This window comes from Hemitrygon akajei, chromosome 7 (assembly GCF_048418815.1).
Source record: "Hemitrygon akajei chromosome 7, sHemAka1.3, whole genome shotgun sequence".
NCBI lineage: Eukaryota > Metazoa > Chordata > Chondrichthyes > Myliobatiformes > Dasyatidae > Hemitrygon > Hemitrygon akajei.
The window spans coordinates 139,996,206-140,117,053 of NC_133130.1; the positions used below are offsets into that span (position 1 = coordinate 139,996,206).

Consider the following 120,848-nt stretch of genomic DNA (forward strand, 5'->3'; position numbering starts at 1 on the left):
AAAGATGAAATGCAATTCTGCTAGATATCCCAAAGACTTTGTCTTTCTTAATTTTATTGAAGATAATTGAACATCGGTGGGTGATTTGTCTGGCTGTCCTGTGAGAATTACTGATAGGTATACTTTGAATACGAGCAGACCATCCGACACGCGCTTCATACCCAGATTCTACACTTAATTGTGAAGTATATCTCAGCGCATAACTATCAACAGAACCTGGTTCGAGGGAAATACTACACACGCACACACACACACACACACACACACACACACACACACACACACACACACACACACGCACACACACGCGCGCACACACACACACACACACACACACACACACACACACACACACACACACACACATATAGACAGAATATAATGTGCATGTATAAAAGTAAACAAATATCTAGTGTAAAGGAGGTACAGAAAACCGAAAGTACACTCTAGGACCCATGAACAACTTCTTCCCCTCACGCATGCGATTACTGAACAGATATCGAACCCAAGAACACCAGCTGACTGCATTTTTATGTCGGATTTTATTTTTGCACTACTTATTGGATTTAATTGTTTATCTTCTGCATCTAAAATATGAATAAATGATTTTAAAACCTCTACTGTCCTGCGTAAAATTAAACCGACTTAATAAACATCCAAATTATTTCTCTTATCACGATCCAGAGAACACATTTTCATAACACACTAGTTACCCAGCTTACAAATTGCAAATTAGTGAACACGTTGTCCTGCTCCACGAGAAAAATAAGTCATAAATGCCTTACAAACTTCCCAGCACAAGCCTAACCTACCCTAAACACACAGCGTCTCAAGGTCGAGTTCATTGTCCTATCACAAGCACATTATCTGCAGAGGTGCAAGAATAAAATGACGAGTGAACTTTTTCCCTGTCACTAAAGGTCTGAATGCTCCACAATTGTTTTTGCAACTGGCCTTTGAAATATATGCAAAGTTGGAGGATCTTTTGGACCCAGGCGTTAGTCAGTATTACATACCTCCAGTTGCACCAGATGCAAATACTGGTGCAGTACTCCTGGGGATAGGCTGGCTCACCACTGATACATTAAGGAATTTAAACCAGATGAAGCAAATGTCTTGAAAGTGTAACAAGCTGGGAAACATTACTTTGAAAAGAGTTTGGTTGGACAAGGAGTAAGGTCTACGTGTGGGAGACACCGCTGCTGCGGCTAGTTGAAGTGTTGTGGAAGATGGTAGTTAAGGAAGAGAGGGTACCCGTCAGCTTCAGCTTACCTCGGAGTAGTTGAAGGCCAAGGGGACGATGCCGGCCATGCAACAGTCGACATACATTGCCTGGCAACAGGGCATTGGTACTGAGGATGCCCATCCTATGAAACTGACACCTGGGAGCGGGATGGAGAGACCTCGGGAGCCGATCACACTAACCCGCCTCCACCCTTCCCTACCATCACCTGCAGGCAACTAGCACCAATTAACCTCTCATGTTCTTTATTATGGTCAAAGTTTAGAGTACATTTATTATCACAGCAGGGACAGAGGTTTTAAGACAAGCACATGGTCAAACTGATCTTTATAGGCAGTGAATCTGCAGAAAGATTATTAAGGGATTGGACACGCTCGAGGCAGGAAACATGTTCCCGATGTTGGGGGAGTCCAGAACCAGAGGCCACAGTTTAAGAATAAGGGGTAGGCCATTTAGAACAGAGTTCAGGAAAAACTTTTTCACCCAGAGAGTTGTGGATCTATGGAATGCTGTGCCTCAGAAGGCAGTGGAGGCCAATTCTCTGGATGCTTTCAAGAAAGAGTTAGATAGAGCTCAAAGATAGCGAGGTCAAAGGACATGGGGAGAAGGCAGGAACGGGGTACTGATTGTGGATGATCAGCCATGATCACAGTGAATAGTGGTGCTGGCTCGAATAGCCTACTGCTGCACCTATTGTCTATTGAATGGAACGAATGATGACACTATTTGCTACATGTAGCGTTGAAAAAAAGAATTGATTCCAGACCTCTTGCAGGGAGGTGTCCTCATGGATCCACCTGCAGTGACAGGAATATGGGAAATAATGCACCACCTTGAGAGTACTAGAATGTCCTTTATCACATGAAAAATTTAATCCAGTGTCCAACTCTGGTATAAATCTGAAGAAGATGTATTTGCCCGGCTGAAAGCATTTCAAAGATGAAATGCAATTCTGCTAGATATCCCAAAGACTTTGTCTTTCTTAATTTTATTGAAGATAATTGAACATCGGTGGGTGATTTGTCTGGCTGTCCTGTGAGAATTACTGATAGGTATACTTTGAATACGAGCAGACCATCCGACACGCGCTTCATACCCAGATTCTACACTTAATTGTGAAGTATATCTCAGCGCATAACTATCAATAGAACCTGGTTCGAGGGAAATACTACACACACACACACACACACACACACACACACACACACACGCACGCACGCACGCGCACGTACACACGCTCGCACGCACGCGCGCGCGCACACACACACACACACACACACACACACACACACATATAGACAGAATATAATGTGCATGTATAAAAGTAAACAAATATCTAGTGTAAAGGAGGTACAGAAAACCGAAAGTATACTCTAGGACCCATGAACAACTTCTTCCCCTCACGCATGCGATTACTGAACAGATATCGAACCCAAGAACACCAGCTGACTGCATTTTTATGTCGGATTTTATTTTTGCACTACTTATTGGATTTAATTGTTTATCTTCTGCATCTAAAATATGAATAAATGATTTTAAAACCTCTACTGTCCTGCGTAAAATTAAACCGACTTAATAAACATCCAAATTATTTCTCTTATCACGATCCAGAGAACACATTTTTATAACACACTAGTTACCCAGCTTACAAATTGCAAATTAGTGAACACGTTGTCCTGCTCCACGAGAAAAACAACTCTATAACTCCTTGCAAACTTCCTAACACAACCTTCACCCCTCGTAAACAGACTGCGATTCAATGTCGAGTCTATTGTCCTACTACAAGCACATATTTTGTATGGGTACAATGAAAAAGAAAGCAGTAAATTATGCCGTCACTAAAGATTTGTAGAATGCGTAATCTTTGTAGCATCAGGTCTTTGAAATGTATGCGAGTTTGTGAAGGTCGTTCGGAACAGGGGTTAATCAGCATTACGTGTCCTAGTCGCAAACGCTGGCACAGCACTCCGAGAGCTGACCTAGCTTACTGATGAAAACGTTAAAGAATTAAAACCAGATCGAGCAAATGTCTTTTAAGTGTAACCAGCTGGGCAGCATTCCAGTGGGGTATGAGTGGGGTAAGGAAGGAAGTATGGTTGTCATCCCCTGCCTGCCTCGGAAAAAGGAACAAATGATGACACCAGTTGCTACGTGTAGCACTGAGAAAAGAAATAATTCCAGGCTACCTGCAGGTTCGAGTCCTCATCATCCACCAGCAATGAGAGGAAATTGGGAAATATTGCACCACTTTTAAAGTACGAGAATGTGTTTCATCACATGTAAAGTTTAATTCAGAGTCCTACTCTGGTGTCAGTCTGAAGAACTTGTATTTGCCAGGCTAAACGCATCTAAAAGATTAATAAAACTTAATTCTGAAGAATTTCCATCTGGCGAATAATCAATTGAGCATGGTCCTGGAGAAATAAAATCTTTATGTATATATTAATAGGTTATCATGTGCATTTAAACAACATAAAACAAGAACTTGTGTAAAATATGAATAAATAATTTTCAGCGGCTACTTTTCTACATAAAGTTAAATTGACTTTATTAATTTCCATATTATTTCTCACATCACAATTGCCCGAGCCCACTTCCTAACCCACTGGTCACACAACAGATAACTTGCAACTTACTGCTCACATTGACCTGCTCAACGACGAAAGGAAATCTCTAAATCATTAAAATCTTCCTAAAACAAGCCTTCTCCACCGTAAACAGACAGCGATTCAACGTCCAATTTATATTATATCACAAGCTCATTTTTGAAGAGATGGAATGAAAAAGCCAGTAAATTATGTCCTGTAAATTAAAGCTTAAAGAATATGATGGCAGAATATAGCGTTAACGTTAAGACTTTTGGCAGTGTGGAAGATCAGAGGGATCTTGGGGTTTGAGTCCATAGGACACTCAATGCTGCTACCCAGCTTGACTCTGGAGTTAAGAAGGCATACGGTGCATTGGCCTTCATCAATCATGAGATTGAGTCTAAGAGCCGAGAGGTAATGTTACAGCTAAATACCCCACTTGGAGTACTGTGCTCAATTCAGTTCGGCTTACTACAGGAAGGACGTGGAGACCATTGAAAGGGTGCAGAGGAGATTTACAAGGATGTTGCCTGGACTGGGGAGCATGCCTTATGAAAATACATTGAGTGAAGTCGGCCTTTTCTCCTTGGAGCGACGGAGGTGAGAGTTGATCTGATACAGATCTACAAGATAACGAGAAGCATTGATCGTGTGGATAGTTAGAGGGTGTTACCCAGGACGGAAATGGTTAGCACGAGAGGGCATAGTTTTGAGGTGTTTGGAAGTAGGTACAGAGGAAATGTCAGGGTAAGTATTTTGCGCAGAGAGTGGTGCGTGCGCGGAATGGGCTGTCGGTGGCGGTGGTGGAGACGGAAACGATAGGGTCTTTTAAGACACTCCTGGATTGATACATGGAGCTTAGAGAATAGAATGTCATGGGTAAGCCTGGGTAGTTCTAATGTCCGGACATGTTCGGCGCAACTTTGTGAGCTGAAGGGCCTGATTTGTGCTGTAGGTTACCTATGTTTCTAATCCAGACTCCTTCTGAAACAGGGATTTGAAATCTATGAGAACTTGCAACGTTCCTTCGGACACGGGGGCGAGTCAGGATTCCGTGCCTCATTTCTACCTGATGCTAACTCTGGCATATTACACCGAGGGATAGGCTGGCTTACTGCTGACTGCGTTGCAGAATTGATACCAAATGTCTTTAAACGGGAACGAGGTGCGCCACATGCTTTTGGAAAGAAATAGCTCGGAGAAGGGGTAAGATCTGTGTGTGGGAGATGCCGCAGGTTGAGGATGTAGGTGCGGGTGGGGGAGGTGGTTGGGGGTAAGAACGATAGGATGCCAATTAGTTCCAGCTTACCTCGCGAAACCTGGGGTCCAAGGGGACGGTGCCTGCCACCGACCAGCCGACCAGCATGAACAGGGAGAGCAGAACGATAGTGCTGAGGTTGTCCATGCTACCAAGCCGACGCCGGGGATCGGAATGAAGCGACCTTGGGAGCCGATCACAAAAAATCCCAACTCCATCCTTCCCCCTCCGTCACCTTCCAGTTAACCCGTCATTGCTTTATTGTGTTCAAAGTTTAAAATAAATTCGTTATCAAAGTACATATATATCATTTTCTTGCGCACAATCCCAGTAAATACAACAAAGGCAAGAGCATCATTGAAAGACTGCCTTCACCAGGACGGACAACAATCAAGATGCGAAAATAAAACAGCAAACTGTGCAAATAGAAAAAGAAAAAAGTAAACAAATGATAATCAAATATTAAAAATTGTGATGACGAGATCTTGACAGTGAATCCATAGTTTGTGCAGACTGTTCTGAATGGGGTGAGTGAAGTTGGGTTAGGTTATCGGCTCTGGTTCAAGAGCCTGATGGTTGAGGGGTGATAACTGTTCCTGAACCTGGTGGTGTGGGTCCTAAGGCTCCTGCACCTTCTTCCCATGGTAGCAACGAGACATGAGCAGGACCTGTATGATGGATGCTGTTTTCATGCGACATCGTTCTGTGCTCAACGGTGGGAGTGCTTTGACTGTGATGGACTGGGTTCAATCTGGCATTTCTTATTGGCTTTTTCGTACAAGGGCATCGTTGTTCTCATACCTGGCAGCCATGAAACCAATCAATATACTCTCTATTGCACATCGATAGAATCACTAAAAGTTTGAGATGACATGCCAAATCCTCACAAATGTCTGAGAAAGTAGAGGCGCTGCATTGCTTTATTTGTAGTCGTACCTGTGCGCTGGACCCAGGGCAGATCCTCTAAAATGATAACACTAAGGTTATCCTGTTTGTGGTTGTTTTCAGAGGATTCCTCTTCTGATTCAGTATCAGTTCTGAGAATAGATCTTTGGCATTCTCTCTCCACAGAGGCTGCCTGACCTGATGAGTTACATCACATCCTTGCTTTTATATTCCAGTCCTCTCGAAATGAATGCTAACATCGCATTTGCCTTCCTCTTCACATACACTCAACCTGCAAATTCAATTTTAAGAAATCCTGAAAAAGAACTCCCAAGTCCCTTTGCACCTCAGATTCTTCAATTTTCTTTCCACTTTGACAACAGTTTATGCTGCATTTCATCAGACACTTTTTCCCCATTCTTCTAATTTGTCTAGGTCCTTCTATAGCCTCTCTGTCTCATCAGCATGACCTACCCCTCCACCTATCTTTGTATCATCTGCAAACCTGGCCACAAAGCCATCAAATCTATCGTCAAAATCATGATGAACGATTAAAAAGAAGCGGGCCCAACATAGACCACTGCAGAACACCAGAGGCCACATGCAGCCAATCAGAAAAGGCTCCTTTCATTCCCACCTTTGCCTTCTGCCAATTAGCGATTGATCTATCCATTCTGGGATCTTTCCTGTAATAACATGGCTCTTATGTTTGAGCAGCCTCATGTGTGGACCATGTCAAAGGCTTTCAGAAAATCCAAGTAATCAACATTCACGGATTTTCCTTTGTCTATCCTGCTTACTTTTTCTTTTCAGAACTTCAATAGATTTGCCATGCATGATTTTCCCTCAGGGAACCCAGGCTGACTACAGCTTATTTTTTGATATGCTTTCAAATACCACAAAACCAGATCCTTTACAATTGACCAATATCTTCCAACAACCGAGGTCAGGCTAACTGGCCCATAATTTCCCTTCTGCTGCCTATCACCCTCCTTGAAGAGTGGAGGGTAATTTGCAATATTCCTGTCCTCCAGAACCATGCCAGCATCCGCTGATTCTTCAAAGATCCTTAGTCTTCCACGATATACTCGATGATATCTTCAGCTACCTATTTCAGAACCCACGTGGTCCAAGTGACTTACCTAACTTCAGATCTTACAGTTTCCCAAGCACCTTTGCCCTAGTGATGGCAACTTCATGTGTTTCTGTCACCTCAAACTCTCGAACATTGGTCATACTGCTAGTATCTTCCAGAGTGAAGACTGATGCAAACTGCATTTAAGTTAATACATTAAATGCAAATGGAAGCCTAAATATAAGGAGGAGAGAGAGAGAGCAAGACTGATTATGGTTTGGATATTCAAAGCAAAAAAAAACAAGGATCATTACAGGGAGGTGGAAGAAATAATGAAAAGAATATGATGGGGTAATTGTTTGAAAAGTCAAGGTTATGGAAACAGAAGGAAAACAGCTGGATACAAAGTGGACAGCATCCTTAAATTGATCCTATTTCTTCTTTAGTCAGTGATAGTAAACTTCACAGGGTGGGATTTTGTGGACTAGAAGAAGAGGGAAGAATGGGTTTGGAAGATTAAAGATAATAGGGAGGAAATGGTGGAAGAGGCTAGTACTAGAGTTGAAAAAGACAGCGTGACAGTAAAGGGATGGAATTTTGTTCCAACATCACACTTGACTGGTATATCATTTGCACAGCATGTACAGTGGTTTAAGCACAAGCCTGTAGTTAAACAGATATTGATATGCAGTAAATATAACAAGTTATGGCATTATTTGCAATATGTAGCCTTCAGAAATGAAATTATTCCAGTCAACGTGCAGGTAGGTGTCCTCAATGATCCACCTGCAGTTACAGGAAAAAGGGAAATATCGCCTTCACCACATGTAAAATTTAACCTAATTTTCTACTCTGGTATAAACCTGAAGAACTTGTATTTGCCTTTATTTAAAAGAGAAATTGCAATTCTGCTATCAAACTCAAAGATTTTGCCTTTGTTAATTTTATTGAAGATAGTTCTCTGGGTTTCCTGTGAGAATTACTGATAATGTGATCATTGATCAGTTAATTGCAATACATTGAATATGAGTAGACTACCTGACACAGGCATCATACCCAGGTAATAAAACTTAATTCTGAAGCATATCTCAATGGATAACTATCAATAGAACTTGGTCCAGGAGAAATACTAACAGTATGTACATGTTAATAGGTTATCATGTGTACACATTAAATCAGATCCAGTATAAAGGAGGTACAGAACCCTGAAGGCACACGCTCACCGATTCATGAACAGCTTCTTACCCTCTGCCATCCGATTAGGAATGGACATTGAAGCCATGGACACACCTGTCACAACCACGGATTCAGACGCACAGCAGATTCGGCAATTGTGCTCCTGAATATGCATGCGTCAGCTAATTATTATTTCATTGCGATGGTATTTAACTCCATTCATTCCATTGTAGTATTTGTCGAGACTTGGACACTAACGTATCGCTGCCTGCATTCCGCCTTGCCTGAGAAATTGGACTGTCGAATCTACTGACTCTGAAGACTAGCAGTATTCGTTTAATATTTAGTTGCTCTTTTCATATCCTCCTTAATTTTTTATATAAAGGCTGATAATTACATTCTGATAATTTTGCCAAATGTTTTGGCATAATGATGCCCAAATATTTGAAAGACTCTGTTTACCATGCCCAGGGATATCGACTTTCAATTTCTCTTGGTGGGCTATAGTTATATGAAAGTAATTGGGTTTTATCTATGTTGATCTTGTATCCTGATAATTGACCATATTGTTCAAAGGATTGCATCAATTTAGGTAAAGAGTATGTTGGTTGCCCTAGCTAGATCAAAATGTCATCTGCGTAACAATCCAATTTATGCTCTGTACCTCTTAATAGTAATTCCCCTGATATCTTCATTTTGTCTGATGCATTGAGTTAATGGTTCCAGATATAATGCGAAGAGTAGCGGTGCACAACCCTGTCTTGTGCCCCTTTCTAGGGCAAGACTATTTGATAAATATCCATTGAATTTAATCCTAGCAGTAGGGTTTTCATATAGTGTCTGTATCGTTTTAATAATTGTCTTGGAAACCAAATCTATGTAAAACTGTAAAGAAAATTCCAATTAATCAAATCAAATGCCTTTTCAACATTCACGCTTATCACTATTGTTTCGATTTTTTTTTATATATGATCCATAACATGAAGTGTCCTTTGTATATTGTCTTGTGTTTGGCATTGTCATATAAAACCTGTCTGATCGTTATGTATCTGTATGGGTAGAAACTCCTCTAATCATTTGGCCATGATGAAGGTAAATAACCTATAATCTACATTAAGAACAGATATTGGTCTAAATGACCCGCATTCCATTTTATCCTTTCCTTCTTTTGGTATAGCTGAGATTATCGCTTCCTTCCAAGTGGATGGCATTTGTGTCTTTCTTAGAGCCCAGTTCAGTGTGGGGAGTAAAACAGGAATTAACTAATTTTTTAATTCTTTGTACCACACTGCCGATATACCCATCTAATCCTGGTGCCTTGCTTAATTTAAGCCTACTAATTGCAGCTTTTAATTCAACTTCAGTTATGTCAGCAGTCTTCATTCTATTTTGTTCTTCGCTTAAAGTGGATAACTCTAGAGAATTCAGGAAGGTGTCAATTTGGGTTATGCTTCCCCCTGGGACTTTGGAATATAGAGTTTTGTAGAACACTTCAAAAGCTTCTTGAATTTCACTTAGCTTATCTTTTTTTTTATCATTTTTGTTCTTGGATCCCTAATTCCATGAATTGTATTTTCTGCTATCTTTTTGTTCAGTTTCCATGCCAGTAGTTTCATAGACTTAGATCCATTTTCATAATGTCTCTGTTTCAGAAAGATTAAAATTTTCTTAATTTCTTGCATAGCCAAACTATTAACTTCATTCCTAATTTTAAAAATTTCCTCTAATGTATCCTGTGCCAAATTCAATTTGTGTTTTTTCTCTATTTCCTTCAGCCTATTTTGTAATTCCTCTAATGTTTTATTCCTTATTTTTTCTAATATGAATATATTGCTATAATTTTCCCTCTTAAGACAGCCTTCAGAGTATCCCATAAAATGGGAGGTGAAACCTCTCCATTATCATTGAATTCTAAGTAGAGATAAAATTATTTTTTAATTTGTTCCTTAAAGTACGGATCATTGAATTTAGTTTCCAAATAGTATTCTTTGGTTGTAGGTCAAAATCAACAGATAAATATATATATATGCATGGTCACTTACATCTATTGTCCCAATTCCACAGGTGTATATTTTGTCTTTTCCAAATGTTATGAAATAGTCTATTCTTGTTTATATAGAATGTGGAGCAGAATAATGAGTGTAATCCCTTCTGTCGGGGAAAAGGTCCCTCCATATATCAATTAAACCAACATCATCAAAAAGTGTATTAACTTTTTCATGTATGGATTTTGTTTCATAGGTTTTTCTATTGGAAGGTTCTAACTTTGGTTGTAATTGTAAATTTAAGTCTCCCCCACATATCAGGAGACCTTCTGTTTCCGCTACCATAATATCAGAAATTTTCTGAAAGAAACCAATATCACTTCCCGGGGGTGCGTATATATTCAATAGAGTAACTGAATTTCCGTCTATATTCTCCCTTACCAGAATATATCTGCCCTCTTTATCTCCCATTTCGAATACGTTTTCAAAATTTAGCTTACTTGAGATAAGAATAGCAACTCCTCTCCTATGTCCTGATTTATATGAGAAAAACAAATTAGTGAAACCCATTCTCTTTAGTTTTCTGTGCTCATTATCACTTAAGTGAGTTTCCTGTAAATATACTACATGGGCTTGTTTTTTTTTTCATTTTGGATAAAATGCTATTACGTTTGATTGGATTTAATAGCCCATTGACATTAAAAGAAATGAATTTTACTTTGTCCTCAGCCATCTGTATTTATCTGTCAATGTATCATTGAAATTAACAGATTAAAACTTAATCGATCTACTCCCTGAACAAATAAGAACCAAGAAATGCAAATAATAACATAAATGGCAATGAAGGTGTGATTACAAGGCCGAGGTCTCTAGTAGATGACCCTGGGTTGAGCTCATATATATATATATTCTCATTTTGGTGGGGGAAAAGGAGTAAGTGAGCGAATAAAGAATAACAACTAAGTACTATAAAATCCACATTATAATAAGTATTTCTTGAGATAGGTATATCACCATCTACATTTGTTTCCATTTAGCTTCTCAACATTTTTAAAGTTAGCTAAACCTTATGGCTCTTCTGGAGGAGGTGAGGACCGTCTTTGGAAAACTCCCAGTCTCTTTCTGATATACTTCTCTGGGCCTCCTCCCGTCTCCTGCTTTCTCGATTCTCGCACTATCTCCCAAGCAGAGTGGGATAAATCCTCTGCCAGGTTTTCCCTCGGTTTGATCACGCTGACGGGCAACCCTCTGGCCTTCTTGTCTGTAGTCGCCTCTTCCACTGTCCGTTACAGTTGGATCCCATCTTGATAAAACACTCGAAGTTTAGCAGGGTACGGAGTTTGAAATCTAATCCTTTCTTGCTTTAGTATTCACTTTAATTCAGAGTTTTCTTTACGTTTCTGCAGGACCGCGGGGGTGGTGGGGGGGGGATGTTAGTCTTGATTGAAATATATTAATTTATCGTCTAAAAAGACCCTCTTCTTACCCCAGGCCCTTCGTAGAATCTCCGCCTTGGTACTGTATCGAAGGAATTTAATTGTTATTAAGCGTGGCTTATCTTCTCTGCCGCGGGACTATCGCGCGATGCGCCCTCTCAGTTTCCACCTCCATAATCGACGGAAGCTCCAGCACGTCCCGCAGCAACTTTCCTACAAACTCCGTCAAAGACAACCCCTCCGTTCCTTCGGGAACGTTGTACATTCTGATATTTTTCCGCCGTGATCTTCCCTCCAGGTCAAGCAGTTTACTTCCTTGTTGATTTAATATTTTTATCGTCTTAGCATCTGTTCCACGCTTTGAACGCGATCTTCCACCTTCTCAATTCGAGTCTCTGCCACCGCTATTTTTTGATTGACCTTGGCGAGCTCTGACTTAATATCATGTAGCTGCTGTTTTATATCCGTTTGGAACTCCCGTATCTCTTTCAGAATTTTGATCATATTTGCCGCTTCGCCTGGACAAGGCCTAGCGTCAGCCTCGCTAGAACGCGGTCGGGTAGGAGAGCCTCTCGCTGCACCACTCTCGTCCTCAGGCTCTGCAGTGTCGCTTTTTTAATTTCCATTCCTTTTCCCCATTCTTGCCCCTCTTATCAGTTCAAATACTTTCGAAAAACCCTATATTTGATGGGCTAACGGGGCAAAATATGCGTTTTCCCGGAGGAGCTATTGACTCAAGCTGACATTCTCGACGATGACGTCGCCAGAATCCCCGTCATGCCGTTCGTTTCAAAATAAAAATGTAAAATTATAGGATTGAGATTATAAATTGGAGACAGGTAAATTTTCATGGCAGCATAAAGGATCTGCAAAGTGTGGATTGGGATGGGCTGTTTTCTGGCAAAGGTGCACCTGGAAATTGAGAGGCCTTCTAAACTGAAACAAGGGTAAAGTTAACAGGTGTAGGGAGCCTTGCTTTTCCAGAGATATTGAAGCCCTGGTGAAGAAAAAAAAAGGTGCGTAGCAGGTAGGAACAAGTGAGGTACTTATGGAGTACGAGAAATGCAGGACAACATTTAAGAAAGAGATCAGGAGGGCTAAAAGACATGCGGTAGCCTTCGCTGATAAGATGAAGGAGAATCTAAAGGAACTCTACAGATAGGTGAAGAGCGAAAGTATTGCAAGGTACAAAACTGATCCTCTTTAAGATCAGAGTGGCAATCTGCACGTGGAGTCAAAAGAAATAGTGGCGAGTTTAAATGATTATTGTTTGTTTTATATTTAGTCAGCAGTAGGACATTGATTCAACGGAAGTGATGTCACAAGTAGCGGATATGGCCAAAGTGCGGAGTGAGAGACAGATAGTTCAGATTTTTAAAGCGAACAATGTTAAAGGGAAAAAGAAAACAATAAACGCCAGGCCAAAAGGAGCCGCTGACTAAAACAGTCAAATGGAAAATGAAGCCTACACTGCGGCTGAAAAGAGTAACTAAGAATAAAACGAATACCGCTGGCCCTCGGTCGGTGGACTCGACAGTCCAATTTCTCAGGCAAGGCGGAATGCAGATGTCCACAGCGTAGCTATGCCCAAGTCTCGACAAATGCTACGAATAAATGAATGGAATTACATACGATCACAATGAAATGATAATTAGCTGACACGTGCGTATTCACGAGCGCAGTTGCCGAATCTGATACGCTGCCGAATCCGTGGTTGTGACGAAGCGGCATTAAGTCACGCACCCTATGGAGATTACAGAGGAGGCTGCTGGTCGGCTGATTGGGTGGTGCATGTGTGAATGTGGTTTGGAACTTGTTGAGGGAAAGAGAGTGGGGAAGGAGCGGGATAGGGATTTGGGATCAGAGTTAGGCAGCTGGGGAGAAATGGATTATTGTGAAGGGAGAAATAAAGGGAATAAGGAGATAGTGAGGGGATGGATGGATGAATGAAAACCAAGACAAAGTGAATAAAAGAATAAGAAATGACAGTGGAGAGAGTTCTGAAAGTGAAGAAGATGAACAAGTTCAGAGAGGAGGTGTTGTCATAATTAGGTTTAATGAGAAGGTGCAAGGACACATGAAGAAAATTAACCCGTTTGTGCTAACAACAACTTTGGCAAATAAGATAGGGGAAATAGTATTTGCAAAAGTCCTATTGGTAAGATGTGCGAATGAGGAACAACTTGAGAAAGCACTCAAGCTAAAAGAGATAGGAAAATGCAAAGTGGAATATACAGGGAGGGTGAGAACATGAAATGGTGGTTGTAAAGGAGTGATCACGGGTGTACCAATGAGTATAAACATGGAGGAGTTGAAGAGGAATGTAAAAGGGGGGAAAGTAATTAATGTTCTAAGACTGAAAACAACAAAGGAGGGAATGAAAAAGGAAAGTGAAACAGTATTGATTGAATTTGAAGAAAGAGTGCCAAGGGAAGTGTTCCTGGGTTTCATGAGTTACCCAGTAAGGGTATATGAGCCAAAGCCATTGAGGTGCTATAATTGTCAAAGGTTTGGACACATAGCTAAAAACTGTAAAAGGCAAAGGAGATGTGCTAGATGTGGGGATGATCATGAATATGGAAAGTGCGGAACAGGAGTGCAACCAAAATGCTGTAATTGTGGAGGAGCTCATAATGTGGCGTATGGTGGGTGTGAGGTTATGAGACGGGAGAATAAAATTCAAGAAATAAGAGTGAAAAGAAAGATTACTTATGCAGAAGCTGTAAGAATGTCAAGAGAACAGAATAATGCTCCTAATGACCAGAGAGCAATAGGGATGCGAGATGCAGTGAAGAGTAAATGTCAGGATTTATGTGGGGAAAAAAGCTCTAGTAACATTCATTGCAGGAGTCATTAATAGTATGGCAGAGGTAAAGTCAAAAAGTGACAAAATTCAGCTGGTGGTCAAAGCAGCAGTAAACCATTTAGGGTTAGTAGGACTGACATGGGAAGGAGTGAGGGAGAACCTCACTAATCAGTCAAGCCAGGAAGTGTCATAGGTTGGTTAGTACTCATTATGGTGATTCTTTTGCAATGGAATGCAAGGAGTTTACTAGCCAATGGCCAGGAATTTAAGGACTTTAAGGAAATGGTTGTAAAACCGGATGTAGTGTGTATTCAGGAAACTTGGTTGAAACTAGCTTTAGACTTTGTGGTACGTGGGTATACAATGATAAGGAAAGATAGAAATCTAGGGGGAGGAGGAGGTTGTGCTATGTTAATCAAGCAAGGTATACTGTCTAGAGTACTGGAAAAAGGAGACGATCAGGAATACAAAGTGGTGGAAATATGGGAGAGAGGGGAGGGAGTGGTTATAATTAACTACTACAATCCATGTAAAAGGTTGGATTTGGACAGCCTACTAAGGATACAAGGACAAAATAGACATAAAGTAGTGTGGTGTGCAGATTTCAATGCTCACAGCACAATATGGGGGGGGGGGGAATCCAATTACAGATTCAAAAGGAATAGTAATTGAAGATTTGATGAAAGAAAGGGATTTGGTATGTATGAATGATGGTAGAGGAACAAGGATAAACATAACAACAGGAACTGAGTCGGTATTAGATATTACGTTAGTGCCTAATGTCTTGGCTGGCATCAGTAACTGGGGAGTTTGGACTGCTTCAACAGTAGGCTGTGATCACTACCCAGTTTTATGTTCAGTGGGTGAAAGAGTTGAAATAAGACCAGGTGGGGGAGTCCCAAAGTGGGTGTTTGGAAAAGCAGATTGGGGTAAGTTCCAGAAGTTAAGTGAAGAAGCATTGACAAGACTGACATTTCTGGAGATATAGATGAATTAAACAGTCAGGTGACTTCAGCAATTATTATGGCAGCAGAAGGATCTATACCCAGGAGTAAAAATAGGATGAATAGAAAAATAGTGCCATGGTGGACAGAGAAATGTTGTCAGGCTGTAAAAAAAAAAACAGAAATAGAGCATTCACGCTAGTTAAAAGAACCCATAATTTGCAGCATTTGATTCAATATAAGAAGGCACAGGCAGTGGTGAGAAGAACTGTACGTCAAGCTAAAAGGGCAAGTTGGAGAAGTTTTTGCAACAAAATAGGAAGAACAACGCCTGTGGGAGAGGTATGGGGAATGCTTAAGAGGATGGGGGGAGATAGAAGGGATTTGGAGTATCCAGTAATGATATCTGAGGAGGAAACAGCAGTCTCCAGCAGGGATAAGGCTGAGATCATGGCCAAGTCATTTGTAAAGATACATAGTTCAGAAAATTTGTCTGAAGAAGGGAGAAGGAGAAGGGAAAGAACAATGAGTCAATACCCAGGTGTGTTAAGCAGGAGGAAAGAAACAGATGATATAATTGATGATCCATTTACTTTGGCAGAAATGGTGAGAGCAATAAAGAGATCGAGACCAACCTCCCCAGGGGAAGATCTTATATGCTATGTTATGCTAAAAAATCTAGGAGAAGGAGCGCTCTTGAAATTACTGCAATTTTATAACAGAGTGTGGGAAGAGGGAAGATTACCAAGTGCATGGAAAGAAGCTGTAGTAATTCCAATAAGGAAACCTGGCAAGGATCCGTCAAAACCCACTAGCTACAGGCCAATAGCACTAACATCAAATATATGTAAGGTAATGGAAAGGATGATAACAGAAAGATTATCGTATAATCTTGAGAAGAGAGGAATGCTGGCAATTTATCAGAGTGGTTTTAGGAAGGGAAGGAATTCCATGGACTCAGTGGTAAGGTTAGAGACTGAAATAAGGAAGGCCCAAGGCAAATAAAGAATCAGTAGTTGCAGTGTTTTTTGACATTGAAAAAGCCTATGATATGATGTGGAAGGAAGGATTATTAATTAAACTGCACAAGATGGGGGTTGGGGGAGCGTTTTTAATTGGATTAAAGATTTTCTGTTTGGTAGAAAAATTCAAGTTAGTATTGGATCAGAATTATCAAAACAGTACATAGTGGGAAATGGCACACATCAGGGTAGTGTGATTAGCCCGTTACTTTTCATCATTATGATCAATGATGTCTTCACAAAGGTACCAGTGAATATAGGTAGGTCATTGTTTGCGGATGATGGGGACTTGTGGAAAAGAGGCAGGAACACGGAGCAGATAATCAGGAAACTACAAGGAGCAATTGATGAAGTGGTAGAGTGGGGTTGTGATTGGGGATGTAGATTTTCAGTGGAAAAAACTCAAACTGTATTTTTCACTAGGAAAAGAATTGAAGTAGGGAAGAAGTTAAGGATGTATGGGATGGAATTAGAAAGGGTTGGATGATTTAAATTTCAGGGAGTTATATTTGATTCACGATTAACATGGGCAGACCATATCAGGAAAGTTGAGGAGAAATGTGAAAAAGTAATAAACGTGATGAGATGTTTGACTGGTAGGGAATGGGGAGAAAGTTGTTCAGCATTAAAGCGAATGTATATGGCTTTAGTGAGACCTGTGTTGGATTATGGAAGTGTAGCATATGGTTCAGCAGCTAGGTCTCTTATAAGGAAACTGGATGTGATTCAGGCTCAGGTTTTGAGAGTGTGCAGTGGGGCTTTTAAAACATCACCAGTATCCGCCCTGCAGGTAGAAATGGGAATAATGCCTTTGGAATTAAGAAGGATGCAATTGATGGCAAACTACTGGGTTAATTAGCAGGGACACAATGATTCTCACCCTGCTAAAGGAGTGTTGCAGGAGTCCTGGGAAAATGGGAGGTTTCAGAGGGAAAACTTTAGTCGGGTAGGGAATGATATTGCTAGATCATGTGGAGTGTTTGATCTAAGGATAAGTCCTTCAGTAGTTTATCCAGTTGTAGTTCCATGGAGGCTGGTATGGCCTGACGTAGACTGGCATTTGTGAGAGGTAAAAAGGAAAGGAAAGTATAAAACTGATTTGGTAAGTGCATTTAACTGTTATGTGATGGGAAAGTATAGTGATTATACTCAGGTCTATACAGATGGTGCTAAGGAACCTGAGACAGGAGTGACAGGGTTTGGGGTGGCTATACCAGAAAAAGCAATTGCAATCAGCAGAAGAACATCTGATAAGTTAGTGGTGTATACAGTGGAGATGATGGCAGTGTTGGTTGTGTTGCGTTGGGTGGAGAAAACTAAACCAGTCAAAGCGTTGATATGCTCAGCTTCATCTTCAGTACTAGCAAGTTTAAGGTCTTCTCACTCAAACAGTTGGCAAGATGTACTTCATGAAGTCCTTCAGTCAGTCACAAGAGTTGCAAATCAGGGAGGTCAGGTTAAATTTCTATGGGTTTCAGCTCATGTAGGGGTGAAAGGCAATGAAAGGGTGGATGAGTTGGCAAAGAGGGCAATAAAGAAAGAAAATATAGAAATGCACATTAGTATCAGTAAAGCAGAGGTTAAGTGTGTAATCTGGGAAAAAATTAACCAAATGTGGCAAGAAAGATGGGACAGGGAGGGGAAAAGGAGGCATTTATATCAAATACAAAAAAGTGTTGCAGGTACTAGGGTAGGAAGTAGATACAAAAGAGAGGAAATTGTGTGGACTAGGTTAAGGCTGGGGCACTCACTGTGCACTAAACCAAACATTGAAATTGATAGGGAAACACCAGACTGGACTGTGTGAGGAATGTCAGGAAGAGGAGTCAGTAGAGCATGTAGCTCTGAGTTGCAGGAAGTATGGGATACAGAGAGAGATGATGAGAATTAATCTAAGGGAATTGGGGGTGCAAGAATTCACATTAAAAGGGTTGCTGGTCATGGGTGAGAGAACACAGGTCAGGGTATTTTTAGCTTAAGGGGTGCAGGGTTTTTTTTATAGGATATGATGGATAAACAGAAATAGGGTACTAGGATGGGGAGGATAAAGTGTAGGTTAGGGTATGTGTATGTGTGCGATTGGGTGAAGGTATTTAGAATGTGAGTGCGTCATATACTCCGGAGCAGAAGGTGGCGGTAATGCACCATTAAGCTGGGTGCCAACCGCCGTGAAACGAGACGGAGAGGGGCGAGGGGAGAGGGGAGAGGGAGAGGGAGAGGGAGAGGGAGAGGGAGAGGGAGGGGGAGGGGGAGGGGGAGAGGGAGAGATTACAGAGGAGGATGTGTTTGTTGTCTTGAGGCTAATCAGCCTGAGTGAATCCCCAGGGGCTGACAAGTTGTTCCTCCAGGACCCAGTAGAAGGCAAGTGCAGAATATTCCAGGGGCCCCAGCAGAGATATTTAAATCATCCTCAGCGACAAGTGAGGTACCGGAGGATTGGAAGATAGCCAATGCTTCCCGCTGTTTAACAAAGGCTCTGAAGTAAACCAGGAAATTATAGGCCGGTGAGCTTGAGTAGTGGGAAGGTTATTATAACGTATTCTAACGAAAAAGTTATATGAGTACGTATTTAGAGAGACATGCACTGTAAGAGATAATCAGCATCGCTTCGTGCGTGGTTGGACATGTCTAACCAAATCTCTAGAGTTTTTCGATGAAGGCAAGGCATTGGATGTTGTGGGCATGAACTTTAGCAAGGCATTTGCCAAGGTCCCACGTGGGAGGTTGGTCGCGAAGGACGAGTCACTTGGCATTCAAGATTATGTAGTAAATTGGATTAGACATTGGCTTTGCGGGAGAAGCCAGAGATTGGTAGTGAATGGTTGCCTCTCTGACTGGAAGCCTGTGACTGGTGAAGAGCCGCGGGAATCGTTGATGTTTGTCATCTATATTAACGATCCGGATGATAATGTGTTTAACTGGACCAGCACGTTAGCAGATGACACCAAGACTGGGGATGTAGTGGACAGCAGGGAAGACTATCAGTGCTTGCAGCAGGATTTGGACCATCCAGAAAAAAGTGCTTTAGAATGGCGGGGAAAGATAATGCAGACAAGTGCGAGGTGTTGAACTTCAGCTGGACCAACCAGGATGGGTCTTACACAGTGACCAGTAGGGCACTGAGGACTGCGGTAGAACAAAGGGATCTGGGAATACAGGTCCATAATTAATCGAAAGTGGTGACAGGGTCGTTATGAAAGCTTTTGGCACACTGGTGTGCATAATTCAAAGTATTGAGTGCAAGAGATGGGATGTTGTTGTTGAAGATGTATGAAACATTGATGAGGCCTGATTTGGTGTATTATGTACAGATTTGGTCACCTACCAACAGGAAAGATGTAAGTACGGTTGAAGGAGTACAGAAAAACTGTACAAAGATGCTGCCCGGTCTGGAGGACCTGAGTTATAAGGAATGATTGAATAGATTAGGACTTTGTTCCTTGGAACGTAGAAGACTGGGGGGAGATTTAATTGAGGAATACATAATGATGAGACGTATAGATCGGGTAAATGCAAGCAGCTTAATTTATATGGAAATGAGACACTGTTGCTTCGAACCAGGGTTTAAAGCACAGTAATTCACAAAACACACATAACAGACAGTAACTTATGAAGGTAAAGATAAAATCTACACATAAATCACACTTTAATACCAAACTAAAGTGCATTAATAACGAATATTTCAAGGTACGGAACAGATTAACCAGTGACTCTTGGAATACAATGCTGACGGGAGTTCAAAAGCCCAATGGCCTGGGAGAAGAAATTGTTTCTCATTCGAGCCGTTCTTGTTTTTATACATCGTAGTCTCCTGCCTGATGGCAGGAAGTCAAAGAGGATGCTGGATGGATGGGGGGGGGGGGGGGGTGGGATCGCTAATAACACTAAAGGCCCGTGTATGCAGCGCTCCTGATAAATGTTGCGATAGATGGAATGATTCCCCTACCGTGTGAGTAGGCAGTTCAAATGGTTCAGCACAGACTAGATGGGCCAAAAGGCCTTTTCCTGTGCTGTGCTTTTCTATGATTGTGTGCAGCAGCAGCAACACTCAAGAAGCTCGACACCATCAGGACGAAGCAGTCCCATTCACCGTCCGCAACATTCATCCCGTCTACAACCCGTGCACAGCGGCTGCAGTGTGTATCAGCTACAAGTGCATTGCAATTGCTCGCCCAGTCTACTCTGAGAGTCCCTCCCAACCCTGTCCCTACATCCCCGAAGCGAGATAAGGGCAACAGGACACCACCGCTTTATCACCACTGAGTGTAGATTCCGGAACCCCTCCCCAACAACACTGAGAGATCACTGTCACCAGAAGGACACCAGCGGCTCAAGGGAGGTGAGGGGTCGGGGAATGGTTTCAACAGCCCGGAAATGTATGGACAAATTTGCAAGAGAGGTGTCTGGAGTATGCAGAATAAAGCATAAAAAGCATAGAAAGCATAAAAAAGGATTTTTAAAAATCAGGCAAAATGTAAAAAATTTCAGAAGCAGGGTGGTGTTAGATTCGAATGCCACACTGTACAAAATACGGTAGATGAACGTTTAGTGCAGTTAGAAATTGGCAAGAAGGACTTTGTAAGCATCACAGAGTCATGGCGGAAGGAAGGTCACAACTGGGAACCAAACATCCCTCTGCTAAAGACAGACAGGTGAATTATGGAAGTACAGTGTATCTGTAATCCTGAAAACTTAATGAATTAGTAACTTGTGACAAAGTTAAGACTGAGATCCCAAGGTGCTTTGTTGGTTTGCATGGGAAAACTTACAAGTTTGTGTTTTATGGGAGGAAGCCGTTTTGTTATGACAGGCGATTTGTTCTATGGCCGGAGGGGGGTGGGGGGTATTTTGACACCAGAGCTGGACGTGATAGAGATTCTTAAAAGAGTGAAAACGAGCTAAGGATAACGAAAACGGAGAATCGTAATGTTTTGAAATGAAGCAAAGTCATTACTGTTCTCTTGTAAAAAAGTATAGAAGTGTTTTTGGTTGAAACATAAAATCGAAGTTATTTTTTTCCAGACGATAGTTGCCTGGAAATATACCTTCCCTTGCAAGTAAAATAACAAATCTGTTAATAATGTGATCTACTCTAAATTTGTTGTAGTTTGTTCCTTTAAATTGGAAGACAGTACTCAATAAAATTTGAAGGTTCCGCCGAAGTTCACTTGTGCAGGTGCGAGAGCGACACGGAAAATTCCGAGGACTGAACTGCCTACGGGGAAACTCCTCGGCTGTAGAGGACACTGAAGGAAACATACGTTTGTTTTTTTACCCTTGGTATGCCACTTCGGTTGTTGTCTCGCTTTCGCTCTGCACTCTGCAATCAATTCGGTGTAGATCAGATTCTCACGTCATGATTCCGACGCATTCGGCATGACGACAGAAACTTTGAGTAAGAAAAGAGGTGAACACTTTAGGTTGGCCTAGCGTCTGAGACGCGTGGAAGTGATGTGCTCAAATGGTTTTAGTGCTGGGGACACTTGGACAGGTCGATCTAGAGTCGGGGATGTATGAACATTTTCTGACGTAATATGAGAAAGGAAATTAATAAACCATCCAATAACAGGGCTGTCAGGGACAGCGGACGCTGGAAATGAATACGGAAATTTATTTAACCCTGCAGGACGCCGGAGTGAAAACTGGGAAGTTGATAGTATACTGGCAAACACAAACGGAACAAAATAATGATAAAGTACAAGAGTGCGTCTTTCCCTGGTCCAAAAAGAGAAATCAGCTTATGATAAAGAAAAAGTAACACTGGAAATCGCACAAGATTTTTAAAGCAGATGCGGGAGCTGCAGAGAGAACTTGCTGCACAAAGAGGTGTAATAATGTGTTTGTAACATACACTGCCCGGTCCGGGGTACAACAGCAGAGGGATGTTGTTAAGGGTATCGGGACATATATGCCCGGGAATGATTCTAGAGAGTTGTTCCAAGTAATTAATTACCAGAGAGGAATATACAGTCTAGGTGATAAACGAGGATATGGGATTGGATATAATGCGGTTACATCGGAGCATATCCTCCGCTTTGTCGGAAGCGCAGCGACATGCTAGGGGAACAATTAAAGAATGTTATCGGTGGCCCTGACTGTTATGGGTGATAACAACGGGGACCCAATAGATGAGTTACACAAATGTTACCGGAGGAAAGGAGACTACTCCGCGGCATTTGCCTCCCGTTTGTGGAAGAGATGCCGAGGATGCACGGATCAAAGTTCGGTCGCGATCATTTAGAGGCGTAGCTCACAAATAGATGAATAACAATACTAGTGTCCCACAGTAGCGACGGATCGAGACAGGTGTTGGAACTGCTTGATCCCAATGGATCTGCACGATCCCAATGGATCTGCACATACTGAAGCATAGGTACTTAGGAAGATGATTAGAGAATGGTAGAAGGACCTGCAGGTACGAGATTATATATTCTTGAATACTCTGGAGGCAGTACTTCCTTTCGAGAAAATACACGGGTGTTGCAGGTCAGGGAGAAACCAGCAGAGAAATTGTCGAAGGGAAGTAACGCAGCCCTGGAGTGCGCCATCACCGAATCAGAGAAGCTGTTGTCGGGGGCAGTACAGCGCTCAAATCTGGTGTTTCAGCCGTGGTAATGTGTGTCATTATGCTCGGAACTGAACAACAAACAGTTCATATAATTTAAATCCTGCCAAAAATCACAGTTTATTTACTGAATGCTTAGAATCTTTTGGAATGTTGGTTAATGTGGGTACTTCATGCTTTAGACTTCTTGAATGTTGTTTATTTGTGCATGAAGTATAACTTCCAATATTTCCTTCCATCTCAGACACTGAAGCTTGTAACTCTTCCAGAGTTGTCAAAGGTCTCTTGGTGGCCTCCCTCTCTAGTCCCCTTCTTGCACAGTCACGCTGTGTTTAAGCAGATTTACAGCTGTGCCATATTCTTTCCATTTCTTAATGATTGATGATGATACTCTGAGCAATATCAATGACTTGGAAATTTTCTTGTATTCATCTCCTGACTTGTGCTTTTCAATAACCTTTTTGTGGAGTTGCTTGAAGTGACTTTTGTTTTCCAGGTGTAGTTTTGCCGGGATACTGTATCACAGGCTGTAGGACCTTCCAGATACAGGTGTATTTTTACTAAATCTATTGAAGCACCTTGACTGCACATTTCAATTCCATTTAACTAATTTTTTGACTACTAAAACCAATTGTCTGCACCTGTGATTATTTAGCGTGTTATATTAAAGGGGGTGAATACTTATGCAATCGATTATTTTGTGTTTTATATTTGTCATTTCACTTTGTAGAGATCTGTTTTCACTTTGACATGAAAGAGTTTTTTTCTGTTGTTCAGTGTCAAAAAAGCCAAATGAAATCTTCTGTGATTCAATGCTGTAAAATAATAAAACGTGAAAACTTCCAAGGGGGATGAATGCTTTCTATAGATGCTGTAATTAAAAAATTATGCAAAGTCTTACAGCTGAAGAAACATATCCATTCTCAGTCAGCAGGCCCAGTGGAGAGGATGTGTAACACGCTGTGAGGTTCTGTGAGGTTTCATTATGCTTGTTGATTGGAAAAGTCAGGTTCTGAGTTCTGGATTCTGAGTGAAGAGATTTGTAGAATGCCTACAAGTTAGCATTTTAGAACGGTTTATGGTCAAGTCCACTAGAGAAAGACAATTCTAGATTTGGTGTTGTGCAATGAACTAGATTTGATTAGGGAGCTTGTAGTAAAGGAATGCTCAGGTGGCAGTGATCATAATACAATAGAATTTATCCTGCTGTTTGAGAAGGAGAAGCCAAAATTCAGTGTACTGCATTGGTATCATAGTTCAGTAAAGATTGTTACATATTCATGACACGTGACAGTGGTATCCTTGTCCCGTGACTGGGGTTGAAGTTATACTGGACTTGAGGTAATGGTCTTGTGATGGTGGAGTGATGTCATTTTTCCGCCAGTAGAGATCATGTGACAGGTTTTTTTTACAGGGTATAAAAGGAGGACCCCTCCCTGTGAGGAGGGGCAGTTCGTGGCTGGATTTGCCATGTTGACTTCATGCCACTGCATGATTTAATGTGATGACGCAGTTTAGTTGAAAAATGAAGTTTTATCTAATGCCTAAAGTTTAAAAGGTCATTGCCAGCAGTTTCTTTACAATACTGCTAGTTGAGAGCCAGTGGAGAGTGAAGATCGGAGTTCGGGAGTTAAAGATCGAGGAGAATCGATTTTGACGGTGAAACGGGTTGGAACTTGTTTGATCTTTATTCGGAAGGATTTCGTTGACTGTTCTCGTGTTAATCTCTGCGGGATAGCAGAAAAGATTGAGGACAGTGCGGTAAAGGAAAGGTCAGTCCTTAAAGCCGTTTCGTTTCGTAAAATTCTTCGTGGGAAAAATTCGACTTTGGAAACTGAAACAAAACGACGTGAAAGAGAATTTAAATCATCTTAAAAAGTCTCTCCCTTAAATGGACTGTGAGCATTTTGAACTTTTGGCAATACTACTTTAAAGAACTGTTCTTGAAACATCGCTTTAAGGACTGTTCGCATCATTGCTTTAAGAACTGTTTAAGCTGCCGCACAGCAGCTGATTTCCGGTTACGTTAGTGATTTGTTTACTTTTGGGGGGTTTGTTTTCAGTGTTTAATAAACGTGTTATTTGTTATAAAACCCCTGCCTAACTCATATATTTATTGTTGCCTGAATACGTAACATAAATATGGGGGCTGCGTCCGGATTGGATGATTTGAGTTTAAATCCTTGTTAACTTTTGAGTCGGTGTTTTGGAAACGGGGGGATACGCGATTTTTTTGTTTGATTGGCTTGTGTGTGGTATTCGGCAATAATGAATATTGATGAGTTTCTGGCTTCGCCAGGCGTGGAGTTATTAGTGAATGCGAAAAAAACTGAGGTATCTGAGATAGCTAGTAAATTGCAACTTAATGGTATTTTGCAGACTACATCTAAAGCAGTAATACAGAGAAAAATCGCGTCTCACTATGTGGATTCGGGTGTTTTTGATTAATCGATTTTAGAGTCGTTTCCAATAAGTAATCTGGAGATGCAGTTGCAAATCGAACAAATGAAGTTGGAGCGTTGTAAATTAGAAGCTGATCAAAAGAAAAGGGAATTTGATTATGCAATGGAGGAATTAAGGTCTGGGAATCAGTCTTCTGGTTCTAAAAAGCCGTTTGTTGCTAGTCAAGAAATTAAATTGGTCCCTCCATTTAGTGAAACAGAAGTGGAAAGATATTTCCAACATTTTGAAACTATTGCTCGGATGTCAGAGTGGCCGAGAGATAAATGGTCAGTGTTGTTACAGAGTGTAATTAAAGTCAAAGCACAGCAGGTTTACACAGCTTTAACTGCTGCGCAAGCACTTGATTATGATATTGTGAAAATGCATGTTTTAAAAGCATACGAATTAGTCCCAGAAGCGTATAGAGAAAGATTCAGAAGTTTGAAGAAGTCTGTGGAAAAGACTTATGTGGAATTTGCCTATGATAAAGCTGTGTATTTTGAGAGATGGGTTTCTTCTAAAAACGTAAATGGGGACTATGATACATTGAGAGAGCTGATTTTAATGGAGGAATTTAAAAGAAGCATTCCTGTTGAAGTAAGGACCTACTTAAATGACAGGGATACTGATAAATTGCAGGACTGTGCTAGATTAGCTGATGAGTATGTTTTAATCCATAAGAATAAATTTCTTCAGGGCGGAATTTTTAAGAGGAAAATTAACATGGAGACTCAAGGTAAATCAGAAATTAAATCAGATGTTAATGAGAAAGGTAAGGAGGAAGGGAAGCCTGTGAAGGAAAGACAGTTTGGTCTTATTTGTAACTATTGTAAGAAGCCTGGCCATGTAATAGCTAACTGTTTCAGATTGAAAAAGAAAGAGAAGGAAGCAGTTCCAGATGCTTGTGTGCAACATACTGAAGCACCTGTAAAGTTACAGGGTTTGATAAACACAAATGAGTCTGACCAAGTTAAAAAGGGATATGATCATTTTATAACTGTAGGGTTTGTATCCTTGAAAGAAGGATCTACTCTGGTGCCAATAAAAATCCTTGGGGATACTGGAGCTTCTCAATCACTGATGTTAGACAGTGTATTGAAGTTTAATGAGGAGTCTGATACTGGTGAGGTAAATTACATAAGAGGTGTTGGGAGTGATTTTATGCCTGTACATTTACATAAAGTAAATTTAAAGTCAGGGTTAGTTACAGGATTTGTTAAAGTAGGATTACAGCATAGCTTACCTGTGAAGGGTATTTCTTTATTGTTAGGTAATGACTTGGCAGGTGGACAAGTTTTTCCTGAAGTGCATTTGACAATGGAGTCAGAGGAACCAGAGATGAATTCTAACACAGATTCTTCCTGTGTTGTGACTAGAGCTATGGCTATAAAGATTGATGCGCAGAATGAGGTTGTTACTCAGGACTATTCAACTCAGAATTCGAGTTTTCAGGATGTGTCAGAGACTTTCTTACCTTCGTTGTTTGAACAAGATTCTTGGAGTAAGTCTGACTATGAAGATTTATCTCTGTCTCGGAAGGAGATGATAGCAGAGCAGAATAGAGACCCTGAGATTATAAAATTAAGGGAACAAGCTTTACTAGGTAGTGAAATTGAGAAGGTGCCAGTAGGATATTACTTGGAAAAAGGAGTGTTGATGAGGAAGTGGAGGTCGCCTACAATTCCTGCAAGTGAGGAATGGAATGTTGTTTACCCGGTAGTTGTCCCTAAAGTTTATCGAAATGAGATTTTGACTTTAGCTCATAGTGTGCCTTTAGGTGGACATCAAGTGGTAAGGAAAACTGTGGACAAGATTTTAAAACATTTTTACTGGCCTGGTCTAAGAAAAGACGTGGCGATGTTTTGTAAAACATGCCATACTTGTCCAATTGTGGGTAAACCAAATCAAGTTACAACAGTAGCTCCATTACAACCTATTCCAGCATTTGGTGAACCGTTTTATAAAGTTATTGTAGATTGTGTTGGTCCATTACTAAAGACAAAAACTGGTTATCAGTATATGTTGACTATCATGTGTACTTCGTCTAGGTTTCCAGAGGCAGTACCACTTAGGAATATAAAAGCTAAAACTGTGACAAAGGCTCTTATAAAATTCTTTACTTATTTTGGATTGCCTAAGGAAATTCAAACTGATCAAGGCAGTAATTTTATGTCTGGATTGTTTCAACAGATAGTTTATAAATTGGGAGCTAAGCAAATCACTTCGTCTGCATACCATCCAGAGTCACAAGGTGCCTTGGAGAGGTTTCATTCTACCCTCAAGAATATGATTAGGACATACTGTGTGGAAAATGAAAGTGACTGGGATGAGGGTATAAACTTACTTTTATTTGCAGTAAGGGAATCGGTACAGGAATCTTTAGGTTTCAGTCCATTTGGACTTGTGTTTGGGCATAGAGTTAGAGGACCTTTAGCTTTATTAAAAGAACAGTGGATTAGAAAGGAAGTACACACTAATTTGTTGGACTATGTTTTGAAATTTAAGGACAGGTTACATCAAGCTTGTAGCTTAGCCAAGGAAAATTTAAAGTTGGCTCAGGAGAAAATGAAAACTTGGTATAATAAAGAAGCTAGGATGAGGATGTTTAAGCCTGGAGATAAGGTGTTGGTTCTTTTCCCAGTGCAGATAAATCCTTTACAAGCTAGATTTCATGGTCCTTATGAAATTGTGTCTAAAATCAATGATGTGGATTACGTAATAAAAACTCCAGATCGTAGAAGGTCAACACAACTTTGCCATATAAATATGATTAAACCATATTTTGGAAAACAATCTGATACTGTGACTGTTGTGGTTAGTGAGAATGAGTTTGATTTAACTAGGAACATGATAGATGATTCATCTGAATTTCATTCTAAATTCAACATTGTTTCTGTTAGGTTACCAAATTCAACCATTCTGGAAAATATGGATGAGAAATTAGCACATTTACAGCTAGAGCAGAAACAGCAGATGAAGGAATTAATTTTTAAATATAAGGATTTGTTACCAGATGTTCCGAGAAGGACTACTATAGCTTCACATGATGTAGATGTTGGAGATGCCAAACCTATCGAACAACATCCATATAGGATGAACATAGAAAAATGTGAACTTGCTGAGAAAGAAATTGAATACATGTTAGAGAATGATATTATTAGACATTCTAACTCAAATTGGAGTTCACCATGTGTTATGGTGCCAAACCCAGATGGTAGTATTAGGTTTTGTACGGACTATAGGAAGGTGAATGCTGTAACAAAATCAGATGCATATCCAATTCCTAGAGTAGACGATTGTGTAGATAAAGTTGGAAAAGCAAAGTTCCTTACAAAGATTGATTTATTGAAAGGGTATTGGTGTGTTCCATTAACGGACAGAGGTAGAGAGATTTCTGCATTTGTAACTCCATCTGGGCTATAGGAATATAATGTTCTTCCATTTGGGATGAAGAATGCCCCAGGTACTTTCCAGAGGATGATTAACTCTGTGATTCAGGGATTGAAAGATACTGATGCTTATATTGATGATTTAGTGACAGGAAATGATACTTGGGAAGCACACATTATTGCGGTGGAGAAATTGTTTGAAAGGCTTTCAAAAGCTAACTTAACTATTAATTTAGCTAAGAGTGAATTTGGACATGCCACTGTGACTTACCTTGGTTATGTTGTGGGTCAAGCTAAGGTAGCTCCTGTTCAGGCAAACGTTCGGGCAATTTTAGAGATTCCCACTCCAGTGGGGAAAAAAACTCTCAGCAGATTCTTGGGAATTGTAGGATATTATCGAAAATTTTGTAAGAATTTTGCTAATGTTGCCCTTCCATTAACTAACCTTTTGCAGAAGAATGTGAAGTTTGTGTGGGCAGTGCCTTGTCAAGAAGCATTTGAAAAATTGAAAACAATGATATGTCAACAACCTGTGCTTAAGGCACCTGACTTTGAAAAACCTTTTTCATTAGCTGTAGATGCTAGTGATGAGGCTGCAGGAGCAGTATTAATGCAAAGGAATGAGGGTGATGAGGTTGATCATCCAGTAGCTTACTTTTCTAAGAAATTTAATAAGCATCAAAGAAACTATTCGACAATAGAGAAAGAATTGTTATCTCTTCTTTTAGCATTAGAATATTTTGAGTTGTATGTTGGTAAAACTCAAAAACCACTTATTGTTTACACTGATCATAATCCGTTAGTTTTTCTGAGTAAGATGAAAAACAAAAACAGAAGATTATTAAATTGGAGTTTGATGTTACAAGAGTACAATATTGTGATAACTCATATTAAAGGTAAAGATAATGTGGTTGCTGATTGTCTATCTCGATGTTGAATGTACAATGTAATTTGTTTTTATGGAGTGATTTTATTAAAAAATTGCAACACTCCTACTGTATTGTGAGTTGTAAGATGTTATATGATGGTATTGCATATTGTGTATGTTATATAATTTATACATTTGTTTTTCTTGTAAATAATTGTTAAAATTTTTGTTCTTGTCAGACCAAAAATGTTTTTTTGGAGGGAGGTGTTACGTACTCGTGACACGTGACAGTGGTACCCTTGTCCTGTGACTGGGGTTGAAGCTATACTGGACTTGAGGCAATGGTCTTGTGATGGTGGAGTGATGGCATTTTCCCGCCAGTAGAGATCATGTGACAGGTTTTTTTTTACAGGGTATAAAAGGAGGAGCCCTCCCTGTGAGGAGGGGCAGTTCGTGGCTGGATTTGCCATGTTGACCATGCCACTGCATGATTTAATGTGATGACGCAGTTTAGTTGAAAAATGAAGTTTTATCTGATGCCTAAAGTTTAAAAGGTCATTGCCAGCGGTTTCTTTACAATACTGCTAGTTGAGAGTCAGTGGAGAGTGAAGATCGGAGTTCGGGTGTTAAAGATCGAGGAGAATCGATTTTGACGGTGAAACGGGTTCGAACTTGTTTGATCCTTATTCGGAAGGATTTCGTTGACTGTTCTCGTGTTAATCTCTGCGGGTTAGCAGAAAAGATTGAGGACAGTGCGGTAAAGGAAAGGTCAGTGCCTTAAAGCCGTTTCGTTTCGTAAAATTCTTCGTGGGAAAAATTCGACTTTGGAAACTGAAACAAAACGACGTGAAAGAGAATTTAAATCGTCTTAAAAAGTCTCTCCCTTAAATGGACTGTGAGCATTTTGAACTTTTGGCGATACTACTTTAAAGAACTGTTCTTGCAACATCGCTTTAAGGACTGTTCGCATCATTGCTTTAAGAACTGTTTAAGCTGCCGCACAGAAGCTGATTTCCGGTTACGTTAGTGATTTGTTTACTTTTGGGGGGTTTGTTTTCAGTGTTTAATAAACGTGTTATTTGTTATAAAACCCCTGCCTAACTCATATATTTATTGTTGCCTGAATACGTAACAAGATAACTACAGAGGCATGAGATAAGAGCAGGACAAAGTTGATTGGAAGGGGACACCAGCAAGAATGACAGCAGAGAAGCAATGGCTGGAGTTTCTGGGAATAACTCGGAAGGTGCATGATTTATTCATCTCAAAGAAGAAAAATATTCCAAAGGGAGCATGAGGCAACAGTAGCTCTCAAGGGATTTGAAAGCCATCATAAAAGCCAGAGAAAGAGAACAGCTTATAACAAAAATTACTCAAAAGCTGGAGGATTGAGATGCTTTTAAAATCCAAAAGAAGGCAACCAAAAAGCAGGAAGGAGAGAAAAGATGAAATATGAAGGTAAGCTAGCCAACAATATCAAAGAAGATACCAAAAGTTTAGTCAGGTATATAACGGGTAAAACAAAGACAAGAATGGATATCGGACCACTGGGCAACAAACAAATTTTGGATGAACTGAATAAGTATTTTGAGTCTTCACTATGGAAGACACAGCAATATAACAGAAAATCAAGAGAGTCAGGGGGCAGAAGGTGCTTGGGAAAGGTCTGAAGGTAGATAAGTCACCTGGACCAGATGGACTACATTAGAGGGTTCTGAAAGAGGTAGTTGAAGAGATTATGGAAACATTAGTAGTGAGCTTTCAAGAAGCACTAGATTCTGGAATGGTTTCAGGGCATTGGAAAATCGCAAATATCACCCCACACTTTCAGAAGGGAAGATGAGGTTACGGGTTACGGAGGCACATGTTGAAAGAAGCTGAAGTCAGCATGGTTTCCTTAAGGAGAAATCTGGCTGACAAAACTGTTGGAATTCTTTGAGGAAATAACAGGTAGCTTAGACTAAGGAGAGTCAGTGGATGTTGTTTTCTTGGATTTTCAGGTCTTTGACAAGGCGCCACATACGAGGCTGCTAAACAAGATATTGCAGCAACAATTCTAAGATGGATAGAAGATTAGCTGAGGCATCAGAAGGCAAAGAGTGGTGATAAAGGGGGCCTTTCCTGGTTGGCTGCTGCTGATTAGCAGTGCTCACTGGGGGTCAGTGGAACCACTTCTTTTCACATTATATAGTCATGATCTGGATAAAGGAATTAATAATTTTAGGCCAAAATTGAGAATGGTACAAATTTAGGTGGGGGTAGATAGTCTTGAGGAAGCAGGGTGTCTGCAGAAGGACGTGGACATTTTACGTGAACGGTCAAAGAAGTGGCAGACAGAATACAGCACAGGGAAGTGTTTCATCATATACTTTGGTAGAAGGAAAAAAAAGACATAGTCTGTTTTCGAAACAGGAAGCAAATTCAAAAATTGGAGATGCAAAGGGCCATAGGAGCCCTCGTGCAGTATTCTATGTATTTACTAGGATGTTACCTGGGTTTCAGCACTTAAGGTACAGATAAAGGTTGAACAAGTTAGGTCTCTATTCATTGGAGCATAGAAGGTTGAGGGGGGATTTGATCGAGGTATTTAAAATTTTGAGAGGGATAGATAGAGTTGACATGAATAGGCTGTTTCCATTGAGAGTAGGGGACATTCAAACGAGAGGACATGATTTGAGAGTTAGGGGGCAAAAGTTTAAGGGAAACACGAGGGGGTATTTCTTTACTCAGAGAATGATAGCTGTGTGGAGTGAGCTTCCTGTAGAAGTAGCAGAGGCCAGTTCAGTTGTGTCATTTAAGGTAAAATTGGATAGGTATATGGACAGGAAAGGAGTGGAGGGTTATGGGCTGAGTGCAGGTAGTTGGGACTAGGTAAGATTAAGAGTTCGGCACGGACTAGGAGGGCCGGAATGGCCTGTTTCCGTGCTGTGGTTGTTATATGGTTATATGGTTATTCCCCGAAGGTTAACCTGTACGCTGAGCCCGTAGGAAAGAAATCAAATGCAATATTAGCATTCATTTTGAAATGATCAGATGAAAGGATGTAATGTGAGGATGTAATGATAAGGCTTTATGAGGTATTGGTCATACTTCATTTGGTGTCTTGGGCACTTTATCTAGTGAAGCAGAGGGCCCAGAGACGGTTTAAAGAATGAATGGGTTAATATATGACATATGATTGATGGCTCTGGAGTTTATAGAATTGGGGGGGAGTATCATTGAACTCTACAAAATATTGAAAAACATTGATAGAGTGGACATGGAGAGGATGTTTCCAATACAGGTTACCACCTCCCCCCCCCCCCCCCGCCCTTTTACAAAGGTAGAGCGTTTCTATGAAATCTTTCTTAAGATGAAATAGTGTAAAGCGAAGAACTATTAATTTATATGGGAAAATATTTCTTAAAAGCGAAAATCCTCTTTATAATGCAAAGACAGGTTACTAATGTAGGTCCTTCATAAAAGCGAAGTGGCGTAAAGCAGGCAACACCTGTAGTGGGTGAGTCCAGCACCAGAGGGCACTGCATCAGAACAGAAGGGTGACCCTTTACAATTCAATTTGTGGTTTCAATTCAAAATGTTCCCTTGTCTCAAAATGGTGGAGATATTTCTGTTCACTTCAATTATGTTGCGAAATAGGCACAGTGTTTGAAATGACAATCTGACAAGAATTCTTCACTTCTGCCAATAGACTGTTGTAAAATTTCCTGTTGCATCAAAAAAATCTATTTTCATTTATCAGTTCTTTTCTGATGTGCTACCTTGTGAAGTCTTTCACAACAGTTTTAATCAGAAGAAAGTCTGTACCTGCTCATAGGATATACAGTGCCTTGAAAAAACATTCAGTCCCCAACCCCTCGTTCACATAAATGAGCACTACTTTTGATCAATTTAACCGAGAATTTTTATTTGTGAAGCAGATGCTCATCTTTTTTCCACAGTGGAGCCCCCAAAACAGGGAAAATTATAAAGCATGAGAAACTAAACTTTGAAAAACTGAAATGTCAGCAGATCAGAAGTATTTTTGCTCAGTACTATCTCTTGAATCTATTACAGTCTTTTTGGATAAGTTTCTAGTAACTTTGCAGAATGGAATGGAGCAAGATTTTCCCAAACCTCCTTACAAAATTGCTCAAACTGTGCCAGGTTAGTTAGGGAGTGGTGATGGACTTCCCAGAGATGGTCGATTGGGTGAAGGTCAGGGCTCTGACCGGGTCACTCAAGGATATCAGTTCTCTTCATGTGAAGCCACTCCATAGTTTCTCTGACAGTGTGCTGAAAGACTGAGTTCCTCCACAGTTTAAGCTCTCTGACAGATACTAGCAGGTCTCTCTTTATTTAGCAGCATTACTCTTCCCATCGATCCTGAGCAGATTTCCAGTCTCTTCTGCTGAAAAGCATTCTCATAACATGGTGCTACGTCAACCATACAGTAGGAATGTTGTTACCAGGCTGATGAGTGATATTAAGTTTATGCTACCCGTACCGCATGGTGTCGAGGTCAAAAAGTTCCACTTTAATCTCATCCGACCACTACACCTTCATCTACATTTTTTACCGTAGCTTTTGTGACAAAAAGCAGTTTGAGTGGAAACCTCAAAGTGGATAATTCAGCCCATAAAAGTGAGAGACATTATGCATTATGTCATCCTCCTTTAAGTTATTGGCAATATGTTGGGCTAAGGTTGTGAGTCTCCAGTTATCCTACTCCCCTCTCCCCTTCTTACTTACTCTGACTTCTCAACTCTTTATTCTACTCCTGATGAAGGTTCTCCGTCCGAAAGGTTAACTGTTTACTCTTTTCCATCGATGCCTGATTTCGTAGTTTGGCCACACAGCTCAGGCTCCGCCCGTCAGGAGGTTCCGATCCCGGAGGATGCTGTGACACTCTCCACAGCACACTTCAGATGCCACCTCATTAGTTAGGATGCTTCTGACCACAGGTCACCCGGTCTCCTCTCCCACTTCGCTTCCTGACAGCAAAACAAGCTTAATTCCTCTCATCTAACTGCCATCAACGCTGTTTCGCTCAGGTTATCAAATGTTACACCACTTCCGGGAAGGATGGACTGCAGACTTCATATCCGTCTCAGACCCTCCTACCACCAGGTAGCACCCCGCGGTGTCCCACCATGCGATTGAGGAAACTTGCCCTGGAGACGTTGGAGAGTGGGATAGGGGTTTCTACCACTCACCCCTATTCAAGTTCACAAAGTTTCAACTGTTTTGCTTTTCTACGTCCAGAAGCTATTTGAAAGGAAAACACAGGACTTGGGATATATGTCCGTTTCTTTTTAAATGAGGTGCTTACATATGATGTTGTAGCATGAAGATGTCTGCCATTCACTTCTTAAATGTAATCCATAATGAATTATGCAAAAAAAGAATGTATAATCAAACGATATATTTATAATATTACACAAATATTACAGATATATTGGATGCATACCCAACAGCTCACTAATCCCTCCCCCACACATCTAACAATGCACAAAACCAGCTCAGCGCCAACAGCAACATCCACCATTCATCCACCCTTTTGCACCCATCCCCTTCTCTAACCCCCTACTAACCCCATCAACGTGGACTTCCTAATTTACCAGTACCTAATGAACTCACTGCCCTGCAAATTCACCATCTGCGTAACACAGAAACCACTATCCAATCTAAATACCCCTCCCCAAAACTCCTCACACCTAAGGACACCATCTCCCAAAGCCTTGTTCCAATCTGTTATACACTGAGAATCCACAGCCCCTCCCCCAATGAAACACTCCCCATTTATGTTTCCACCCCCTGAATGTTCCACCCCTCACTCAGAATGTGTTCTGTGCCCGAACATGTTGAAAAATATTTCTCTCCGTCTCTCTCCCTCACTCTCACACACAGACACAGACACACCCAATGACACAAAACCTAAACTACAGATTTCACACATTCCAGACTACAAGTTACAGTGGCCAGCCCTACAGGCAAAATAAACCCTATCTCACCGACAATATATGCCCAACGAACCTTCTGAACATTCCCACCCACAAACTGCGCAAGCAACCTCTATAAGCTACACAGAGCTCACACAACAACATTGGCAAACTGCAAAACCTCCCCTAGAAACGACACACACACACGACAAAGGACGCCAGCACCAGCGACAATCTAAACAACTTCCGTCTCCTCCCTACAAATTGCACAGTCTCCCTACACACTACAAACACGCTATAAACTGCACGTATACACCCAACAAATCACACTTGCCCACCATACAACCACACACACAAAGCTATGGGTTATTCAGAGACAACACTACAACATACACATACTCCACCCCACAATCTCACCATAACTGGCCCTTCAAACTGCATACACACAACACCGCAACCTACACACAATATGACCTACAATGATTCACATTGCAGCCTGCAATCTACATGTGCCGATGCTGGGCTCTGACCTGAAACACTGACCACCTCTTCGTCTACACAAATGATGCTTGACCTCCTGAGTTCTTCCAGTAATCTGTTTTTGCTAAAATCTACATGTGCTATTTAACAAACTATGTACTACATTCACCCCTCTTCACACACCCTTCTCCACACAGAATGCAAAATTTATCCCTTAATAAGTACACACACTGAGCACAATAAACCATCCATAGCACCCCATAAATGAAACACACAGACCCCGAAACTTACATCCATCCACCCTACACACAATACACATCCGCACAACAAATTGTACACATACGATAAAAGCCCAGTACCCACCTTTTATTAAGTATACAACATTTTGCTTTTTGGAGACAGGCAACAGATTTCTTTGATTATTTAAGTTTATTGAATCAATTGGTTAAAGAACATTGTCATTCTATTGAATATGATTTCATGAAATCTCCGTGTTTCTGCCACTTGTTTTTAGGATCAGACTCGCGGTCGCATTGTGAATGGTTGCTTTAAATCATTCTTTCTAATAATTACTTCTTGTGTTGCCCTTAAACTTTTATTTCCATCTACGCCTGCGCTGTAACAGCCAGAGGTTCTTCATCATCCCCTGGAAAAAGAGAAAGGAGTTATTTACCTTTGTGGTCATCACAGGCTGGACACAACAGTGTGACACCTTGAACGGTCCCCTGTCGTGTTGTGAATATCTCTTGGCTCTCTGTGGAGCTCATTCCATCCAATGATACTGAGTGACCTCTGTCTCAAATTACGTTTATTCATTTCAAAATTCACCTTCATTCATAATAGATATACCAAGAACTAAACAGTGCAAAATATATTTCATTCAAGGTCATTGCATTCAATAGTGTTAATTGATATTTTTAAGCAACATCACCATTGTCACTCGTGAGATCCCCTGCGGGTGATAATACATTAGTTCAATGTTTGAGACTCTGCCCCAGCCGATTCAGCCCTTCTGTGTACAGTAGCAGAAGAATCTTGTTCAGTAGGTGTTCACGATATGCATTAATGATCTGAAAGAGGGGACCTTGTGTTGTGTATCTAAGTTTGCTGATGATACTAAATTGAGTGGAAAAGCAAATTGTACAGAAGATGCGGAGAGTCTGTAGAGAGATATAGACTGGTTAAGTGAGTGGGCAAGGGTCTGCCAGATGGACTACAAAGTTGGTAAATGCGAGGGCATCCACTCTGGAAGGAAACATGGAAGATCTGATTATTATTTAAATGATAAAAGATTGCAGCATGCTGCTGTGCAGAGGGATTTGGGAGTGCTTGTGCATGAACCACAAAAGGTTGGTTTGCAGGTGCATCAGGCTATCAAGAAGTCAAATGGAATGTTGGCCTTCATTGTTAAAGGAATCGGATTTAAGAGCAGGGAGGTTATGCTGCAACTCTACAGGGTACGGGTGAGGCCGCGTCTGGAGTACTGTCTACAGTTCTGGTCTCCTTACGTGAGGAAGGATATACTTGCTTTGGAGATGGTGCAGAGGAGGTTCACCAGATTGATTCCAGAGATGAGGTGGTTAGACTATGAGGAGAGATTGAGTCGCCTGGGACTGTACTCACTGGAATTCAGAAGGATGAGAGGATATCTTATAGAAAATATATAAGAGATATATATGTATATTTAAAGGATAAATAAGATAGAGGCAGGGAAGTTGTTTGCACAAGTAGGTGAGACTAGAACTAGAGGACGTGGCCTCAAGATTTGGAGAGTATACTTGGGAAGGAGATGTGGAGGAACAAAAGAGTGGTGAATCTGTGGAATTCTCCGCCCAGTGAAGCAGTGGAGGCTACCTCAGTAAATATTATTATGAAAAGGCTGTTAGATTTCTGCATAGTAGGGGAATTAAGAATTATGGGGGAAAATGCAGGTAGGTGGAGATGAGTCCATGGCCAGATCAGACATGATCTTATAGAATAGCAGAGCAGGCTTGACAGGCCAGATGGCCTACTCCTGCTCCTATTTCTTATGTTATTATGTTCGTATGATCTCAACTGTTGTCCTTCCCAAAAAAGCCTTTGCTTTGGCCTCACCTTCAGTGCATCTCTCAGCATGTACCACTGTGAGCTGGAACGTGCCGTTCGGCAGCACTCCTTAACAGTCACCTTGCTGTGCCGGAAGATCAACAAGTGACCGATGGCACAGGTACATAGTTTGCTAGAAATGGTGATGCAGGTAAACAGGATGGTGAAGAAGGCATGTGACACACATGCTCTCATTGGCTGAGTCATGTTAGAGTTACACAAAGCATTGGTTCAACCACACCAGGGATATTGTGTGCATCTTTAGCTATTAGACTATAATAAGGATGTCAGTAAGCTGGAAATAGTACGGGAAAGATTCACCAGGATGTTTTCCTGGATTGGAGGGCTGGAGTTCTAGGGAAAGACTGATTAGCTTGGGACTGTGAAAGCCTGGAGGCTGAAGAGTGACATTGCAGAGGTTTATAAAAATATTGAGGAGCACAGAGAGGTTAGATATTCACAGCATTTTTTAAACCCCTGGGTGGGGGAGTCTAAAACTAGAGAGCATAGATTTAAGGAGAAAGGGGAAAGATTTAAAGGATTTGAGGGCAGATTTCTCACACAGAAGGTTGTGGATCTGTAGATAAGCTGCCAGGGGAGGTGGTAGAGATGGGTAACTACAATGCTTAAAATACATTTGCAGAGTACATGGACAGGAAAAGTTAGAGGGTAATGGGCCAAATGCAGACACATTGGAAGAGCTCAGATGGGCATCCTGAATGACAAGGACAAGATGGGTCTAGGGCTGGGTTCCATGCTGAGAGCTCTATCAATATATGAAAATACACCAAGGTGGGTCAGTGGCTAGAGATCTCGGGTTTGACCACATCCAACCCCATGGAGCTGAAATAACCAGGTAAATGAGCTCAAAGCCACCATCAGCTGGAGCTCATGGGAACTGGACACCACAAGGAACATTCATCACCTTCTGGGATGGGGTCGCAGTATTCCACACACTCCTTCTCCGTGTAGAACTTGTTCCCGTTTCCTTCTCACCCACTGTACGTGAAACGGATACACCTGCCAATGTTGGTGTCAAACGCCCAGAGATCAGAGCTCTTTCTGCAAGAGCCAGTTTCTATGGGCAACCTGCAAGCAGCTGTGATGGAGGAAGAGAAGAGGAATGAGAGGCAGGATTGACGGCAGTGGTGATATACTCATTAAAACACGCAATAGAAGTCACTGAACCACCAGTGTGATCCCCACAGATTGTTACACAGAGAGCATTTGGCCACAAATATGGCCAGTTATTCACAATGAAACCCTAGCAACATACATTTACCGCTACTGAGAAAGTGGCAACTTGACCAGGGGATGGAGAAATTGACACTTTTACACACTTAATATTTTCTTGTTCTTACTGTACATCAAAGTCTAGTAGTCACGATGATGATGGCAACATTGGCTTTGTTAACGAAGTGTGTGGCTACTCACCCTTACTCATCAGACATTGACTTGCCGTACCCGTAGGGGTCAGAGACAGGGAACAATTATTCTTTCAGATGCTGATGCAGAATGTCTGCATGGACACAGCAATAAGCACAGTCTTCACAGAATGGCAATGTAAAGTTACTGGTTGGTCACCATCACTAGGGAACTACTGGCACAAGATCTGGTAAGGAAGCTGGCTGGAGATCCACGCTCACTGCTTATGGATCTGCATTTCCAGGTCTCTGTTCTACTGCACACCTCAGAACTTTACCATACAATTTGTAATACAGGCTGGACACTTGCTGTTACAGAAAGATGGTGATTGGCTGTTACTGTGACTATATGGGAAAGGACTCCGTCTGAGAGTTGATTATTATCTTTCTCCACTTTTATAGATCCAGGACTGTGCAGTCACAATTCCCCTGAAATGCTCACTAAGGGTCAGCTCGAGCTCGGTCACATACCTTCAGTTCGGCAGGTCTGTAAACAGTCCCGTTCCATTTTAAAGTTATTCTTGTTTCCAAGACAACCACCATAATCAAATTGTTCACAGGCCATCGAGGTTTGGTTATAGAAGAAACGACGAAAAACCCCGAAGCACGGACCAGTTTCGGGCTCAAGTTGGCAAGACTCTTGATACAAAAGGAAATGGAAATTGTTAATGTTAACAACTATACAAAATATACAAACCAAACGTCACAGTGCTACAAAATTAGTCACCCAATGCCAAGATACTGACTTGTAGGAACAACTACCTCCCACCATCCCCCCAACCTCGGTTTGCTCCCAGGGATTGGGTTGAAGATTAGGAGCTCCAGTTACAGTCTTAGAAGCAGAAGCTGTGGTTGCTCTGCCTGGAGTTGAGTAGGTCAAGAGAAAGTTTGATCGAGGCCCTTTACAGTCTGAAATGGGAGAATTTGTAATTGAAAATAAACCAATGGGCCAACAATTATAATCGCTTTGGTTCTCTCTTCATCAAGGGAGCAATTTCTCAGAAACAGAAATCATCAGACCAAAAGTTTAATGAAAGAGGGGTCAGTAGCCAGGTTGAAACTCTCTACCTCGGCACACTTGTGACCTGATTGATGCTGGACCATATTAGTCTTCCTCTGAGCAGACCGCTTGTTCTAAATATGCACTTTCCCCAGACCAGGTAATTGGCCCAGAGAACTGCTTGTAAACCAAAGTTAAATCTCCTCATTCACCACTGTCCAGGGACCCAAACAGTCATTCCAGTTCAAACAACTTCCTCCAGCCTTGTCTACTGTAGCCAGTACTCCAAATGTGGCCTCCACTACGTCAGAGAGACCAAATGTAGACTAGGCATCGATTTTGTGAAACACCCGTGCACTGTCTGCAGCAGCCATCTCGAGCTTCTGGTTGTATGTCCCTGCAAATGTCCTTCCCATTCCCACACAAACCTGCCTCTCCACAGTCCCCCTCAGGCTCTTTTGTCTTCTTCCTGAGTAATGAGAAGTGGGCATGCACTGGAGGCTCCACAGTTTGAAGATGTCTTTGATGGTAGTCTGGCTGGAATCTGGATCCCACTAGCTGAGAGGGTACCTCTAACAACTCTCCAACACGTTCCTCCACTCATCATAAATACATGTCCTCTGATATTGCCCATTGCTGCCTTGGGAAGAAGGTTCTGGCTGCCCATTCTAGTTACATCTCTCATAATCTTATACACTTTCATAAAGTTGCTTCTCAAGTCGTTCCAAAGAGAAGAGCCCCAGGTCACTCAATCTTTCCTCCTGAGGCATTCTTTCTAATCCAGACAGCATCGTGATAAGTCTCCTCTGCAACCTTTCTAACGCTCCCAAGTCCTTCTTGTAATAAGGTTCAGGAAGACAGCTCACCACTTTCTCAAGGGCAACTGGGCACTGGAAATTCTAAGCTAACTCAACATCCCTAGACTGATTAGAACAAAATTACAAGGGAGAAAGCAGAATATGGGAGTAACCATTAGAGAATACACAGTTCAAAGGTGAAATGTTGTTTGAAACAAATATAGAACTAATGTTCCCTCTAATATGTAGTGATCAGTGCATGCAAAAATCTTGTGCTGTGCAATTTTTTGCCAAGTGACAACAATATGTGTGCACTGAATTTTTGAGTCAACCTGAAGCTATTTTAAGGATGATAAACAACGAAGTCCACTTTGTTGTTTATTGTTTAAAAGAAATAAAATAATGCACATCAATTATTCATTGCTGCTGTCACACAAACATGCAAATAGTTCACTATTTGTTGCACAAGTTCCAACGGTGCGACCAACAAACTGAATGAACTCAAAAATTGTGGATAAATATACACGCCGCTGTTTGCAATCAGTTTTATTTCTAACAACATTCTGCCTTCTTGACTTCCATATAGTGGAAGGGGGGAGGGGGAAAGGGGGTATTATTTTGATAAATATTCATCAGAAGTACAGTATACTTAATATGCCAGCGAGGTAGAGGGTGACAACCTTTTGTCCGCACTTTAAATTCTTTTGTGCATTGGTAGCAAAAGGTGTATGCACACGCACACCTTAGAGGGAACGTCAGTGGTGGAGACAAGTACTCTCACAGTGTTTAAGAAGTGTCTACAGTAGACAAGCACTTGGATCAATCCAGTTGCAAAGGCTGTGGACCAAGTGCTGGGAAATGGATCGATGCACTCAAGGTCCCAGGGCTGGGTTAAGTGACCCAATGGCTCCACATTATGCTGCGGCCGGTCACCTGCCTGAAGCAGCACCAGGTAATCACACCAGTGTTGTGCCAAAGCAGTATTTAATCCTCTGCCTAGAGCTGTGCCCAGTGTGGAGGTGCAAAACACCTCGTAATGATACTGCATTATGATACTGGTTAATGCGTACTCTGCATAATGACACTGGCTCTGTTCCATTTCTGCAGCCAGTGCCGTGCCTGATGTGGCACCCAGCTCACTGTTGGCCAGTTCACAGCACCGTCATCAAAGTGGCCCAGTGATCTCACTTTCCTTGCATCCACTGTCCAAGGTGCTGATTTACTCCTTGACCCCCGCCCGCCACCCCCTCCCCCACGCTCCCTGATGGCGAGAGCAATGAGAGCAGTGGTTCACCCTTTGCTGTACCCAGTGCTGTACCCACCTTCGTTTTCCTCAATGTCTCCAATAGCAGACCCTTCCAGGTCTCTCAACGCTCTCTTCATACGAGCCTTTCATGAAAGAGGAATGAAAATGCCTTCAGATTTGATTAGACTTCGGCTTGGAAAATGTAAAAATATTGTTGTGTATTTAATATTTCAGTAGTATTTGAATAATGTTGTAAATATATTGCTTGATTAAGCAATTTTATTTTTCACATAATTCATTACAGGTTATATGCAAACGTACATGGATGGCATATGTCATTAGCCTACCACATCATAAGGGCGCTCCTCTGTAAAGAAGTGGAAAGTAAAAAGAAAGAAGGCATGTTTACCCCAGCTCCTGGTTGCTTCTTTCAATTCATTTCTGAAGTTGCAAAACATAACAGTAGCAATGAGGAAATTTTAAACCTAACCTGAGACACCTACCTACATGTTGAAGCACAGCACGGTATTTCCTCAGAAGGGGAGACAGAGAGATATTCAAGTTTTGAAAAAAGCCCGCCTTGTTTATTTCTTCAGAAAGGGGTGAAAGACGGTTGAGTTTTAAAAAAGGCAGAAAACAGACAGAGTTTACGGGTTCATAATCAGAGAGTATCGGGTCATAATAATAAATTTAAGAAAAGCAGAAATGGCTCATTACATCATAAAGATAGAAGTGTTTGAATGCACAACAGATAACTTGGTGATGTATACTGAATGAATTGAGCAGTATTTTGAAGCAAATTAAATTAGTTTTGATTAGTTTCTGGAGTGAGAAAACATAACAAATATGAAGCATTAATTTGTTTCTTTTAAGTTGCTTGGTTCCCAAGAGCTGTAAAATACACAGTCTTCATTTACAAACTATATATTTTATAATAACTAAATTTGCATCGTCTTCAAACTGCGGGATTGTGCTTCATCGCACGTATAGTTTAATCGAATGAACTTGTATGGGCCTGGCTGAAAGCATTTAAAAGATAAATTGCAACTCTGCTGGAAGTCCCAAAGATTTTGTCTTTGTTGATTGTATTGAGGATAGTTCAATAGCTCTGGGAAATTGCTCCAGGATTCCTATAAGAATCACTTGCAATGGGTAACCAGATTATTAGATTAACTGCTGTATATTGAATACAAATAGGCTTATTCACACAGGCATCATACCCAGGTTATAAAACGTTATTCTGAAGCACATCTCAATAGATAACTATTAGTAGAACCTGTTCCAAGGGGAAATACCAACACTATGTATTATTATAAGGTTATGATAAGTGCCTAAACAACAGGAAACAAGAATTAGTGTAAAGGAGGTACAGAAACCTGAAGGCACATGCTCAACGATCCAGGAACAGCTTCTTCCCGTCTGCCATCTGATCTCTGAATGGACATTCAACACATGAACAGTACCTCACTACATTACTCTTTTTTCACTATTTATTTAATTTAACTATTTAATGTATATTTTCATACGGTAATTAATACTTACTTTTCTCTATTATTATGTACTGTATTGTACTGCTGCCGCAAAATTAACACAATTCATGACATATGCCGCTGATATTAATCCTGATTCTGATTCTGAAATATCAATAAATAATTTTAAAAGGAGCACTTTCCTGTCTAAAATTAAGCCCACTTGATTAACTGCCAAATTCTTTCTCTCATCACCATTCCGAGAACACATTTTCATAACCCACAACATGCAAAATGCAAATTAGTGAACACGTTGATCTGCTCCACAAGAGAAAAACGTATCGTTAACTCCTTACAAACTTCCCAACACGACTAACCCACCATAAACAGACAGCGTCTGGATGTCGAGTTTATTGTCATATCACAAGCACATACTGTATCTGCAGAGGAACAATGAAAAAAAACTAGTATCTTTTCCCCTGTTACTAAAGGTTTGAATATTCCAGAATCCTTGTTGCAACCGGTCTTTGAAATGTCTGCGAACTTGGAGGATCTTTCAGACGCAGGCGTTAGTCAGTATTACGTGCCTCCAGTTGCACCAGATGCGAATGGTGTTGCAGTACTCCTAGGGATGGGCTGGCTCACCGCTGATACACTAAGGAATTTAAACCAGATGAAGCAAATGTCTTGAAAGTGTAACGAGCTGGGAAGCATTACTTTGGAAAGAGTTCGGTTGGACGAGGAGTAAGGTCTACGTGTGGCAGACACCGCTGCTGTGGCTGGGTGAAGGGTTGTGGAGGAGGGTGGTGAAGGAAGAGGGGGTACGCGTCAGCCCCAGCTTACCTTGGAGTTGAAGGTCAAGGGGACGATGCCTGCCATGCAACAGCCGACATACATTGCCATGGCAACAGGCCGCTGGTACTGAAGATGTCCATCCTACGAAACTGATATCCGGGAGCCGGATGGAGAGACCTCGGAAGCCGATCACACCAATCCGCCTCCACCCTTCCCTACCCTTTCCTGCAGGCCACCAGCTTCCAGTTAACCTGTCATGTTCTTCATTATTTTCAAAATTAAGAGCCCATTTATTATCACAGCAGGGACAGAGATTTTAGGAAAAACCCGATATCAAACTAATTTTCTTCTGCAGTGAATGGAACGAATGATGACACTATTTGCTACATGTAGCCTTGAGAAAAGAACTGATTCCAGACCTCTTGCAGGGAGGTGTCCTCATGGATCCACCTGCAGTGACAGGAATATGGGAAATAATGCACCACCTTGAGAGTACTAGAATGTGCTTTATCACATGAAAAATTTAATCCTGTGTCCAACTCTGATATAAATCTGAAGAAGATGTATTTGCCCGGCTGAAAGCATTTCAAAGATGAAATGCAACTCTGCTGGAAATCCCAAAGATTTGTCTTTCTTTATTTTATTGAAGATAATTGAACATCGGTGGGTGATTTGTCTGGCTGTCCTGTGAGAATTACCGATAGGTATACATTGAATACGTGCAGACCATCCGACACGCGCTTCATACCCAGATTCTACACTTAATTGTGAAGTATATCTCAGCGCATAACTATCAATAGAACCTGGTTCGAGGGAAATACTATCACTATATTTTGACAGAATACCATTTACATATATAAAAGTAAACAAATATCTAGTGTAAAGGAGGTACAGAAAACAGAATGTACACTCTACACACTTCTTCCCCTCCCCCATCCGATTATTGAACAGATATTACACCCAAGACCATCAGCTGACTGCGCTTTCATGTCGGATTTTATTTTTGCACTACTTATTGTATTTAATCATTTATATTCTGCATCTAAAATATGAATAAATGAATTTAAAACCTCTACTTTCCTGCGTAAAATTAAACCGACTTAATAAACATCCAAATTATTTCTCTTATCACGATCCAGAGAACACATTTTCATAACCCATTAGTTACCCAGCATGCAAATTGCAAATTTGCATCGGGAGCTGATCACAACAAACCCGGCCGCGATCCGACCAATCAATATACTCTCTACCACGCATCTATAGAAGTTTGTCAAAGTTTTAGATGACGTGCCAATCCAAGCAAATTTCTAAGAAAGTCGAGGCTATGCCTTGCTTTCTTTGTAATGCCCCTCCGAGCTGGGCCCGCGGCAGATCCTCTGAAGTGATAACGCAGAGGTTATGAACGTTGTTGTTGCTTTACGTAGGGAGGGTTTGGTGATTTCTATGGCCGTGGAAAGCGAAGCAAGAATATCCGGATACAACGTCCGCAACATCTTTAAGATCCACCCTATATGTTTTTGAGTCTGAGATTATAAACTGCACGGGTTGGGTACGGTGGAGAGGAAGAGTGGGACTGTGGGGAGGAGGAGAAGAGGGAGGAGTGATGGGCTGCAGGATGAAAAATAAAAGGGAGGCAATGGTGGAAGGAGGTTAGCACCAGAGCTGAGAAAGACGGCCAGGCAGCAAGGGCTGGGATTTGGTTCCAAACATCACGCTTGACTAGTACATCTTTCCGCTTAAGCACAGCGAGTACACTGGTTTGAGCAGCACCCGAGGTCAAACAGATATTGATTATCAGAAAAAGGAACAAATGATGACACCAGTTGCTACATGTAGCAGTGAGAAAAGAAATAATTCCAGGCTACCTGCAGGTTCGAATCCTCATCATCCACCTGCAATGGGAGGAAATTGGGAAATATTGCACCACTTTTAATGTACGTGAATATGTTTCATCACATGTAAAGATTAATTCAGAGTCCTACTCTGGTATCAGTCTGAGGAACTAGTATTTGCCAGGCTAAACGCATCTAAAAGATTAATAAAACTTAATTCTGCAGAATTTCCGTCTGGCGAATAATCAATAGAGAATGGTCCTGGAGAAATTAAAACTTTATGTACATATTAATAGGTTATCTTGCGTATTTAAACAACATAAAAGAAGAATCGGTGTAAAATATGAATAAATAATTTTAAACGGTCACTTTTCTACATAAAGTTAAATCGACTTTATTAATTTCCATATTATTTCTCGCATCACAATTGCCCGAGCCCACTTCCTAACCCACGGTCACACAACAGATAACTTGCAACTTCGTACTCACGTTGACCTGCTCAACGACGAAAGGAAATCTATAAACCATTAAAATCTTCCTAAAACAAGCCTTACCCACCGTAAACAGGCAGCGATTCAACGTCCAATTTATATTATATCACAAGCTCATTTTTGAAGAGATGCAATGAAAAAGCCAGTAAATTATGTCTTGTAAATTAAAGCTTAAAGAATATGATGGCAGAATATAGCGTTAATGGTAAGACTCTTGGCAGTGTGGAGGATCAGAGGGATCTTGGGGTTCGAGTCTATAGGACACTCAAAGCTGCTACCCAGCTTGACTCTGGAGTTAAGAAGGCATACGGTGCATTGGCCGTCATCAATCATGAGATTGAGTCTAAGAGCCGAGAGGTAATTTTGCAGCTATATACCCCACTTGGAGTACTGTGCTCAATTCTGATCGGCTCACTACAGGAAGGACGTGCAAACCATAGAAAGGGTGCAGAGGAGATTTACAAGGATGTTGCCTGGATTGGGGAGAATGCCTTATTAGAATAGATTGAGTGAATTCGGCCTTTTCTCCTTGGAGCGACGGAGGATGAGAGGTGACCTGATAGAGGTGTACAAGATAACGAGAAGCATTGATCGTGTGGATAATTAGAGGGTTTTACCCAGGTCTGAAATGGTTAGCACGAGAGGGCATAGTTTTAAGGTGTTTGGAAGTAGGTACAGAGGAGATGTCAGGGTAAGTATTTTGCGCAGAGAGTGGTGCGTGCGCGGAATGGGCTGTCGGTGGCGGTGGTGGAGACGGAAACGATAGGGTCTTTTAAGACACTCCTGGATTGATACATGGAGCTTAGAAATATAGAATGTCATGGGTAAGCCTGGGTAGTTCTAATGTCCGGACATGTTCGGCGCAGCGTTGTGGGCCGAAGGGCCTGATTTGTGCTGTAGGTTACCTATGTTTCTAATCCAGACTCCTTCTGAAACAGGGGTTTGAAATCTATGAGAACTTGCAAGGGGGTGAGTCAGGATTACGTGCCTCATTTCTACCTGATGCTAACTCTGGCACATTACACCGAGGGATAGGTTGGCTTAGCGCTGACTGCTTTGCAGAATTGACACCAAGTGTCTTTAAACGGTAGTGTGGTGGGCCACATGCTTTTGGAAAGAAATAGCTTGGAGAAGGGGTAAGATCTGCGCCTGGGAGATGCCGCAGGTTGAGGATGTAGGTGCGGGTGGGGGAGGTGGTTGGGGGTAAGAACGATAGGATGCCAATTAGTTCCAGCTTACCTCGGGAAACCTGAAAGCCAAGGGGACGGTGCCTACCACCGACCAGCCGACCAGCATGATCAGAGAGAGCAGAACGATAGTGCTGAGGTTGTCCATGCTACCAAGCCGACGCCGGGGATCGGAATGAAGCGACCTTGGGAGCCGATCACAAAAACACCCAACTCCACCCTTCCCCTCCGTCACCTTCCGGTTAACCCGTCATGTGCTTTATTACGTTCAAAGTTTAAAGTAAATTCATTATCAAAGTACATATATATCATTTTCTTGCGCACAATCCCAGTAAATACAACAAAGGCAAGAGCATCATTGAAAGACTGCCTTCACCAGGACAGACAACAATCAAGATGCGAAAATAAAACAGCAAACTGTGCAAATAGAAAAAGAAAAAAGTAAACAAATGATAATCACATATTAAAAATTGTGATGACGAGACCTTGACAGTGAATCCATAGGTTGTGCAGACTGTTCTGAATCGGGAGAGTGAAGTTGGGTTAGGTTATCGGCTCTGGTTCAAGAGCCTGATGGTTGAGGGGTGATAACTGTTCCTGAACCTGGTGGTGTGGGTCCTAAGGCTCCTGCACCTTCTTCCCATGGTAGCAACGAGACATGAGCAGGACCTGTGTGATGGATGCTGTTTTCATGCGACATCGTTCTGTGCTCAACGGTGGGAGGGCTTTGACTGTGATGGACTGGGTTCAATCTGGCATTTCTTATTGGCTTTTTCGTACAAGGGCATTTGTGTTCTCGTACCTGGCAGCCATGAAGCCAATCAATATACTCTCTATTGCACATCGATAGAATCACTAAAAGTTTGAGATGACATGCCAAATCTTCGCAAATTTCTGAGAAAGTAGAGGCGCTGCCTTGCTTTATTTCTGGTCGTACCTGTGCGCTGGACCCAGGGCAGATCCTCTAAAATGGTAACACTAAGGTTATCCTGGTTGTGGTTGTTTTCAGAGGATCCCTCTTCTGATTCAGTATCAGTTCTGAGAATAGATCTTTGGCATTCTCTCTCCACAGAGGCTGCCTGACCTGATGAGTTACATCACATCCTTGCTTTTATATTCCAATCCTCTCGAAATGAATGCTAACATCGCATTTGTCTTCCTCTTCACATACACGCAACCTGCAAATTCAATTTTAAGAAATCCTGAAAAAGAACTCCCAAGCCCCTTTGTACCTCAGATTCTTCAATTTTCTTTCCACTTTGACAATAGTTTATGCTGCATTTCATCAGACACTTCTTTCCCTTCTGGCAGACCGCAATGAGCGTCTGGAGCTGCGATTGGATTCATACTGGAGCATCCGCGATGGTGAGAAAGCCGTGAATAGCACGTTCAGTGAGTTGGCCACACCGCAGGTAAAGGCTACACAGGCAGAAAGGGAAGGGGTGGCCACTAGACAGCGTAGCAGTAGGCAGGTAGTGCAGGATTCCCCTGGGGTCATCTCCCTCCTAAACAGATATACTGTTTTGGATACTGTTGGGGGAGATGTCTCATCAGGGGAAGGCAGCAGCAGCCGAGTCCATTGCACAACGGGTGGCTCTACGGCACAGGAGGGAAGGAAAAGGAGTGGGAGAGCTATAGTGATAGGGGATTCGTTTGTAAGGGGAATAGATAGGCGTTTCTGCGGCCGCAAACGAGACTCCAGGATGGTATGTTGCCTCCCTGGTGCAAGGGTCAAGGATGTCTCTGAGCGGATGCAGGACATTCTGGAATGGGAGGGTGAACAGCCAGTGGTCGTGGTGCACATAGGTACCAACGATATAGGTAAAAATTGGGATGAGGTCCTACAAGGTGAATTTAGGGAGTTAGGAGATAAACTAAAAAGTAGGACCACAAAGGTAATAATCTCTGGATTACTACCAGTGCCACGTGCTCGTCAGATTAGAAATAAGAAGATATTTCAGATGAATACGTGGCTTGAAAAATGGTGCAAGGGAGAGGGATTCAAATTTCTGGGGCATTGGAACCAGTTCTGGGGGAGGTGAGACCGGTATAAACAGGACGGTCTGCACCTGGGCTGGACTGGAACCAATGTCCTAGGGTGAGCGCTTGCTACTGCTGTTCAGGAGGCTTTAAACTAATGTGGCAGGGGGTTGGGAACAAGTGCAGAGAGACAGAGGAGTGTAAAATGAGGGTAGCAGCAAAAAGTAGTAAGGTGAAAAGTAAAAGTGGCAGGCAGGCAAATCCAGGGCAAAAAGCAAAAAGTGCCACTTTTCAACATAATTGTATAAGGGCTAAGAGTGTTGTAAAAACAAGCCTGAAGGCTTTGTGTATCAATGCGAGGAGCATTCGTAACAAGGTGAATGAATTGAATGTGCTGATAGTTATTAATGAATATGATATAGTTGGGATCACAGAGACATGGCTCCAGGGTGACCAAGGATGGGAGATCAACATCCAGGGATATTCAATATTCAGGAGGGATAGACAGGAAAGAAAAGGAGGTGGGGTAGCATTGCTGGTTAGAGAGGGGATTAACGCAATAGAAAGGAAGGACATTAGCCTGGAGGATGTGGAATCGATATGGGTAGAGCTGCATAACACTAAGGGGTAGAAAACGCTGGTGGGAGTTGTGTACAGGCCACCTAACAGTAGTAATGAGGTTGGGGATGACATTAAACAGGAAATTAGAAATGCGTGCAATAAAGGAACAGTAGTTATAATGGGTGACTTCAATCTACATATAGATTGGGTGAACCAAATTGGTAAGGGTGCTGAGGAAGAGGATTTCTTGGAATGTATGTGGGATGGTTTTCTGAACCAACATGTCGAGGAACCAACTAGAGAACAGGCCATTCTAGATTGGGTATTGAGCAATCAGGAAGGGTTAGTTAGCAATCTTGTCTTGCGAGCCCCCTTGGGTAAGAGTGACCATAATATGGTGGAATTTTTCATTAAGATGGAGAGTGACATAGTTAATTCAGAAACAAAGGTTCTGAACTTAAAGAAGGGTACCTTTGAATGTATGAGACGTGAATTAGCTGAGATAGACTGGCAAATGATACTTAAAGGGTTGACGGTGGATATGCAATGGCAAGCATTTAAAGATCGCATGGATGAACTACAACAATTGTTCATCCCAGTTTGGCAAAAGAATAAACCAGGGATGGTATTGCACCCATGGCTGACAAGGGAAATTAGGGATAGTATCAAGTCCAAAGAAGAAACATATAAATTAGCAAAAAAAAAAGCGGCACACCTGAGGACTGGGAGAAATTCAGAGAGCAGCAGAGGAGGACAAAGGGCTTAATTAGGAAAGGGAAAAAAGATTATGAGAGAAATCTGGCAGGGAACATAAAAACTGACTGTAAAAGATTTTATAGATACGTGAAAAGAAAAAGATTGGTCAAGACAAATGCAGGTCCTTTACAGTCAGAAACAGGTGAACTGATCATAGGGAACAAAGACATGGCAGACCAATTGAATAACTACTTTGGTTCTGTCTTCACTAAGGAGGACATAAATAATCTTCCAGAAATAGCAAGGGACCGAGGGTCTAGTGAGATGGAGGAACTGAGGGAAATACATATTAGTAGGGAAGCGGTGTTAGGTAAATTGAAGGGATTAAAGGCAGATAAATCCCCAGGGTCAGATGGTCTGCATCCTAGAGTGCTTAAGGATGTAGCCCAAGAAATAGTGGGTGCATTAGTGATAATTTTTCAAAACTCCTTAGATTCTGGATTAGTTCCTGAGGATTGGAGGGAGAGAGAAACCGGGGAATTATAGACTGGATAGTCTGACATCGGTGGTGGGGAAAATGCTAGAGTCGGTTATCAAAGATATGATAACAGCACATTTGGAAAGAGGTGAAATCATCGGAGAAAGACAGCATGGATTTGTGAAAGGAAAATCATGTCTGACGAATCTTACAGAATTTTTTGAAGATGTAACTAGTAGGATGGATAGGGGAGAGCCAGTGGATGTGGTATATTTAGATTTTCAAACGACTTTTGACAAGGTCCCACTCAGGAGATTAGTGTGCAAACTTAAAGCACACGGTATTGGGGGTATGGCATTGATGTGGGTAGAGAATTGGTTGGCCGACAGGAAGCAAAGAGTGGGAGTAAATGGGACCTTTTCAGAATGGCAGGCAGTGACTAGTGGGGTACCGCAAGGCTCAGTGCTGGGACCCCAGTTGCTTACAATATATATTAATGATTTAGACGAGGGAATTAAATGCAGCATCTCCAAGTTTGCGGATGACACGAAGCTGGGCGGCGGTGTTAGCTGTGAGGAGGATGCTGAGTGGATACCGAGTGACTTGGATAGGTTAGGTGAGTGGGCAAATTCATGGCAGATGCAATTTAATGTGGATAAATGTGAGGTTATCCACTTTGGTTGCAAGAACTGGAAAACAGATTATTATCTGAACGGTGGCCGATTAGGAAAAGGGGAGATGCAACGAGCCCTGGGTGTCATTGTACACCAGTCATTGAAGGTGGACATGCAGGTACAGCAGGTGGTGAAAAAGGCAAATGGTATGTTGGCATTCATAGCAAAAGGATTTGAGTATAGGAACATGGAGGTTCTACTGCAGTTGTACAAGGCCTTGGTGAGACCGCACCTAGAATATTGTGTGCAGTTTTGGTCCCCTAATCTGAGGAAAGACATTCTTGCCACAGAGGGAGTACAGAGAAGGTTCACCAGATTGATTCCTGGGATGGCTGAACTTTCATATGAAGAAACACTGGATCGACTAGGCTTATACTCACTGAAATTTGGAAGATTGAGGGGGTGATCTTATTGAAACGTATAAAATTCTAAAGGGATTGGACAGGCTAGATGCAGAAAGATTGTTTCCGATGTTGTGGAAGTCCAGAACGAGGGGTCACAGTTTAAGGATAAAGGGGAAGCCTTTTAGGACCGAGATGAGGAAAAACTTCTTCACACAGAGAGTGGTGAATCTGTGGAATTCTCTGCCACAGGAAACAGTTGAGGCCGGTTCATTGGCTATATTTAAGAGGAAGTTAGATATGGCCCTTGTGGCTAAAGGGATCAGTGGGTATGGAGAGAAGGCAGGTACAGGGTTCTGAGTTGGATGATCAGCCATGATCATACTGAATGGCGGTGCAGGCTCAAAGGGCCGAATGGCCTATTCTTACACCTATTTTCTATGTTTCTATGTTGGCAAATGTGAGGTCATCCACTTTAGAAGGAAAAAATGGAAGATCAGATTAGTATTTCAATACTGCTGTACAGAAGGTCTTGGGGGTGCTTGTGCATGAATCACAAAAGGTTGGTTTGCAGGTGCCACAGACTATCAAGAAAGCAAATGGCATTCATTGCTGGAGGGATTCAATTTAAGAGCAGGGAGGTTATGCTGCAACTGTATAGAGTACTAGGGAGGCCGCACCTGGAGTTCTGGTCTCCTTACTTGAGGAAGGATGTACTGTCTTTGGAGGTGGTTCAGAGGAGGTTCACCAGGTTGATTCCAGAGATGAGGGGTTTCGACGATGAGAAGAGATTGAGTCACCTTGGACTGTAGTCGCTGGAATTCAGAAGGATGAGAGGAGATCTTATAGAAGCATATAGAATTATGAAAGGGGTAGATAAGATAAAGGCAGGGAAGTTGTTTTCACTAAGGGACATAGCCTCAAGATTTGGGGGAGTAAATGTAGGACGGAGATGAGGAGGAACTGCTTTTCCCAAAGAGTGGCGAATCTGTGCCCAATGAAGCAGCAGTACTGATTCCTTGGTAAATATATTTAAGATGAGGCTGAATAGATTTTTACATTGTAGGGGAATTAAGGGTTGTGGGGAAAAGGCCGGTAGGTGGAGATGAGTCCATGACCACATCAGCCAAGATCTTACTGAATGGCGGAGCAGGTTCTTTGGGCCAGATGGCCTACTCCTGCTCCTATTTCTTATGTTCTTATGGAAACCAAGTTTAACTCTGTATCACCGATGAATTAGAAAATGGAAAATTAATGTTGAGACCAAGAGAAGTGGCCCTGGATGGAAAATAGTGGGTTGTTAAATGATGATGGAGTATGGAGATATGGCACTAGTCATATACTAGTGGCCCCAACTGAACTGGTTCCTTATCCAGCTCAGCAAATACACTTTCTAGGACACATTGGAGTGCAAAACATGATAGACAGAGTCTTCCCATGGTCGTGAAGTCTGAAGTTAAGGATTCACAAAGAGCTGAGAGATGTATGACATGCCAGAAAACAAACCCAGAATCAATGAGAAAAACTACCTCAACTAACTCTTGCCCCACTTGGTTCATCTTCACATCTACAAGTGAACTAATTTATTTTGTTCCAAAGTGCCAAGAAAATTCAGATGTCCTAGTAATAATGGACAAATTTTTAAGATATGTGGAAGCTATCACAGCAAGAAAAGCAATGGCCTGACACACAGCCAAAACTCTCATTATGGACTGTAGTTCTAGATGGGGACTACCATGCCACATTGACTCTGACCAAGGAACACGTGTCACTGGAAATGTTTGCCAAGAATTATGTCGACTAATAAACATTAAATATACTTTTCATTGCCCATATCATACAGAGTCATCAGGACATGTTGAAAGAATGAATGGGATAATTAAACAACAGCTGACTAAGTATCACAAGGAAGGAGTACCATGGTGTACAGCTCTTCCTTTGGTTTTATGCAGCCTAAAAGCAACCCCAAATAAGAAAATAAAACTGACTATTTTGTTGGCCAGAAACAATTACAGTCTACAAATCAGTGAATTTGAATGAATCAAGGTCAGTGGAATTAGAAAAGTGAATTATCTTTGCTCTTGCCATGTGCGTCAAGGAATGGAGGCTGCCATTTTGTGAAGCTGCTCTGTAACCTCCACCTTGTGAATTACTTGAGAACTGATTCTTGCTCGGAGATCATCTAATCAGTGCAGTTGAACGTGGGCACAAGGACTTACCGCTATTAACCTGTTAAATGTGAGATTACCCCCAGATAAGATATGTATTTTGTACAACGACAGGTTTGCAGAATTAATCTCATTATCTTAGCCCAGTGTCCAATGACCTGGTTCGACTGGAATGAACCAGAGTCGATGAGAACAAAAGAAGTCACCTAAGGCATGAAGTTGTGCAGCCTTTGGACTACATTTGGAGTAGGAAGGCTCAGAATTGGAGCGAGAGTTCGGCGGGAGCCATTTTGATTTTTTCTTCTTCTCATCGGAATTAAGAGAGGCGGGACTGAACAGACGTGTAACATCGGGCAGTGAAATGCAGAAGATTTAAAAGGAACACAGCCTTATACAGCGGGCAGTGGAGTGAGCTGGGAGTAAAGTAAAGTCTTAAGGGCTTTGGCTCAACGAGCTTAGGCGGAAACGGGTGAGGCAAGGTAGGTTTAGGTTTCAGGTTTTTCTGTTATTTGAGGAAAGGGGGAAGTATGAGTGTGAGGGCAGCTTGTTGTTCTCGGTGTTGGATGTGGGAGGTCCTGGAGTCTCCTAGCCTCCCGGATGTCCATATCTGCACCAGGTGCGCCGAGCTACGGCTCCTAAAGGACCGTGTCAGGGAACTGGAGCTGCAGCTCGATGACCTTCGTCTGGTCAGGGAGAGTGAGGAGTTGATAGAGAGGAGTTACAGGCAGCTGGTCACACCGGGAACACGGGAGGCAGACAAGTGGGTCATGGTTAGGAGAGGGAAGGGCAAGAGTCAGGTACTAGAGAGTACCCCAGTGGCTGTACCCCTTGACAATAAGTACTCCTGTTTGAGTACTGTTGGAGGAGTGGGGGGGGGGGCGGACAGCCTACCTGGGGGAAGCAACGGTGGCCGTGCCTCCAGCACAGAGTCCGGCCCTGTGGCTCAGAAGGGTAGGGAAAGGAAGAGGAAGGCAGTAGTAATAGGGGACTCGATAGTCAGGGGGTCAGACAGGTGATTCTGTGGACGCAGTCAGGAGACACGGATGGTGGTTTGCCTCCCTGGTGCTAGGGTCTGGGATGTTTCTGATCACGTCCAAGATATCCTGAAGTGGGAGGGAGAACAGCCAGTGGTCGTGGTACATATAGGTACCAATGACATAAGTAGGAAAAGGAAAGAGGTCCTGAAAGGAGAATATGGGGAGTTAGGGAGGGAGTTGAGAAGGACCACAAAGGTAGTAATCTCGGGATTACTGCCTGTGGCACGCGACAGTGAGAATAGGAATGGAATGAGATGGAGGATGAGGGATTGGAGCAGCGGGCAGGGATTCAAGTTTCTGGATCATTGGGACCTCTTTTGGGGCAGGTGTGACCTGTACAAAAAGGACAGGTTGCACTTGAATCATAGGGGGACCAATATCCTGGCGGGGAGATTTGCTAAGGCTACTGGGGACACTTTAAACTAGAATGGTTGGGGGGTGGGAATCAAATTGAAGAGACTAGGAGAGAGGTGGTTAGTTCACAAATAGAGAAAGCTAGTAGATAGTGTGCGAGGGAGGATAGACAGGTGGTAGAGAAGGGGAGCACTCAGACCGAAGATCTAGGGGAGAAGGAAGAAAAAGATAATAAAGTTGTTTGCACTGTTAGGGATAAACAGAGAGTAAGATGTGGAGAGTTTCTTAAATGCATCTATTTTAATGCTAGGAGCATTGTAAGAAAGGTGGATGAGCTTAGAGCATGGCTTGATACCTGGAAGTATGATGTTGTAGCTATTAGCGAAACATGGTTGCAGGAGGGGTGTGATTGGCAACTAAATATTTCTGGATTTCATTGCTTCAGGTGTGATAGAATCGGAGGGGCAAGAGGGGGAGTTGTTGCATTGCTTGTCAGAGAAAACATTACAGCGGTGCTCTGGCAGAGTAAATTAGAGGGCTCGTCTAGGGAGGTCACTTGGGTGGAACTGAGGAATGGGATAGGTGCAGTAATACTTATAGGGGTGTATTATAGACTACCTAATGAGGAGCGAGAATTGGGGACCAAATTTGTAGGGAGATAGCAGATATCTGTAGTAAGCAAAAGGTTGTGATTGTGAGAGATTTTAATTTTCCACACATAGGCTGTGAAGCCCATTCTGTAAAAGGGCTGGATGGTTTGGAGTTTGTAAAATGTGTACAGGATAGTGTTTTGCAGCAATACATAGAGGTACCAACTAGAGAAGGGGCAGTGTTGGATCTCCTGTTGTGGAATGAGATAGGTCAGGTGATTGAGGTATGTGTTGGGAGCACTTCGGGTCCAGTGATCACAATGACATTAGTTTCAATATAATTATGGAGAAGGATAGGACTGGACCCAGGGCTGAGATTCACAGGTTGAGACTGGACCAGACTCATGTCTGGCACCTTCTGAAAATACAAGTATACAACATCCACTTATTTTCCTTTGCCTATCCTGCTTGCTAATTCTTCAAAGACTTTAACATACTTTCTGCCAGGCAAGATTTTCCCTTCAGAAACCCATACTGACTGTGGCATATTTTATCATCTGTGTCCAAATACCCTGAAACCACATCCTTAACAATCGACTCCAACGACTTCCAAATGGCTGAGGTCAGATTAACTTGGCTATAATTTCCCTACTCTGCCTCACTACCTCTTTGAAGAGTGGAGTGAAATTTGTTCCCTACATCACACTTGACTGGTTTATCATATAGTCCAAGCACAGCAGGGAGAGTCTTTTAAGCACAAAACCAAGTTCAAACATATTGATCTGCAGGAATGAAAAAAAATGATGAACTAGTTGTTACATGTTTCATTGAGAAATCAAATGATTCCAGACAACTTTCAGGGAGGAGTCCTCATCGATCCACCTGCAGTTACAGAGAAATAGGAAATTTTGCATCACCTTCATACTATTGAATTGTGCTTCATCACAGGTAAAGTTTAATCCAGTTAACTTGTATTTGGCTGAAAGCATTTACAAAATTAATTGCACCTCTGCTAAAAGTCCCAAAGATTTCATTATATAGTTGACCTCCGCCCCGCAGTCCAGCGCTGATGCCATTACGCTACCAGCTGGGTCATGTATTATAAAGTTGATTTCATTGAGGATAGTTCAACAGCTCTGGGAAATTACTCCGGGTTTGCTGTGAGAATTCCTTGCAATGGGTAACCATATTATTAGGTTATCTGCTGTATATTGAATACAAGTAGGCTTTCTGACACAGGCATCATACCCAGGTTATAAAACGTAATTCTGAAGCACCTCTCAAAAGATAAAAGATATCTATGAATAGAACCTGTTCCAAGTGGAAATACTAACATCATGTATTATTATGTAAAAAGGAAAGGTTCGTCACATCCAGAATATTTCGTGTTAGCCAACAACTTCCTCTGTGACATAGTGGGAAATCACGTACGAAGTAAGTTACAGCAGTGGTCTGCAATTGCCTTCTGCCAGGTGAGTTTTTCAAAGAGTTAACCAGCTCTTAACCCAGTACGGATGAAAAGCGTGCAGGGGAGCCGGCTGGATTCGAACTCGGGACCTCCGCCCCGCAATCCAGAGCTGATGCCACTACGCTACCGGCCGGGTCATGTATTATAAAAGATTATGATAAGAGTGTAAGCAACAGGAAAAAAGAACGAGTGTAAAGGAGGTACAAAAACCTGAAGGCACACGCTCAACGATCCAGGAACAGCTTCTTTCCATCTGCCGTACGATCTCTGAATGGGCATTGAACCCAGAAACAGTATCTCACTATATTTTTATTTCTCTTTTATTTAACTATTGAATATATATTTCCATACAGTAATTCATAGTTGTTCTCTATTATTATGTACTGTATTGTACTGCTGCCGCAAAACTAATACATGTCATGACATGTTATGGTGATATTAATCCTGATTCTGACTCTGCTTCTGAAATATGAATAAATAATTTTAAAAGGAGCACTTTCCTGTATAAAATTAAACCGACTTAATTAACTTCTAAATTCTTTCTCTCATCACCATTTCGAGAACCAATTTTCATAACCCACTGGTTACACAACATACAAGTTGCAAATTAGTGAACACGTTGAACGGCTCCAGAAGAGAAAAACAAGTCATAAATGCCTTACAAACTTCCCAGCACAAGCCTAACCTACCCTAAACACACAGCGTCTCAAGGTCGAGTTCATTGTCCTATCACAAGCACATTACCTGCATAGGTGCAAGAAAAAAATGACCAGTGAACTTTTTCCCTGTCACTAAAGGTCTGAATGCTCCACAATTGTTTTTGCAACTGGTTTTTGAAATATATGCAAAGTTGGAGGATCTTTTGGACCCAGGCGTTAGTCAGTATTACATACCTCCAGTTGCACCAGATGCAAATGCTGGTGCAGTACTCCTGGGGATAGGCTGGCTCACCGCCGATACATTAAGGAATTTAAACCAGATGAAGCAAATGTCTTGAAAATGTAACAAGCTGGGAAACATTACTTTGAAAAGAGTTTGGTTGGACAAGGAGTAAGGTCTACATGTGGGAGACACCGCTGCTGCGGCTAGCTGAAGGGTTGTGGAGGAGGGTAGTTAAGGAAGAGAGGGTACCCGTCAGCCTCAGCTTACCTCGGAGTAGTTGAAGGTCAAGGGGACGAGGCCAGCCATGCAACAGCCGACATACATTGCCATGGCAACAGGGCATTGGTACTGAGGATGCCCATCCTATGAAACTGACACCCGGGAGTGGGATGGAGAGACCTCGGGAGTCGATCACACTAACCCGCATCCACCCTTCCCTACCATCACCTGCAGGCCACCAGCTTCCAATTAACCTATCATGTTCTTTATTATGGTCAAAGTTTAGAGTACATTTATTATCACAGCAGGGACAGAGGTTTTAAGACAAGCACAAGGTCAAACTGATCTTTATATGCAGTGAATCTGCAGAAAGATTATTAAGTGATTGGACATACTAGAGGCAGGAAACATGTTCCCGATGTTGGGGGAATCCAGAACCAGAGGCCACAGTTTAAGAATAAGGGGTAGGCCATTTAGAACGGAGTTCAGGAAAAACTTTTTCACCCAGAGAGTTGTGGATCTATGGAATGCTGTGCCTCAGAAGGCAGTGCAGGCCAATTCCCTGGATGCTTTCAAGAAAGAGTTAGATAGAGCTCAAAGACAGCGAGGTCAAGGGATATGGGGAGAAGGCAGGAACGGGGTACTGATTGTGGATGATCAGCCATGATCACATTGAATGGTGGTGCTGGCTCGAATAGCCTACTGCACCTATTGTCTATTGAATGGAACGAATGATGACACTATTTGCTACATGTAGCGTTGAGAAAAAGAATTGATTCCAGACCTCTTGCAGGGAGGTGTCCTCATGGATCCACCTGCAGTGACAGGAATATGGGAAATAATGCACCACCTTGAGAGTACTAGAATGTGCTTTATCACATGAAAAATTTAATCCAGTGTCCAACTCTGGTATAAGTCTGAAGAAGATGTATTTGCCCGGCTGAAAGCATTTCAAAGATGAAATGCAATTCTGCTAGATATCCCAAAGACTTTGTCTTTCTTTATTTTATTGAAGATAATTGAACATCGGTGGGTGATTTGTCTGGCTGTCCTGTGAGAATTACTGATAGGTATACATTGAATACGAGCAGACCATCCCACACGCGCTTCATACCCAGATTCTACACTTAATTGTGAAGTATATCTCAGCGCATAACTATCAATAGAACCTGGTTCGAGGGAAATACTACACACACACACACACACACGCACGCACGCACGCACGCACGCACACACATATAGACAGAATATAATGTGCATGTATAAGAGTAAACAAATATCTAGTGTAAAGGAGGTACAGAAAACCGAAAGTACACTCTAGGACCCATGAACAACTTCTTCCCCTCACGCATCCGATTACTGAACAGATATGGAACCCAAGAACACCAGCTGACTGCATTTTTATGTCGGATTTTATTTTTGCACTACTTATTGGATTTAATTGTTTATCTTCTGCATCTAAAATATGAATAAATGATTTTAAAACCTCTACTTTCCTGCGTAAAATTAAACCGACTTAATAAACATCCAAATTATTTCTCTTATCACGATCCAGAGAACACATTTTCATAACACACTAGTTACCCAGCTTACAAATTGCAAATTAGTGAACACGTTGTCCTGCTCCACGAAAAAAACAACTCTATAACTCCTTGCAAACTTCCTAACACAACCTTCACCCCTCGTAAACAGACTGCGATTCAATGTCGAGTCTATTGTCCTACTACAAGCACATATTTTGTATGGGTACAATGAAAAAGAAAGCAGTAAATTATGCCGTCACTAAAGATTTGTAGAATGCGTAATCTTTGTAGCATCAGGTCTTTGAAATGTATGCGAGTTTGTGAATGTCTTTCGGAACAGGGGTTAATCAGCATTACGTGTCCTAGTCGCAAACGCTGGCACAGCACTCCGAGAGCTGGCCTAGCTTACTGATGAAAACGTTAAAGAATTAAAACCAGATCGAGCAAATGTCTTTTAAGTGTAACCAGCTTGGCAGCATTCCAGTGGGGTATGAGTGGGGTAAGGAAGGAAGTATGGTTGTCATCCCCTGCCTGCCTCGGAAAAAGGAACAAATGATGACACCAGTTGCTACGTGTAGCACTGAGAAAAGAAATAATTCCAGGCTACCAGCAGGTTCGAGTCCTCATCATCCACCTGCAATGAGAGGAAATTGGGAAATATTGCACCACTTTTAAAGTACGAGAATATGTTTCATCACATGTAAAGTTTAATTCAGAGTCCTACTCTGGTGTCAGTCTGAAGAACTTGTATTTGCCAGGCTAAACGCATCTAAAAGATTAATAAAACTTAATTCTGAAGAATTTCCATCTGGCGAATAATCAATTGAGCATGGTCCTGGAGAAATAAAATCTTTATGTATATATTAATAGGTTATCATGTGCATTTAAACAACATAAAACAAGAACTTGTGTAAAAATATGAATAAATAATTTTCAGCGGCTACTTTTCTACATAAAGTTAAATCGACTTTATTAATTTCCATATTATTTCTCACATCACAATTGCCCGAGCCCACTTTCCTAACGCACTGGTCACACAACAGATAACTTGCAACTTACTGCTCACGTTGACCTGCTCAACGACGAAAGGAAATCTCTAAATCATTAACATCTTCCTAAAACAAGCCTTCTCCACCGTAAACAGGCAGCGATTCAACGTCCAATTTATATTATATCACAAGCTCATTTTTGAAGAGATGCAATGAAAAAGCCAGTAAATTATGTCCTGTAAATTAAAGCTTAAAGAATATGATGGCAGAATATAGCGTTAACGTTAAGACTTTTGGCAGTGTGGAGGATCAGAGGGATCTTGGGGTTCGAATCTATAGGACACTCAATGCTGCTACCCAGCTTGACTCTGGAGCTAAGAAGGCATACGGTGCATTGGCCTTCATCAATCATGAGATTGAGTCTAAGAGCCGAGAGGTAATGTTACAGCTATATACCCCACTTGGAGTACTGTGCTCAATTCTGATCGGCTCACTGCAGGAAGGAAGTGGAAAACACTGAAAGGGTGCAGAGGAGATTTACAAGGATGTTGCCTGGACTGGGGAGCATGCCTTATGAAAATACATTGAGTGAAGTCGGCCTTTTCTCCTTGGAGCGACGGAGGTGAGAATTGATCTGATACCGATGTACAAGATAACGAGAAGCATTGATCGTGTGGCTAGTTAGAGGGTGTTAACCAGGACTGAAATGGTTAGCACGAGAGGGCATAGTTTTAAGGTGTTTGGAAGTAGGTACAGAGGAGATGCCAGGGTAAGTATTTTACGCAGAGAGTGGTGCGTGCGCGGAATGGGCTGTCGGCGGCGGTGGTGGAGACGGAAACGATAGGGTCTTTTAAGACACTCCTGGATTGATACATGGAGCTTAGAAATATAGAATGTCATGGGTAAGCCTGGGTAGTTCTAATGTCCGGACATGTTCGGCACAGCGTTGTGGGCCGAAGAGCCTGATTTGTGCTGTAGGTTACCTATGTTTCTAATCCAGACTCCTTCTGAAACAGGGATTTGAAATCTATGAGAACTTGCAAGGTTCCTTCGGACACGGGGCGAGTCAGGATTACGTGCCTCATTTCTACCTGATGCTAACTCTGGCACATTACACCGAGGGATAGGCTGGCTTACTGCTGACTGCGTTGCAGAATTGACACCAAATGTCTTTAAACGGTAACGAGGTGCGCCACATGCTTTTGGAAAGAAATAGCTCGGAGAATGGGTACGATCTGTGTGTGGGAGATGCCGCAGGTTGAGGATGTAGGTGCGGGTGGGGGATGTGGTTGGGGGTAAGAACGATAGGATGCCAATTAGTTACAGCTTACCTCGCGAAACCTGGGGTCCAAGGGGACGGTGCCTGCCACCGACCAGCCGACCAGCATGATCAGGGAGAGCAGAACGATAGTGCTGAGGTTGTCCATGCTACCAAGCCGACGCCGGGGATCGGAATGAAGCGACCTTGGGAGCCGATCACAAAAAATCCCAACTCCATCCTTCCCCCTCCGTCACCTTCCAGTTAACGCGTCATTGCTTTATTGTGTTCAAAGTTTAAAATAAATTCGTTATCAAAGTACATATATATCATTTTCTTGCGCACAATCCCAGTAAATACAACAAAGGCAAGAGCATCATTGAAAGACTGCCTTCACCAGGACAGACAACAATCAAGATGCGAAAATAAAACAGCAAACTGTGCAAATAGAAAAAGAAAAAAGTAAACAAATGATAATCAAATATTAAAAATTATGATGACGTGACCTTGACAGTGAATCCATAGGTTGTGCAGATTGTTCTGAATGGGGTGAGTGAAGTTGGGTTAAGTTATCGGCTCTGGTTCAAGAGCCTGATGGTTGAGGGGTGATAACTGTTCCTGAACCTGGTGGTGTGCGTCCTAAGGCTCCTGCACCTTCTTCCCATGGCAGCAACGAGACATGAGCAGGATCTGTATGATGGATGTTGTTTTCATGCGACATCGTTCTGTGCTCAACGGTGGGAGGGCTTTGACTGTGATGGACTGGGTTCAATCTGGCATTTCGTATTGGCTTTTCCGTACAAGGGCATTTGTGCTTTCATACCTGGCAGCCATGAAGCCAATCAATATAAGTGTAACCAGCTGGGCAGCATTCTTTCGGAAAGAGATGGAGTGTGAGAGGGAGTGGAGTCTGCGTGTGTGAGATGCCATGGCGACAGGTTGGGCGGGAGTGAGTGGGGTAAGGAAGGAAGGATGCTTGTCATCCCCTGCCTGCCTCGGAAATAGGAACAAATGATGACACCAGTTGCTACGTGTAGCACTGAGAAAAGAAATAATTCCAGGCTACCTGCAGGTTCGAGTCCTCATCATCCACCTGCAATGGGAGGAAATTGGGAAATATTGCACCACTTTTAAAGTACGAGAATGTGTTTCATCACGTAGAGCTTAATTCAGAGTCCTACTCTGGTGTCAGGTTGAAGAACTTGTATTTGCCAGGTTAAATACATCTAAAAGATTAATAAAACTTAATTCTGAAGAATTTCCATCTGGCGAATAATCAATTGAGCATGGTCCTGGAGAAATAAAATCTTTATGTATATATTAATAGGTTATCATGTGCATTTAAACAACATAAAACAAGAACTTGTGTAAAAATATGAATAAATAATTTTCAGCGGCTACTTTTCTACATAAAGTTAAATCGACTTTATTAATTTCCATATTATTTCTCACATCACAATTGCCCGAGCCCACTTTCCTAACGCACTGGTCACACAACAGATAACTTGCAACTTACTGCTCACGTTGACCTGCTCAACGACGAAAGGAAATCTCTAAATCATTAACATCTTCCTAAAACAAGCCTTACCCACCGTAAACAGGCAGCGATTCAACGTCCAATTTATATTATATCACAAGCTCATTTTTGAAGAGATGCAATGAAAAAGCCAGTAAATTATGTCCTGTAAATTAAAGCTTAAAGAATATGATGGCAGAAAATAGCGTTAACGTTAAGACTTTTGGCAGTATGGAGGATCAGAGGGATCTTGGGGTTCGAGTCTATAGGACACTCAATGCTGCTACCCAGCTTGACTCTGGAGTTAAGAAGGCATACGGTGCATTGGCCTTCATCAATCATGAGATTGAGTCTAAGAGCCGAGAGGTAATGTTACAGCTATATACCCCACTTGGAGTACTGTGCTCAATTCAGTTCGGCTCACTGCAGGAAGGACGTGGAAACCATTGAAAGGGTGCAGAGGAGATTTACAAGGATGTTGCCTGGACTGGGGAGCATGCCTTATGAAAATACATTGAGTGAAGTCGGCCTTTTCTCCTTGGAGCGACGGAGGTGAGAGTTGATCTGATACAGATGTACAAGATAACGAGAAGCATTGATCGTGTGGCTAGTTAGAGGGTGTTACCCAGGACTGAAATGGTTAGCACGAGAGGGCATAGTTTTAAGGTGTTTGGAAGTAGGTACAGAGGAGATGTCAGGGTAAGTATTTTGCGCAGAGAGTGGTGCGTGCGCGGAATGGGCTGTCGGCGGCGGTGGTGGAGACGGAAACGATAGGGTCTTTTAAGACACTCCTGGATTGATACATGGAGCTTAGAGAATAGAATGTCATGGGTAAGCCTGGGTAGTTCTAATGTCCGGACATGTTCGGCGCAGCGTTGTGGGCCGAAGAGCCTGATTTGTGCTGTAGGTTACCTATGTTTCTAATCCAGACTCCTTCTGAAACAGGGGTTTGAAATCTATGAGAACTTGCAAGGTTCCTTCGGACACGGGGCGAGTCAGGATTCCGTGCCTCATTTCTACCTGATGCTAACTCTGGCACATTACACCGAGGGATAGGCTGGCTTACTGCTGACTGCGTTGCAGAATTGACACCAAATGTCTTTAAACGGTAACGAGGTGCGCCACATGCTTTTGGAAAGAAATAGCTCGGAGAAGGGGTAAGATCTGTGTGTGGGAGATGCCGCAGGTTGAGGATGTAGGTGCGGGTGGGGGATGTGGTTGGGGGTAAGAACGATAGGATGCCAATTAGTTACAGCTTACCTCGCGAAACCTGGGGTCCAAGGGGACGGTGCCTGCCACCGACCAGCCGACCAGCATGATCAGGGAGAGCAGAACGATAGTGCTGAGGTTGTCCATGCTACCAAGCCGACGCCGGGGATCGGAATGAAGCGACCTTGGGAGCCGATCACAAAAAAACCTTTTTGTGCCTTTTTCGTACAAGGGCATTTGTGCTTTCATACCTGGCAGCCATGAAGCCAATCAATATAAGTGTAACCAGCTGGGCAGCATTCTTTCGGAAAGAGATGGAGTGTGAGAGGGAGTGGAGCCTGCGTGTGTGAGATGCCATGGCGACAGGTTGGGCGGGAGTGAGTGGGGTAAGGAAGGAAGGATGCTTGTCATCCCCTGCCTGCCTCGGAAAAAGGAACAAATGATGACACCAGTTGCTACGTGTAGCACTGAGAAAAGGAATAATTCCAGGCTACCTGCATGTTCGAGTCCTCATCATCCACCTGCAATGGGAGGAAATTGGGAAATATTGCACCACTTTTAAAGTACGAGAATGTGTTTCATCACGTAGAGCTTAATTCAGAGTCCTACTCTGGTGTCAGGTTGATGAACTTGTATTTGCCAGGCTAAATGCATCTAAAAGATTAATAAAACTTAATTCTGAAGAATTTCCATCTGGCGAATAATCAATTGAGCATGGTCCTGGAGAAATAAAATCTTTATGTATATATTAATAGGTTATCATGTGCATTTAAACAACATAAAACAAGAACTTGTGTAAAAATATGAATAAATAATTTTCAGCGGCTACTTTTCTACATAAAGTTAAATCGACTTTATTAATTTCCATATTATTTCTCACATCACAATTGCCCGAGCCCACTTTCCTAACGCACTGGTCACACAACAGATAACTTGCAACTTACTGCTCACGTTGACCTGCTCAACGACGAAAGGAAATCTCTAAATCATTAACATCTTCCTAAAACAAGCCTTACCCACCGTAAACAGGCAGCGATTCAACGTCCAATTTATATTATATCACCTCATTTTTGAAGAGATGGAATGAAAAAGCCAGTAAATTATGTCTTGTAAATTAAAGCTTAAAGAATATGATGGCAGAATATAGCGTTAACGTTAAGACTTTTGGCAGTGTGGAGGATCAGAGGGATCTTGGGGTTCGAGTCCATAGGACACTCAAAGCTGCTACCCAGCTTGACTCTGGAGTTAAGAAGGTATACGGTGCATTGGCGTTCATCAATCATGAGATTGAGTCTAAGAGCCGAGAGGTAATGTTGCAGCTATATACCCCACTTGGAGTACTGTGCTCAATTCTTATCGGCTCACTACAGGAAGGACGTGCAAACCATAGAAAGGGTGCAGAAGAGATTTCCAAGGATGTTGCCTGGATTGGGGAGAATGCCTTATTAGAATAGATTGAGTGAATTCGGCCTTTTCTCCTTGGAGCGACGGAGGATGAGAGGTGACCTGATAGAGGTGTACAATATAACGAAAAGCATTGATCGTTTGGATAATTAGAGGGTTTTACCCAGGACTGAAATGGTTAGCACGAGAAGGCATAGTTTTAAAGTGTTTGGAAGTAGGTACAGAGGAGATGTCAGGGTAAGTATTTTACGCAGAGTGTGGTGCGTGCGCGGAATGGGCTGTCGGTGGCGGTGGTGGAGACGGAAACGATAGGGTCTTTTAAGACACTCCTGGATTGATACATGGAGCTTAGAGAATAAAATGTCATGGGTAAGCCTGGGTAGTTCTAATGTCCGGACATGTTCGGCACAGCGTTGTGGGCCGAAGGGCCTGATCTGTGCTGTAGTTTTTCTATGTTTCTAATCCAGACTTCTTCTGAAACAGAGGTTTGAAATCTATGAGAACTTGCAAGGGGGTGAGTCAGGATTACGTGCCTGATCAGGATTTCTACCTGATGCTAACTCTGGTACATTACACCGAGGGATAGGTTGGCTTAGCGCTGACTGCTTTGCAGAATTGACACCAAGTGTCTTTAAACGGTAGTGTGGTGGGCCACATGCTTTTGGAAAGAAATAGCTTGGAGAAGGGGTAAGATCTGCGCCTGGGAGATGCCGCAGGTTGAGGATGTAGGTGCGGGTGGGGGAGGTGGTTGGGGGTAAGAACGATAGGATGCCAATTAGTTCCAGCTTACCTCGCGAAACCTGGGGTCCAAGGGGAGGGTGCCTACCACCGACCAGCCGACCAGCATGATCAGGGAGAGCAGAACGATAGTGCTGAGGTTGTCCATGCTACCAAGCCGACGCCGGGGATCGGAATGAAGTGACCTTGGGAGCCGATTACAAAAAAACCCAACTCCACCCTTCCCCTCCGTCACCTTCCGGTTAACCCGTCATGTGCTTTATTGTGTTCAAAGTTTAAAGTAAATTCGTTATCAAAGTACAAATATATCATTTTCTTGCGCACAATCCCAGTAAATACAACAAAGGCAAGAGCATCATTGAAAGACTGCCTTCACCAGGACGGACAGCAACCAAGATGCGAAAATACAGCAGCAAACTCTGCAAATAGAAAAAGAAAAAAGAAAACAAATGACAATAGATCTTTGGCATTCTCTCTCCACAGAGGCTGCCTGACCTGATGAGTTACATCACATCCTTGCTTTTATATTCCAATCCTCTCGAAATGAATGCTAACATCGTATTTGCCTTCCTCTTCACATACACGCAACCTGTAAATTCAATTTTAAGGAATCCTGAAAAAGAACTCCCAAGCCCCTTTGCACCTCAGATCCTTCAATTTTCTTTCCACTTTGACAATAGTTTATGCTGCATACTATTATACACTTCTTTCCCCATTCTTCTAATTTGTCTAGGTCCTTCTATAGCCTCTCTGTCTCATCAGCATGACCTACCCCTCCACCTATCTTTGTATCATCTGCAAACCTGGCCACAAAGCCATCTAATCCATCGACCAAATCATGACGAACAATTAAAAAGAAGCGGGTCCAACACCAGAGGCCACATGCAGCCAATCAGAAAAGGCTCCCTTCTTTCCCACCTTTACCTTCTGCCAATTAGCCACTGATCTATCCATGCTGGGATCTTTCCTGTAATAACACGGCCTCTTATGTTTGAGAAGCCTCATGGTGTGGACCTTGTCAAAGATTTTCAGAAAATCCAAGTACTCAACATCCATCTATTTTCCTTTTTCTATCCTGCTTACTATTTCTTTTCAGAACTTCAATCGATTTGCCATGCACGATTTTTCCTCAGGAAAATCCCATGCTGACTACAGCTTATTTTTTGATGTACTTCCAAATACCCCAAAACCAGATCCTTTACAATTGACCAAGACCTTCCAACGACCGAGATCAGGCTAACTGGCCCATAATTTCCCTACTGCCTCCTATCCCCTCCTTGAAGAGTGGAGGGTAATTTGCAATCTTCCTGTCCTCCAGAACCATGTCAGCATCCGCTGATTCTTCAAAGATCCTTAGTCTCCCACTATATACTCCACGATATCTTCAGCTACTCATTTCAGAAACCACCTGGTCCAGGTGACTTACTTAACTTCAGATCTTACAGTTCCCCAAGAACCTTTGCCCTAGTAATGGCATCTTCATGTGTTTCTGTCACCTCAAACTCTTGAACATCGGTCATACTGCTAGTAGTCTCCAGAGTAAAGACTGATGCAAACTGCATTTAAGTTAATACATTAAATGCAAATCTAAGTCTAAATATAAGGAGAGAGACAGAAAGACTAACTATGGTTTGGATATTCAAAGCAAAAATAATAAAGGATCATTACAGGGTAGTGGAAGAAATAATGAAAAGAATATGATGGGGTAATTGTTTGAAAAGTCAAGGTTATGGAAACAGAAGGAAAACAGCTGGATACAAAGTGGACAGCATCCTTAAAATTGATCCTATTTCTTCTTTAGTCAGTGATAGTAAACTTCACAGGGCAGGATTGTGGGGACTAAAAGAAGAGGGAAGAATGGGTTTGGAGGATTAAAGATAATGGGGAGGAAATGGCGGAAGAGGCTAGTACCAGAATTGAAAAAGACAGCGTGACAGCAAAGGGATGGAATTTTGTTCCAACATCACACTTGACTGGTATATCATTTTCACAGCATGTACAGCGGTTTAAGAACAAGCCCGTGGTTAAAAGGATATTGATATGCAGTAAAAATAAAAAAATATGGCATTATTTGCAATATGTAGCCTTCAGAAAAGGAATGATTCCAGTCGACGTGCAGGTAGGTGTCCTCGTCGATCCACCTGCAGTTACAGGGAAAAGGGAAACATCGGCCACCTTGAAAGTGCTAGAATGTGCTTCACCACATGTAAAATTTAATCAAATGTAATGCTTACGCGACAGGCTGGTATATGTCTCGAGGGAAAATTCCAGCCACTCGCCTACCCCGCCTCCCGTATATGCAGATGCTGTGGAAAACAAGCTAACGCAGCGTCGCACACACAATATCAAGCTCACACCAGACACAGTTATAAAATATACTTCAAGGATATTACTAGAACTAAGTGATTACTGACGATACAGTATATATGAAGGAAAAGAAACTAAACAAAAAGGCGCCAAAACTTATCAGAGTTCAGTCAATTTAGTGCACATCGTTGGAGCTCAACCATTGAACTGTACGACCCCTCTTCGCTCTCCTCCGACCTCCACGACCTCTCACCTGGGACCACCAGAATTGGTCAACAGAGCAGTGCGGCACACGTCCACCTTCTTCGGAGTCTTCTTCCTGACTCTCCAACAAGATCGTGAAATCCCAGCGCCCAGACCCACAAGAAAAAAAAACATCCAAACCCATTGGTTAACAAATGAATGCAATTCCCGGTATCAGCAACTCTAAACCTTAACAGGCTGTGAGAAGCTTCGAGAATGCTCTGCAAGACAACACTCTCTCAACCAGTTAGCATAACAAAGAAGCAATTTTACTCTTAACAAACAAAGAAGCCATTTTGATTAACATACGCAGTACATTCTCCCACCACCAACAAAAGTCATGCCCTCATGACATTACCAGAGTTCCCCAACGCTTCTTGCAAAACACAAAACCCAACCCAGGTGCGGACAGCAGCGACATAACTGCCCAGGGCAGTAGAGATCACACTCGGTTCTCCTGGCACTGCATATATCAACCGCTCCGGGGGGGGGGGGGGGGGGGGCGGGGGTGCCTACTTCGCTGAGAACTCCGCACCACTTCTGCTGACCCTTCCGCCTCAGACAGCACGGGGGACACCCCAGGCCTACTTGTCGGACCCCACCCTCTCCTTCACTGGGCTCCCTCTTCACCTGAGAGCCCTCTGGCTCGTGTTCGGGTTCCACCCTCTCTCCCCCCAATGCCGGCTGCATCTCAGTCTGCCCATCAACACCTTCCCTCCTCTCACCTAACTCAGTAGGGGAAGGGCCAGGAGCCTCCTCTTCTGGTACTGGAGCACTAGCGAATGGAAACAGGGGCCACACATCTGAATTGTCGTCTTCCGAATCGGTATCTTTTCCCGGGGTAAGGACCGGCCCCGTCTCTTCCGCAGCGGGCTCTTCCCTCACCCCGCGCCCCCGCAGAGACCTTGTACTAGGCGTAACCTCCCACTCTGGCTCTTCATCCACCTGCACCGCTTGACCCAGGGTCAGCAGCTGATTCCGATGGAGTACCTTGACAGGCCCCTTCCCATCCTCGGGTTTCACCCGGTAAACCGGAAGATTCGGCATCTGGCTCTCTATCACATAAGGGGTGGCCGCCCATCGATCTGCCAACTTGTGCTTACCGGGGAGTCCTAAATTCCGTTGAAGGGCCCGGTCACCCGGCAATAATTCAGTGAACTTCACTTTCTGATCATATCTCCTCTTATTCCTCTGATTCAGTGTGGTAGCCGCCGCCTCGGCCAACTCGTACGCCCTTTCAAACTCCCTCCTCATATCGGACACATACTTTAGATAGGGCTTTCCGGGTAATTTTCCCACCTCAGCCCCAAAACACAAGTCAATGGGCAACCTCGCTTCTCGCCCGAACATCAGATAATACGGCGGGTACCCTGTAGCGTCATTGCGAGTACAATTGTAACAGTGAACCAATTGCCCAATATGTTATCTCCACTTACCAATCTGCCCAATCTCCAGCGTCCCGAGCATATCCAACAATGTCCAGTTAAACCTCTCGGGCTGAGGAGCACCGTGCGGGTGATAAGGTGTAGTCCTGGATTTTTCAGCCCCAAGCATAGTCAGTAATTCATGGATAAGCCTGCTCTCAAAGTCCTGCCCCTGATAGACATAGACATAGACATAGAAAATAGGTGCAGGAATAGGCCATTTGGCCCTTCGAGCCTGCACCACCATTCAGTATGATCATGGTTGATCATCCAACTCAGAACCCTGTACGTGCTTTCTCTCCATACCCCCGATCCCTTTAGCCACAAGGGCCATATCTAACTTCCTCTTAAATATAGCCAATGAACTGGCCTCAACTGTTTCCTGTGGCAGAGAATTCCACAGATTCACCACTCTCTGTGTGAAGAAGTTTTTCCTCATCTCAGTCCTAAAAGGCTTCCCCTTTATCCTTAAGCTGTGACCCCTCGTTCTGGCCTTCCCCAACATCAAAAACAATCTTCCTGCATCTAGCCTGTCCAATCCCTTTAGAATTTTATACGTTTCAATAAGATCCCCCCTCAATCTTCTAAATTCCAGTGAGTATAAGCCTAGTCGATCCAGTCTTTCTTCATATGAAAGTCCTGCCATCACAGGAATCAATCTGGTGAACCTTCTCTGTACTCCCTCTATGGCAAGAATGTCTTTCCTCAGATTAGGGGACCAAAACTGCACACAATATTCTAGGTGCAATCTCACCAAGGCCTTGTACAACTGCAGTAGAACCTCCCTGCTCCTGTACTCAAATCCTTTTGCTATGAATGCCAACATACCATTTGCCTTTTTCACCACCTGCTGTACCTGCATGCCCACCTTCAATGACTGGTGTACAATGACACCCAGGTCTCGTTGCATCTCCCCTTTTACTAATCAGCCACAGTTCAGATAATAATCTGTTTTCCTGTTCTTGCAACCAAAGTGGATAACCTCACATTTATCCACATTAAATTGCATCTGCCATGAATTTGCTCACTCACCTAAACTATTCAAGTCACCCTACATCCTCTTAGCATCCTCCTCACAGTTAACACCGCCACCCAGCTTCGTGTCATCCGTAAACTTGGAGATGTTGCATTTAATTCCCTCGTCTAAATCATTAATATATATTGTAAACAACTGGGGTCCCAGCACTGAGCCTTGCGGTACTCCTGAGCATATTGAGTGTAATGATCCGTGAGAACTAAAACATTCGTGGTTTTGCTGGTGTCCGGCTCAATCGACAGGAAATCCATACACACCAGATCCAGGGGTACCGCACTCAGCAAGTGCGACAGAGGGGCCGCCGATGCCAGCAGGGTCTTCCTCCTGATGCAACGACTGTATTTCCTACAGTATTCTTCAACCTCTCCCCTCATCCAGGGCCAGTAGAACCGGTCCTTGAGTAATGGATAGGACTTTTCCACCCCCAAGTGCCCGGATCTCTTCTACACCCAGCTTCAAGCAATAGTTGGAAAGGTACCTAAGCAAGATATGTTGATCGTCATGGGAGATCTGAATGCCAAAGTAGGCAGCGATAAAACTGGCAGGGAGAGAGAGATGGGCCAGAATAGTTTGGGGAATATGAATGAAAATGGAGAACTCCTTACCGACTTCTGTACCTTCAACGAACTGGCCATTGGAGGTACACTCTTTCCCCACCGACGCTGCACAAGATAACCTGGGTCTCGCCTGACCATCAAACAGAGAACCAGATTGATCACGACATAGTCCGCCAGCGCTGGAGAAGTTCATTGCAAGATGTGAGAGCCAAAAGAGGAGCAGATATTGGATCTGACCACCATTTGGTTGTTGCAAAGCTGAAGATGAAGCTGTCAGCCAAGAAGAAGCAACAGAACACGCAAAGAAAGTTTGATGTTAGAAAACTACAGATGGAAGGGAACAAGAAAGATTTCCACATCGCCTTGCAAAACCATTTTGGGGCTCTTCAAATAGAGGAACAAGATGAGAGAATAACGGAACACGCCTGGATTACCTTTAAGCAGGCCACTATAGGAGCCCGTGAAGAAGTATTGGGAAGACCACCAGTCAACAGTAAACCTTGAGTCAGGAACGAGACATGGCAGAAGGTGGAGGAGAGGAAAAAGCTCAAACAGGTCTCTTTCAGCTTTGCACATCTGGATACTGCAATTTTTCCCCATTCATCTTTACAAAACTGCTCAAGCTCTGTCAGATTGCATGGGGATCATGAGTGAACAGCCCTTTTCAAGTCCAGCCATAAATTCTCAATTGGATTAAGGTCCAGACTCTGATGTGGCCACTCCAGGACTTTAACTTTGTTGTTTTAAGCCATTCTGTATAGCTTTGTCTTTATGATTGGGGTCATTGTCATACTGGAAAACAAATGTTCTCCCAAGTTGCAGTTCTCTTACCGACTGCGTTAGGTTTTCCTCCAGGACTTCCCTGTATTTTGTTGCATTCATTTTACCCTCTACCCTCACAAGCCTTCCATGACCTGCTGCAGTGAACCATCCTCACAGCATGATGCAGCCACCACCATGCTTCATGGTAAGGATGGTGTGCTTTTTATGCTGTGGGATGTTTGGCTTATGCCAAGCATAGCATTTAGTCTCATGGCCAAAAAGCTTTATTTTTGGTTTAATCAGCCTATAAAACCTTCTTCCAGCTGACTTCAGAGTCTCCCAGATGCATTCCAGCAAACTCTAACTGAGATTTCAGGTGAGTTGTTTCTCAAAGAGAAAGAGTGGCTTTCTCTTTGCCACTCTCCCGTAAAACTGTGACCAGTGAAGGACCTGGGCAATATTCGTCGTATACGCAGTCTCTTCCATCTCAGACACTGAAGCTTGTAACTCTTCCAGAGTTGTCAACAGTCTCTTGGTGGCCTCCTTCACTAATCCCCTTCTTGCACAGTCATGTTGTTTTTAAGGAAGGCCTGCCCTAAGCAGATTTACAGCTGTGCCATATTCTTTCCATTTCTTAATGATTGATGATGATACTCTGAGCAATATCAATGACTTGGAAATTTTCTTATATTCATCTCTGGACTTGTGCTTTTCAATAACCTTTTTGTGGAGTTGCTTGAAGTGACTTTTGTTTTTCAGGTGTAGTTTTGCCAGGATACTGACTCACAGGCTGTAGGACCTTCCAGATACAGGTGTATTTTTACCAAATTAATTGAAGTCTGTTTTGTCATGTGCTTTTGTGATATCATTCTGGAGGAATGTTGTCTCATTTTTTAACTGCATTGCATTTGTGGTTTCTAAATGACAATAAACTAAATCTGAATCTGAATCTGAAGCACCTTGACTGCACACTTGATTTACATTTAACTAATTTTGTGACTTCTAAAACCAATTGGCTGCACCTGGGATTATTTGGTGTGTTATATTAAAGGAGATGGATACTTATGCAATCAATTATTTTCTGTTTTATATTTGTAATTCATTTAGATCACTTTGTAGAGATTTGTTTTAACTTTGACATAAAAGAGTCTTTTGTGTAACTTTTGTAAAATGTAATGTGACAGAATGGTGTCTATTAAATCCCAAGGTGCGCTGCGGGTTTGCAAGGTAAAATTACAAGCCTGTGTTTTATGGGAGTCAGCTGTTATTTTTAATGACAGGCAATTTGTTTTATGGTCAGAGGGGATGTTTTAACAATAGAGATAGACAGGATAGAGCTTCTAAAGAATAAATGTGAAAATGAGATAAATAAAAATAATAGAGGAATGTAATGTTATGGACTAGAGCAATCTAATTATTGTTCTGTTTTATAAAAGTGCTTTGCTTGAAACATAAGATCGAAGCTATTTTCCAGATGATACTTGTCTGGAAGTATACTTTGTCTTGCAAGTAAAATAATAAATCTGTTAAAAATGTAATCTACTCTGAATTTGTTGTAATTTGTTCCTTTACATTGGAAGACAGTACACGACAGAATTTGGAGGTTCCTCCAAACTTGATATAGTTTGTTACATAGTACACAGCAGAATAGAGAAGATGGAGAGGCTTAATTCGTAACAAAAAAATGAAATCGAATCTTTAGAAAGAAGTGGCATGGGATCAAAAGATTTATAATCCTTGTGGGTAGAGTTAAGAAACTGCAAGGGTAAAAAGACTCTGATAGGAGTGATATAGAGGCTTCTGAACAACAGCCAGGATGTGAGATACAAATTACAATGGGAGATAGAAAAGACAAGTAAAAAGGGCATTTTATGATAACTACAGGGAATTTCATTATGCATGGCTGATTGGAAAAGTCAGTTTGGTGCTGGATTCTGAGTGAATAGATTTGTAGAATGCCTACAAGTTAGCAATTTAGAACAGTTTATGGTCAAGTCCACTAGAGAAAGACAATTCCAGATTTGATGTTGTGCAATCAACTAGATTTGATTAGGGAGCTTACAGTAAAGGGATGCTCAGGTGGCAGTGATCATAATACAATAGAATTTATCCTGCTGTTTGAGAAGGAGAAGCCAAAATTCAGTGTACTGTATTGGTATCATAGTTCAGTAAAGATAACTACAGAGGCATGAGATAAGAGCAGGACAAAGTTGATTGGAAGGGGACACCAGCAAGAATGACAGCAGAGAAGCAATGGCTGGAGTTTCTGGGAGTAACTCGGAAGGTGCATGATTTATTCATCTCAAAGAAGAAAAATATTCCAAAGGGAGCATGAGGCAACAGTAGCTCTCAAGGGATTTGAAAGCCACCATAAAAGCCAAAGAGAGAGCAGAACTTATAACAAAATTTACTCAAAAGCTGGAGGATTGAGAGGCTTTTAAAATCTAAAAGAAGGCAACCAAGAAGCAAGAAGGAGAGAAAAGATGAAATATGAAGGTAAGCTAGCCAACAATATCAAAGAAGATACCAGAAGTTTTGTCAGATATATAAAGGGTAAAACAAAGGCAAGAGTGGATATCGGACCACTGGGCAACAAACAAATTTTGGATGAACTGAATAAGTATTTTGAGTCTTCACTATGGAAGACACAGCAATATAACAGAAATTCAAGAGAGTCAGGAGGCAGAAGGTGCTTGGGAAAGGTCTGAAGGTGGATAAGTCACCTGGACCAGATGGACTACATTAGAGGGTTCTGAAAGAGGTAATTGAAGAGATTATGGAAACATTAGTAGTGAGCTTTCAAGAAGCACTAGATTCTGGAACAGTTTCAGGGCATTGGAAAATCGCAAATATCACCCCACACTTTCAGAAGGGAGGATGAGGTTACGGGTTACGGAGGCACATGTTGAAAGAAGCTAAAGTCAGCATGGTTTCCTTAAGGGGAAATCTGGCTGACAAAACTGTTGGAATTCTTTGAGGAAATAATAGGTAGCTTAGACTAAGGAGAGTCCGTCGATGTTGTTCACTTGGATTTTCAGAAGGTCTTTGACAAGGCGCCACATATGAGGCTGCTAAACAAGATATTGCAGCAACAATTCTAAGATAGATAGAAGATTAGCTGAGGCATGAGAAGGCAAAGAGTGGGAATAAAAGGGGCCTTTCCAGCCAAAAGGTTGGCTGCTGGTGATTAGCAGTGCTCACTGGGGGTCAGTGGGACCACTTATTTTCACATTATATAGTCATGATCTGGATAAAGGAATACAGCACAGGGAAGTGTTTCATCATATACTTTGGTAGAAGGAAAAAAGGCATAGGCTGTTTTCTAAACTGGAACCAACTCAAAAATTGGAGATGCAAAGGGCCATAGGAGCCCTCATGCAGTATTCCCCAAAGGTTAACTTGTAGGCTGAGCCTGTAGGAAAGAAGTCAAATGCAATATTAGCATTCATTTTGAAATGATTAGAATATAAATGTGGGGATGTAATGATAAGGCTTTATGAGGTATTGGTCATACTTCATTTGGTGTCTTGGGCTCCTTATCTAGTGAAGAAGAGGGCCCAGAAACGGTTTAAAGAATGAGTGAGTTAATATGTATGCTTGATGGCTCTGGGCCTGTACACTCTAGAGTTCAGAGAATTGTGAGGGGTATCATTGAACTCTACAAAATATTGAAAAACCTCGATAGAGTGGACATGAGAGGATGTTTCCAATACAGGTGACAACCCCCCCCCCCCTTTTTACAAAGGTAGAGCGTTTCTATGAAATCTTTCTTAAGCTGAAATAGTGTAAAGCGAAGAACTATTAATTTATATGGGGAAATATTTCTTAAAAGCGAAAATCCTCTTTATAATGCAAAGACAGGTTACTAATATAGGTCCTTCGTAAAAGCGAAGTGGCGTAAAGCGAACATTTGTAAAGCAGGGGACACCTGTAGTGGGTGAGTCCAGCACCAGAGGGCACTGCATCAGAACAGAAGGGTGACCCTTCAGAATTCAATTTGTGGTTTCGATTCAAAATGTTCCCTTGTCTCAAAATGGTTGAGATATTTCTGTTCACTTCAATTATGTTGTGAAATGGGCACAGTGTTTGAAATGACAATCTGACAAGTATTCTTCACTTCTGCCAATAGACTGTTGTAAAATTTCCTGTTACATCAAAAAAATCTATTTTCATTTATCAGTTCTTTTCCGATGTGCTACCTTGTGAAGTCTTTCACAACAGTTTAATCAGAAGAAAAACTGTACCTGCTCATAGGATATACAGTGCCTTGAAAAAACATTCAGTCCCCAACCCCTCGTTCACATAAATGAGCACTACTTTTGATCAATTTAACCGAGAATTTTTATTTGTGAAGCAGATGCTCATCTTTTTTCCACAGTGGAGCCCCCAAAACAGGGAAAATTATAAAGCATGAGAAACTAAACTTTGAAAAACTGAAATGTCAGCAGCTCAGAAGTATTTTTGCTCAGTACTATCTCTTGAATCTATTACAGTCTTTTTGGATAAGTTTCTATTAGCTTTGCAGAATGGAATGGAGCAAGATTTGCCCAAACCTCCTTACAAAATTGCTCAAACTGTGCCAGGTTGGTTGGGGAGTGGTGATGGACTTCCCAGAGATGGTCGATTGGGTGAAGGTCAGGACTCTGACTGGGTCTCTCAAGGACATCAGTTCTGTTCATGTGAAGCCACTCCATAGTTTCTCTGACAGTGTGCTGAAAGACTGAGTTCCTCCACAGTTTAAGCTCTCTGACAGATGCTAGCAGGTCTCTCTTTATTTAGCAGCATTACTCTTCCCATCGATCCTGAGCAGATTTCCAGTCTCTTCTGCTGAAAAGCATCCCCATAGCATGGTGCTACGTCAACCATACAGTAGGAATGTTGTTACCAGGCTGATGTGTGATATTAGGTTTATGCTACCCGTACCGCATGGTGTCGAGGTCAAAAGGTTCCACTTTAATCTCATCCGACCACTACACCTTCATCTACATTTTTTACCGTAGCTTTTGTGACAAAAATCAGTTTGAGTGGAAACCTCAAAGTGGATAATTCAGCTCAGGTGGTGCCCCGCGGTGTCCCACCAGGCGATTGAGGAAAACTGCCCTGGACACGTTGGAGAGTGGGGTAAGGGTTTCTACCACTCACCCCTATTCCAGTTCACAAAGTTTCAACTGTTTTGTTTTTCTACGTTCAGAAGCTATTTGAAAGGAAAACACAGGACTTGGGATATATGTCCGTTTCTTTTTAAATGAGGCACTTACATATGATGTCATAGCATGAAGACATCTGCCATTCACTTCTTACATGTAACCCATAATGAATTATGCAAACAAAGAATGTATAATCAAACAATATATTTATAATATTACACAAATATTACAGATATATTGGATGCATACCCTACAGCTCACTGACCCCTCCCCCCACATCTCACAATGCACAAAACCAGCTCAGCCCCAACAGCATCATCCACCATTCAACCACCCTTTTGCACCCATCCCCATCTCTCACCCTCTACTAACCCCATCAACATGGACTTTCTAATTTGCCAGTACCTAATGAACTCACTGCCCTGCAAATTCACCATCTCCATAACACAGAAATCACTGTCCAATCTAACTACCCCTCCCCAAAACTCCTCACACCTAAAGCCACCATCTCCCAAAGCCTTGTTCCAATCTGTTATACACTGAGAATCCACAGCCCCTCCCCCAATTAAACCCTTCCCCTTTATGTTTCCACCCCCTGAATGTTCCATCCCTCACTCCGAATGTGCTCTGTGCTCGAACATGTTGAAAAATATTTCTCTCCATCTCTCTCCCTCACTCTCACACATAAACACAGACACACCCAATGACACAAAACCTAAACTACAGATTTCACACATTCCAGACTACAAGTTACAGTGGCCAGCCCTACAGGCAAAATAAACCCTATCTCACCAACTATATATGCCACCCAACCTTCTAAACACTCCCACCCACAAACTGCACAAACACCCTCTGTAACCTACACAGAGGTCCCACAACAAAACATTTGCAAACTGCAAAACCTCCCCTAGAAACTATATATACACACACACACACACACACACACACACACACACACACACACACACACACACACACACACACACACACACACACACACACACACACACACACACACACACACACACACACACACACCCTAACCAACTTCCGTCTCCTCCCTACAAACTGCACAGTCTCTCTACACACAACAAACACGCTATAAACTGCACGTATACACCCAACAAATCACACTTGCCCACCATACAACCACACACACAAAGCTATGGGTTATTCAGAGACAACACTACAACATACACATACTCCACTCCACAATCTCACCATAACTCGCCCTTCAAACTGCATACACACAACACCACAAACCACACACAATATGACCTACAATGATTCACATTGCAGCCTGCAATCTACATGTGCCTATGCTGGGCTCCGACCTGAAACACTGACCACCTCTTTGTCTACACAAATGCTGCATGACCTTCTGAGTTCTTCCACTGATTTGTTTTTGCTAAAATCTACATGTGCTATTTAACAAACTACTACATACACCCCTCCTCACACACCCATCTCCACACGGAATGCAAAATCTATCCCTTAATAAGTACACACACTGAGCACAATAAACCATTGATAGCACACCATAAATGAAACACACAGACCCCGAAACTTACATCCATCCACCCTACATACAATACACATCCTCACAACAAATTGTACACATACAATAAAAGCCCAGTACCCACCTATTATTAAATATACAACATTTTACATTTTGGAGACAGGCAACAGATTTCTTTGATTGTTTAAGTTTATTGGATCAATTGGTTAAAGAACATTGTCATTCTATTGAACATGATCTCATGAAATCTCCATGTTTCTGCCACTTATTTTTAGGATCAGACTCATGGTCTCATTGTGAATGGTTGCTTTAAGTCATTGTTTCTAATAATTACTTCTTGTGTTGCCCTTAAACTTTTATTTCCATCTAAGCCTTCGCTTTAACAGCCAGAAGCTCATCCTCCCCTGGAAAAAGAGAAAGGAATTATTTACCTTTGGGGTCATCACAGGCTGGACACAGCAATGGCTCTCTGTGGAGCTCATTCCATCCAATGATACTGAGTGACCTCCGTCTCAAATTACTTTTACTCATTTCAAAATTCACCCTCATTCATAATAGATATACCAAGAACTAAACAGTGCAAAATATATTTCATTCAAGGTCATTGCATTCAATAGTGTTAATTGATATTTTTAAAGCAACATCACCATTGTCACTCGTGAGATCCCCTGGGGGTGATAATACATTAGTTCAATGTTTGAGACTCTGCCCCAGCCGATTCAGCCCTTCTGTGTACAGTAGCAGAAGAATCTTGTTCAGTAGGTGTTCACGATATGCATTAACGATCTGGAAGAGGGGACCTTGTGTTGTGTATCTAAGTTTGCTGATGATACTAAATTGAGTGGAAAAGCAAATTGTACAGAAGATGCGGAGAGTCTGTAGAGAGATATAGACTGGTTAAGTGAGTGGACAGATAGAGTACAAAGTTGGTAAATGCGAGGGCATCCACTCTGGAAGGAAAAATGGAAGATCTGATTATTATTTAAATAGTAAAAGATTGCAGCATGCTGCTGTGCAGAAGGATTTGGGAGTGCTTGTGCATGAACCACAAAAGGTTGGTTTGCAGGTGCATCAGGCTATCAAGAAGACAAATGGAATGTTGGCCTTCATTGTTAAAGGAATGGAATTTAAGAGCAGGGAGGTTATGCTGCAACTGTACAGGGTACTGGTGGGGCCACATCTGGAGTACTGCATGCAGTTCTGGTCTCCATACTTGAGGAAGGATATACTGGCTTTGGAGGTGGTGCAGCGTAGGTTCACCAGGCTGATCCCTGAGATGTGGTGGTTAGACTATGAAGAGAGATTGAGTCACCTGGGACTGTACTCACCGGAATTCAGAAGAGGTGAAAATGGATAAGATATATATATTTTTTAAAGGGATAGGTAAGATAGAGGCAGGGAAGTTGTTTCCACAAGTGGGTGAGACTAGAACTAGAGGACGTAGCCTCAGGATTTGGGAGAGTAGACTTGGGAAGGAGATGTGGAGGAACAAAAGAGTGGTGAATCTGTGGAATTCTCTGCCCAGTGAAGCAGTGGAGGCTACCTCAGTAAATATTATTATGAAAAGGCTGTTAGATTTCTGCATAGTAGGGGAATTAAGAATTATGGGGAAAAAGCTGGAAATAGTACGGGAAAGATTCACCAGGATGTTTTCCTGGATTGGAGGGCTGGAGTTATAGGGAAAGACTGAATAGCTTGGGACGGTGAAAGCCTGGAGGCTGAAGAGTGACATTACAGAGGTTTATAAAAATAATGAGGAGCACAGAGAGGTTAGATATTCACAGCATTTTTTAAACCCCTGGGTGGGGGAGTCTAAAACTAGAGAGCATAGATTTAAGGGGAAAGGGGAAAGATTTAAAGGATTTGAGGGCAGATTTCTCACACAGATGGTTGTGGATCTGTAGATAAGCTGCCGGGGAGGTGGTAGAGGTGGGTAATTACAATATTTAAAATACATTTGCAGAGTACATGGACAGGAAAAGTTAGAGGGTAATGTGCCGAATGCAGACACATTGGAAGAGCTTAGATAGGCATCCTGAATGACAAGGACAAGATGGGTCTAGGGCCAGTTTCCATGCTGTGAGCTCTATAAATATATGAAAATACACCAAGGTGGGTCAGTGGCTAAAAATCTCGGGTTTGACCACATCCAACTCTATGGAGCTGAAATAACCAGGTAAATGAGCTCAAAGCCACCATCAGCTGGAGCTCATGGGAACTGGACACCACAAAGAACATTCATCACCTTCTGGGATGGGGTCGCAGTACTCCACACACTCCTTCTTCGTGTAGAACTTGTTCCCGTTTCCTTCACACCCACTGTACGTGAAACGGATACACCTGCCAATGTTGGAGTCAAACGCCCAGAAGTCAATGCTCTTTCTGCAAGAGCCAGTTTCTATGGGCAACCTGCAAGCAGCTGTGATGGAGGAAGAGAAGAGGAATGAGAGGCAGGATTGAGGGCAGTGGTGATATACTCATTAAAACACGCAATAGAAGTCACTGAACCACCAGTGTGATCCCCACAGATTGTTACACAGAGAGCATTTGGCCACAAATATGGCCAGTTATTCACAATGAAACCCTAGCAACATACATTTACCGCTACTGAGAAAGTGGCAACTTGACCAGGGGATGGAGAAATTGACACTTTTACACACTTAATATTTTCTTGTTCTTACTGTACATCAAAGTCTAGTAGTCACGATGACGATGGTAACATTGGCTTTGTTAACGAAGTGTGTGGCTACTCACCCTTACTCGTCAGACATTGACTTGCCGTACCCGTAGGGGTCAGAGACAGGGAACAATTATTCTTTCAGATGCTGATGCAGAATGTCTGCATGGACCCAGCAATAAGCACAGTCTTCACAGAATGGCAATGTAAAGTTACTGGTTGGTCACCATCACGAGGGAACTACTGGCACAAGATCTGGTAAGGAAGCTGGCTGGAGATCCACGCTCACTGCTTATGGATCTGCATTTCCAGGTCTCTGTTCTACTGCACACCTCAGAGCTTTACCGTGCATTTTGTAATACAGGCTGGACACTTGCTGTTACAGAAAGATGGTGATTGGCTGTTACTGTGACTATATGGGAAAGGACTACCTCTGAGAGTTGATTATTATCTTTCTCCGCTTTTATAGATACAGGACTGTGCACTCACAATTGCCCTGAAATGCTCAGTAAGGGTCAGCTCAAGCTCGGTCACCTACCTTCAGTTCGGCAGGTCTGTAAACAGTCCCGTTCCTTTATAAAGTTATTCTTGTTTCCAAGACAACCACCAAATTTAAATTGTTCACAGGCCATCGAGGTTTGGTTATAGAAGAACCGATCAGAAAGTCCGAAGCACGGACCAGCATCGGGCTCAAGTTGGCAAGACTCTTGATACAAAAGGAAATGAAAATTGTTAATGTTAACAACTATACAAAATATACAAACCAAACGTCACAGTGTTACAAAATTAGTCACCCAATGCCAAGATACTGACTTGTAGGAACAACTACCTCCCACCATCCCCCCAACCTCGGTTTGCTCCCAGGGATTGGGTTGAGGATTAGGAGCTCCAGCTACAGTCTTAGAAGCAGAAGCTGTGGTTGCTCTGCCTGGAGTTGAGTAGGTCAAGAGAAAGTTTGATCGAGGCCCTTTACAGTCTGAAATGGGAGAATTTGTAATTGAAAATAAACCAATGGGCCAACAATTATAATTGCTTTGGTTCACTCTTCATCAAGGGAGCAATTTCTCAGAAACAGAAATCATCAGACCAAAAGTTTAATGAAAGAGGGGTCAGTAGCCAGGTTGAAACTCTCTACTTTGGCACACTTGTGACCTGATTGATGCTGGACCATATTAATCTTCTTCTGAGCAGACCGCTTGTTCTAAATATGCACTTTCCCCAGACCAGGTAATTGGCCCTGAGAACTGCTTGTAAACCAAAGTTAAATCTCCTCATTCACCACTGTCCAGGGACCCAAACAGCCTTTCCAACTCATACAACTTCCTCCAACCTTGTCTACTGTAGCCAGTACTCCCAAAGTGACCTCCACTACGTCAGAGAGGCCAAATGTAGACTAGGCATCGATTTTGTGAAACACCTGTGCTCTGACTGCAACAGCCACCTCGAGCTTCTGGTTGTAAGTGCCTGAAAATGCCCTTCCCATTCCCACACCAACCCACCTCTCCCCAGTCTTCTCAACAGCCAACCTTAGGCTCTTTAGTCTTCTTCCTGCTCTGAGTAATGAGAAGTGGGCATGCACTGGAGGCTCCACAGTTTGAAGATGTCTTTGATGGTAGTCTGACTGGAATCTGGATCCCACTAGCTGAAAGGGTACCTCTAACAACTCTCCAACACGTTCCCCCACTCATCATAAATACATGTCCTCTGATATTGCCCATTGCTGCCTTGGGAAGAAGGTTCTGGCTGCCCATTCTAGTTACATCTCTCATAATCTTATACACTTTCATAAAGTTGCTTCTCAAGTCATTCCAAAGAGAAGAGCCCCAGCTCACTCAACCTTTCCTCCTGAGGCATTCTTTCTAATCCAGACAGCATCGTGATAAGTCTCCTCTGCAACCTTTCTAACGCTGCCAAGTCCTTCTTGTAATAAGGTTCAGGAAGACAGCTCACCACTTTCTCAAGGGCAACTGGGCACTGGAAATTCTAAGCTAACTCAACTTGCAAAGCCCACATCCCTAGACTGAGTAGAACAAAATTACAAGGGAGAAAGCGGTATATGGGAGTAACCATTAGGGAATATACAGTTCAAAGGGGAAATGTTGTTGAAAACAAATGTAGAACTAATGTTCCCTCTAATATGTAATGATCAGTGCATGCAAAAATCTTGTGCTGTGCAATTTTTTGCCCAGTGACAACAATATGTGTGCACTGAATTTTTAAGTCAACCTGAAGCTATTCTAAGGATGATAAACTACCAAGTCCACTTTTTTGTTTAAAAGAAATAAAATAATGCACATCAATGAGTCATTGCTGATGTCACATGAACATGCAAATAGTTCACTATTTATTTCACAAGTTCCAACAGTGCAACCAACAAACTGAATGACTTCAAACTTGTGGATAAATATACATGCTGCTGTTTGCAATTAGTTTTATTTCTAACAACATTCTGCCTTCTTGACTTCCATATAGTGGAAGGGGGGAAGGAGGTATTATTTTGATAAATATTCATCAGAAGTACAGGTGTCTCCCCCCCCCCCCCCCACAACGGTAGAGTGTTCCTATGAAACCTTTCTTAAGCCAAAATGGCATAAAGCAAAGAACCATTAATTTATATGGGAAAAATTTTTGTAAAAGCAAAAATCCTCTTTGTAATGCGAAAACAGGTTACTAATGTAGGTCCTTTGTAAATGCGAAGTGGCGTAAAGCAAACATTCGTAAAGCGAGGGACGCCTGTAGCGAGGTAGAGGGTGACAACCTTTTGTCCGCAGTTTAAATTCTTTTGTGCATTGGTAGCAAAAGGTGTATGCACACATACCTTAGAGAGAGTGTTGCTGGTGGAGACAAGTACTCTCACAGTGTTTAAGAAGTGTCTACAGTAGACAAGCACTTGGATCAATCCAGTTGCAAAGGCTGTGGACCAAGTGCTGGGAAATGGGTTGATGCACTCAAGGTCCCAGGGCTGGGTTAAGTGACCCAATGGCTCCACATTATGCTGCGGCCGGTCACCTGCCTGAAGCAGCACCAGGTAATCACACCAGTGTTGTGCCAAAGCAGTATTTAATCCTCTGCCTAGAGCTGTGCCCAGTGTGGAGGTGCAAAACACCTCGTAATGATACTGCATTATGATACTGGTTAATGCGTACTCTGCATAATGACACTGGTTCTGTTCCATTTCTGCAGCCAGTGCCGTGCCTGATGTGGCACCCAGCTCACTGATGGCCAGTTCCCAGCACCGTCATCAGGGTGGCCCAGAGATCTCACTTTCTTTGCATCCACTGTCCAAGGTGCTGATTTACTCCTTGACCCCCCCCCCCCACCCCCACCCCGCTCCCTGATGGTGAGGGCAATGAGAGCAGTGGTTCACCCTTTGCTGTACCCAGTGCTGTACCCACCTTCGTTTGCCTCAATGGCTCCAATAGCAGACCCTTCCAGGTCTCTCAACGCTCTCTTCATATGAGCCTTTCATGAAAGAGGAATGAAAATGCCTTCAGATTTGATTAAACAACGACTCGGAAAATTATGTAAAAATATTGTTGTGTATTTAATATTTCAGTAATATTTGAGTAATGTTGTAAATATATTGCTTGATTAAGCAATTTTATTTTTCACATAATTCATTACAGGTTATATGCAAACGTACATGGATGGCATATGTCATTAGCCTACCACATCATAAGGGCGCTCCTCAGTAAAGAAATGGAAAGTAAAAAGAGAGAAGGTATGTTTACCCCAGCTCCCTGGTTGCTTCTTTCAATTCATTTCTGAAGTTGCAAAACATAACAGTAGCAATGAGGAAATTTTAAACCTAACCTGAGACACCTACCTACCTGTTGAAGCGCAGCACGTTCTTTCTTCAGAAGGGGAGATAGAGAGACATTTGAGTTGTAAAAAAAAGCACACCCTGTTTATTTCTTCAGAAAGGGATGAAAAACAGTTGAGTTTAAAACAAGGCAGAAAAAAGACAGAGTTTATGGGTTCATAATCAGTGAGTACTGGGTGATAATTATAATAAATTTTCAAAAAGCAGAAATGGTTCATTACATCAGAAAGGTAGATGTGTTTGAATGCACAACAAATAACTGGGTGATGTATACTGAATGAATTGAGCAGTATTTTGAAACAAATTAAATTAGTTTTGATTAGTTTCTGGAGTGAGAAAACATAACAAATATGAAGCATTAATTTGTTTCTTTTAAGTTGCTTTGTTCCCAAGAGCTGTAAAATACTCAGTCTTCATTTACAAACTATATATTTTATAATAACTAATTTGTTAGAGGAAAAACACAAACAAGTTTACAATGTTTCTCAATGTTAGAAGAGCAAGAATATGAACAAGCATAAATTTAAGCATAAACATTAATTTGTTCAGTTCCATAATGGGTCAAATGAGATTTTATAGCATTGCTCTATTGAACACTGGCTCAGTACACCTCCTGCCATTGATCCCTGTAGCCCCGTATTCTGTACATCTATCAGGTAGTCCAAAGATGGAAAAACCTGATCAGTTACAGCTCCCTTGTCCACCCCATTCATTGCTACTTCAAAACCTTCAGTCAGATTTATCAGCCATGAAACAGCTTAGTCACTTATCTTGGTGTTATTTCCTGAGATATACCTTGGACGTATCATTTTACTCAATTAACAGTGACATTTACAATTTTCCAATCTAAACAAACAGTTTCCAAGCCCAGATAAATGTGAAAAATCATGTTAATCTCCCTGAGTTTTCGTCTACTTCCACTGTAATTTTGGGACCAACCTCACCACAGGAATTTGTCAGTCTTTAATGTCAATGTGTTCTTTAATATGTACAAAGTTCAAAGTAAATTTATTATCAAAGGGCACTTATGTCACCATATACAACCCTGGGATTCATTTTCCTGCGGGCAATCACAGGAAATACAAGAAACACAATAGAATCAATGAAAGACCCCACCCAACAGGATGGACAACAACCAATATGCAGAAAAAAATAATAAACTGTGCAAATACAAAAAGAAAGAGAAAATAAAAAAATAATTACCGTTTGTAAAAAGTAATCAGTAAATATCAAGAACGTGAGATGAAGATTCATTGAAAGTAAGTCCATAGATTGTGGGAACAGCTCTGTCATGGGGTGAGTGAAGATGACTAAAGCTATTCCCTTTGGCTCAAGAGCCTGATGGCTGAGGGGTGAGAATTGTTCCTGAACCTGGTAGTGCAGGTGCTGAGGTTCCTGTATCTCCTTCCTTATGGCAGCAGTGAGACATGAGCATGGCCTGGATGGTGGGGGTCCTTGGTGATGGATGCTTCTTTGCTGCAACAGTGCTCCATGTAAATATGCTCAGTGGTGGAGAGGGCTACAACTGTGATGGGTTGGGCAGAATCCAGTACTTTTAGGAGGCTTTTCCAACCAAGGGCATTGGTGCCTCCATACCAGGTCTCGAAGCAACTGATCAATATCCTCTCTACCACATATCCATAGAAGTTTGTCAAAGTTTTAGATGACATGCCAAATCTTTGCAAATTTCTAAGAAAGTAGAAGTACTGCTGTTCTTTCTTTTGTGATCACACCTATATGCTGGACCCACGGCAGAAGCTCTGAAGTGATAATACTGAGTTTATCCAGGTTGTGGTTGTTTTACTTACAGAGGATTTGGTAAATCCCTTGTTGCAGTTGTTTTTTTTTAATGCTTTAGCAAAATATTAGTTGAAGACTAATATTTCTAACGCATATATTTTTCACAATATGTGGTGTTGGTCTCCACCTACTGAAGGAAAAGCAGTATAGCAGGTCCCATTTTCATTTCTCGTTGGCTAAGTGTTAGTACATTACACATTTACTGTGACTGTTTAACTTTTTATTGGTTCCTTCTCATCTCAGGACATATCTCAATTGAAGTATAAAGGTGACAGGCACTGCAAAAGTGCCATCTTTGTTTCTTTATTTCTTTATTTCTTTGTTACTTTTTTCTCCTCTCAGTTTCATAAACTCTCCATCTGCTCCTTTGTTTAAACTTTCAGATAACCAATCACGAAATAACAGATATTTACTCATTCTTGGACTCCTAAAGGAACCTGGGTTTCAGAAAAATCTCCAGATCCCACAACCCCCTTCTGATTCAGTATCAGTTCTGACAAATGATCCTTGGCATTCTCTTTCCACAGAAGCTGTCTTCCCTCTGCGTAGTTCAAGGATTTTATGTTTGTAATTGAACATGAGTTTTCTTGGGGTGAGCCAGTAGAGGCTTGGACTAGTGTTGTTTGCTTGCTCTTTGGGCTCTCAGTAAGGGTGTATTTGCTGACATGCACACTCAGCAGACTGGAAGAAAATAAATTTCCTAAAAGTTGAAACTCAGCCTCAACTTCTTCGGAATGTTAAAATGTGACCCCATCATGTTCCCGCTGCCACCGGACAGCGACGTTGCACAGGGTAAGCCCTTTGTGGGACGCAGCCGCAACGTCCCCCACAGCTCTGATGAACCCTAAGCTGATCACAGGCATCTTCCAACCACCGCTTAACCAACCCAGTATGTCTTTGGACTGTGGGAAGGAACGCGAGCCCCACACTTTCTGCGGGGAGAACGTAGAAGCTCCTTACAGAGCGGCACCACAATTGAGCGGCAAACTCCAGAACGCACCGAGCTGTAATAGTGTTGTGATCACTATGCCACCGTAGTTATTGGATGAAAGCACCGATCAATGCCACCACTCAGCCCAAACCTACACCAATCAAAGCAACCCTCTTACCCAGTTTACCAGAGTTATTGCATTAACTATATCTCTGGGACAGAATTAGAATATTATCTGATTTATTATCACTGGGCTTGTTGTTCCCAAGCCCAGTGTACCAGAGTTACTGCAATAACTACTTTTCCATAGGACAGATGCCCAAGAAACATTGAGAAATATCACCATTATACCAGCACATTAATTACAGCGTCAACTTAACTTGCTGAGCACGGTGTACACAGTTACTGAATAAGCTGCCGACTTCATCCCAGTCTATCAAATTACTAAATCAGTTCTAATCTCTTAAGCCAGTGCCTCAGAGTTAGTTAAGTTAACCATCGCCCAGAGCACCAGAATAAAACAAACATACTACTTGCAATAACTACTGACCCTTAAACAGCATTATTCTCAGTGTCTAACTCCACTGTTCCAGACTTACAGACTTCATTATGGTCCTAGAAGCCCACATACCAGAGTTTCTCCAAAAACTGCAAGTAATTGATGGCCTTAACTCAGCTCCTAAGCCTAGTGGATCAAAGTCAATGCATAAACTGCTGTTTCTGAGCCCAGTATATCAGTCACAGCACTATCTGTGGTCGTTTACCCAGTGTACAACTACAGTTCATGGGCCCATGTCCCAGAGTTCTGTCTGACTTGGATTACCTGATTCTCATTGAAGTTCGCCCGTTGTAGAAAATCAGCATTTGTTTTCCGTGAGGCTGCTGTCCCCGTCCCCAGCAGCTGCACGGCAAGGAGGAGGCACAGAGAGCACCACATTCTGCTGGTCTGCTCCAAAATAAGACAGTTACGTGGTCCTGCCAGGAGTTATCAGACAGACGAAGTCCCAGTCCCGGTGTGTGTGTGGAACACTGATTGCTCAAAGGTCCATGTTGACATTTGTTATTCATTAATGGGTTTACTGAGAAACCAGCAGAACCTTCGAGGGGGCACATTAGCAAATGAGTCAGCCTATCCCTGCCTGCAGGAGGTCTGAGGCAACACCCACACCACAGGCTAATGGGTGGCAAGTAATAACTGTGCGAATGAAGGGTCAGCAAAGACCATCTCCCTTTGATCATGGACCCAATAATCGACACACTGCAGCTTTCCACTGAGCAGAAAACAAATGGAACGGCTGCATCAATACTGAGACTCGGGAGCAGGTCAGAGGCTGAGTTACCACCATGAGTGACTCAGCTCCTAACACCCTATGTCCTATCCACCATCTACAAGCCACAAGTCAGGAGCCTGATGGAATACTCTCCACCCGTTTAGATTTCTGCAGTGCCAGCAACATTCAAGAAGCTCGACACTACCCAGGACTGAGCAGCCCCATTCAGAAGAATTAGAGTCAGAATCAGGTTTATTATCACCAGCATGTGTCGTGAAATTTGTTAACTTAGCAGCAGCAGTTCAATGCAATACATAGTATAATAGAAAAAAGACAAAATTAAAATAATAATAAATCAATCAATTACAGTATACGTATATTGAATAGATTAAAAATAATGCAATAACAGAAATAATATATATTAAAACAGTGAGGTAGTGAGTCCAAACTGAGTCCAAGGGTTCAATGTCCATTTAGGAATCGGATGGCAGAGGGGAGGAAGCTGTTCCCGAATCGCTGAGTGTGTGCCTTCAGGCTTCTGTATCTCCTACCTGACGGTAACAGTGAGAAAAGGGCATGCCCTGGGTGCTAGAGGTCCTTAATAATGGACGCTGCATTTCTGAGACACCACTCCCTAAAGATGTCCTGGGGTCTTCACAGGCTAGTGCCCAAGATGGAGCCAATTAGATTTACAACTCTCTGCAGCTTCTTTTGGTCCTGTGCAGTAGCCCTCTCCCTCCATACCAGACTGTGATGCAGCCTGTCACCGCTCTAAACTCTTATCCCCTCTACCAATGGCGGCTGTAGTGCATATTAGCTGCAAGTGCAGTTGCTCATCCAGGCTACTCTAACAGCACTGCCCAAACCCTGTAACCACATCCCCTAAGTGAGATAAAGAAAGCAGGACACCACCAAGTCTCCAGCACTTTATCACTACCGGGTGTAAACCTTGGAGCCCCCTCCCCAACAACACTGGGATCATCTTCTCCAGAAGGATTGCAAAGGTTCAAGGGCAGGGGACGGGGGACGGGAGTGGTTTCAACACCTTGTAAGGGAATTAAATTGCAGGAAGGCTTACTGAAGTATGCAGGATAAATAAGACAGGAAGTATAAAAGGGGATAAGAGTTTAATTTCAGACAAAATGGAGATAAAATTAAGAAGGAGGGTGTGGAATACAGGACTGAGGGTGTTAGATTCCAATGCACGCAGTGTATGAAATAAGGTAGGTGAGCTTATAGTGCAGTTAGAAATTGGCAGGAATGGCACTGTAGGCATCACAGAGTCATGGTTGAAAGAAGATCATGGCTGGGTGCCAAACACTCTATTGAAAAGTTAGGCAGGTGGACCAGGAAGGTGGGTAGCACTATTGGTAAAACAAATGAAGTGAAATCCTTAGAAGGAAGTGGCATGGGATCAAAAGATGTAGAATTCTTGTGGGTAGATTTAAGAAACTGTAAGGGTAAAAAGACCCTGATGGGTGTTATTACAGGCCTCCGAACAATAGCCAGGATGGTGGGGTAGTCAAGTCAAGTCAAGTTTATTGTCATTTTGACCATAAACTGCTGGTACAGTACACAATAAAAATGAAACAACATTCCTCCAGGACCATGGTGCTACATGAAACAATACAAAAACTACACTAGACTACAGACCTACACAGGACTACATAAAGTGCACAAAACAGTGCAGGGCAGTACAATAATTAATAAATAAATAAATACATAATAAACAAGACAATATGCACAGAAGAGGACAAATTTCAATATAATAATAAATGATGTAGATGTCAGTCTAGACTCTGGGTATTGAGGAGTCTGATGGCTTGGGGGAAGAAATTGTTACACAGTCTGATCATGAGAGCCCGAATGCTTCAGAGCCTTTTGCCAGATGGCAGAAGAGTTTGTATGAGGGGTATGTGAGGTCCTTCACAATGCTGTTAGCTTTGCGGGTGCAGCGTGTAGTGTAAATGTCTGTGATGGCAGGAAGAGAGACCCTGATAATCTTCTCAGCTGACCTCACTATCTGCTGCAGGGTCTTGCGATCCGAGACGGTGCAATTCCCGAACCAGGCAGTGATGCAGCTGCTCAGGATGCTCTCGATACATCCTCTGTAGAATGTGATCAGAATGGAGGGTGAGAGAAGGACTTTTCTCAGCCTTCACAGAAAGTAGAGACGCTGCTGGGCTTTCTTGGCTATAGAGCTGGTGTTGAGGGACCAGGTGAGATTCTCCGCTAGGTGAACACCAAGAAATTTGGTGCTCTTAATGATCTCAATGGAGGAGCCATCAATATTCAGCGGAGAGTGTTCACTCGATGCTCTCCTGAAGTCAACAACCATCTCTTTTGTTTTGTTCACATTCAGATACAGGTTGTTGGCTCTGCACCAGTCCATTAGCCACTACACCTCCTCTCTGTATGCTGACTCATCATTCTTGCTGATGAGACCCACCACAGTCGTGTCATCGGCGAACTTGATGATGTGATTCAAGCTGTGTATTGCTGCACAATCATGGCTCAGCAGAGTGAACAGCAGTGGACTGAACACACAGCCCTGGGGGACCCCCGTGCTCAGTGTGATGATGTTGGAGATGCTGCTCCCGATCCAGACTGACTGAGGTCTCCCAGTCAGGAAGTCTAGGATTCAGTTGCAGAAGGAGGTGTTCAGGCCCAGCAGTTTCAGCTTTCCAATCAGGTGCTGAGGAATAATTGTATTGAATGCTGAACAAATTACAATGGGAGATAGAAAAGGCGAGTAAAAAGGCTAATGTTGCAATAGTTATGGTGAATTTTAATATGCATGTAGATTGGGAAAATCAGATTGGTGCTTGATTCCAGTGAAGGAATTTGTAGAATGTCCACAAGAAAGCATTTTAGAACAGCTTTGGTCAACTTCACTAGGGAAAAAGCAATTCCAGATTTGGTGTAATGCAATGAACCATATTTGATTAGAAAACTTAAGGTAAAAGAACCTTGAGGTGACCATGATCATAATTCAATCGAATCCCTGCAGTTTGAGAGGGAGAAGCTAAAATTGGATGTACTGTATTGGTATTATAGTTGAGTAAAAGTAATGACAGAGGCACGAGAGAAGAGCTGGCCAAAGTTGATTGGAAGGGGAAACCAACAGGGTTGATGGAAGAAAAGCAATGGCCTGAGTTTCTGGGAGCAACTTGGAAGGTGCATGATTCTTTCATCTCAAAGAAGAAAAAGGGGACATGAGACAGCAGTAGCATCAAAGTCAGGATAAAAACTAAAAGGAAGGCAAAAAAAATTTAACAATAATTGGGGACAATCTGGAGGACTGGGAAGTTTTTAAAAGCCAAAAGAAGGCTAACTAAAAAGCAATAAGGAATGGAAAGATGAAATATGAAGATAAGCTAGCCATTAATGTAAAAGAGGGTACCAGAAGTTTTCTCAGATATATAAAGCGTAAAAGATAGGCAAGAGTGGATATTGGACCGCTGGAGATGTAGTAATGAGGAAGAAACAAATGGCGGATGAATTGAATAAGTATTTTGAATCTTATCTATGGAAGACACCAGCAACATGCCAGAAGTTCAAGAGAATGAGGGGGCAGAAGTGAATGCAGGTTCCATTATTAAAGAGAAGGTACGTGGGAAGCTGAAAGGTCTGGAGGGAGTTAAGTCACCTGGATCAGATGGACTACACCCAGGGTTCTGAAAGAGGTAGGTGAAAAGATTGTGGAGACATTAGTAGTGATCCTTCAAGAACCACTAGATTCTGGAATGGTGCCTGAGGACTGGAAACTTGCAAATGTCACCCCACACTTTAAGAAGGGAGTGAAGCAACGGACAAGATTTTATAGGCCAGTTAGCCCGACTTCAGTGGTCAGCAAGGTGTTAGAGTCCATTACTAAGGATGAGGTTTTGGGGTACTTGGAGGCCCATGTTAAAAGCAGCAAAAGTTAGAATGGTTTCCATAATGGGAAATGTGGCTGACAAAACTATTGGAATTCAATGAGGAAGTAATAGGTAGCTTACACTCAGGAGAGTCAGTGGATGTTGTTTACTTGGATTTTCAGATCTTTGATATGGTGCCACATATCAAGTCAAGTCAAGTCATCCAATTTTAGCTTCTCCCTCTCAAACTGCAGGGATTCAATTGAATTATTGTCATTTCGACCATAACTGTGCATACAGCGCATAGTAAAAATGAGACAACGTTTTTCAGGACCATGGTGTTACATGACACAGTACAAAAACTAGACTGAACTACGTAAAAAAAAACAACACAGAGAAAAAAAACACACAACAACTACACTAGAATACAGCCCTACCCAGGACTGCATGAAGTGCACAAAACAGAGCAGGCATTACAATAAATAATAAACAGGACAATAAGCCTGCTGAGGCACTCAGCGATTCAGAAACAGCTTCTTCCCCCTGCCATTCCATTCCTAAATGGACAATGAACCCTTGAACACTACCTCACTTCTTTAGCTTATATTATTTCTGGTTTTTGTACGATTCTTTATCTATTCAATATATGTATACTGTAATTGATTTACTTGTTTATTTTTTATTATTATTATTTTATTTTTTCCTTTTTCTTCTATATTATGTATTGCATTGAACTGCTGCTGCTAAGTTAACAAAATTTCACGACACATGCCGGTGATAATAAACCTGATTCTGATTCTGATAAACGAGATATTGCAGGAATGATACATGGATAGAAGATTATCTGAGCAACAGAAGACAAAGAGCGGGAACAAAAGAGGTCCTTTTTGGGTTGGCTGCCAGTGATTAGCAGTGTTCTGCAGGGGGCACTGTTGAGACCACTTCATTTCATGTAATATGGTAATGATCTGGTTGTTGAAGTTGATAGTTTAGAAACATAGAAACACAGAAAACCTGCAGTACAATATGGGCCCTTCGGCCCACGATGCCATACCAAACTTGTACTTATTTTAGAAATTATCTAGGGTTACCTATAGCCTTCTATTTTTCCAAGCTCCATGTATTTATCCAGGAGTCTCTTAAAAGACCCTATCGTATCCACCTCCACCACCATCACTGGCAGCCGCACTCACCACACTCTGAGTAAAAGACCTACCCCTGACTGCGCCTCTGTACCTACTTCCAAGCACCAACTATGCCCTCTCATGTTAGCCTATTCAGCCCTGGGAAAAAACCTCTGACTATCAACACAATCAATGCCTCTCATCATCTTATACACCTCTATCAGGTGTATCACCTCATCCACCATCGCTCCAAGGAGAAAAAGCCAAGTTCTCTCAACCTAGTCTCATAAGGCATGCTCCCCAATCCCGGCAACATCCTTGTGAATGTCCTCTGCACCCTTTCTATAGTTTCCACATCCTTCCTGTAGTGAGGTGACCAGAACTGAGCACAGTACTCCAAGTGGGGTCTGACCATGGTCCTATAAAGCTGTAACATTATCTCTTGGCTCTTGAACTCAATCCCATGATTGATGAAGGCCAATGCACCGTATGCCTTCTTAACCACACAGACAACATGCACAGCAGCTTTGAGTGTCCTATGGACTTGGACCCGAAGATCCTTCTGAGTCCAAGAGTCTTACCATTAATACTATGTTCTGCCATCATATTTGACCTACCAAAATGAACCACTTCACACTTATCGGGGTTGAACTCCATCTGCCACTGCTCAGCCCAGTTTTGTATCCTATCAACGTCCCGCTATAACCTCTGACAGCCCTCCACACTATCCACAACACCCCCAACCTTTGTGTCAACATCAAACTTACTAACCCATCCCTCCACTTCCTCATTCAGGTCATTTATAAAAATGACGAAGAGTAAGGGTTGCAGAGCAGATCCCTGAGGCACTCCACTGGTGACCGACCTCCATGCAGAATATGACCTGTCTACAACCACTCTTTGCCTTCTGTGGGCAAGCCAGCTCTGGATCCACAAAGCAATGTCCCCTTGGATCCCATGCCTCTTTACTTTCTCAATAAGCCTTGCATGGGGTACCTTATCAAATGCCTTGCTGAAATCCATATACACTACATCTACTGCTCTACCATCATCAATGTGTTTAGCCATATCCTCAAAAAATTTAATCAGGCTAGTAAGGCACGATCTGCCCTTTACAAATCCATGCTGACTACTCCTAATCATATTATACCTCTCCAAATGTTCATAAATCCTGCCTCTTAGGATCTTCTCCATCAACTTACCAACCACTAAGGTAAGACTCACTAGCCTATAATTTCCTGGGCTATCTCTACTTCCTTTCTTGAATAAAGGAACAACATTCACAACCCTCCAATCCTCCGGAACCTCTCCCGTCCCCATTGATGATGCAAAGATCATTGCCAAAGGATCAGCAATCTGCTCCCTCGCCTCCCACTGTAGCCTGAGGTACATCTCATCTGGTCCCAGTAACTTATCCAACTTGATGCTTTCCAAAAGCTCCAGCATATCCTCTTTCTTAATGTCTATATGCTCAAGCTTTTCAGTCCCCTGCAAGTCATCCCTACAATCGCCAAGGTCCTTTTCCATAGTGAATACTGAAGCAAAGCATTCATTAAGTACACCACTATCTCCTCCAGTTCCATGCACACTTTACCACTGTCTCATTTGATTGGTCCTAATCTCTCACGCCTTATCCTCTTGCTCTTCACATACTTGTAGAATGTGTTACAATCCAGCAACAATGAATATATGATTGAAACAGGGTTTTTATAACAAATAAAACATTTATTAAACACTGCTAAAAAAAACAAAAAGTAAACAAACGACTAACAACCGGAAGTCAGCTGCGATACGGCAGCTCGAACAGTTCTTAAAGCGAGAATGCGAAAACAGTCCTTAAAGTGATAACGCAAAAACAGTTCTTAGAAGTAGTAATGCGAAAGTCCAAAGTTTTACCCAGTCACTTAGGAGAGACTTCTTGAAACAATTTAAATTCTCTTTCATGTCGTGTTACTGCTATTCCCAGATGAAGTATGCTTTGATCAAAGGACTCATGATGAAGAAAATGAAACGGCTTAAAGGCACTGACCTTTCTTTGGTGAAACTTTACCCAACCCTCTATTCTTCTGGCAGAACAGGAGTTATCACGGGCATAGCTGACGAATTCCTTCCGAATGAGAATCAAACAAGGTCGAACCTGCTTTACCATCGAAATCAACTTTCCTTGATCTTTAACTTCCCGAACTTCAAATCTTCACTCTCCAATGACTGGACTGGCAGTATTATGGCAAGACTGCCGACAATAACCTTTGACTTAATGCAGAAAGTAAAACTCCACTTTTATATAAAACTGCATCATAACATCGGAATACGCAGCAGCATGGAGCCACTACCAAATTCAACCACGGACTGCCCACGTCACAGGGTGGGGTTCTCCTTTTATACCCGGTTGAAAAAAACTATCACATGACATCTCTGTGGCGGGAAAATTATGTCGCTCCCCTATCACAAGACCATTACCTCATCTCCAGCATAGCTTCAATTACATCATGGTCATGTGACAGGTACAAGATACCCACGGGTACGTAACACCTCCCTCCAAAAAAATTTTTTGATCTGTCAAGAACAAAATTTTAACAATTAACTATTTACAGGAGAATACAAGCATACAAAATTTACAATGTACACAGTATACATAGTATTATCATACATCAACTGACAAATTATTACACAGGAGTGTTACAAATGTTAAAATATCATTCCATAAAAAATACATTGTACATTCAACATCAAGATAGACAATCAGCAATTACATTATCTTTACCTTTAATAGGAGTTATCAAAATATTGTACTCTTGTAACATTAAATCCTTCATTACTAAATTGGAATTTAATGCATTTCCTTAACCATTGTCTTTAACCAAGCCTGGACTTACAACAGAACTATGGTAAGTGACAGTTGCATTTCCAAATTCATTTTCAGCCAAGTTAATAGTTAAGTTAGCTTTGGAAAGCCTTTCAAATAATTTCTCCACCGCAATAATGTATGCTTCCCAAGCATCATTTCCTGTCAGCAAATCGTCAATATAAGCATTTGTATCCTTTAATCCCTGAATCACAGAGTTAATCATCCGCTGGAAAGTACCTGGGGCATTCTTCATCCCAAATGGAAGAACATTATATTCATATAATCCAGATGGAGTTACAAATGCAGAAATCTCTCTACCTCTATCCATTAATGGAACACACCAATACCCTTTCAATAAATCAATCTTTGTAAGGAACTTTGTTTTTCCAACTTTATCTACACAAACTTCTACTCTGGGAATTGGATATGCATCTGATTTCATTACAGCATTCACCTTCCTATAGTCCATACAAAACCTAATACTACCGTCTGATTTTGGCACCATAACACAAGGTGAACTCCAATTCGAGTTAGAAGGTTGAATAATATTATTCTCTAGCATATATTTAATTTCTTTCTCAGCAAGTTCACATTTTTCCATGTTCATCCTATATGGATGTTGTTTAATGGGTTTGGCATCTCCAACATCTACATCATGTGATGCTACAGTGGTCCTCCTAGGAACATCTGGAAACAAATCTTTATAGTTAAAATTAATTGTTTCATCTGCTGTTTCTGCTCTGGTTGTAAATGTGCTAATTTCTCATCAATACTTTCCAGAATGTTTGAGTTTGGTAATCTGACAGAAACAATGTTGGGTTTAGAATGAGTTTCAGATGAATCATCTATTATGTTCCTAGTGAGATCAGATTCATTATCATTAACCACAACAGTCATAGTAGCAGACTGTTTCTCATAATATGGCTTTATCATATTTATATGGCAAAGTTGTGTTGGCCTTCTACGATCTGGAGTTTTTATCACGTAATCCACATCATTGATTTTAGACACAATTTCATAAGGACCATGAAATTTAGCTGGTAAAGGATGCGTTTGCACTGGGAAAAGAACCAGCACCTTATCTCCAGGTTTAAACATCCTCATCCTAGCTTCTTTATCATACCAGGTTTTCATTTTCTCCTGAGCCAATTTTAAATTTTCCGTAGCTAAGCTACAAGCTTTATGTAATCTGTCCTTAAATTCTAAAACATAGTCTAACAAATTAGTGTGTACCTCTTTATTAATCCATTGTTCTTTTATTAAGGCTAAAGGTCTTCTAACTCTATGCCCAAATACAAGTTGAAATGGACTGAAACCTAAGGATTCCTGTACTGATTCCCTTACTGCAAATAGAAGTAAGTATATACCCTCATCCCAATCATTTTCATTTTCCACACAATATGTCCTAATCATAGTCTTGAGGGTAGAATGAAGCCTCTCTAAGGCACCTTGTGATTCTGGATGGTATGCAGACGAAGTGATTTCCTTAGCTCCCAATTTATAATCTGTTGAAACAATCCAGACATAAAATTACTGTCTTGATCAGATTGTATTTCCTTAGGCAACCCAAAATAAGTAAAGAATTTTATAAGAGCCTTTGTTACCATTTTAGCTGTTATATTCCTAAGTGGTACTGCCTCTAGAAACCTAGACACAGTGCACATGATAGTCAACAAGTACTGATAACCAGTTTTTTTTTTGGTAATGGACCTACACAATCTATAATAATTTTAAAAAATGGTTCACCAAATGCTGGAATAGGTTGCAATGGAGCTACTGGTGTAACTTGATTTGGTTTTCCCATAATTTGACAAGTATGGCACATTCTACAAAACATCGCCACATCTTTTCTTAAACCAGGCCAGTAAAAATGTTTTAAAATCTTATCCAGTTTTCCTCACCCTTTGATGTCCTTCCAAGGGCACACTATGAGCTAAAGTTACAATCTCATTTCGATAAACTTTAGGAACAACTACCTGGTAAACAACATTCCATTCATCACTTGCAGGAATTGTAGGCGGTCTCCACTTCCTCATCAGTACACCTTTCTCAAAATAATATCCTACTGGCACCTTATCAATTTCACTATCTGGAAGAGCTTGTTCTTTTAATTTTATAATCTCAGGATCTCTACTCTGCTCGGCTATCATCTCCTTCCTGGACAGAGACAAATCTTCATAGTCAGACTTACTCCAAGAATCTTGTTCAAACAAAGAAGGTAAGAAAGTTTCTGACACATCCTCAAAACTCGAATTCTGAGTTGAACGGTCATGAGTAACAACCCTCAATCTTTTTAGCCATAGCTTGAATAACAACACAGGAAGAATCTGTGTTAGAATCCATCTGTGGTTCCTCTGACTCTATTGTCAAATGCTCTTCAGGAAAAACTTGTCCGCCTGCCAAATCATTACCTAACAATAAAGAAATATCCTTCACAGGTAAGCTAGGCTGCAATCCTACGTTAACAAGTCCTGTAACTAACCCTGATTTTAAATTCACTTTATGCAGATGTACAGGTATAAAGGTACTCCCAACACCTCGTATATAATTTACCTCACCAGTGTCCGACTATTCATTAAACTTTAACACACTGTCTAATATCAGTGATTGAGAAGCTCCAGTATCCCTAAGAATTTTTATTGGCATCGGAGTAGATCCTTCTTCCAAGGATACAAACCCTTCTGTTATAAAATGACCATATCCCTTCCTAACTTGGTCAGACTCTAACAAAACTTCATTTGTGTGAATCAAACCCTGTGGATTTACAGGTGTTTCAGTATGTTGCACACAAGCATCTGGGACTGCTTCCTTCTCTTTCTTTTTCAGTTGGAAACAGTTAGCTATTACATGACCAGGTTTCTTACAATAATTACAAATGGGATCAAATTGTCTTTCCTTCACAGGTTTTCCTTCCTCTTTACCCTTCTCACTAACTTCTGATTTAATTTCTGATTTACCTTGAGTCTCTGTGTTATTTTTCCTTTTAAAAGCTCTGCTCTGAAGAAATTTATTCTTATGGATTAAAGCATACTCATCAGCTAATTTAGCAGAGTCCTGCAATGTATCAGTGTCTCTCTCATTTAAGTATGTCCTTACTTCAACAGGAATGCTTCTTTTAAATTCATCCATTAAAATCAGCTCTTCAAATTTATTATAGTCTCCATTTACATTTTTAGAGGAAACCTATCTCTCAAAACACACAGCTTTATCGTAGGCAAATTCCACATAAGTTTTTTCCACAGATTTCTTCAAATTTCTGAATCTTTCTCTATAAGCTTCTGGGACCAATTCATACGCCTTCAATATGTGCATTTTCACAATATCACAATGAAGTGCTTGCTCAGCAGTTAAAGCTGTATAAACCTGTTGTGCTTTGCCTTTAATTACACTCTGCAACAACACTGACCGTTTCTCTTTCGGCCACTCTGAAATCAGAGCAATCGTTTCAAAATGTTGAAAATATTTTTCTACTTCTGTTTCACTAAATGGAGGGATCAATTTAATTTCCTGACTAACAACAAATGTTTTTCTAGAACCAGGAGACTGATTCTCAGACTTCAATTCCGCTATCACAAGTTCAAATTCCCTCTGTTTATCCTCAGCTTCTAACCTACGTAATTCCAAGTTAGCTTCCAACTCTTTTTTTAAATTATTTTCAACTTCTAATCGACTTAATTCCAATTTAGCTTGCAATTCCTTTTGTTTTAATTCAGCTTCTATTTTTAACTTTTCCAACGCTAATTGTTCCGACTGTAACTGAATCGCTGCTTTACTCACAGGAAACGAATCTAAAACCGATACATCAAACACACCCGAATCTATATAGTGTTCAGTGATTTTTCTCTGAATTACAGGCTTTGTTGTATCTTTCGAAATACCTTTAAGTTCCAACCTGCTAGCAATCTCCAATACATCATTTTTTTCGCCTTCGCTAATAACTCCACATCTGGCGAAGCCAGGAATTCTTCAATACTCATTGTTGCCGAATATCACTCACAAACCAATCAAACAAAAGAATCGAGTATTCCCTTATTCCAAAACACCGATCCAAAATTAAGCAAGCATTTAAACTCAAAAATGGATTTAGATCCCAGACGAGCCCCCAAATGTTATAATCCAACAACAATGAATATATGATTGAAAAAGGGTTTTTATAACAAATAAAACATTTATTAAACTGCTAAAAAAAACAAAAAGTAAACAAATGACTAACAACTGGAAGTCAGCTGCAATACGGCAGCTCAAACAGTTCTTAAAGCGAGAATGCGAAAACAGTTCTTAGAAGTAGTAATGCGAAAGTCCAAAGTTTTACCCAGTCACTTAAGAGAGACTTCTTGAAACAATTTAAATTCTCTTTCACGTCGTGTTACTGCTGTTCCCAGACGAAGTATGCTTTGATCAAAGGACTCATGATGAAGAAAATGAAATGGCTTAAAGGCACTGACCTTTCTTTGGCGAAACTTTACCCAACCCTCTATTCTTCTGGCAGAACAGGAGTTATCATGGGCATAGCTGACGAATTCCTTCCGAATGAGAATCAAACAAGGTTGAACCTGCTTTACCGTCAAAATCAACTTTCCTCAATCTTTAACTTCCTGAACTTCAAATCTTCACTCTCCAATGACTGGACTGGCAGTATTATGGCAAGACTGCCGGCAATAACCTTTGACTTAATGCAGAAAGTAAAACTCCACTTTTATATAAAACTGCGTCATAACATCGGAATACGCAGCAGCATGGAGTCACTACCAAATTCAACCATGGACTGCCCACATCTCCTTTTATATCCGGTTGAAAAAAAACTATCACATGACCTCTCACTGGCGGTAAAATGACGTCACTCCCCCATCACAAGACCATTACCTCATCTCCAGCATAGCTTCAATTACATCATGGTCATGTGACAGGTACAAGATACCCACGGGTACGTAACAAATGCCTTGGGGTTTTCCTTAATCCTGCCCACCAAGCCCTTCTCATGGCCCCTTCCGGCTTTGCTAGTTTTGTGATCAAAATTGAGGATTGTACAAAGATAGGTGGGGAATAGATAGTGTTGAAGAAGCAGATAATGTGCAGAAGGACTTGGATGGTTTATGGGAATTGGCAAAGATGTGGCAGATAGAATACAGCATAGGGAAGTGTTTGGTCATGTTCTTTTATAGAAGGAAAAAGGGTGTAGATTATTTTCTTGGTAGGGAGCAAATTTAGAAATGGAGATACAAAGGGCCATAGGAGTCTTAGTGCAGTATTCCCCAAAAGTTAACTTGTAGGCTGAGTTCCTAGTAAAGGAGTCAACTGCAATATAAGTTTTAATTTTGAAAGGACTAGAATATAAAAGCAAGGATGTAATGCTGAGTCTTAATGAAGTATTGGTCAGACCACATTTGGAGTACTGTGAGCAGAAATGAGTGCCATATCTAAGGAAGGCATTGACGAGAGCCCAGAAGAGGTTTAAAAGAATGATCCTATGAATTAATAGGTTAATGTATGAGATGTGTTTCATAGCTCTGGGTCTGTAATCATTTGAGTTTAAAAGAATGGGGGGGGGGGGGGAGGAGAATATCATTGAAACCTGCCAAATATTGAAAGGCCTGGATAGAGTGGACATGGAGAGGATGTTTCCAGTAGTGGACAAGTCTAGGACCAGAGGGCACAGCCTCAGAATAGAAGGATGCCCTCAAGAATACAACTGGTGATTCCAATTCAAGATGCTCCCTTGTTTCAAAATGGCTGTGAGATATGTCTACACACAAAATATTCTGCAGATTCTGGAAATCCAAAGCAACACACACAAAATACTGAAGGATCTCATCAGGTCAGGCAGCTCCTATGGAAATGAATAGACAGTCGACAGTTCAGGCTGAGGCCCAAAACGTCAACTGTTTATTCATTTCCATAGATGCTGCCTGAGCTGCTGAGTTCCTCCAGCATTTTGTGTGTGTTGCTGCAAGATATTTCTGTTCACGAGTTCTGTTGTGAAATGGGCACAGTGTTTAAAAAGCTGATTTAGTAAGTATTTTTCACTTTCTGATAACATCTATCAACAGACTGCTTTAAAATTTCATTTTGCATTAAAACAGCAAGTGTCATTTATCATCTCTGTTCCAATGTGCTACCTTGTGAAGTTTTTCACAACAGTTTAATCAGAAAAAACTACCTGCTTATAGGATATACAGTGCCTTGGGAAATCATTCAGTCCCCAACCCCTTATTCACATACAACCAGGGATTTTGATCAATTTAACTGAGATTTTTTATTTGTGAATCACATGCTCCTTTCTTCACACTAGAGTCCCAAAAACAGGGAAAGTTGTAAAGAATGAAAAACTAAAAATTCAGAAACTGAAAAGTCAGCAGTTCAAAAGACTTTTTCCTCAGTATTTAGTTGAATTATCTCTTGCAGCTATTACAGCCAGTAGTCTTTTTGGTTAAGTCTCTATTAGCTTTGCAGAATGAAATGGAGCAAGATTTACCCAATCCTTCTTGCAAAATTGCTCAAGCTGTGCCAGGTTAGTTGAAGAGCAGCGGTGCACAGAAATCTTGAGGTCTTGTCAGAGATGTTCCATTGTACTAAGGTCAGGACTCTGACTGGGCCACTCTTCAGTTCTGTTCATTTGATCCATGGTTGCTCTGACAGTGTTTTGGACTGCTGCCCTGCTGAAAGACAAGCTTCCTCCTCAGTTTAAGCTTTCTGGCAGAGGTGAGCAGGTCTTTATCCAGGAACTCTCTTGTGTTTAGCAGCATTCAATCATGACCAGATTTCCAGTCCCTGCTGCTGAAAAGCACCCATGGCACGATGTTCCCTCCACCATACATTACAGTCAGGATGGTGTACCTGGTTGATGCTCAGGATTAGATTTATGCTGCACATACCGCTTAGTGTTGAGGCCAAAAATTTCCACGCCAGTCTCATCCAACCACAAGACCTTCTTCCCCATCTTTACAGTTTCTTCCAAGTGACAATTTGCGAAGTCTTTATGGGCAATCATATGTTTTTTTTCTAGCGGTACGTATGGTGATAGACATTGTGCAAAATGGGATGGAGTTTGTGAAGGATGCAAGTTGGCCTAAAGAGGGGTAAACAGGTGTGGAAAATCACAAACAGGGTAGATACAGCAGATAGTAAGAAATGTTTTCCAATGGTGGGAGTGTCTAAGACAAGAGGGCACGGGTATAAGGGTAAGAGATGGGAGATTTAGAGGGGTTAAAGGGGAGAGACCTTCACACAGTGGTTGTTTGGAGTCCAGAGCCACTGCAAATGGAGGAGATGATTGAGGCAGAGACTCACAATGCTTAAGAAGCAATCACCTGAAATTGAACAATTGAACGCTTCTGATCCAGTGCGGGTAAGCGGTGGGTCGAACGGTCGCTTCCTGACTTCCTTACTCCTAAGACAAATCCAGCTTTCTACCAGAGACAAGTAAGCAATGATAGAAGGACAATGGTCGGGAGATGGAAAGCATTGTTGATGAGGGAGGGAAATACTCATCTTATGATCAAGTGTTATGTCTTGCAACTTCAAAACATTAAACTAATAGGAAAGAAGATATGTGGGTCTAACTTTGTGTTTACTTTAAGCAAGGTGCACACGTTTCACGTAGCAGGGTGATGACAAATGCAATTTACATATTTATACATATAACCTGTAACTAATTATTTAAATGAACAAGAATGCTTAATCAAATGATCTATATACAAGATTACTCAAAAATACTAAACACACAACACTCCTCTCTGCTTAGCTATAAACTCCAACTCAATAGCGAATGCACCTCAACTATGTACACAGTACACTGTGCAATGCCGCTACTATATACAGACATCCACAGAATCATCAGTTTTTTAAATTGTCCCATACAGGCATAAAGATTTAATCGCTGTGGAGGCTTTTTTACTGTTGTGGGATAACATCTTCCCTAACAAGGGGATCACTCTGCTTGGCAGGTGACACTTGGGTCTCTGAAAAGAATCTCATGTTCCGGGGCCTCCTCTGTGGCGGTTGTAAGAGTTGACTCTGAGACCGCAGGAAGTGGTTCTGACACCTTTCCTCACCTTCCTTATCCTTCTTCCACGTTGTGCATCCTGATCTTGGGAAGGTGCAGTTGGTTCACTGGAGTATCCTCTTATTAATCCTTCTACTGCTCCCTTACCAATCTGATCTCTCCTTTTAGTTTCCCTGTCCACAACATCATCTGACAAATCCTCCACTTTTGTCTCTCCATTGAACCCTTTCTTCTTGGCCTTCCACTTACCCAGCCGGGCTTTGGTCTTTGCGTCTACTTTTACAAGCAGCTTTTTGTCTCTCACCTGAAGTTCATGCAATAACCTTAATGCATGCAGAGCAGGTTCTGGTTCTTTATACTCACAAAAGCCAAATGCTTGCAAATTTTCTGAAGCTCCTTGAAATATTTTCCAGTTTAAAATCAGCCACAATTCACAAGTGACTGCCTTATTAACAGATCAGAAGCCTTTTCAGATACATTGCCTACGAAAACTGTCGTAGTCAGAACACTGCTTTTGTCACTTTCGTGATTCCTCTGAGCAGCATAATCCTTCTTTGGTTCAATATGCCTTCCAACCAGAGGCACAGAGGTTGGCATCAACACCCATTTGTCCTCTGTTGGCCAACGGTTCATGGTGCTTGGCATGGAGACAATCGTGGCATCATTCAGGACCTTTCTTAATTCACTTTCAGATGGCTTCATTGCAGGGGATGTGGCATGTAAATGGTGGATGGATCTCCAATCAAGTCATAGTTGTCTCAGCCAATCATAACCCCACAATGCTGGTCCTTCTGTTTTTACCACATTCAAGCTCAGTGGGGCTTGTTGGTTGTTGTATTTCACTGTTACGAATGTCATTCCCACGGGAGTTATCTTTTCTCCAGTATAAGTTCTTAGTTGAATATCTGCAGGCTTCAGTTTGGTATCTTTTAAATGCCATTCAAGCTCATTTTGTGGAATGATTGGAACAGCTGAACTAGTGTCCATTTCCATTTTAATTAATTTGCCGTTCATTTCTGGCATAAGCCATACTGCTTGTCTACTGCTAGTTTTCACATTGTAAATCTCAAGGCTAGTCAGTCCTGCGTCACTCTCATCATTATCTGATTCTTCATCAACAGCATGCAGATTAGTATTCTGTTTGAAACTACATCCTGACATTTTATCTTTTTCCCTTCCTTCTGCAGTCCATTTATTTTTGTCTGCCCGACCTGCTCTTTGTAAGTGTCTTACTTCGATGCATTTTCTGCAAGTTTGTCCTTTATATCTGTATTTGTTTGTCGTATGTGAGCCCCTGCCACTACGGTTAAAAAAAAATTATTCACCAGGCCGGTTTCTGTTTAGATGATGCATTTTTGTTCATGTTTACTTTCATTCCTGACTGTAACTCAATTGCATCTCTGTCTGCAATTTCCATTGAGACACCAACTTCAACTGTTCTTTTAAATGTGAGCTGTGCTTCAGTTAGGAGCCAGTTTAAAATACTTTCTTATAAGATTCCACAAACCAAATGATTTCTTATGTATCATTAAGCCCCTTACCAAACTGACAATGCTCAGGCAATCATTTCAATTCCACCACATGTGCCGAAATGGACTCCCTTTCCTTTTGATTCTGCCTATGAAACCTAAAGCATTCTGCAGTCAACAATGTCTTCAGTTCTAAATGTTCCTGCATCACTTTAACAATATCAGAAAAGCTCGTTTTGGATGGTTTGTTTAAGAAGTCAAAGTACATTTATTATCGAAGTATGTATACATTATACGGCCTTGAGGTTCATCTCCTTACAGGCAGCCATAGAACAAGAAACCCAAAAGGACCCATAAGAAAAGGACAAACATTCAATGTGCATGGAGAGGGGGAAGAGACAGATCATGCAAACAGTGAAAGAAAGCAGATAGCATTTAGAGCAAAAGCGAGTCCTCAGACACGAAGCCTGGAGCCACAGAAGCAGGCCCACTGCCTCATTTTGGCACATAGCGGAGTACATGTCGCAGAACCCACAGGCTCGGAGCCCCAAGCAGCCAGAGCAGGCCCACAGCCTCATCGCAGCGAAGAGCAAAGCAAACGTCATGGAGCCGCAAGCAGAACCAGCCCGACCCTCACCTCCAGTCCCAACACCTGCCCTTTTCCTCCATCTGGCCCAGCATTTAAATCATCGAAACATCCGGTCATTCCTCACTCTAGGGCCCGGCCCCTGTCGCTTCAATACACTCTGGGCCTGAATCCCAATGCTATGTTTCAGTCCAGACCCAACCTTTCCAAATCAGTCCAGCGTTGTGATTGATTAAAACTTGTTCCTGGTTTCCTCCACTCTGCCTTTTCTCCACTTCACACATCCAGACTCCACCCTGAACATGCCTCAGCCTCTCTCCAACTCCGTCTCACTCCCACATGGTTTGATGCATGACTCAGCTTCACCTTCACACACTTCTTCATTGTTTGCAGTGTTTACCATAGTATTTTTTTACAGCAGAAGTGTTATTAATAAAGTATTTAGTTGTATTTCTTGCTTTGGGAATGGCCAGTAAGTCGTCACCTGCCTTCAGCAGCATTATCTTAAACCAGAAGCTCAAACTTTGAAGTAAATTTCAGTAGTCTCAGGTAACATAATGGTGATACCTGCAAAGACACAAGGTGTCTGCAGTCTCCTCAGAGTCGGGCCAGTTGGTTTACTGATAGTTTTACTCATGATTGGACACTCCTTATCTCCTCTCCTCTCTCCCCTTCCTGGATCAGCAAAAACGTAAAGTTCGTGACGTCATAGGGTTTAAATGAAGGTGAGACATAGACAGGGGACAGAACATTGGCTTTTGTGATGAAAAGTAGTTTGGGTGAAAGTCTCAATGTAGATAATTCAGCCCAAAGAGAGAGAAACGTGATTCATTATTTCATCCACCTTTAAGTTATTGGCAAGATTTTGGGTTAAGGATGTGAGTCCCCACTAATCCCACTGTTAGCAGACTTTTTATTGGATCTCTTATACAGTGAGATGGACTGTTGGCCTCACTATTTACCTCATGATGATCTTACACTTTATCATTTCCCCTCGCTGCACTTTTACAGTAGCTTTTACGCTTTATTCTGCATTGTTATTGTTTAACTTTATTCTAGCTCAATGCACTGCAATGATTTGATGTTTATAACAGTTTGCAAGACAGGTTTTTCACTGGATCTTGATAGTTGTAGGACAGTAAGCACAGGAACAGACCCTTTGGCCCACAATGTTGTGCCAAAGCAGCTAAAAATCGAATCAAAACACCCAAAGGTTATTCCGCCTGCCTACACAGTATCCATGTCCCTCCATCTTCCTCACATCCATGTGCCGAACGCCTCTTCGAAGCCTCTAATGTATTTGCCTCCACCACCATACCAGGCAGTGCATTCCAGGTGTCCGCCACTCTCCTATCCCTCACCTCCCCCTCACCTTCAGTGCATGCCTTCTGGTTGTAGGCATTTCATCCCTGAGAAACAGATATTCTGTGTCTACTCTATCTATGCTTTTCATAATCATATAAGCCTCTATCAGATCTCCCCTCAGTCTCATCTGCTCCAGAGAAAACAACCCAAGTTTGTCCACCCTCGCATGATAGCACATGCCCTCTAAGTATCCTGGTAAACCTCTTCTGCACCCTCTCCAAAGCCTCAACGTCCTTCCTATAGTGGGGCGACCAGAACTGTATGCAATGTAGCCTAACCAGAGTTTTATAAAGTTGCAACATAACCTTTATACTTTTGAACTCAGTGCTTTGACTAATAATAGAAAGCATTCCATAAACCTTCTTAACCATCTTATCCACTTGTATAACCACTTTCAAGGAACTATGAAATTGGATCCCAAGAACTCTCTGCTCAGAAACACTGTTAAGGATCTTTTCCTTAACAGTATATTGTCTCCTTGCATTTACCCTACCAAGGTGCAACACCTCACGTTTATCTAGGTTAAACTCCATCTGCCATTTCTTTGCCCATATCTGCAAATGATCTATATTGCCCTGTATTCTTTGCCAGTCTCCTACACTTTCCACAACTCCACCAATCTTAGTATCATCTGCAAACTTACCAACCCACCCATCTACATTTTCATCCAAAGGCAACACGAGTAAATCTGCAGATGCTGGAAATAAATAAAAACACAAAATGCTGGCAGAACTCAGCAGGCCAGACAGCATCTATGGGAGGAGGTAGTGGCGACGTTTCTGGCCTGATGAAGGGTTTCGGCCCGAAACGTCGTCACTACCTCCTCCCATAGATGCTGTCTGGCCTGCTGAGTTCTGCCAGCATTTTGTGTTTTTATTATATTTTCATCCAGGTCATTTATATACATCACAAACATCAGAGGTCCCTGCAGATCTCTGCAGAACACCACTAATTACAGACCTCCAACTCAGATAAGCCCCTTCAACCACTACCCTCTGTGTTCTATGTGCAAGCCAGTTCTGAATCCAAACAGCCAATTCACTATGGACTCCATGCATCTTAATCATCTGGATTAGCCTCACATGAGGGACCATGTCAAATGCCTTACTAAAATCGATGTAGACAACATCCACTGCCCTACCGTCATTAATCTCTCTTATTACCTTGTCAAAAAATTCAATCAAGTTGGTAAAACACAACCTGCCAGCACAAAGGCTCTCCCTAACTAGGATGTGGGTTTCCAAATGCTCACATTTCCCATCCCTAAGAATTATCTCCGGCAATTTCCCCACGACTGATCTGAGACTCACCAGTTTATAGTCCCTGGGATTTTCGGTTCTTAAACAGAGGTACACTGGCCACTCACCAGTCCTCTAGGACTTCGCCTGTGTCTTGAGAGGACACAAAAATACTGGTCAAGGCTCCAGCAATCTCGTCTCTTGTCTCTTTCAATAACCTGGGGTAAATCCCATTAGGACCTAGAGACGTCCATTTTAACATTCATCAGGAGACCAAACACATCCTCCTCCTTGGCCCCTAAACTCCTAACACGTTTATGCACTCAGCACTGACCACCTGGTCCTCCATGTCTTTTCCCTTGGTAAGTACTGAAACAAAGTACTCATTAAGTACCTCACTCACATTCTCCGCATCCAAGCAAATGTTCCCCTCTTTACCCTTCAGTGGTCCCACCCTCTCCCTAATTATCCATTTGCTCTTGATGTACTTATAGAATGTTTGGGATTCACCTAAATCCCACTTACCAACGACTTTTCATGGCCACTCCTAGATTTCCTAATTCCCTTCTTTAGTTATTTTTCTGGCTTCTTTATAATCCTCATGTGCTTTGTTTGCTCCTTACTTATGAAGCTTTACATACGTTTCCTTTTTCTTCTTGACTAAATTCATTGCCTCTCTGGATATCTAACGTTCTCTTATCTTTCTATCCCTGTCCTTCTTTCTAACAGGAACATACCTTTCCGGTACTCTGTGCAATTGAATACCCTCCACATGTCTGATGTTGCCTTGCCAGAAAAAAGGTGATCCCAATTAAGTATTCTTAGTTCCTGCCTAATACCCTCATAATTTGCCCTCCTCCAACGTAAGACTCTCCTGCAAGGACCATACCCATCCCTTATCTAAAGCCATCCTGAAAGTTAAGCAGCTGTGGTCACTGTTCCCTAACTGTTCACCTACTGAAAGGTCAGTCACCTGGCCAGGCCCATTACCCAATACCAGGTCCAGTACGGCCCCACCTCTCATTGGGCCATCCACATATTGATTTAAGAAACCTTCCTGGATACACTTAACAAATTCTACCCCATCTAAACCCCTTACACTAAGAAGGTCCCAGTTTATACTAGGGAAGTTGAAATCCCTCATGACGACAGCCCTGATATTTTTAATAATTTCCTTGATATGATTACCTATCTGTTCTTCAATGTCACAGTGGCTATTAGGGGGTCTGTATTACAATCCCATCAGTGGGATTGACTTTTCCTATTCCTGAGTTCCCCCCAAATGGACTCAGTGTCTGACCGTCTCCCCTGAGTGCAGCAATGATAATAAGCCATCACCAGTACGAAATGGCAGGGATTGTCATGTCATTAACCTGGTGTTCTTGATCGGATCTTCTTGCAATTACAACAAACTGGGCTGAGAGGAGCTAGCAGCTGCTGCGGCTAGAACTGCAAACTGACAGTCATTGACTCCTATTTTGTGCTCAGTTGGTTAATGATTGCTTCAGTAAGAAGGATCGCAAACAAGACTTTGTGCCAAAAAAAAATCAGTTAATGGAACACTGAAATACAGGAAGAGTGGTTCCCACTCCAGCAACCGTTTTGAAAACCAATTAGGTTGCCATTACTGTAGAGAAGATGGGGGTTTGGGCATGACCAGGGCAGGTTAAGATAATGTGGAGCCTTTGGAGCAGGGGTGTCAAACTCATTTTAGGTCACGGGCCGGATTGAGCAAAATGCAGCTTCATGTGGGCCGGATCAGTCGGATGCGTGCAAACGCAGCTTTCGTTGCCTCCGTTTTTTCAGCCTGCTCTCATGTGTCTCAGTCTCTGCTATAACTACTAAGTGTTTCACTTTACAAATTCCGTTTCTTATGAAGAAGACTGCCGAATAAACACTAAAAACCCTGAAAACCTGGTACCTGAATAAACTCAGCATTAGCCATATCATACGCCATAGGCACTTCGATTACTGGGGCCAGCTTTAATAGTAATTAGATATTATCTCGCGGGCCAAAGATAATTCCACCGCGGGCCGGATTTGGCCCGCGGGCCTTGAGTTTGACATATATGCTTTGGAGGATACACTTTGGTGCAAATAACAATAGTAAAGTATTTGTTACATAATGAGACTGGTTACTGGATATGTTCAAAGGAGCTTGGGAGAGCTTTCTCTGAAAGCCAAAGGGCATTGGTATGAGAGGGGTTGTTTACAAGAATGAGGAAGTCTTATTGCAATTGAATAGGGCCTGGGCGAGGCTGCATGTATATCTTTGGTTTCTTGACCTAGGAAAGGAGGTGCTTGCCTCGAGGGAGTACCAGGGATGGTGGGTCAGTCATCTAAGGAGAGATTGTATTTTCTTGGAGTCCAGTAGAACAGGAGTATGTCTCATTAAAACCTACAAAATTGTTGATAGACATAACTGGTTGGATGCAGGGAGGATGTTTCCCCTAACTGATGAGTCCACAGCTGGGGGAAAGGCAATTTTGGACTGAGGTAAGGGGAGATTTCTACACTCAATGAATCTTCCTCAGTGGGCTGTGGAAGCTAAAATAATGTTCATTCAATACAAGCAACATAGGAATGAAAAGGAATATGGGGATAGTGCAGAGAACAGGGCTGATAAACATTGACCTTAATGAATGTTACAGCAGGCTCTAGGATCCTTTAGCTGACTTCTGATTTTAAGCAGTCTGCCTCCTCTCTGGAAAATAAATAAAAATTGCTGAAAATCACTCAGCAGGTCAGGCAGCTTCCATGGAGAGAGAAACAGAGTTAATATTTCAAGTCAATCCGACTCTCCATCGGAACTGGGAAACTGAGGGAATGCCAGCTTTAAGTTGCAGGGAGGGATAAAACAAAGGGAAAGCGGATGAGGCCGGAGTTTCTTTGGGATTAAGCTGCTGATGCAGACACCTGGTTGACAGGATAAAGAGAGGAAGTGCACAATCAAAGGGAGAGGTAAGAACTTTGAAATGCAGGTCTGGTGTTGTGGGAATACCCAGCCGATCAGGCAGTGTTAGTGGAGAGAGGAATACCGAGACGGTATCACAGGTGGAACCAGCCAGTTCTGATACAAACGGAAGAAGCTACTTACTGGAAATTGATAAATCCAGCGCTGACTCCAGAAGACATTCCTCAGAGTCAGAATCAGGTTAATTATCACTGTCGCACAGTGATAATGGCATGAAATTTGTTGTGGCAGCAGAACAGTGCAAAAGATAAAATTGCAAAGTAAAAGAAAAAGTGCAAAAAGAAAGAAATAACGAGGTAGTGCTGGTAAAGGGTTTCGGCCCAAAACGTCGACTGTACTCTTTTCCACAGATGCTGCCTGGGTTGCTGAGTTCCTCCAGCATCTTGTTACAAAGTAGTGTTCATGGGTGCATGGAACATTCAGAAATCTGATGGCAGAAGGGAGGGAGCTATTGTGTAATTGTTGAGCTAGGTCTTAAGGCCCCTTTGCCTTGTAGTAATGGGAAGAGATCATGTCCTAACTTCTGAGGTCCCTTAATGATGGATGCCGTCTTCTTGACAAACTGCCTTGATGACGAGAAGGGTTGTCCTCGTGTTGGAACTGGCTGAGTCCACAATCCTGAGCAGCCTTTTTCACTCCGGTGCATTGGAGGCTCCATACGAGGCTGTGATGCGACCGGTCAGAATGCTATAGAAATTTGCAGGAGTCATTGGTAGCACACCAATCCTCCTCAAAGTCCTAACAAAGTATAGCCACCAGTATGCCTTCTTTTTTCTCTCAGCAATATTTTTATTGGTGTTTTAAATCAAGAAAGCATAATACAAAGGAGGCTTGTGCAGTTCATAACAAATGTACGATTCACATCTATGAAAGAGATGCACCCATAGTACAATTGTGCTTTGGTTGCCTCCCTGCCCCGACCCACCCCTCCCAATCTCTGTCTCCAAGCCATCATTGCATTAGCAAAAAGGGTTAAACAGAACCTTTATCCCCACAAAGCTGCAGTGGTATAGAGATGGTGTATTTTCCTAACACATAAACTGTTGTATGTTTACAAGTCTGAGTTTGTAGAATTTTACCGGAGAATGCTGAGAGTCAGGGAGTTATGTCCAGAGGAAAGGAAGAAGGGATGAACCTTTAGCTTGGCTGGGAATTCTGAAAATATTCAAGAAAGGGTCCCCAACACCTTTTGGAACTTTATGTCCGAATTGAAAGTTGAATAATGGATATCAAGTATACAGAGTGCCTTCTTTGTGATTGCATCAAGTGATTCCTCAAGTGTGAGTTTGCCTTCATTTCAACAGGGGAGGTGACCAAATGTGGAGAAGTCTGAGTGGAAGTGGAATGGACAATCTCTCTGCAACAACACTAATTCTAAGCTGCCTTATTCCACTTCAATCCTCACTGCATATGGAACAGGAAAGGCTTCATTCCAGAGTCCCTCTCTTCCTGTTGGGACTTTATCTAGTCTCAGAGCCTTTACTGTTACTGAAAATTATTGGCCAAAGACTGGTGGGGAAACTCAGGAGGTATAATGATGGCACAAAATGGTTCCAGCACAGAAGGAGGCCGTTTGGCCTATCGATTCTATTCTGGATCTATGTATGAGCAACCCCTGCTGGAACAGTGCTGGAGTCTGGACCCATTCCCCATCTTCTCCCTACAGCCCCACAAATTCTCGCCTCTCCATTACTAATTCACCTCCTCGTTCGAGTCTGGAGATGAATCTACCCCCACAACTCTCCCAGACCACAACCACTCCCGTGTCCCTTTCATGTCAGCTATGGTTGCTTTACCAATCACCTTTAATCAGAATCAGGTTTATTGTCACTCATGTATGTCATAAAATTTGTTGTTTTGCAGCAGCAGTATAGTGTAATATATTTTTAAAATAACTATAAGTTACAAAAAATAAATCAATCGTCCAAAAGAAAATAACAACATAATGTTCATGGGTTTATGAACCATTCAGAAACCTGATGGCAGAGTGGAAGAAGCTGTTCCTAAAATGTTGAGCGAGGGTCTTCAGGTTCCTGTACTCCTCCTTGATTGGAGTATAGAGAAGATGTCACGTCCCGAGGGTGGGGACCTTAATGATGGATGCCACCTCCTTGAGGCACAACCTTTTGAAGATGCCCTCGATGATGGGGAAGGTCAATCTTGTGATGAGCTGTCTGCGTCTACAACCCTCTGCAGTCTTTCGATCCTATGCATTCTGTGCTCCAGGTTTCCTGAAATGGGAACTGTTTCTTGCTACCTACTCAGTCTAATCCTTGCACAATTTAGGATATCTCGATCAGATCTCCTTGCAACATCTTCAGTTCTAAGGGGAACAACCCTAGCTTCTCCAACTCAGACCCTTCATCTTAGTAATCTCTCTCCATACCTCCCTCCACGCCTTTACATCAGTCTTAAAGTGCAGTGGCAGGATGTGGACAAGGTATTCCCATTCTGGCTGAACCGTTGGTTTCTCAAGAGTCATCACTACATCCTTGAAAATGGACACAATGCCTTTATTAATACAGCCCAATAAGCTATAAGATTTTGACTTGCCCTGAACCACACATGGAGATCCTAGAAAGCCATATCCAAAAATAGTCGGTGCCTGTAGAAACAATTCACAGAAAATATTCGGTTCCCATTTTCATGATCTGAGAAGACCAATGGAAGTGACAAGAAATAATCAATGCCAATGCGTGGGGGAGCATGCGAAGGTGAAATGTGAGGAGGACACAGAGAGGCTGCAGAGTGGTTTGGCTGGTTTGAGTGAGGAAGCAACTGCATGGACGGATGCTATGGAATGAGTCTAAGAGTAAACCTAGCAATTATCGGCCTGTAAGTTTGACGTCAGTGGTGGGTAAAATAATTCTATTCATAGAGATGGTATATATAATTATCTGGATAGACAGGGTCTGATTAGGAACAGTCAACATGGATTTGTGCGCAGAAGGTCATTTTGACAAATCTTATTGAATTTTTTGAAGAGGTTACTAGGAAAGTTGACAAGAGTAAAGCAGTGGATGTTGTCTATATGGACTTCAGTAAGGCCTTTGACAAGGTTCCACACAGAAGGTTAGTGAGGAAGGTTCAATCGTTAGGTTTTAATATTGAAGTAGTGAAATGGATTCACTACTGGATGGGAGATGCCAGAGAGTAGTGGTGGATAACTGTTTGTCAGGTTGGAGGCCAGTGACTAGTGGTGTGCCTCAGGGATCTGTACTGGGTCCAATGTTGTTTGTCATATATATTAATGATCTGGATGATGGGGTGGTAAATTGGATTAGTAAGTATGCAGATGATTCTAAGATAGGTGGTGTTCTGGATAATGAAGTAGGTTTTCAAAGTTAACAGAGAGATTTAGGCCAGTTAGAAGAGTGGGCTGAAAGATGGCAGATGGAGTTTAATGCTGATAAGTGTGAGGTGCTACATTTTGGTAGGAATAATCAAAATAGGACATACATGGTAAATGGTAGGGGATTGAGGAATGCAGTATAACAGAGTGATCTAGGAATAATGGTGCATAGTTCCCTGAAAGTGGAATCTCATGTGGATAGGGTGGTGAAGAAAGCTTTTGGTATGCTGGCCTTTATAAATCAGAGCATTGAGTATAGGAGTTGGGATGTAATGTTAAAATTGTACAAGGCTTTGGTGAGGCCAAATTTGGAGTATTATGTACAGTTCTGGTCACCAAATTATAGGAAAGATGTTAACAAAATAGAGAGAGTACAGAGGAGATTTACTAGAATGTTACCTGGGTTTCAGCACCTAAGTTACAGAGAAAGGTTGAACAAGTTAGGTCTTTATTCTTTGGAGCGTAGAAGATTGAGGGGGGACTTGATAGAGATATTTAAAATTATGAGGGGGATATAGAGAGTTGACATGGATAGGCTTTTTCCATTGAGAGTAGGGGAGATTCAAACAAGAGGACATGAGTTGAGAGTTAAGGGGCAAAAGTTTAGGGGTAACACGAGGGGGAACTTCTTTACTCAGAGAGTGGTAGCTGTGTGGAATGAGCTTCTGGTAGAAGTGGTAGAAGCAGGTTCGATTTTGTCATTTAACAAAACATTGGATAGGTATATGGACAGGAAAGGAATGGAGGGTTATGGGCTGAGTGCAGGTCGGTGGGACTAGGTGAGAGTAAATGTTCAGCATGGACTAGAAGGGCCGAGATGGCCTGTTTCCATGCTGTAATTGTTATATAGTTATATAAATGTGAGATGGCAAAAAAACAGGAAGACAGATTGTTTTCTGAGCAGTGATGGACTTGGAAAGGGGGGACTGTCTACTAACATTCAGCGTGAGAGGATTCGAGTACAGGAGCAGACAGTACAGGGCCTTAGTGTGGTGGTTCAGTCCAAAGTCCATGGTCCGGTCCGTAGACTCCGGACTCCGGGTTTTCTGGCGGTCCCTTGCTGCAGTTGGACTTAACTAGAAACACCTGAGGCTCATATTGGAACTGGGAATATAAGTGGCCGTGGTATTGAGTGTGGTTGGTTGTTTTGGTGTTGGGGGTTGAGTCACTTATGGTGCAGATGGCTGGTGGAAGGTTAGAATGAACTCTTGCCATCCTTGGGGCTGCATTGGAGAACCATGGCTTCTGGGACCCTTGCTGGCAGTAGTCAGAGCTGTCATTGCGGTATGGACTCAGCTGTTTCCTGGGCCAGCTGGGTGGCTGTCAGCCACTCTGAGCTTGGTAGGGATCCGGTTACTCCTGTAGCCAGCCAAAGCTGCTGGCTGTAATGGCTACTTGGAGCTACCCTGATGCAGAGGTGGAACTGTCTGTTGTTCCTTAGCATTTGTCTCTTCCTGTCCTTGCTCCTGTGGGGTAGGTCAGGCTGTTCTACCGTTACTTGACGGGTGGTCCTGCCCCACCTTGATGTGGAGTTATAGATGAGTCCTGGCTTGTTGGTGGATAAGCCTCAGCTCTATGTCTGTGTACTATCCTGTCTCATGTCAGTGTCCTGTTAAAGATGAGTCCTGGCTCCATGTGATGTACAGTTCCTAGTCTGCCCCTAGCTCCAGCCTCTGTGTTCCCCAAGCCCCAAGCCTGCAGCCTCCAGCCTCGAGCCTCGACCCAAGCCTGCAGCCTCCAGCCTCGAGCCTCGACCCAAGCCTGCAGCCTCCAGCCTCGAGCCTCGACCCAAGCCTGCAGCCTCCAGCCTCGAGCCTCGACCCAAGCCTGCAGCCTCCAGCCTCGAGCCTCGACCCAAGCCTGCAGCCTCCAGCCTCGAGCCTCGACCCAAGCCTGCAGCCTCCAGCCTCGAGCCTCGACCCAAGCCTCATCACGTCCTCACCTGGGTTTGGGTGTCCGAGCCCGAGGGAAGACCCAGGTTCTGGGTCCTTGTCCAGTCTCGGGCTCGGAGTCCACCCCAGGCTCCTTGTTCCCAGTCC

General features: G+C 42.2%; 1 protein-coding gene across 2 annotated transcripts; it reads right to left on the minus strand.

Annotated features, from left to right (window-relative positions):
• Positions 1-39,104: 39,104 nt before the first annotated feature.
• ambp (alpha-1-microglobulin/bikunin precursor) lies at positions 39,105-91,779 on the minus strand. 2 transcript variants are annotated; one of them, XM_073052102.1, is made up of 5 exons: positions 91,544-91,764; positions 87,562-87,628; positions 84,705-84,872; positions 83,735-83,908; positions 81,661-81,893 (listed from the first exon to the last, which is right to left on the minus strand). In XM_073052102.1, exons 1-5 carry the CDS (start codon positions 91,655-91,657, stop codon positions 81,856-81,858), a joined length of 561 nt encoding a protein of 186 aa, XP_072908203.1. In that variant the 5' UTR covers positions 91,658-91,764; the 3' UTR covers positions 81,661-81,855. The 2 variants fall into 2 exon arrangements, with proteins under 2 accessions (XP_072908204.1, XP_072908203.1); XM_073052103.1 differs by lacking the exons at positions 81,661-81,893; positions 83,735-83,908; positions 84,705-84,872; positions 87,562-87,628 and adding exons at positions 39,105-39,267; positions 40,064-40,231; positions 42,712-42,778 and having other exon boundaries at positions 91,544-91,779.
• Positions 91,780-120,848: the final 29,069 nt, after the last annotated feature.

Bases quoted from the DNA above. Each gene is read 5' to 3' on its own strand.
- ambp (XM_073052102.1), bottom strand. From the start codon at position 91,657: ATGTGGTGCTCTCTGTGCCTCCTCCTTGCCGTGCAGCTGCTGGGGACG. The intron at 87,629-91,543 runs GTAATCCAAGTC...CTTTCATGAAAG, and splicing joins CGAACTTCAATGAGAATCAG to GCTCATATGAAGAGAGCGTT. The intron at 83,909-84,704 runs GTAGGTGACCGA...CCTCCATCACAG, and splicing joins ACAGACCTGCCGAACTGAAG to CTGCTTGCAGGTTGCCCATA.